Source organism: Lissotriton vulgaris, chromosome 5 (genome assembly GCF_964263255.1).
Source record: "Lissotriton vulgaris chromosome 5, aLisVul1.2, whole genome shotgun sequence".
Taxonomy (NCBI): domain Eukaryota; kingdom Metazoa; phylum Chordata; class Amphibia; order Caudata; family Salamandridae; genus Lissotriton; species Lissotriton vulgaris.
The window spans coordinates 1,041,644,714-1,041,788,892 of NC_141693.1; positions in this window are offsets into that span (position 1 = coordinate 1,041,644,714).

The window sequence follows — 144,179 nt, forward strand, 5'->3', positions numbered from 1 at the left end:
ATTTTGTATGTTTCCATTTGCCCCTCGTAGAAATTGAAGTAAGTCATCCCATGCATACTCAGCACAGCTAAGAGTGAGGAACTATGTAGGAGTTCCTAAGTTTCTTAGCATACATTTCAATTCCCCATGACGACGGAACCAATACTTGTTTGTTCCACGCTGACATGCCATGAGATTGATTTGCTGAGATTCCAAAATACTGTCTTGCAGATTGACTTTCTCCATAAAGTCCCTTGCCGAAACATTTTGCAGATGAGCTCCACTTTTCAGTATATGATTAACTGCATAAGAAAGCACAGACAAGTCACTTTCATACAGTAGATGAAACAAATACGGAATGCATTGACGAAACCTTGGATCTTCAGCATATAATCTTAAAGTCCGGTATTCAGCTGCAGGAATTTGAACTGGTCGATCGTCATATCGTCCACCTTGACCTGTTGGAATTAACTGTGGAAAACAACGAGCTTCCAAACTTTCTTCCCATACACTAATAGGACTTCCTGTTGCTGCTTTCATTTGAAACAAGTCAATTGCATTCCCCATTACTTCTTTGGAATGCCAAGGATGAACAGTATAATGTTCATATATTTCTTCACTTCTAGACACATCAACTTTTTCAATTTGGCCGGCTAAACAATCACTGTCTTCTCCTGTAGCTGTTTCCTCTACTCCAACACATACATGTTTGTAGTACTTATTGTTTTTGACCAAATACAACGTTGCCTTTTTGACTTTCCTAACATCGACTAAATCTTGCCAGATTTTCTTACTCTTTGTCGGAACCCCATTAACTAAAATAACCAGAGGTTCCTCTTCTACTCTTTTTACACCAATTGTATCAATATTTTTCTTGACATCTAGAGGCAAATAAACAGCTCTTCCCTTTAATCCTCTCTGTAAATCTGTAGGAGGCAATTTCCCTATCTTAGGCTCCATGCGAACAATAGCCTGAAAAGGATGGACACATTGAATCAAAATAGATTCATAAGTATTTAAATCCATCAATTCAGAAGGAATATCTATCAACTGAAGATTATTATGAACAGCTCTAGCAGGCATTCTGTTTTCATTTAATTTTTTTAAACAATAATTACAAATACGCTGATCAAAACTCAAATCAAAAGAATTCTCCACCAACAAATAAGTTACAAAATCCTTCCATTCACTATTGTTTTCCATTTCACTTTTTGCATATAAATCAACTAACCTAGTCTGAATCTTATAATGAGTCCGTCGACAACACACACAAGTTAAATTAGGCCTTTCACTTGATTTCACCTTAAACTTGGTAATTTTCTCGTCAAACTTTTCTATACTTGAAATCTGCACATTGTCTTCCAAATTACATCTATTACTATATTCATTTCTATACTGTCCTCTTTGTCCCCAAAATAACAAAACTCAATTTCTTCACAAATCCTCTTCACATCTAATTCAGATCCATGCAAAAGAGCACTGTTTAACTCTTTAAGCTTAAGTGCTGGACTTTTTGCATAATACAACCTTCTCACTAATTTCCTCACTTTATTATGATGCATTGCTAACATCCTAAAATGATGAAAAACACTCTGACATACTTTTCTAGAAAGACAAGCCAGTGAATGCCAATGCAAACCTGTGTTTTCTCTCACTCAGCAAGGATCTAACTCTGCAACATCTTCATTTTCTGCTTTACACTTTTCTTACTATATGTACGTAAGAAATTACGAAGCAAATCGATTGAATCCTGTCGCACACTACAAATACTACTACACTTCCATGTGTACACTGTACCCTTAGTACGTCTCCCTAAAACTTCATCAGCTAACACCTCTTCTACATCTCTAGACACAAGTTTCTCTTTTTCCATTGGACAACCGTCTTTCACCTCATATGCTCGACCACTGGTGTCAACTGCATGCACCAAATCATTTTCCTGGAAGTAACTCTCATCATTAAAAAATGGCTCAGAACTTGAACTATGCATCCATTCTCCAGAAAATACTTTACAAAAATTAGTCCGATTATTTATTCTTTTCCATCTACTGTTCGATTTGAAAACATCAATTGCCTTGTTAAGTATCCTAATTCTATTGATTACTAAAATAAATATTTTTTTTTAACTTCAAAAGCCTGATCAACAATCTTCTCTACACTTTTCTTTTTCTTGTAAAAAGCAGCTCTCTGTTTACCTTTCTTAACATTTTTTAACAAATTTAAAACTACCCTATTGCGAAACATTTGTCTACGAATGTCCCTAAATTGATTTTGCCTTCTATTGCTATCCATACTCTTCTTTCCTGCTCCAGTACTAACTTTTTTGAGGGGCCTCTCCTTCCTTTTCAAATTTGCTCTTTCCTTCTGTATATTTACATTCTCTTTAACATTTTTTTCCTCTACATATGTTCCGAAAAAGAGACTTAGTTGTCTTACCAGGAGCTTTTTTTGTGTTTTTTGAAGTACTTGTTGTAGGGGAGTGCTTTAATTCCGTTGCAGTTTTTGTTTTTTTCCGGATAGCAGCTTTCCTTCTCCTTTGCCTTGACGGCATATTTGCTTACTTTTGAAATGTTGATTTGAATCTGTGGTAAAGAAAAAAATAACACATTACAGACCACTATTAGCAAACAACAAAGCAATGACAATAAGCAAACGATATAAACACTAATTTACAAACATATCTAAGTTTATACCACAGTAACTATATAACTAGGAGTAAGACAGAGAAAAACAGCTAGAGGGAGTAACACAAAGACACAGAGAGACTCAGACAAAGAAACAGGTAGAGGAAGTAAAACATAGAGAAGGACTAAGACAGAGAGATTATATAATATGTTGTAAGACAGAAAAAGGATGTAATAGGGAGAGGGAGTATGTCAAAAAAGGGAGTAAGTCAGAAAAAGGATGTAACAGGGTGTAAAACAGACAGAGGATGAAAGAGGATGTAAGACAGAGAGAGGGTGTTAGAAGCGAAAAGGTTGTAATAGAGACTAAAACAGAGAGAGGCTGTAAAGGGAGAGACAAAGAGTAAGTTTGAGAGAGGGTGTAAGAGGAACTAAATCAGAGAGAGGATGTTACAAGAAGTAGGTCACACAGAGGGTGTAACAGGAAGAGAGAAAAAAAGTCAGAAAGAGGGAGAGAGGGTGTAAAACAAACAAGAGGTGTAATAGGGAGTAACTCTAAAAGAGAATATTACAAAGAAAAAGGTTGATTAGATAGTATCTGCATGATTCAAAAAATATATTAGCACATTTCACAATCATGTCACCTGTGTTTCCTCAGATTAGTAAACAGATTGAGCAGATGAGGTGAGGCCTATCCAGGGGTGCAAAGGAGGTGAGGCCTGTGTCCAATAGTGCAATAGACAAGACACACCTCCTCTGACCCTTGGGCAAGCCTCACCTCCTCTGTGCCCCCTTATAAGACCTCAATGTATTGGGTATAATTAATGGTCACAGGGTGTAGATGTGGTGAGAAGGAATTATTAGTGTTTGCCTCATTTAATAAATATATTTGAACCTTTTACAATGATGTCACCTGCATTACCTCAGATTAGGATGCAGATTGAGCTTCTTTCTTGTTGGTTTGTGTCATGTTTTTGTTTTGTTATTGTTTTATTAAAAGTGAGGTTTCAGTAGTGTAATGAAATGCTTCTACATATGACCTGTGCTCTCTTCTTAAAATGTTATGTAAAAATTGATTTACAGCACATGAATTGGTTGTACATTATTCACAAGGTTTAAATACTGTGAACATGAATGCACGTTTCACCTGTGTTTCCTCAGATTAGGAAGCAGATTGTGCAGATCAGGTGAGGCCTGTCCAAAAGCACAAATGAGGTGAGGCCTGTCCAGGGGGGCAGAGGTGGTGAGGCCTGTGTCTAAGAATGCAGTACACTGGACTTCATGAAGCCTCTCCCCCACTGCATTCTTAGACACAGACCTCACCTCCTTTGCACCCCTGGACACACTTCTCTCCCAATACACTCTTGAACACAGGCCTCACCTCCTCTGCACCCCTGTACAAGCCTCACCTCATCTACAACCCTGAACAGGCTTCACCTCATCTGCACCCCTGAACAGGCCTCACCTCATCTACACCCCTGGACAGGCCTCACCTGATCTACACTATTTATTCCTTCTCAAAAAAGTAAAAACTATTAATTTACTCCAAAATCGTTTTTCGCCTCCCATTTAAGAAACACAGCACAGGTCCTATGTACAAGCATACAATTTCACTCCTGAAACCTCACTATTTCACAAAAGACAATTCCTCTATCTTACATATGTTGATATCAAGCATTATCCAAAAAACATGCCACAAACCAACAAGAAAGAACCTCAATCTGCTTCCTAATCTGAGGTAACGCAGGTAACATCATTCTGAAAGGTTCAAATATATTTATTTAATAATGTAAACACTATTAATTCCTTCTCAAAAATATAAAAGGCATTCATTTACCCCAAAATCGTTTTTTAAATAACATTTTAGAAACACAGCACAGGTCCTATGTACAAGCATTCCATGTCACTAGAGAAACTTCTCAATTTTACATATTGCAATTCCCCTATGCTGCAAAACCTATTTACCAAGCATTATCCAAAAACATGACACAAAACAACCAGAAAGAAGCTCAATCTGCATCCTAATCTGAGGTAATGCAGGTAACATCATTGTAAAAGGTTCAAACAAATTTATTTAATGAGGTAAACACTAATAATTCCTTCTCAAAAATATAAAAGGCATTCATTTACCCCAAAATCGTTTTTTAAATAACATTTTAGAAACACAGCACAGGTCCTATGTACAAGCATTCCGTGTCACTAGAGAAACTTCTCAATTTTACATAATGCAATTCCCCTATGCTGCAAAACCTATTTACCAAGCATTATCCAAAAACATGACACAAACCAAACAGAAAGAAGCTCAATCTGCATCCTAATCTGAGGTCATGCAGGTGACATCATTGTAAAAGGTTCAAACATATTTATTTAATGAGGCAAACACTAATAATTCTTTCTCAAAAATATAAAAGGCATTCATTTACCCCAAAATCGTTTTTTAAATAACATTTTAGAAACACAGCACAGGTCCTATGTATAAGCATTCCATGTCACTAGAGAAACTTCTCAATTTTACATAATGCAATTCCCCTATGCTGCAAAATCTATTTACCAAGCATTATCCAAAAACATCACACAAAACAACAAGAAAGAAGCTCAATCTGCAACTGTGGAAGGGGAACGAGACATACCTCAACGGAGAGACCCTCGAGTGAGGGTTCCTCGAGTTCTAATCCTCCTGCGTCTCTGACAACCAGGAGTCCTTCTTCTTTGTTTCCCCTGCAGGTACACAACCATTGGAACCAACCCAGACTCATCCCGGAAACGGAACCTCCCGAGCGCCTTGACCCCGGAAGTCCCAAACCGGAAGCAGCCTACCGGGAAACCGGAAGTCCCACCTCCATCACAGGGCCCGGAACTATAAAAGACGCCGAAGAAGAGAGGAGAACGTTCCCGATAGCCGACTCGTGGCAGGAGACAGCGCACAGAGAACCATCGAGAGAGAGAGAGAGGAGTACGAGGATCGAAGACGGAGAGTTGGAGGACGTCTGGACCGAGGAGTGGTGGAGTCCTCAGGAGGTGGCTGGAGAGCGGCCGTAACTCGCGGAAGAGTTACGGCGGGGCACGTGAGTACCTTGTTACCGTCTCCGTGTACCCCCTCTGTAGATACCTGTAGATATTTGTATAGAGTTAGATCTCACTGTTAGAGCACCTCTGCACTGTATATAAACTAAATTAGAGGCACTTCACTAGTCAATCTTGTATAATATTCCCTACACCCCCCCCTACACCAGCGCACCTCCCTTCTACCCTCTCCCACCTCTTTCCCCCCCCCCTTCTCCACCCCTATCCGCCCCTTCCTCACGGTTCTCTCTTTTCCCCCACACACCCCGGTGTTGGTAACGGTACCAGAGAAGTCTTTACCTAAGGACTAACCCCTGCTTCTCTATTTTCCCTCCGAGGTCATCCCAACGCCCGGAAGACGTGAAGACCTCTGGAAGATCCCCTGGACCACGTACCGCTGGGAGACGACCAAAGCTACACCCCGGAGTCCTTTATGTACATACCCCCTTTCTGTTGTCGAAAAGAACAATAAAAGAGCTACCATAGCCCAATATATACGGCCTCCCCGCCTGTTATTCCGGCCCGCAGCAACCCACAGTCCACAGCAACCTAATCGGAGGTAATGCAGGTGACATCATTGTAAAAGGTTCAAACATATTTATTTAATGAGGCAAACACTAATAATTCCTTCTCAAAATTATAAAAGTCATTCATTTACCCCAAAATCGTTTTTTAAATAACATTTTAGAAACACAGCACAGGTCCTATGTACAAGCATTCCATGTCACTAGAGAATCTTCTCAATTTTACATAATGCAATTCCCCTATGCTGCAAAACCTATTTACCATGCATTATCCAAAAACATGACACAAACCAAATAGAAAGAAGCTCAATCTGCATCCTAATCTGAGGTTATGCAGGTGACATCATTGTAAAAGGTTCAAATATATTTATTTAATAAGGCAAACACTAATAATTCCTTCTCAAAAATATAAAAGGCATTCATTTACCCCAAAATCGTTTTTTAAATAACATTTTAGAAACACAGCACAGGTCCTATGTACAAGCATTCCATGTCACTAGAGAAACTTCTCAATTGTACATAATGCAATACCCCTATGCTGCAAAACCTATTTACCAAGCATTATCCAAAAACATGACACAAACCAACCAGAAAGAAGCTCAATCTGCATCCTAATCTGAGGTAATGCAGGTGACATCATTGTAAAAGGTTCAAATATATTTATTTAATGAGGCAAACACTAATAATTCCTTCTCAAAAATATAAAAGGCATTCATTTACCCCAAAATCATTTTTTTAAATAACACTTTAGAAACACAAAACAGGTCCTATGTACAAGCATTCAATTTCACTACTGAAACTTCACTATTTCACAAAATACAATTCCTCTAAAATGTTTTAACCAAGCATTATCTAAAAACATGACACAAAACAACATAAAAAAACAATCTGCTGCCAAATCTTCTCCAAAGAGCATACAAGTCTCGATCTAAATTAAATGAATCATTTCTTACCTTTACAAATGCTTTTGGAGATAGAGAACAATGTCAGACACACACACCAATTTTTCTTTTGCAGAGCAAAAGCTATGCACTCCAGACACTGCAACCATGACTGGCACAGAAAACCTCTAATTCTACACAAATATGCCTCATTTCAACCAATCAAAACTCTTCCCTCACTATTTTCAAACCAACACCCTTCCCCCCCAACCCTTTCTATCTGTTACCATAGCAACTCCCTCCTTACTTAACTCTCAGGTTCAAAAGTTTATTCTACAAGGTTGCAAATGAACTAAGCAAGGATGTTTGACCTCTCAATACACCAGCTTATCCGATGAAATGTTTCTTTAATTTACTTTTTCTGAACCATTCAAATTGGTTCTTTCACAAAACACAACCATGCACCCTAACATTTAGTTTTCAACTATCTGAATCCACCAATCATTGCTTGTGATTCAAGAGCAATAAAACTCCACAATTATTTTTTTGTAAACACCCACTGTTCCAACTGCCATTTCATTCCCACATTTCATCTGACTGCACCAGTACCTTCTCTCACCATGTATTCTGTCTGGATTTTTGGACATAGCTACATCTACTGGGCTCAAAGGTATGCAACTAGCAGAAATTTCCACAACCTTGATTTACCAAATGTGGACATCAAATGGATTGGCCAGAGAGGATTGAGATGTCACCAATTGATACCATTGGTGAAAACCTTTTTGCATCTGCCAAACCCTGACCTCTTAATAGTGCACTGTGGAGGAAATATTTTGGTCACTTTGACTGAGGTAGGTCTGGAAATGCTTTTAAAGGACACCTTTGATCAATTGATGGCACTTTTTCCACAAACTGCCTTGGTATATTCCAATATATGTCAAAGACAGAAATGGAACTGGTCCAACCAATTTTGTCCACAATTTGAGAAAGCACGGAAACATGTGAATAAATCTGTTTCTGCTTACATGAGAGACTTTGGAATGGGTTCAATATACAACAATAACTTGCGTTTCAACATGCAAGATATCGACAGAGGAGATGGTGTGCACTTCTCAGATGAGGGGAATAGATTATTCATCCTGAATTTAAGACTGTGCATTGGAACCTACTTGTAGGTACCTAAATCAGCCACAGAACCCAAAAGCTCTTTTCAGGGCTACCCTACCTCTGATCACTCAAAATGATTATCTTACTCTAACTTTTTTCACTATTTTTCACCAAAGTACACTCCCTGGTATGCTCCCCTGTGCGCGTACCGGGCGCTCCCCCCGCGAAACTTAAAAAAAATAAAAACATTTTTTGGCCTATATGGGCCTCCTAAACTCCCCTCAGAAAACCTAGGGGGTCAGGGGCTGTCTCCCGTGCCCCCTTCTACCCATTCCCAACGTTGTTTGTCCTCCATCTTGTGTCTCAATTGTACCGAAACACAAGATGGCAGACTCCCGTAGCGCTCCCGGTGCGCGCTCCGGTACGCGCACCGGTAATGTCCAGATTTGCTCCACAGGATACGACGGATGCTTACAAAGTTCCACCTCCAAACGTCACAACGCCTCTCGTTGAAAAAACACAGAGGGGTTGAGCCATTAGGTGAGGGATAAATAGAACCAGGAAGGGAAAGGGAAGGGTCAGCTGGGAAGGGATTACCTGTAACGACAAAAGCAAACCACTTAGATATATGTTCTTAAACACATGGCTACACTCATAAATCTCGCTAGAAGAACTCAGTATACCTTGTGATAACCTGGTCGCTGCTTTTGTGATCATACGTCTCCTCTATCGCCAACTGGCACCAGACTGGCCTAATGGACACAAGAGATACGTCAGGCACAACATACTCCCCACAACACAGTATTCACATACAGCTACCCCCCATGTAATAGGCATACCAGGAAAACAGGCGAGAGACGTTATAACTGGATACAGGCTCAACAGCAGCTCTCTAACGGAAAATAGGTTCACAAGGAGTAAATGTAAATTAAAGGGATTCCTCTTCTGCCAGAAACGGCGGTGTGTGGGAAGCAAGAACCACAACACTCCACTCTGCATCAAAACACAAAAGAAACTGATATGTAGAACTGACCCTTTCCTGCAGGGTCAAAGAGGTCCAGAGCAAATAGTCAGTAATTTAGTATTCAATGTTCCAATGTCCAAACACAAACTGTGGTGAGCACGGAGACGCGTAGTTTCGACCACCACCGCGCCCCGCCCATACAAACGTCCAAAACACCAACTGTGGTGAGCACGGAGACGCGTAGATTCGACCACCACTGCGCCCCGCACACACAAATGTCCCACAAGTGTCCCCACAGCAGGGCACAAGCACGCTAAGGACTGTTCCTAATCTCCAAAGTTCTCCTCCGTAGTTAAACTCACTAGGGGGAGGCTCAGATCGGTAACGCGTGGCGGACTACCACTGCGCTCCGATTCTGTCAGCAGACTGAATGAACGTGCGGCGAAGCAAAACGCTTCCACCCGCGCTCGAGGTTCAAAACACAGATCCTACCTGGATCTCTTCCTCCGGTCTCTCCTACGATTCTCCCTCCGGTCTCTCCTACGATCAGCCGCGGCATGCAGCGGCTCCCGACTTCAATGGGCGACAAGACGAATTACACGCAACAGGATGCGTGTGAAGGCTGCCTTAGTACTTCCCCCTCCCGGGGATTCTGGGAGTTGTAGTTCAACTCCGATAAAGATTTCACATATTTGGTTTCTCTTACACGCTTCCCTCGTTGTGATACACAGACAATGCAGGCGCAAGGACCTGAGACCCTGACAGGTAAGCGCTCCCAAAAAATGTGGGAAGTTAATTTACATAAAAACCACTGCAGACACTGAGGTAATATGAATTTTTATGGTCAATTGTGTCCCCTAACGTAGACCCCAACGGCTCCATGTACGTGCTTCAAGTACATGTATGTTCCCTCCACTTCCAGCTATGAAGACGCAAATACATTTGCGTCCAACGTTAACATGTCCTCTTTCAGATCCACCATGAATGGGTCAGATATTCGGTTCCTAAGTATGCCGTGCCACCGTCTTTACATGGTGCACTTTCATGTTTTACTAGCTCTGGTGAGTTAGGCCCTGATTCCTGCCATCGAGCCCTTTCTGCCTTCTGTTTCTGAAAACTACAGTCTGCTGCTTCCTGACCTCTGTCTTACTCCCTGCGCGACGAGCGGTGCCTGGCTCGGCCTGCCTGCCTGCCAAGACTGTATTCAGCCTTCAAGTTATCTGCTCCGCTCCTCGAAAATACATTCCTGTCTAGTAGTTTAGGAAAACATCCTTCCCAGCTGCAGAGCAAAGGGCCCGGCCTCACTGTCTCCATGCAAGTAATTCATAGCTCCTGTTACCATGGTAGGCCCATGACCCCCTCGCTTTACACGTAGACACGTAGTCGCATATGCACGCACTAGCAGTCAGTATAGAATAGCCTCTGCCCGAGAGACCTTTCCTTCCAGATAATACAGTTCCTCAAACACAAGATATTAGATATGATTTGGGTTTAGGTTGTTCTGACACGCCAGACTTCTGTCTCCCTGTATAGCGCAAATGTCAAGTCCCCTTCACCCTCCAGTTCCACGTAAATCACACGTCATGCTGCTGCGCGCGCATCTCAGCCATGTATTTCTGCTGACACTACAGGATTCTTCTCGGAATCCACCCACCTGTGACACTTCTCTATGACGTTTCAAGAACACACCTCCGTGTACGCCCTCGTGCACGCCTTCTGTTACGCACATGTGTTCTTATCTCTCTTCTCTCAGCTGTTACGCCTTCTGCATTCATTGCTACTGTAATGCATTGACTATATATATGATGTTCTGTTAATAAATCATTGTACATGTCCATGTCCATTCCCTTCCTGATCCCTCGTGGTGATGGAACATGATACCTGGTTCGAACCAATTCCTTTTTAAGGAATAAAACCCTTACAAACCTCTAATGCCACGGATTCTGCCTCTTATTTTGACTGAGTTATTCTTATTGAACTTTACCGCATAAATTAAGTATAGGTAATTTAAATTTACCACATAATTGGCGCCCGAATAGGGACCCCTCCCCCACCTTACGCGCCGGCGGTGCGTTGCAGGCCCGGTCCCCTGCCACAGCCGGACGGACAACTACGCGTACCCGCAGGATTTCCTGTATCTCCCTCAGGCCAACGGAGGTGACTGAGGCTGCGATCGACACCCAGACGAGGCGGTGAGGAGTGCGGAGGATCCCGACCAGAGCCTAGCTGAGAGAGCAAAGTCCGAGGTATCCAGAGGCCCACCAGTTCCGAAGTTCCGAAGTTACGTCACGAATCGAGTCCAGTCCAGTCGAGTCCAGTCCGGTCCAGTCCAGTGTCGAGTTTCCGAGGCCTTCCGTTCCGTGCTTCCCGGTGAGTACCGTTGCTGGGGACGCATCTAGACGGGTGCATTAGTTTGTGCCCGGTCAAGACGGGTTTGGGTACACAGACCCGGTCTGCACTGTTTAGCGGTGTATCTGTACTGTTTAGCAGTATATCGAGTATGAAGGTAGCTAGTTTTATTCTAGTTATTGTTGTTCGTTTTTCAAAATGTTTAAATGTGTTTTAATGTCGTGGTATGAGTGATTGTTCGATCTACATTATCGTGTATATTGTATAATTGTGTCCAAGTCCAAGTAAGTATCAAGTACCAAGTGGCACGGTTGAAACATGCCGCTGTTCTCTAAACTAAGACAGATAGGAACTAGAAAAGGGATACTCGAGGAAGCCGTTCCCATTCCACCCAGGGACACTCCAGGGTATTTTATGTACCACAAACACGGCCTAGACGCTGTATTATATCTCGATTTGTGGGTGGATTATACCAAAGATCTAGCAGAGAATCAGAGATGGCCCGCTACTGGGACATGGGATGCCGAGTGCATCATGAGAGTAGAAGAAGCATTATGGAAAAAGAAAGCCAGACAGTCACAGAAGGATGCCATTGAATTATGGCGTAAAGAATCACACAGACGTACAGAGAAAGAATTCAGAAAAGCAGAGAAAAGTAGAGAGGATTCAGACAAAGCCCGAGAAAATGTATTAGTTGAGGAGGGGATACGAGTTAAAGCAGAACAAGTAGACCGACAACGAAACACTCTTATGAATGGTATGTTTCCTCTTCTGGCCGAGGGTTTACCTAAGGCCACTCCGGAAATACCGAAGGATCTTCCCCCTCCATTGCTCCCGACTAAAGTATGTCACAAGACCACAAAAGACGTTTTCCTTTCCTCCTATCTAGACGATGTAGCTCCCTCATATATTTCTGCACCTGCTCATATACCCGTACCACCTGCTCCTGCTGACATCTCCCTACTCCTACAGCAGCAGCTCCCAGGTCCGCAATTGCAGTTTCCTCCAGGCCCGCTGCCCGCACCTGCTCCCGTTGTTCCCCCAGGTATTCAACAACTGCATCCATCAAATCCTTTTGGGACTGGCGTGGCCCAGGACCCAACCCAGCTACAGCAAGTACAGTTAGGTTACGCTCAAGCCTCCGGTTCAAGAGGTGCTACGGGAGGTTATCAAACACCTCCACAGATACACCGTATTACGATGAGAGATTTAGCAAAGGCACGGACACCGAAAGGCGTTCCGGCCGAACTACTTAGAAGAGAGCTCACAGACTGCAGATATGATCCAGTGCCTGGTACGACAGGCCCCATGTTACTAGCGTCCCTACGTTTGAGACGCGTTACAGACTATTTAATGCTACTACCAGGAATGCCAGAACATCTAGACAAATTGTACGATTTTATTAGAACAGGAGAAGGGCCGGAGTCTGTTGTTGAAGCCATGTCACGTCAGAAAGTTGAGACTAAAGGTTTGTTAATGCGATTTTTGGTTAATTGTTTAATAAGAGAACATGATCAGGCAGGTTTTCCGCAAAGTGAGATGGATAGACTGATTAGATGGAGCCAGAATATGTCAGAGGGTAAGCATGATAAAGAAAACCAAGTACATCATATGGTTAGAAAAGTCCGTAAAGAAATAATAGAAATACATGCCCAGCGAGCACCTGAAGAAGATTTAGAATTAGACGATCCCACTTCCTCGCAAGAGGAGGAGGAAACAGAGGATTTAGCAGAAACTTCGCAACAGTCAGACAAAGGGACCATAGCATATGTAGGTAAGGGAAAATACCTTAAGAAAAGAATACGTCCAGAAAGTAAGAGACTTTTTCACACTGCTATGTCAAATCCGAAATCCCCTGAACATCTGTTTCAGGCTACCGATAAAATACTTCAAGAACGAATGGGGTACCATGTACTCAATTCCATGGACGAACAAGAACTAGCCAGGTCAGCCGTACAATGGGCTGACAATTCTGATAAGTATAGCAATGACGCCCTAGCACAGACCTTTTTGAACCTTTCCCCTGATGAACAGAAATTAGCTGGAATATACATGATTCAGCATCTCATTACGTTGTTCAAAGGCCAACATTCTGATCCAGGTCCCCTACCTGATATTTTAATAGAGCTACTCTCGAACAGATGGAGAGGTCTAGGTACCGACTTAATTAAAGTAATTCTAGAACATCGACACAGGTATAATGCTTTTCTGAATACACGGTTTGCTCCAGCTCCACCCGTAGAAAGAAAAATGTATTACATAGACAGACAGAATCCCTTACGAGAAGTGCATCCAGTTAGGAATGATGATAATACCTTTAGACGTGTGTTTGTGTACACGCCCATAACAAAAATGGAACTATTAGAAATGAAGAAACTAGTGCCTAGTCATGACAAAGACCCAGCAGGTTTCCACCGTGAAATAAAAGACATGTTACTTATGGGTGATTATACCTATCCCGACATCATGAAAATATTAAAAGTATTATTGCCTGCCGGAATTTTCGAGAAACTCAAAGAAAAGGAATGGGAGGTGGGAGATGCAAAGATAGATTGGGCTGCATTAGAGAACGAAGAAAATACTCGAACCCCGGGCCTAGGGCTTGGGGACAAAACTAAAGCATTACCAGGATTGTTAGTACAAGTATTGCCACGTTTGTTAGCAACCAAGAAGGAGGACTGGGATGCAATCTCAGCCTGCAAACAAAAACCGGATGAAGACACTAGTGATTTTTATTCCCGATTTGAGAAATGTTTTGTTATTAATAGTGGCCTGAAAGCAAGTAGTGAGTCATATCCACATCTTTTTGTATCCAAATTGGTCGAAAATTCTTTGCCCCAAGTCAAGAATCGTGTTCTGAAAGTCGAAAGTACATGGCAAGCTAATACCCCTTCACAAATGTTACAAATGTTACAGTACCACCAGAACAGAATTAGGGAAGAACATGATCACGAACAAAGACGTATGAAAGACACGAAAATGAAAATGTTAGTTGCTCAGTCAGTTCCAGCTGACGGTCAGAAAAAGGGTATGACACAGTCCAATAATTCAACAGCTCCTGTTAAAGGGACATGTAACTATTGTAAACAGCCAGGTCACTATATAAACGATTGTGCGGTATTGAAACACAATATAGCTACAGGTAAAACTAAAGAAAGACCGCGTCCTCCTAGACAGGACCAGGTCCAACAACAAGTACCACAGAATATCCAGCCTATGCAAGCCTCACAACAGGCAGTACAGACCGTAGCGGTACCACAGCCACAGCCCATTGCCGCAACACAACATGCAACACAGCAGATGTACCAGTATGCTCAAACCGATTACCCCGATTATCAGCGATACACATGAAACAGCCTAGAGAGGGAAGTTGGCTTGCCTCTTATTGAGGTTCCTGTAGATCAAGAAGGTCCTTATGTACATAGCCAAGTGTTAGGAGAAGATAGAAAGTTTTTGATTGATACAGGGGCAAGCAGAACAACGATAAGTCATGACGAGGTTCCAGGGGCACCCCTCTCGGGCTCACAGAATGTTTCCCTTGGATTTTCAGGCAAACCTATTGTAAATGAAGTATCAAAACCAGTACCTCTTTTAGTTGGTCCATTGTCTCGCACTACAGATTTGTTATTAACGAAATCATGTCCAGAAAACTTGTTAGGTATCAAGACACTGAAAGCTCTAGGAGCAGTGATATGTTGTTCTCCGGAAGGAGTAAGATTGTTCTTACGTGACTTTAAGGGTCACTATGTGTTGAGAGATATTGATCCCAGATTACAGAATGTTCCTGCACACTTATGGGCCCAAGGCCCCACGGATGTAGGTTGTATGCACATTACACCATATCGAGTCACACTCAGGCCAGGAGTAGTACTACCACGAATCCGACAATACAAGTTACCCCCAGATGCTGTAGTGGCTTTACTGAAAATCATTGACAAGCTCATTGCACAAGGAGTGGTTGTAGAAACTGACTCGAATCTATGTAACTCCCCTATCATTCCAATTCTTAAACGTACTGATCCAAATGCACCCCCTGTTTATCGATTAGTGATTGATTTGCGCGAACTAAATAAATGATTCGTACCACAGTATCCCGTGGTCCCAGACATCTCGTCTTTATTGACTGCCATTGATTCAGAAGCAACGTTCTTTACTGTAATTGATCTGAAGAACGCCTTCTTTAGTGTCCCAATTGATCCGGAAAGCCAATATCTCTTCGGATTCTGTTTAAATGGCCGAAGCTTCAAATTTGCACGCGCACCTCAAGGATTCACAGAAAGTCCCAGCATCTATAGTCAAGCACTGAAAAGACAACTAGACAGTATACATATGCCTGACAATACTGCCCTGTTACAGTATGTCGATGATTTACTGATCACCGCCCGCAGCGAACCTGAATGTGAGCAAGCGTCACTGACGGTTTTGCATTTCTTGGCTGACAAGGGACACAAGGTGTCCCCTTCGAAGCTGCAATTCTGTGTTCAGCAAGTGGTTTACCTTGGGCACTTGCTGTCCAAAGGGGGGAGACAGCTAACACCTGACCGCATCCAGTTAATTGTAAACATGTCACAGCCCAAGACACAAAAGGAGGTACGAGCCTTTATAGGCCTCACTTCTTACTGTAGACAATGGATTCCTCAGTATGCATTTCTAGCCAAACCACTCATACAGTTGACAACCCAGGAGGTAGCGACATCGACTGCCCTCCCTTGGACTCAGGAACATACACAAGCTTTTGATGACTTAAAGAAAGCCTTATGTCAAGCACCAGTTTTAGCGACACCATGTTACAGCAAGCCTTTTACACTTTTTGTCACAGAACGCGAAGGTACTGCATTGTCAGTACTCACTCAAGATCAAGCAGGTTCACACAAACCGTGTGCTTATTTTTCTAGTACATTGGATCCAGTAGCCCAGGCTCTGCCTGCGTGCTTGAAATCAGTAGCAGCAACAGCCCTTGCAATCAGACAAAGCGATTCCATAGTGTTGGGACATCAATTGACAGTACAAGTTCCACACTCCGTGGAAGTTCTTTTAAACCGAACACAGACCCAGCACTTGACTATAGCACGACTGACAGGTTATGAATTGACATTGTTTCAGCCACACATAGAAATCAGACGTTGCAACACATTGAACCCTGCTACACTTCTGCCATTAAGTGAGACAGACCCATTGGCACATGATTGTATTGAAGTCATTACCATTACGACGAAACCCAGACAAGACTTGACAGACACCGCATTACCAGATCCAGACCTGACACTTTATGTGGATGGTTCATGTATGAGAACAAGCACAGGAGAATTAGTGGCCGCCTATGCGGTCACGACGGAAACTGAAGTCATAGAAATGAATTGTATTGACACCCTGTCAGCTCAAGCAGCAGAGCTCATTGCTCTGACTCAAGCCTGTATTCAAGCCAAGAACAAAAGAGTTAACATATACACAGATTCACGTTATGCATTCGGAGTTGTACACGACTTCGGTGTACTATGGCGAGAGAGAGGTTTCTTGACCTCTCACGGAGCCAAAATCCAGCACGGTCCCCTCATTCAGGCTCTATTAGATGCAATACATCTGCCTACAGCAATATCCATTATGAAGTGCAAGGTACATACGAAAGTTACAGATATCATTTCCCAGGGTAACGACCTGGCAGACCGAACAGCCAAGCATACAGCTCAGACTCAGACTTACGCAACTGATCTGACAAAGACAATAGTCCTGACACCGACACATTGCATGATAGTTAAGGATCCCGCCCTAGATGTAATTGACATACAGACACATGCTACACCAGATGAAATCAAGAAATGGATTGAACTAGGAGGGGTCCAGACAGAACAGGGATGGATGACGAAGGGGAAATCTACATGGTTTCTCCCTGACTCTATGGTCCAAGTAATCATTAACACAGTACACAGTCCTGCGCATTTAGGAGAGAAAGCTATGTTAGACAGTATTCAAAACCTCTGGTTCAATAAACATTTACGAGCAGCAGCAAAACAGAAAGTGCGTACTTGCATGATCTGTTGTCAGTTCAACCCAGGTAAAAGCATTCCCGTAGAGCAAGGTGGATTTCATCCGCCCGATCACCCTTTTGAAGTCCTCCAGATGGATTATATCCAGATGGAACGTTGTCGAGGATTCAAGTATGTCCTCGTAGTTGTATGTGCACTTTCCCGTTGGACAGAAGCATATCCAGTCCCAGATTACACTGCCCCGACCACTGCCAAACAGCTGGTTCGTGAATTTTTCCCCAGATATGGTTTGCCCCGCATCGTATACTCCGATAACGGTCAGCCATTCTCGTCCGAGCTCATGAAGCAGGTATCTCTCCTGCTTGGCTATCAGTGGAAGTTCCACTGTGTCCGACATCCCGAAGCAGCAGGTCTCGTAGAGAGACATAATCAGACTCTGAAAATTCGTCTTGCCAAAATCTGTAGAGAGAAAGGTGTCGACTGGATAGTAGCTTTACCAGTTGCACTCTTTTACATGAGAATGGTCGCACACTCTAGAACAGGGCTATCCCCGTACGAGGTGGTCTTTGGTAGGCCACCGAATATGTGGGGGACGCCTCTGCCTCGCAAAATCACTGATGTTGACTGTAACATGCTGACAAATTACCTTGCTTCCTTGATGTCTGCACTACAATCATGTCGTTCACAGGTTGCTGCAGCCTTTCCCGACAACACCGAGGTGAAGCCGCATGAAGTGGTTCCGGGAGACCTCGTCTTTATAAGGAACTTCGACAGGAGGAGTCCGCTGGAGCCCCGCTGGCAAGCACCGAGACTTGTACTTTTGACCACAAGGACTGCAACCAAAGTCGAGGGCCGCAAGGGCTGGCTTCACTCGAGTCATATCAAGAAATGTCATGGACTACCGCCAGCTCTAGCCTCCCAGCCCTGCCCTCCTCCACAGACTGACTCAAAACTCCCCTTGGTCGAGAAAACTTCTTCTCAAGAATATAAATTAAAACTGAGGTCTAGCAAGTCAGACAGTTTAATTGTTTAAGTCCTCCCCTAGGTGAATCGGTTAGACGAGATTCTGACATGTATCCCCTAGACCCCAACAGAGAGAGAGATAGACAGAAACAGCTCAAGAAACATGAATATTGTAAATCTCTTCGAAGTCACTGCATCGTGACATTATTGATTATGTTTTTTCTAAGTCTTATGATTATTGCTGCAAGTATACTGCTTCATGTATATCACCCTATTCTCAACCGTGCACATTCTGCTTCAAATGACACTGTCGAGCACACTTTCAGTGAACTGCCCCCGCACGAGTTATCTTACGGACTTGCGCTGCGCAACAATACATTCATTAGTATGTTACACCATTCCCATCAGACCAGCAATGCTACTAATTGTTGGATATGTGGCCGACTCCCTCCCTATCAGAAATACAAGGGAGTTCTGCCCCTCTTTCCGTACCCGTTCACACACAATGGTTCCTGTGGTGCATGGTTTAGTTTAATGAACTCTTTATATTCTGATTCCGTAGTTTACCAGGGCAACTGGGTATGGGGAAATCTGAACACCGTTCTGCATAAAATATGTTTCCCTGACAAGGAGGGTCTTCCCAAAAGGACAGGGACTGATCTAGAAAATGAAGTATATGGATTAGGTAACTTTACACTTAACCTCATGATTCTGAATGTTGAATCCGAAGCCGAACCAGTCTTACCCGCCATGTCAGTGTTACCAGTCAAAGGTGAACTATGTGTCAGAAAGAATGGTTCAGTACACCTAGGTCATAGCACATGTACTACTGTGATTGAATTCAGTGAGAAGGGCAAGTCTACCTTCAAGGCTTCCCGTCATTCCTATTTCGTTTGTGGTCATATAGCATATATACGTTTACCTTTAGATTGGGATGGCACCTGTTACATTGCATTCCTTCTGCCACCTGTCTTCCTAGCCCCTCCTGATTATCATAGGGACACCCATCTAGTACACAATAGACCACAGAGAGATCTCCCGATTGTCGACTACACTGAAACGGCATGGGAACAATACACAGACTTCAATAAAGGTTTCTTTCCCTACTTAGGTGCTGTCTTTAATAGTAAACTGATACGAAAATTAACCAGAACCCTCGAAGCAGTAGTGAATGAAACTACTTCCGCCCTAGGTAACTTAACAGAGGAGCAGTCTGCTATGCGGATTGTTGTTCTTCAAAATCGTCTCGTCCTTGACGTCATCCTGGCCGATTGGGGCGGAGCTTGTAGAGTCATCGGATCGAGCTGCTGTGTTTTCATTCCAGAAAACGCGCCATCAGTATATAGAGCCATAACCCGTCTTCATAAAATTGCAAGTCAGATACACCAGAATCCTGGCACCTGGACTTGGTCCGGTTGGTTCTGGAGCGTGTTATCAGCCTGGGGATGGAAAGTCCTATCCTTCCTAGGAATAGCCCTTCTCATAGTATTCAGTTGTTGCCTATGTCTACAATGTGGGCCAGCGATTTGCGGCTTGTGCGCCACATCATGTATTCCTCATTCAAGTCCACGTTCAAAGTCCCGCCATAAGAAAGAAGAGCAAATGATGTTACATGAACAGATTGATAGATTAATGAGGATTGATATATCATGAAGGGTCCGTAGGGGACAAGGAGGGAATGAGGTAATATGAATTTTTATGGTCAATTGTGTCCCCTAACGTAGACCCCAACGGCTCCATGTATGTGCTTCAAGTACATGTATGTTCCCTCCACTTCCAGCTATGAAGACGCAAATACATTTGCGTCCAACGTTAACATGTCCTCTTTCAGATCCACCATGAATGGGTCGGATATTCGGTTCCTAAGTATGCCGTGCCACCGTCTTTACATGGTGCACTTTCATGTTTTACTAGCTCTGGTGAGTTAGGCCCTGATTCCTGCCATCGAGCCCTTTCTGCCTTCTGTTTCTGAAAACTACAGTCTGCTGCTTCCTGACCTCTGTCTTACTCCCTGCGCGACGAGCGGTGCCTGGCTCGGCCTGCCTGCCTGCCAAGACTGTATTCAGCCTTCAAGTTATCTGCTCCGCTCCTCGAAAATACATTCCTGTCTAGTAGTTTAGGAAAACATCCTTCCCAGCTGCAGAGCAAAGGGCCCGGCCTCACTGTCTCCATGCAAGTAATTCATTGCTCCTGTTACCATGGTAGGCCCATGACCCCCTCGCTTTACACGTAGACACGTAGTCGCATATGCACGCACTAGCAGTCAGTATAGAATAGCCTCTGCCTGAGAGACCTTTCTTTCCAGATAATACAGTTCCTCAAACACAAGATATTAGATATGATTTGGGTTTAGGTTGTTCTGACACGCCAGACTTCTGTCTCCCTGTATAGCGCAAATGTCAAGTCCCCTTCACCCTCCAGTTCCACGTAAATCACACGTCATGCTGCTGCGCGCGCATCTCAGCCATGTATTTCTGCTGACACTACAGGATTCTTCTCGGAATCCACCCACCTGTGACACTTCTCTATGACGTTTCAAGCACACACCTCCGTGTACGCCCTCGTGCACGCCTTCTGTTACGCACATGTGTTCTTATCTCTCTTCTCTCAGCTGTTACGCCTTCTGCATTCATTGCTACTGTAATGCATTGACTATATATATGATGTTCCGTTAATAAATCATTGTACATGTCCATGTCCATTCCCTTCCTGATCCCTCGTGGTGATGGAACATGATACCTGGTTCGAACCAATTCCTTTTTAAGGAATAAAACCCTTACAAACCTCTAATGCCACGGATTCTGCCTCTTATTTTGACTGAGTTATTCTTATTGAACTTTACCGCATAAATTAAGTATAGGTAATTTAAATTTACCACAACACTTACACCAAATATAGAATAGGCCCTACTACATAGCAGTCCATACCATTTTCCCAAATTTGGTGGAATTCCATTGAGCCATTTGGGCTGTAGCCCTGTCTAAATATCCTGAGGTAAATAACATGACAAAAACACATATGAAGTGTTACAATTTACAACCAATTAAAATGTTACTTTCATTTTCTACTTTTTTTTCCTGACATTTGATTGGTTAGGTACATGAATATAAATGAAAAATGAGAGGGAAACACGGCCATTTTGACTACAACTACCTGAGATACATCTTTAAAGGATTTTCTCATTTAGCTTCATCACCTTTCTATAAGGTAAGTTATAAATTTGTATGGGGCACTTTAAGTTCATTTGTAAAAACATTTTCTGACAGTTATTTACTGTCCCTCTGTTATAATTACAGATTGAGATAGGCTTCTCTGTTATAGTTATAGATTGAATTAGGCTTCTCTGGTATAATTATGAATTTTCTTAGGCTTTTTCACATACACTTTTTTTATATTTCTACTTCCTGCCTCATACCATACACTGCCCAAAGATAACTTCACTGTTAAAAACTCACAAGTACCTGTCTGAACTTAAACCCAACAGTGCCCTATCTCTACTGATATATTTATTTGTTATGCAATTTACAGCAAGAAAATGGAAGGAGAACAAAACACATTTATTATTTCATTCGAAATTGATCTGGAGAACAATCCTAAGGAAGAGATTGATGATTTAGACTTTTTGGATCAGTCTCTGGACCAAGAGTTACTTAATTGTGTGGAAGAAATGGAATCATCGAATCCAAATGAGGACATACCTGACGATATAATGTTGGAAATTCTTTTAAATTTTGAAAAATCACAGCAATAAATTTTTATTTAAAAATTGTTCGAGACATTATTCATTTTTATATGTAAATCATGAAATAGTACCAAAATGAATATAATATAAATTGAGACTTATAGTATACTGTGCAACTTTTTTGTGTTACATAGTAATTTTGCTCATAGTTACTTCCTTTCTCCCACTATATTATCTCCAATGTGTATTTTACATCTCTTTATCATCTCCTGCCTCCATGTTGTTTCTGATTTCCTGACAGACTATAGTATAGATTCCATATACCACAATAACTTCTGTGACAACATGCAAATTATCTACAGAGGACACAGTCTACATTGAATTTAAGACTCTGCATTTGTACCTACATGCTGGTACTTATATCACCCACACAACACAACAACTCTATGCAGAGCTACCCTACCTCTAAGCACTTTAAATTATTATTTTACTATTTCACTGGGTTTTCCCCTAGTACGCTCCCCGGTACGCTCCCCGGTGCGCATACCGGGCGCTCCCCCCGCGCAAATCGAAAAAAAAACATATTTTTTTTTGCCCCGCGGGGCCCTTTTATAGCCCCCACATCAAACCTAGGGGCTCATGGGGGGTCTACTCTGCCCCCTTATGGTCATTTCCCCCTCAGTTTTTGCCTCCTCTTGTGTCTCGATCTTACCGAGACACAAGATGGCAGCCGCTCCGGACTGTTTCGAATGTTTACAGACACCCGAGAGCCAATCAGCTTTCCGCGCGCAAGTCGCGTAGCGCGCCCGGAGCGCGCCCGGTGCGCGTACCGGGGCGCGCCTATAGATATATATATTTTTTTGAACCTAAATTACTCAAAATCCACTGGAGCACATATCTTGAGACATAGCAAAGGCACATTGGGCTACCAGTCCCTACAATTTTGCCAAGTTTGGGGGAAATCCATTCAGCCGTTAGGGCTAAAAGTGAGGTTGACCGCCCTATGGAAATTAACATGGGGAAAAAACGTTTTGGGACCCCCCTTTTATCTCGGCCCCCGCTTGACGAATCCCCCCCCCCCAAACTTTCAGGGAAGGACCGGAGGGCCGCGAGGCAAATTTGAGGAAATTTTCAGGCAGATTCCTCAACCGGCGCCAAAGTTATTCCCAATAGAATGTTGAGATTTTGCATTGAAAAAAATCCTAACTATAACTACCTACTGGCGACCGCCAGTAGGTAATATATATATATATACTCTTTGGAAATAAACCTAATCTTTGGAGCCCAAGACACTGGCCATTGGCCATGGGTTCCTTGCCCACTCCATCAGAACGAGTACACAGTCTCGGGGTCATTATCGACAAGGATCTCTCTATGAAAGATCAGTCCAACAAAGTTGCAGCCACCTGTTTTACTATCTTACGGTGGCTGAGAAAAATCTTCTGGATATTACCTTCTAACACCCAGAGATCTGTGATGACGGCCTTGGTGACTTCCAGATTGGACTACGGCAACGTGCTCTATCTGGGGTCTACCAGGGCGGTCATACGCCATCTCCAATTGGTTCAAAATGCTGCTGCATGGCTTCTCTGTGGTTGTCGAAAACGGGATCACATCACTGAGCGACTGAGGGAGCTTCACTGGCTCAATCTTGACAACCGTGTAAAATTCAAGGCATTGTGCTTCATGCACAAGATCAAGATTGGAGTTGCCCCCTCCTATCTTCAGTCCCTCGTTACACCTTATGTTCCTGCTCGTTCACTTCGTTCTTCTTCCCAACACCTATTTTGTATTCCTAAGTTCAGACTCTCAAGAATGGGCGGCCGCTCCTTCGCAACCTTGGGACCCAAACTCTGGAACTCTCTTCCCTTGGATTTGCGGATGGAGAACTGCCACTTTCGCTTCCGTAGAGCTGTGAAGACCTGGCTTTTTGTTCAATAATCTTTCTCCTAGGATTGTATTTTAGCTGCAATTGTCTTTCAGCGCCGGGAAACCCTTACGGGTGGCTGCCGCACTATATAAACTTAATAAATAAATAAATAAAAAATAAAAAAATAATATATATATATATATATATATATATATAACAGCCACATTCTCAATTACACCCACCATGACCTGTTATTGAACACAAGGGGCTATCCCCAATATTTATTGATAATCTATTATCTAAAGAGTTACAGAATACATATGTCTAACAGTAGGTAGGGAGAAGGAAATCCATTGGCCTACTTCCTCAGTTTCACTTAGGGTGTGTATAACTTAAAAAGGAGAAACAATTGAGTACCACAAAGAAAAAACATTGGTTATCAGGAGGAAATGTATTTTTGTAACTTTTTAAAAACTTTTTCATTGATAGATATAACAAATAGCACAACAATTCATAGAAAGGCACACAGGACAGGTTGATCGTAACTGGTCAAAAAGAAGGGGGGGGCTTGTTTTATGTGGTATTGTCCCCTACCCTACATAGCATATATATTGGAAAAGACGTGGAGGGAATAAGTGGTTCTCAACCTAGTAAGGTACATAATATATGCCCCATAAAACAAAGCAATCGGTCCTGGTTTGTTTCCTTATAACAAGCGTCAAAACTGTAAAATTATAAGTGCTAAAAGAACATGCTCACCAAGCACTGCGTGTAGTAATCTTACGTGGTCAGAATTATGGACGCCCGCAAGTAACCGGGCTGTAAAAACAAACACAGAGACAGCAACATAGAGGCACATTAGCCAATCATCTGAGTGCTCACAGTGCAGAATATTACATCTATGAAGTACTTACAAATAAGTGCGGGTGCTGCCTTCTTGCAACCTACCCAAGACCACGCTTCTGCCGAAAGGAGACTAACATCAGCAAAACCGCCGGTTTATAAACACAGATCGGGTCAGGTGTGAGGCAGTATCCTTTTCCGGGGGGGAGAGGAGGACTTTGCAACGTCGCAGCTCAACTGTTGGAGACAAACATATATCCCCCTATATTTATTCCATGCTGTCCACTTACAATCCCATTTTTGGGGACACCCTCTGTGTTTGAAGTAATCTTTTTCAGCAAACATGGCTCTGTCCATGTTAACTGCCCAATCTCTAATACTTATACAAAAAGCCAGGGTGAATTTGCTACTGTGATCTGCACATCAGTTTTATATTTGTCCCCTGGTATTCAATTGTCCAGTCATGCAGAGATACTCAATTTAGGAGTGCCCAACTGGTAGGATGCTTATTCACCCTTAAGCACTTTCCGTCACGATCCTCTACCCACAGCAAGTGTAGCAGAATTTCATGAACCATAGATAGAAACAATTCAACCAGTGCACATCCCTACTCGTAACTATTATCCAATACAATCAGTTCAGTACTTCAATTCTTTTCCAGTCCACACAGGTATTTAGATAGCACAGAGTCCATTGGTTCTTAACGTTCTTATTTATTGATTATTTTCTTGCCACATCGTCACAGCCGACGCGCGTTTCGCCCTCCACGGGCTTTTTCAAGGCAGAAAAGTATAGTATGGTGAGTGGCGTATTTTCGTATAATTCAATAAAAACCGTAAAATTCCTTTGTCATTGGTCCTTAAAAGCCTGTGATCATGGAAGTGAAAATTATTCTTTTGTATTCTTGTACTTCGTCTCAGCAAGGCGTCTCTCTTCCGCGTTCGTCTAGCAGGCAGTCACTTCCTGCTAGACGAACGCGGAAGAGAGACGCCTTGCTGAGACGCGACCGGTCTTCGCGATGGCGATGGAACTTATCATGGCTCCTGCAGTCCTTTATTAAATAACAGACCACTGGGTGACTAAAGAATAGTGAAGTACAAGAAAAAAGAATTGAAGTACTGAACTGATTGTATTGGATAATAGTTACGAGTAGGGATGTGCACTGATTGAATTGTTTCTATCAATCTCTAATACTTGGCATCATCCCCATGCCCCCTTTTTGTGCAATGTTCCATTTTGCGATGGCCCATCCCACTGAACCCCATGCTTTCCTGTCTGGGTAAGGTAAGTGGCATCCCATACATTTAGCAGACATAGTTTTGGGGTAGCTGTCAATTTCTTCCCCCCCAGCCCACTCTAGTTGTTTAGTGATACCGTCCCAATATGTCTGGGCTACTGGGCATTACCAGATAGTGTGGAAAAAGGTCCCCTCCTGGTGACATTGTCGCAGAAAAGAAGGATCAGCCCGTCTGCCCATCTTGACCAAAATTCCAGTAGCAAGATAAACTCGATGCAGGATCTTGAGTAAGACCAGTCGCAGTCTCATGGCAATGGCCACCTCCCTGGGGGAGGCCAAGGCATTGCACCAATTGTCCTCCTCGAGCCCACCTAGATCTGCCTCCCAGTGTTGCCGCGTTAAGAGGTCCGGGCGGTTATTAATCAATTTTTTATATGTGAGGGATATGGCCTTTTTGGTCATGGGATCTGTATTCTAGTGGGGAAGCATCAGGCAGTGGACCACCCCAGTATCGCTGTTTTAAGCACATGGTTAATCTGTAGGTATCTAAATGTTTTGGCCTGTGTGAGGTTGTATTCCTTCTGGAGGTCGCAAAGGTGGCCAATCCCTTGGAGATGCCAATTATGTCCACCTTGTCAAACCCGGGGCAAGCACTCCCAATGACCATGTTGTTCGGGCTCCCAGAGCGGGGTCGCATGTGTAATTCTGTTCTGCCAAACCATTTGTTTGTTAACCTTATGCCAGGTTTCAACTGTGCGTGCTGTCAGTCGGGTAAGGCTTAATTTGTTGGGGTTCGTGGACAATGTTCTATTACATCCGCCTTGTCCCATCAGCCAGCAGTCTGTGCGGTAACTTGGTCCCCCCTGTCCCTGTGTGCCCAGCGGTTAATCCCAACTAGTTGAGATGCTTGGTAGTATGACCTAAGGTCAGGTATCACGATACCCCCATCAGACCATCCCGCCGACATCTTTTGCATCGCAATTCGTGGTGCCCGGCCATCCCACTACAAGGTGCGCATGGTACTGTCAATACTGAAGAAGTATGAGTCGGGGATTTTATCGGGGTGTTTTGCAACACATAGAGAAAGTGCGTCAGCGCCAGCATTTTTAAAAGCAAAAACAACTATTGATGGACAGAATGCAGAAGAATGTCACACATTCACTCCAGTACAGAGATCTAGGCCTAACTCCATCGATTTTTTGCTCACCATGCCATTCCAGTTTGAATCCAGCCATATGCAAATCAGTCTTGACCCTGTGCCCTATGGGAACAGTCCAGCCCGAACTGCCTGGCCAGGTCCTCCCTGGACTGAAAACAAGCATCCTAGGACTGGTTTCAGGGGTTCACCCCTCTTCAGCCAGAATAGCTTGAGTACCGTGGCATGGAGAGCACAGGACCCATGTCTTGGCATACCCGTCCCACTCAGGGTGACAAATGCAAAAACAACAATTGATGGACAGAATGCAGAACAATGTCACACATTCACCCCAGTACAGAGATTTGGGCATAAATCCATTGTTCCATTTCCAGTTTGAACCCAGCCATAGGACAAATCAGTCTTGACCCTTCGCCCTATGGGAACAGTCCAACCTAAACTGCCTGGCCAGGACCTCCATGGACTGAAAACAAGCATCCTAGGACTGGTTTTTGGGGTTTCACCCCTGTTCAGCCAGGATAGATTGAGTCCAGTGGCATGGAGAGCACGGGACCCACGTCCCACTCGGGGTGACAAATGCAAAAACAACAATTATGGTATGGTGACCAAAAGAACGATGGGTTTAACCCAGATCTCTTGACTGGGGGTGAATGTATGATTTATTCAGCATTCGGTCCATCATTTGTTTGTGTAGCACTTTTCACCCTAAGTGGGATGGGTATGCCCAGACGTGGGTCCCTTGCTCATTGTGCCACTGGATTCAAGCTAGCCTGGCTGATGAAGGGTAATACCCAGAAACCGGTCCCAGGATGCTTGTTTCCGGTCCAGGTAGGACCTGGCTTGACAGTTCAGTCTGGACTGTTCCCATGAGGCACAGGGTCAAGACTGATTTGCATATGGCTGGATTTAAACTGGGTAGCATAATGACCAAAAGAACAATGGATTTAACCCAGATCTCTTGACTGGGATGAATGTATGATTTACTCAGCATTCCGTCCATCATTTGTTTGCGTAGCACTTTTCACCCTAAGCGGGATGGGTATGCCCAGACATGGGTTCCTTGCTCACTGTGTCACTGGATTTAAGTTAGCCTGGCAGATGAAGGGTAATACCCAGAAACTGGTCCAAGGATGCTTGTTTCCGGTCCAGGGAAGATCTGGCTTAGCAGTTCAGTCTGGACTGTTCCCATGATGCACAAGGTCAAGACTGATTTGCATATGGCTGGATCTAAACTGGAGTGGCATGGTGACCAAAGGAATGATGGATTTAACCCAGATCTTTTGACTGGGGGTGAATGTATGATTTATTCAGCATTCTGTCCATCTTCTGTTTGCGAAGCACTTTTCACCCTATTTGGGATGGGTATGCCCAGATATGGGTCCCTTGCTCACGGTGCCACTGGATTCAAGCTAGCCTGGCTGATGACGGGTAATACCCAGAAACCGGTCCCAGGTTGACTAGGTGTGAATGTATTATTTATTCAGCATTTCGTCCATCATTTGTTTGCTTAGCACTCAGCATTTTAAAAAGGGCCGCACGTCCCAAAGAAAGTCAGGGGGAGGGAGCACCAATGTTAGACATCAGTGCAAAAGCGCGACAAGGGCCCCTGCAGGTTTGCTTTGTAAAATCAGGCTGGGTCAGCATGATATAGATACCTAAATACCAGAAGTCCTTCGGTGCTACAGGGATTTCATATTCCGTTTGTATACACGGTGATGGGCCCCACAGTGGGTATAGTTGTGATTTAGTCCAGTTTATTGTGTACCCTGAATGGTTGCCAAATATGCGGATACGATGGAGGGTAGATGGCAGAGAGGCCATATAGAACAAGATATCATCCGCGTACAATGGAATTTGATCTTCATGGTTCTCTGTCCATTTAAGTCCATGGATCAGAGAGTCTCTTCTCACCCAGACTGACAGTGGCTCGAGCACTAAGGCAAATATTAAGGGCGACAGGTGACAACTCTGCCGGGTTCCCCTTCCCAGTTGGAACTGTCTGGAGGTATGTTGATTCACCACCACTTGGGCGGTCGGGCTCGCGTACAGTAGCTGTATCCATTTTATAAAGTTGGACCTGAATCCCTTTCTCTCCAAGACCGCAAACATAAAGTTTGATTCAATGGTATTGGATGCCATTTTGGCATAGAGGGACAACAGCGCCTCCGCATCTTCCCTGATCGGATGTTGTGTGCCCAGCCCCGCGTTTAGGTGTTGTAGGTTCAGGGCGGTGTTCTGGCTAGGTATGAAGCCTGACTGGTACAGGTGTATCAGTACGGTGATTAGGGGGATAAGTCTATTAGCTAATTGCCGATGGCCCGCTTTCCCAACAGTGCAGAGTGCCCGTCGCCCTCCCAACCCTGAAATGGGGAAACATGGGCCCAACCAGCTCCTCCCATCCCTTCTCTTAGGAACCCAAATTTTAAGCTACAGGAACTATTATATATCATAAAATATACTCATCACAGTCCCGGAAAGTGCTTCCTCAGGTCCTTAAAGTAGCCCAGCTCCATCACAGTCAGCGGCTGGGCCATAAAGGACATTGATATGGTACCTGGTCCTGATCAACCTCACGTCCCGCCACGCCCACCTAGCGATGATGCAGCACAACATAGGAGGTTGTCCATTAGTTAGGTCTAAGTATAGGCTTCTTGGGTATTTGTAGGAGTCACCATTAAGAATAAATCATCTCTTTGATGAACAGGTCTCCAAAGTGGCCGTTGTCATCAGCTCTCAGTCTTGTTTTCGCTCTGGACGTCTGAGTTCTCACACTTTCCGCCATTCGTCAAGCCAATCCATTACCCCCGTGGGGTCTGTGAAAAACCAACTCTTACCATCTGCCTCCACATGTAGTTTTGCAGGGAACAACATAGCGTACTAGATTTTTCACTCCCTGAGAGCCTTTTTAACCTGGAAAAACGAATGTCTCTGTTTTTGGACTTTGGAAGTGAAATCGGGGAAAAAGGTAAACATTCTGTTCTCAAATCTGAGAGGAGGAGCACACCGGGCCGCCTTGAGGATATGGTCTCAATCCTGAAAGTTAAACACTCTCACCAGGATAGGTTGTGAAGGTGTCCCCGGCCTGGGCCTAACCCCCGGTACACAGTGGGCTCTCTCAATGGAGAAGTAGTTGGATAGGTGCTTAGGCTGTAAGCACTTGGTCACAAGTTCTTCGACGAAGAGGTCTGCTGCTGGCCCCTCCGCCCTCTCTGGCACCCCCTAGGATGCGGATGTTATTACGTTGCAACCTCCCTTCGTTGTTGTCCAGTTGGGCCACCAAAACTTCAGTCTTTTGTTGAAATTCCGTAACTTTTTTTCCCAAGGTGGATACATCGGTGACAAGTTCTTGTGTCACATCCTCCACCTCTTTCACCCAGGAGTCCATTTTGCGTAGGCCAGCTCTAAGGAGGGCTATGTCAGTGGCAACAGAGTCAATACGGCCCTCGAGTAACGAGCGGACTCCATTGATGGCTGCTAATATGTCCTGGAGCGTGGGTGGCTCTTGTTCACCCTCCTCCTGCTGGTTGTTTTGTTCTAGGCCAACAATTTGTTGCCCCCCCTCTTGCATCTTTAGTGATGCAAATTCATAAATGTTTTGTCGGTGCACATTGCGACCTCCTTTGTTCATAGCCATTTTAAACTCACGGCTGCAGAGACCACAGCCAGGGGGTTACTCACTGCCGCCTACCGTAGTGGACACCACGTGGCCTGTCGGATTCCCGACCCCCTCTGCCATATCACAGCCACTCAATGAGGGATTCTTGGGGTTGCAAAACCTGGTCAATTTTTTTCAGTGTTCTTTTTAGTATGCCATGCGAAGGGCAATGTCATGAGAGACTCTGGTATCTGGGCATCAATGAGCTACACCTTCTCCCTCTGGGCTCGTTTGCCCTCTAGCTGGACTCACCACCTCCAGCCACATGGGGCCTTCATCGGGGCCCTGTATCAGTCTGTTGATTCGCCTCTCACCGGTATTTTAGAACATGTCCCTGTAGGTTCAGCTAGCCGGGAGTAATAATGTGGCGCAATGTCTCAGTTGCGACAAGTGGTCATTGTGGCAGCGCCCGGTGCAGTGACCGATTGGCAACAGACAATGTTGTGAGGGCCGACCCAGCCCGAGGCGCACATGCAACTCCCCTCATCTTGTGGGAAAAGCAGGGCCCCATTGCAGACGCCTCTGATGATGGGCTTCTCTACACACCAGGGGTCCACAGAATGAGGGCACACATGCAGCTGTTCAGGTGGGACACCTCATTGGCAGGGGTCCACGAGCTCCATTCGTCCGAATTCGCCTTCTCCCTTACGGGTGCCTGGTCACGCAAGTCTGCAATCGCCCCACTCCGCAAGGCCGCAGCTACGCTGATCTCTTCCTCCTGTGTCAATCGCGGTCGGGGCGGGCCGTTTTAAATTTCGGCCCTCTCCGGGTACTCGTGCACCGGGATAGGCCTCCCGTAGCTGGATAAAAGTCAGGATAGAACAGGGATTAGGGTTGTGGGTGCCGGAGCTGAGCTAGCGAGAGGCCATCTTCTCTGTCTGTTGGCCACGCACCCCATTTATTTGACTTATTAAGCAGTTTTATAATGGGTGCTTGTCTCCTCTTGGTGGTTTCAGAGCTCTCGACAAATGGGTGCACATAGGTACCCAGAATGACAGGCGCATAGGTAAGTGCCCATAAGCATGGTAGTTTTTCATGTTCTTCAATTTCATTTCCTGCTGTGTTGCAGTCAGTTGAATTCAGGATTGAATAGTACAGTTTTCAAAGGTTTTTTTGAACCACATATAGGTGGGGTTGGATCCAAAGCATGAACTGGGGGAATTCCAGAGTCTAAGTCCTTATATGCCCTGGCATTATCCTCTGTGTTTCATCATTTTAAAATGGCATTTGTTGACTTGATGAGCAGACATCAAACAAATGGCTGTGTGGTGCATAGTGCCATGCCAGCTTCAGTGTGCATACTGTGCCTTTTTCCTAGTAAATTCTCTTGTTTAAATTAAGGTGTTGTAGCATTACGCACTAGGCCCAGAAATCTTTCTTTTCTTTTATTAAGTCTATATTTTATTCTTTCTTTTGGCCTCTGACTGCCACTATAAATACGTGGTCCTCCAATGGATCTTGGTTTGTGCTGATAGGGACTGGGCATTTACAGGATACGCATTTACCAAATGAGGACCAGGAATAAGGTATTTGCTACACTCAATTTGTTATTACACAAAGTTTAGGTAATTCAATATTCAGATTTACAGTATATCTATTAAAAGATTTACCAACAAGTATATAATAAGTCAGAATCAGCAGGGTCTAGTTTAAATATCAGAGTTTAGGTAGGAAACAGCCTAAACCACGTAGTCTGTACTACACGTGGCTGAACACAGCAGGCGCAACTACAGATGTCTAATCCACGCATATGCCTTTCCTAAGCATATGAGTGGTACAGACGCTCTAGTCTGCAGCCTGCAGGTCGGAAGTAAGCTGGGTGGAGGGTTGGAAGTGAGCTGTTGAGTATCTTTGTTTTTAAAGTGGAGGACTGGGGGGTTGTGGGTAGTTTTTTGGGCTGGAAGGTGGGTTGTGGGTAGTTTTGTGGCTGTGGGTGTTTGGGGTAGTTGTCTGGGCTGGGGTGAGTAGGGGGTGGTTTTCTGGGCTTGTTTTTACGGTGCGGACTGGTGGTGGTTTGTGAGTAGTTTTCTAGGCTGGTGGTGGATCAAGGTAGTTTTTGGGCTGGGGGCTGGGTGGGGTGTTTTCTGGACTTTGTTTTCAGGGTGGAGGGCTGGGGTGCCAGAGGTCGTTTTGTGTGCTGGGGATGGGTTGGCTTAGTTTTCAAGGCTGGGGGTGGGTAAGAGTAGTTTAGGGCTCCATCCGGGGGCTGGGATTTTTTTTAAATATGGGGTCAAGATTTTAGGGTTTAGGGCAGGGGGTTAGTTTTGTGGGCAGGGTCGGGATATTTTTTAGGGCTGGGGGTGGGTCGAGGGTAGTTTAGGGCTCAGGTTGGGGGCCGGGATGTTTTTTAAATATGGGGATCAAGGTTTTAGGGTTTAGGGCATGGGTTAGTTTCCCGGGCTAGGGTGAGCCAGGTTAGTTTTCTTGGCTTTGTTTTTAGGGTGGAGAGCTGGGAGGGTTGGGTAGTTTTCTGGGAATGGGGTCGGTTTGGGTAGTTTTCTGGGCAGGTGGGTGGGTCAGGATAGTTTAGCGCTCAAGGCGGAGTTTGGGATGTTTTTTAAATATGGGGTCGAGCATTTAGGGCTCAGGGCAGGAGGGTTTAGGGCTCAGGGCTGGGGTGTTTTTGCTGCTAGAGTATGATTTGTTTTTAGGGTGGGGTCCCCTTTTAGGAGTTAGGGCAGGGTATTGGGCTATTTTTAGGGCTGGGGTTGTGGTAGAACTCGGGGCAAGTGAATGGGTTTTACGACTTAGGGCGGGTGTTAGGGAATAATCTTAACTACACATTTGATTTTACCAATTATGCCATTACAACTAAATTTGTTGTAAAGGCATGCGTTGTAAAGGTATGCGTGGTTAAGACGTGTTTGTTAAGGCAGGCGTGGTTGGGGAATTTGTGGTTCCGACATACAACCAAATTTAGTATCTCTATTCAAATGTAAAAAATGTAAAATAAATGGCATAAGATCTCAAATCAAACTAAACAAGTTTAATACAGCAAATATCAACTCTGCAATATCCCTGATGAAAGAAAAATATTTCACAGCCAAGCAATATTTTGGATGACAATAGCATGTGGATCAATAGGAAATTAGTTGAGCCTCATAAAAAATGCCTGGGAAAGTTTAAATAGTTCCAAGTGACCAGTTCTAGGTAATTAAAGACAGAGATCATTCTCAGTCCATTGCTGTAACCTCCAAGTCACAGCAGCATGACATGAACCCTTTCAGCTGAAAAGGTTCCACTATGCTAGCATACCAGACAACAGCATATTGCAGTATTACGTCACAGTTTGCATTGTCTTTGGATGTCCAAGTTGTCAGCTTCAATGTTGCGTCATAGGTGTGTGAGTGCTAGCCTAGTCCAGTTCCAAAATCTGTGTAATTATACTTCATGGGTTCCAGGGCAACATCTCCGTAACATCATCAAGAATGTCGGACCACTCTAACCCATTGGTCGTCTTCGATTGGATGAGGAGGATGTAGCTGGTAAAAAGTATAAAATCCGGAAAAATTAAGTGATTCAAGTTATGTAGTTTCCTTAACCATTGTAAGTTTAGTCATCTGAACAATAGGATTCTCAGAGTAAGAGGGATCATGCTCTCGAAACGTCCGATAGTTCATTCCTAGGCATCTGTTCTAGTATATAACAGTTTTGTTGCAAATGCCATCAAGCTGTGCTGTAGATGTGAAAGGACACCATTGAGGGTTTTAACACAAGTGGCAACTTTGCTAAAAGTTCCCATAGGCTTCAGACTATTCAGTTCATGAGTTCACGTTTGGGACAAGAGGCAAGATTACAGGCCTACATGAAATACAGTTCAGTCGCGATGAATTATACTAAAATATGAATCTCACCCTTAATAGCAAATAATATTAATCTTATAACTAAATGCATTAATAAAACAATTCAATTGAATCATAATTGTTTCATGTAAGTTTAGGGTACTCATACATTTTTTTTAAACGTCACTGTTTCAAGTATATAGAAATGGTACATATGAATCTCTTCTGCATGTATGTCATTACAGCGCACACAATTATCAGTATGGTTGATAAAAGGATTTACAGATGTTACTTTAACTAAAATTCGTGTTACACCGACTTCTTTTGTCCTTTTCAGTGTACACATTACACATAAAATACTATTTATTTCTAACATCTAGAACAGTTTGTTTTGCATGTAAAATCTCTTAGGCAATTTATTGTCCGATTTCCTAATCACAAGATCAGAATTAATAAAGTGTTAATAATTCACATCTATTAAGTAAACTTAAATATGATATAGACTCATTCTAGCATTCAGAGTTGCATTTTGTAATTTTCCAGAAAGGTGGAGCTTAAAACACGTTTGTTGTCATTCGTGTAAAATATTGTCACAATTATTTTCTTTCTTATTTGTCACAATTTTGTAAGAGGAAAACCTCTGCTCTATGAAAGGCAAAGCCTCAATGCCTGGTTCAGAAGGTTCAGGGCTCTGGTAATAACTTTTCTGGGGAGGCCAGTGTAAATGATATTGGGAATGGTCCAGGAATGCTATGCAGACACTGGCCACCATGAACAACCTATATCAGACATCAGAGCATTACTAATCTAAAAGATTATTTATAGAATAATAACACCTCATAAGAATACAGTCTGGTGACATTAATGGAAATAACAATAGCTAGAATTTTCATTAGAGCAATCTTTATGTATTTGAAGTGGGTGTAAGCATTCAATCTATTTGTATTCTGACTAATCGTGGGTTTCAGCTGCATTCTAGGCTGGCTTAAGTCTCTTGTATGGGCCTCAAGGATGTTTAGCCAAGCAATTACATTTACCAATGCAGGATTTCTCAGTGGCGTAACAACAGACCCCCAGTCCCTGCGGTGCGTGGGGCCCCCTGAGCTCCCGGCCCCCTCTCAGGCACTGTGCACGGGTGGCAGCTGAGAGCTTCTGACTGATCCAAGGGCATGGGGGACGCCTCCCTGCACTGTGCAAGGGGGGCTCTTGAGTTTTGTTATGCCACTGGCCTTTCTATGGAGCAGCCAGGACTGGTAGTTGTGTGAATGGCTACAAGGACAGTTGTATTAATCCCCAGAGGTAAGAGGCCATGAAATGTGAGAATGCTTACATTCATAAACCGTGACTCAGATCAAAAATCAAGAACTTGATAACAATCTTAGAACTACACTTTAGAGAATGTAGATATAGAAGATGTCTTGATGGACGAAGAGGTTTATGAGAAGGAATCTGTGGTTTTGCAATTGATATGGTCAAGGGCTGAAGGAGACATAAGGGCTGGCTTACAATGGGCTATACAGCTCTCTGCTATGTTATCAGAGAGTGCACACAAAATTAGAGCATGCTTTGGAATATGCAAAAGCAAGCAAGGAATATTAATAAACACGTCTCATCCAAAAGGCTACTTGTGGAGAGAAATATTCTTTGGTTCAATTATGTTACCAAGTTTTTTTTTTTTGTTTTTTTTTCAGGGGCGGAGCCGAGCCGGGCAGTCGTGATCCATCTCGGCTCCCGGCTCCGGCGCTGCTCGGGAGCTTGGTTTGGCGGTTCCCCAGTGGCCCGGGGGCTGTTTTCGGCACCCATAGGAAGCGGAAGGTGCAGGGCACCTGCGGGGCTGCTCCGATCGCCCCTGGTGCCGCTGTAGCGGCTGGATCTGTGAGGAGACGCGAGGAGAGGACGGCCGCGGGAAAAATGGCGGCCGGAGCCCTGATGAGAGCGCCGATGACCTCAACTCTCTGTGGGAGGTACGCTTGATGGGCGAAATCTGAGGGACGCAGGGGCTGCCTCTAGTTGAAGATAGTCTCCGGGGGCCTCTGTAGCGGCAAGACACCGGGGGCGGCCCCGGTTACAATCTGCCTTCCCACGCCTGCCTGACCTTAAAATGGCAGCTGGGTGTGACTTGCAACTATCGGTCGGCGCCTCTACTTGACCATCTGGCCCCAGCGCTTACTGCCTCTCCCATAGGCGACCCCGCAAGCTCTCTCTGTGTCTCATACCTGCGGGGTGAGCCCTCTTCAAGGATCCCTGGCAGTGACCCTCGCCTGCATCTACCCCTACGATCTACCTGACATTTGCAGTGCCTTATTGTGAGGTGCCCACCCGACGACAACAACCCGGGAGGTAGGGTCGCTGGCTGCTCGCTGATTCCTAGCGGAGCCTCCCGCTAACATACCTGGGCAGGGGGTGCACAACTGGCCCCTAGTGCTGCGGCGGCTCCCCCTCGCACCACCCTCCTTGCAACTCGCCTGGACCTAAGATGGCGGCCGCCAGTGACCGCAGAGCGAAGATAGCCGCCACGCGGGGCCTGCTCTTAACGTGCCTGGGCAGCGCCCCATGGCCAACGCGTGACCGCACCAACACCTCCACCACCTTGCGCACTCTCACGCCCACCGAGCCGGATGACCGCAGGCTCTCCAAGATGGCGACGCACCTGCGGCTGGCCTCCAACTTCATCTCCCACCTGGGCTTCCACCTTCTCTCCTGGACTTCTTGTCTTTTGTTCTGTCCTGACCGACACCCTGCTGCTGTGGTCAGACAGTTTCTCTGGACTCTAGCCCTCCTCCCACTCCCTCATCCTTAACCCTTTTCCCCGTGGATGATCCTCAAATGTTTCTTCCCTTTGCTTCATCTCCCACCTGGGCTCCCACCCTCTCTCCTGGACTTCTGGACTTTTGTTCTGTCCTGACCGACACTTTGCTGCTGTTTTCGGACAGTTTCTCTGGACTCTAGCCCTCCTACCATGCCCTTGGCCTTAACCCTTATCCCCGTGGATGATCCTCAAATGTTTCCTCCCTGTTGTGCTTCCCCTTCTCTCCATACCCTTGCATCTCTCCCACCCTCCCTTTGTGCTGTGACTGCATCCACACTTATGGAACTCTGCTCTTTGACTTATTGTAATAACTCTAATTAATGGTATTTGCTTTAGACCTTGCACCATATACCATTCCTATGTGACTCTTAGAGCTTATCCAGTCATATCCCCTCCCTATGTATATAGAGATAACTCTAATCACTAGTGTATGCAGTAGACCTTTGACCGATTGCAATAATGCTAAGCTTTGGTATTCGCTGAAGACCTTACACCATATACCACTCCTATGCGTCTCCTAGAGTTTAACCAGTCATATCCCTTCCTATGTGTATGTAGTTGACTCTTATCACTAGTGTTTGCAGTGGACCTTTGTACTCTCTACCACCCCTATGTGACCCTTAGAGTGTTTCCAGTCATATCCCTCCTGTGTAGATAGAAGATAACTCTAATGACTAGTATCCTATGTGATTCTTAGATTGTATCCTTGTGTATCCCCTCCCTGTGTTTAGAGTTATAGCTGTAACGACTAGTCGCCTGTGTGACTGTTGGAATATAGCCAGGTGTATCCCTTCCCCCGTGTGAAGAGATAACCCTACTCACTAGAACAAAAAGAAACGTGCTCCTGAAATGTGTAACGTAACTGATTCTATGTAAAGTGCTTTGATAACATGTAACGGAACTGGTGCTATGTAAAGCGCTTTGATAACCTAATCGGTTCAAGTTCCTGAAATGTGTAACGTAACTGATTCTATGTAAACTGCTGTGATAACATGTAACGGAACTGGTGCTATGTAAAGCGCTCTGATAACCTAATCGGTTCAAGTTCGCGCTATAGAAAACTCTAAAAAATAAATAAATAAATAAATCAACTGTCAAGTAGATGGGGTTGAATGACTTTTATGTCAACATCGGGTTCTTGTCAGATTGCAATGTCCTTGAGGGGAGGTATTTACAGTTTGAGCAAAGGACATTACAGGGAGTCATGCTTCAAATCATTGGTTAATCCAGCCACATTGTTTGATGTGCTGTTGCGGCTGTTAGTGAATGGTAGGGGTCATTGCTGGTCACCAGCTGCAGCCTCTTCTCCATCCTTGCTGTTCTCCTGGCTCCCGGCAGCACCCAGGCACCCCTAAGCCAAACACAAAGCTGCTGTCACCATGACAGCAGTGTTGTGATTGGTCTGATCACAGTGGTTCAGCGATCAGGTGGGGACTGGGAGCCTGTGCATGTTCTCCATCCAGGCTGTATAATATAGCCTGTGGAGAACATGCTAGGTGTGCATGGTAGTTTGGCCTCCCCAAGACTGCCAGCCAAACCATCTTGCGCACTTGTTGCAGCAGCAACCACTCCTCCTCCCTCTCCTTGTAAAAAGACCAGCCCTCCCCAACCTGGCTCACCACTTACAGTAGAAGAAATGATAATGATGTAATGTTATTAACGTTGCGTTATTATAATTTTTTTTTTACACCTAGTGCGGCAGCGCTCCTCTGCCTTAGTGGAGGAGCCGCCTCGGTTGATGTGGCTGTAAGTAAGAATATTTATGTGGCCACTCAGTCAGGATAGTGGGAACATTGGCCAGTGCTCTTCAGGCAGAGTGCAGCTCATCGAAGTTAGAGATCCCTGCCAGACAGGCAGGAGGGGTTCTCTGTGACTTCAATGGATCCACGGGATGTTGCGGCTGCACTGACAGCACACAACGGTTGTGTCCGCTCATCAAAAGTTTCTGTTTTCAAGAAGCAATCTCCCATTACAGAAATGTGTTCTTTAGAACAAAAAACAATGGAGATGAAGCAGAGGGAGTTTGCTTTGAGGTCATTGCTTGATGTCTGTACCTCGCACAGGCATGGAAGCACAGTGCTGGCCATTATGCAGTAAATAGGGTGGTGTGTGCAATAACGGAGCTACCCGGCCCGTTCACTCACGCTGCACGCATCCACGCATCCCGAGGGCGGGCTCGCCCGAGGTAATAAATATAGGGGCGTAAGACCGCTCAGGGTCTTTTTGCCCAGAATAGTACAGCCAGCGTGTGTGTTAATTATTTACATAGTACGGCCCAAGCCTGCGGCCTAGGGTAACCTTTGTCCCCGTGACCTCGTTCACCACACTGGCGACGAGGTGGGTCTACCCCACGCCTCGCCCCCGTGGACACACATCGGATCCTGTGCCCCGTGTCCGCGGTGCTCGCGCTGCCTGCGCCTAAGCTGCCGCCTTGGCCCAGGTGCAGGTGCCCGCCATGCATGAGGTTGCTGCCCGGTGCCCCCGCCAGGTACGTCATAGAGGAGGTGCGGCTCCATCGTCAAAGGAGCAGCGCCGAGGTGAGGCCTACCCCGAGCTGAGGCAGGCGAGCGTGCGCTTTGCCATCCTTGCGCTGCGCCGCCTGCAGTGCCCTGCACTGGACTGCTGCACGGCCGTACTCCCGCTCCCACGTGGCGGAGCCAGTGGGCGATGCCCCGCGCCTGATTCAGCGTGTTGAGACAGGCTGCTCACAAGCCCGCACAGAGGGAGAAGTCAGCCCTCGTGAGCTAGGGCCCGCCTACGAGCACACGCCCCCACCGTCTTGCACACTGAGGCTGCCCACGGCCCGTCTGCTTTTGGGGCCCATTACCCACAGAAATAAAAAGGAAGGAAAAGGGGAAAGGAAGCTCCTGCCTGCTGCCCCATGCTTTGGCTTGCCCAACTGCCTGTGGGCACACGTTGCCAGGGAGGACATGCCCCCCGCCTAGGAATACTGACTAAGAAGGGCAGTCTTCTTCAAATTGAAGCCACGACCATCCACAGACGGTGCAGCAGGGCCTTCCCCAGGTGACCTTTCACAAGTCCCACACCTGGATGCCATAGTGACCACACACGGCCACCTAGCCCTGCCCAGAGGCACCTGGGGGAAGGCCTCACGTGTCTGCATCTGCGCCAGGGACCACTGCGCACGTACCGGCCCTACAACTTAAGACGGACTGCGCCAGCCCCATCCATACACCTCATAATTCTCACCGTGGGCAATGAACAACCAGACCGCCACCAATGGGGGTGCCCCTTCTACAGCGCTGCCCCCTCAGCAAGCCGCGCTTCAGGCCCTGGCCCCACAACACGCTGTCCACCAGGCTCCAGCTCCGCAACAACAAGCTGCCCAGCAAGCTTTCCCCTCCCCCGGCCACGGCACTGCCGCTCCACTGCCGCCGTTCAGTGAGCTCTCTGACCCGTCCACCGCTGCAGCAAGATGGCTTTCTTGCATGGATCGTCTGGACCACTACTTTGTTGGCGTGAGGGAGACAGACGGGAGAGTGAAAAGGTCGTCCTCATGTGCTATGGTGGAGCAGAACTATACGATTTGTTCGAGACCCTGCCGGACAGAGGTGGAGATGACGACTACATCGAGGCGGTTGCGGCCCTGAACCGCCACTTTGATTCCCAAATCAACCCGGATTTCGAGTGGTTTTAACTGCGGAAAGAGCGACAAGGCGAGGCCGAGACTATAGATGTCTACTATGCCTGATTACGGAAACTCGCCACTTCATGTACGCTGCCCGATCAGAGGTTGGAAATCCATGCACAGCTCATTCAAGGATGCCAGTCGGTTCCGCTTCGACGCCTCATCCTACTACAGCGGGGCATCTCCCTCGATGAAATACTGGTCCTCGCCAGGTCGCACAAACTGTCCAACACGGGGCAGACGAGATGGAGGCAGCCCTGAATCGGCTCACGACGACGCAGCGGATGCTAAAAGTCAAGTAGTAGAGGGTAGATGTTACCCGCAGACAGCCACCCCAGTCAAGAGGAGGGGCAAGAGCTCTGCCGACCTCCATGTGCGGTAACTGCGGCATGGACCACCCCCAAGGGAGTAAATGCTTTGCGAGAGGAAAAGCGTGCTCGCACTGTGGAAAACTCAACCATTTCGCCAAAGTCTGCAGGAGTGGAGGTGGGTGGCGGAACACCCCTGGCCCATGCAGGCTTGCTCCGGCGGTGCGGCAGTTGACACTGGAGGATCCTTACACTCGAGGTGACAACACGCAAACAGGTTTCGACCTTGGAATGGGAGAGGATGATGTGTTCTTCGTGTCGTTCGTCGGCTGAGAGGGCTCCAGGAGAAGGCCACCGCCCATGTGCGATATCACCGTAGCAGGATCCCCTGTGAGCGCCCTGATAGACACCGGTGCGTTAGTCAATGTTATGTACAATGTCCAATATGAGAAGTTGGTGTCAAGCCCACCCCGCCTACCGTAAAAAGCGAAGATATACACGTATGACAGTGATGAGCCACTCCCTCTGCGAGGGGTCATGGAGGTGGAGATCACCAGTTATGGCCGGAGTTTGAACACGAGATTCCACGTCACGGAAGGAAAGAGAGGAACCCTCCTCAGTTGCCACATGGTGAAAGACTTAGAACTTGTTTTTTTGCCAACCAAGTGCAGGGGTTGCACACACATGAGCTGCTCAAGGAGTTTCCCATGTTGTTCAAGGGCCTAGGATGTCGAAAAGGGAAGACATTCAAGCTGCATGTGGACTCAACGGTCAGGCCCATGGGGTTGAGACACCAGAGGGTGCCATTCCACTTGCGCCACAAGCTTGAAGACCTGGGGGTGATAGAAAAGGTGTCAGCCCCAACCCCATGGGTCTCCCCCCTCATCGTAGCCTGAAGCCGAAACAACCAGGGGCCATTTGATTATGTGCGCCTACCGAACAAGGCCGTAAAAAGGGAGCGTCATCTCACACCCACGATGGACGACATCGTTGCTGACTTGAATGGCGCCAAATGGTTCACCAAGCTGGACCTCAACGCGGGGTATAATCAACTAGAGCTCCTCCCCGACAGCCGGAACATCACCACGTTTTCCACCCACGTTGGATTACGTCGCTACAAAAGGTTGAGTTTCGGCGTCTCGTCGGCGGCGGAAGTGTTCCAAAACGCCATAAGGGAGACGCTCTCTGGACTGCCTGTAGTAATCAATTTAAGCGACAACATACTTGTGTTCTCCAAGACCCTCGAGGAGCACCATGCACACCTCCGGGCCACCCTGCAACGCCTGGCGGAAAATGGACTCACCCTAAATCGAGCAAAATGCTCCTTTTATCGGGAGTCGGTGGACTTCTTCGAATACATCTTCTCCAGGGATGGGCTGCGTGTAGACCCAAAGAAGGCAGAGGCCATCCGGTCAGCCCCAAGACCTACGATGGCCACTGAAGTCCAAAGCTTCCTAGGGGTGGCCACGTACTGTGGCCGGTTCATCCCCAAATTCGCATCAATCTCTGAGCCACTCCGTGTCCTCACAAAAGCGGGACAACCATGGGCCTGGTCCGCCAGAGAAGACGTGGCATTTCAGGCGGTCAAGGAAGCCCTCATCGATGATCGAGTCATGGCGTACTTCCGCCCAAATAGACGCACAGAGGTCGTGGTGGACGCCAGTCCCATCGGACTAGACGCTGTCCTGATGCAGAAGACGGAGTCGAGAGAATGGGTCCCAATCGCATACGCCAGTCGGGCGTGGACGACCACCGAAATGCGGTATGCTCAGATAGAAAAAGAGGAGTTGTCCATAAAACGGGCGTGCCAGCACTTCGATCTATACCTCTACGGCCATGAGTTTTGGGTGATCATGGATCACAAACCCCTCGTCCCGCTCTTCGCTGGAACCACCAGGCTTGCACCTCCACAGATCGAGAGAGGGGCAGTGCAGCTACAGACATACCGCTTTGAGGTGCTCTTCCGACCAGGGTCGAACAACCCAGCTAAGTTGCTCTCGCGCCATCCTGGTCCACCCACGTCACCTCTCACACCGGGGGACGATGAGGACGTCGAGGAATTTGTCCGAATGATCTCTCTGGAGGCATGTCCAGTCGCACTCACGCTTGAGGACGTAGGGAAAGCCACGGAGTCCGATGAGTGCCTCGCCAGAGTCAAAAACACACTGGTCAACCGGAACTGGCGACACTTTCTGGACGGCGTCTGCTCCCTCACGACAGAGGAACAAGGCTTTCAGCAGCAAGTGTGGAGAGCTCAGAGTGAACTCAGTGAAGGCCCTCACGGGGTGATCCTGAGGGGATCCTCCCTCGTCATCCCAACAAGCCTGCAGAAAGAAGTGATCTGGCTGCCTCATCAAGGTCACCAGGGCGCTTCGAAAACCAAGGCCAGACTCAGAAGCAGAGTTTGGATCCCAGGGATGGATGCTATGGTGGAGGAAGTGGTACGTAACTGTCACTCCTGCAACATCGGGAGTGGTGACCCTGTGCCGCACACCGTGATCACCAAAGACCCGTGTCCGAATCCATGGTCCAAACTGTGCATTGACTTCAGATCCTTTCCAGACGGCTGGAATAACATAGTGCTGGTCGACTCGCATTCAAAATTTCTGGTGGTAGAAGTGGGTCCCCCGACGGCGTTCTCCCATGTCAAGGCAGTGCTGGATTGCACATTCACAATGATGGGCCTGCTGATGGGCCTGCCCGACGAGATCAGATCGGAAAACGGACCGCCGTTCCAGGGCAGGGATTTCCAGGCCTACCTGACCTCCCGTGGCATCCGGCACGGAAAGATCACCCCGCAGGGGCCCCAGTCAAACGGTGAGGTGGAACGGTTCATGCATGAACCGGGTCCTCAGAATCGGGGTAGACAAAGGAGAGGATGCAGAACAATGCCTCTCACATTTTCTCAGTGCCTATCGCCAGACCCCACACTGCACCACCCGGTGTGCCTCAGCACATCTGTTGTTTCGCTGGGCCCCAAGGGACTGTGTGCCGGCAGACCCATCCTGGAGTCCCCCTGACTTAGACCAGAACTCTGCACAGGGAAGAAGGAGGTCATCCAACGACATGGCGAGCCAAGCTTGAAGAGCCCATGAACATTGTGGTTGGCGACAGAGTAATAGTAAAAGACCGCCACCCGAACAAGAAGTATCGCACTGCATATGAGCCAGAGCTTTGGGAAGTAGACAACACCCAAGGAACCATGGTATCGGCCATGCGGGGTACCCGCGTGGTCACAAGAACCACCTCCACAGCCCGAATAGCCGGAAAGCGGAGAAGAAGCGATCCTCGTGAAAATCCAACGGAGACAACAGGAGTAAGCGCCAATACAACTACGGCGAGAACCAGAAGCAATGGAAGCCAGGAAGGGTCCTGCGGAGTGTGCAACCGTCCCCGCGGAGGATCCTGAAGGGTCGAGGCAATCAAAAGCACCCACAGCCAGAAATATGGTCTCCGGCCGAATCCGACCCCCAGCCAGAGACTAAAGGACTTTGCGTGGTGTGCACACAAGATCTGAGTGCCTCCCTGAGAAGAACCTGTGTATCCAAAAGATTGGAGGGATGTAATAACAGAGCCACCCGGCCCGTTCACTCACGCTGCACGCATCCACGCATCCACGCATCCACGCATCCGGAGGGCGGGCTCGCCCGAGGGAATAAATAAAGGGGCGCAAGACCGCTCGGGGTCTTTTGGCCCAGAAAAGTACATCCAGCGTGTGTGTTAATTATTTACAAAGTACGGCCCAAGCCTGCGGCCTAGGGTAACTCTTGTCCCCGTGACCTCGTTCACCACAGTGTGACAATTACGTTGATCCTGCATCAGAGTGACAGATAAACCTCCAGCTCACAAGTTTATAAGGTAGATTCAGCTGAGGCTCTGCTGATGTAACCTATCATCTTCCACACCTCTAAACGATGTGGGGGATCCTCAAGTTTGGGAGAGTAGGAACCCCACCATTTTAGGGCATGGGTCCTGCTCTGCCACCCATTAAATGATGCCTAAAACCTCTGAAAATACATTAACCACAGCTCTAGGAGAAATACACTGAAGAAGAAAAAGGACAAGCCATTGCTGTTGCAAGCATTAAGAGCCAATGAAAGTAAAATGGGAACTGCCAATGGTGGGTTTGATGATTCATGTTAATTTTTCATTGAGGAGATTAAAACAAGCACTGGACATTTTCAATCCCTTCCATTCTCTCGGAAAAATGGGTACTTGCAGAAAGTTGAATATCGTATTTGCTAACATGTATAATTACAATATGCTGGTGCAATTAAACATTTGAGTACATTTTGGTCATTCTCTGAGTTTAAATGCACATTTTGCTATTGCTTGTTGATAATAACAGAAGCCATTTGTGCACCTTAAATCACCGTAAGTGTGCTATTAGATGTGATAATCTAGCCCCAAGTAATCAAATTGTTTACCACATCAGTACAATGTGTTTGTCTGATTAGCAGCAACTTATTACAGAAATTACCAGTGGCCATCATAAAGGGAACTGAGCTAAGCTTTGTGAAGGATGAAATGATCATTGAGACATCTCACAAAATATTACTATTTGTCCAAATTAACAGAATTTGATCTGAATATCTGTTTTGATCAATATCTCCAGACTTATGAGACGCACGAGGTATCTGACTGAGATGTGAAATGAGCACAATAAAAACAGTTTAGTCACTCACAGGTAACCAATTTACATGACTGTTCCATTTCTAAATTGCTGAACGATGGTGAACGGAAGAACATTTGTACAGTAAATGATCAACTCTATTTTTGTCATGCTAGAACCCAAGCAAGATCTTCAATACTAAGACAACAACCCATTATTTGCCCATCCCTACCCCTGTTCCCTATTCTACCATTTAGGGTCTATTTCCTCAAGATTGCTCTTAATATTCTTTATTTTACAACAACTGCTACTCATCAGCATAGCGACATATTACATTAATAGATTTGGCTGCCCTCTTCAAGCAATCAATACACAAAATAGTCTTGGAGATAAAGCCTGGAAATAAATGATGTTTGAATCATTTCTTTGTTGATCTCTTTTGATTGAATTTATTAATCCAATATTCTTCTACGCAGTTTAAAGAGTTAAAAAGATTGTTTTAGTCAGCCAGCATATTTAGTCCACTCATAGCATAATTTTTCAAGGCAAACACACATTTTCTCAGCAAAGACCAGAGATTAATTACTGTATCCTGGTGTCCCCATTCCTTTAATAACTGTTTTTAGAGCAATTCCTTATTACACCATTAGAAGTTTCCAATCAGTGACTTCAATGTACTTAACAAGACCTTTAATAATGTCTCTTATCCATATAACCCATCAAACTAATTAGTATTGGGAACAAAGTAGTATTGCAGATGTTTGTCTTCAGTACATGGATGCTGTCACTGATGGCAGACTTCTGCTTTATACTGCTCGTTCTAATATATAAAAATACATAAAAACAAAAAATACATAAAATACATGCATAAAAAAGATAATACATAATCTCCGAATTCAGAGAGTCAATTATCCCACCCCAAATATGAAAGCAGTGGTCTTCAATCTGCCATTAGATTAGTTTATTCTAAATTGGAGGGGGCAGGATTAGAAATGAGCAATTGTGGGAGGTAGCCCCGCTCCCCCTTTCAAACCTCACTTCCCTGCTGAAATGCAGTTGTGGTCCGCGTTACTGCCTTGTCCTGATGACGTATACAGAGGCTGGGAAAAGATACCAACAGTGAGGATGGACTGTTGTTCCTTCCCACAGGAAAAGGAACTACAAAAGCGGAGCCAATCAGGAGAGCCAGTGGGAGGAGAAAAGGAACCAGGAAGAGAACGGGAACGAGACTCGCCGGGAGGAGGAGGCGCATGTACAACAACCCGGGAGGAACCAGGGACAATCCAGGAGATCGGAGGAGCCCAGGAAGAAGACGAGGAAGACGAAGGATCCCCAGACGAGTGGTGTGAGGAGTGGTGTCACCCCGGAGCTGACGCACAGGAGCAGGCAGATGGGGTACGTAGCTCGAGGGGTGGAGATACCCTTGGGTTGGCTGGTGTGATGACGGGCGCTAGGCCCTCATTGTGGTGATGGGAATGAGACGCAGACACAGTGATAGTGGGTTAGCTAATGGGCCCTGAGCACGTGCGCTCAGCCCCTTTTATTGGCCAGGATCATCTGACCTTTGACGCTTGGTGTTGGGTGGGTGTTTAGTGTGTATACATCAGAATGAGACACTAGACCGTGTCTTACGATAGTACAGTTGGGAGTGAGGGTTGGGACTAGCGGGAGGTTTGTTTATCTTTCTCCCTGTTGTTTCCCTCCCGGTCTGCTCCCGTCTGTTCTATTACTCCTCCCTTGTTCACCTCCATTCCTCTTGTCTGTCCATTCCTCTTACCTGCGCATAGTAAAAAGCCCAAAAGAAAACCTCCCATATTATTTTCTCTACCTGTGGTCTGAAAAGGAACATACCTTATTTTTTGTATGTGTTTATATAATTCACGGGCATATCCCACCCTGGCATGAAGGGATTAGAGCAGCCCAAAGAAAAAGTACCATTAGGGGAATCCGGGCACAGAGAGAAAAGTCTGGCACCGGGCACCAGCAAACTAGACGGACTGTCCCAAATTAGATTCTTTATTTTTTTTCTTCCACTGGGTATGGTGACGGGATTTATGCTAAATTCCAAGAATATCCCCAGCAACTTATCCCTCATTTCTGTTCTTCTGCTCCTCTTCTCAAGCTCTGCGGGACGCCATCAGACAACCAGAACACCTGGGAAAGGAAGAGAAGAAGCAAAGCATGAAGTGACTGACATTTTATCCAGTGGACAGTGTTTTTTTAATTTACTTTAAGTTACGATTGTGTCTGCAATAAAGAGCCCCCAATATAGCATATATCCGGCCTCCTCGCTTCTGTTTCCGCCCATCCCTCCGACAAGTGGTGTCAGAAGTGGGATCGGGGGAAATGGAGGCCGTTGTGACCAAGATGGCAGAAGGCCAAGAGAAACTTGAAAGAATCATGGCCAAATACCTAGCAGTAGCGGAAGAAGACTGGGAGAAATTACAGAAGGCTATTTCTGAACAAGGCCAAGCCCAAGAATCAGTGAATGGTAAAATTGGCTGAGGCCCTCAGACAGCCACGTAGCTACACTACTGTCCCTTCAGTGGTAATGCAGAGGTGCGTTCCTGGTGAGGATCCAGACTTCTTCTTCTCTCATTTTGAAAGGATGGCTAGGGCAGCCGACTGGCCTGAAGATAAATGGGACAGCACCTGGGTCCGCTCCTTGCAGGTGAACTCCAGGCAGCCTACCAGGCTGCCAACCCACTTGGGACCACCCCCTATGAGGAAGTAAAAAGGAGTATATTAGAAAGGATGGGGGTGGATGAGAACACCTATAGAGTCCGCCTGAGGCAGATCAAGGAAGGCCTCCAGGAAATCCCCAGGGCCCTATGTTACAGGGTAAAAGACATGGCTGCATTCCACCAAAGAAGAAATACTTAAGAAAGTGTACCTGGAGCAATTCCTAATTTCTTACATCCCCCATCCAACTTTGGGTTCTCCAACATAAAGGCCTGAACCTCGAGAGGGCCGTATAAATAGCCAATGCCTTCCACAGAGCTCAGGACTCACAAAGAGGGCGAGAAGAAGGGACATGGAAACACGCAGGGGGACCCCCTGCCAGAGATACTAAACCATCTTCAAACATGAGAAAACCAGAAACCGTAACCCTTCTGCCAGGACCCCTACCCCAGTTTCCCCGACCACCAACTCCTGTAGGTCCCCAGTGCTTTCACTGTGGCAATTATGGCCATATAGCCCGCTCATCCCCCCAAAAGGAAGAGCCTATGCACGTGGGGTACGCCCGAGCCCTCTATTGTGCATCCTCAGGAGAAACCTCCCCGTATCATCAGCAGGTGACCGTTAACGGAAAACCACAACATGCCCTGATTGACACAGGATGTCAACAAATCGTCATGAGACCCCAAGTTGTACCAGGAGGAGTCCAGCATATGACTGGGGTCGTTAACATACAGTGCGTTCCCGGAGATAGCAAATCCTATCCTGTGACACAGGTGTCCGTACAACATCAACCCACCGCTTCCCCTGTGCCTCTTCGGGTAGGATTGATTCCAAGTCTTCCCGAATCTTTAGTTTTCGGCAATGACTACCCCCACATGGACAGCTTGCTCAATGAGGACCTCAAAGAAAATGACAAGTGGATAAAAACAGCACCAATTTCACAAATATCAAACCCTGAATGTAATAAAGGGAAATCCCGCAAGACCCGAAATCAGACGAGACTAGAGAAGAAGAACTGGACCCGTACTGTTTTAACAGATTCCGGCTATGAATTGTGGGAATGTGATAGAAACTTACACGCGACCCAGCGAGAAGGTCCCTACACTCCAAGAAGCATGGAATCAAGCCTCAGAAAAGGAAGATCTCCAGCAAGTAGGTCCCCAGTTTTTTATCCAAAATGGGCTGCTTTATAGGAAAGGGGGTACATCCATGCCAATTCAGCTTTTAGTTCCTCAACCATTCAGAGAAAAGTGTTATTTTTGGCACACAGCCATTTATTAGGGGGACATTTTGGGGCTGAAAAAACGAAAAAACAATCCTAGACAGGTTTTATTGGCCAGGGATTTACCAACAGGTTCGGAAATACTGCAAAGAATTTCCCGTTTGTCAGAAAAACAGTCTGTATATCCCACTCCGTGCCCCTCTACAACCATTACCAGTAATAGACAAGCACTTTACTAGGGTAGGAATGGACATTATTGGGCCACTCCTTCCTTCCCGCAGCGGGTGTTGCTATGTGTTAGTCTTGGTGGATTACGCCACACGCTTCCCTGAGGCTGTGGCCGTAAGACACCCCAACACAACCCAGGTAGCCAAGGAAATGATTTCCATCTTCTCCAAATTAGGTTTCCCAAAAGTAATCATCACCGACCAGGGCACCCCGTTTACGTCCAAGTTAATGCGACAGGTCTGCGAGCAGCTTCAAATTAAACAGATTCGCACTGCCGCTTACCACCCACAGACAGATGGCCTAGTAGAGCGTTACAACGCAACATTGAAAACTACCCTAAAAAAATTGTTGAACTTAGAAGCAAGGAAGTGGAAAGACATACTTCCCTTGGTCTTGTTTGCCATATGTTGTGGTAAAAAAAACCCTGGGGTACTCCCCCTTCGAACTCCTGTACGGGAGACAACCCGAACTTTGTTAGGTATGGCCAAAGATGGGTGGGAAGAAGAGAAGGATGAGTCCAGACCCCTACCAGATTATGTCACCACTTTACACACCAAGTTGAACCAAATATGACACATAGTGAGGACCAACCTCGAACAAGCCCAAATATCCCAGAAGAACCAATATGACAAAAAGGCCAGAGAAAGATCCTTGACCGTGGGGGACATGGTGCTCCTGATGATGCCCACTTCCGAACACAAACTGATAGGACAGTGGCAGGGGCCATATAGGGTCATAGAAAAGGTAACCCCAGTAACCTACAAGCTAGAAATGGATCCAGTCAGACATTATACACAAGTATTCCATATTAACCTATTAAAGAAATGGGAAGGGCCTTACCCTGTCTTAGTGGGGACCCCTATACCCCTAGCTGAACAGAGCATTGATGCGGATCTGCCTGATCCCCAGAAACAGGAATTAAGAGACCGCTTACATCCTTTTCAAAAAGTGTTTTCCTTGACGCCAGGAAAAACCTCCCTCGTAGAGCACAAAATCCAGACTCTTCCAGGGACGAAAGTGAGGCTAAGCCCTTACTATATCCCTGAATATTGGTGAGAGGCCATGGAGAGAGAAATCCAACAAATGTTTCTACTGGGAGTCATAGAACCGTTAAAAAGAGAATGGAACTTCCCCATAGTGATCGTTCCGAAACCAGATGGTTCTATCTGCTGCTGTATAGATTTCCAAGAAGTCAACAAAATATCGGGGTTCAAAACTTACCCCCTTCCAAGGGTTGATGAGATGATAGAGAGATTAGGCAAAGCAAAGTATTTTAGCATGCTGGACCTTTGCAAAGGGTACTGGCAAGTCCCCTTAAAATAACAGGATCGAGAGAAAAATGCTTTCTCTACACCAGGGGGATTGTATCAATTTACAGTGCATCCCTTCGGGTTGCACGGGGCCCCAGCAACATTTCAATGACTCATGAATGTGGTGCTATGACCCTGTGACACCTATATAGATGACATAATTATCTATAGCTCCTCTTGGACACAGCATCTAGACCATTTGACCAAGGTAATTCATGCCTTGGACGACAGTGGTCTAACCACCAACCTCACTAAAAGCCTTTTAGCTGCCAGATCCGTGAAATACTTGGGGTATCTTCTCAGGGCTGAATCCATCAAACCCCAAGAAGAAAAGGTAGCCGCTATTTCCAAAATACCATTCCCTTAGACCAGAAAATATCTGCAAGCCTTTTTGGGCTACTGGGGTACTATAGACGGTTCATCCGAATTTCTCTCATATAGCCGCCCCCCTGGCTGATCTTCTAAAAAAAATGTACGTACAGAGAAATCACTCCGTCAACCATCCTCCGTAGAAACACAGGCCTTTCACCAACTAAAGAAGGTCATCACATCAAAGCCCTTTTTGTTGAGCCCTGACTATCAAAAGCCATTCTTATTGCAGACTGATGCCTCCGAGAGCGGACTCGGATCTGTGTTATCTCAGACTGATGATCAAAACCAGGAGAGCCCCATCATATATATTAGTCGTAAGCTTTTTCCACAGGAAGTAAAATACGAGGTCATAAAAAAGGAAGCACTGGCCATCAAATTGGCCATTGAATCACTGCTCTACTACCTGGAGAGAAGAGAGTTTCTATTGTATACTGACCATGCTCCACTAGAATGGTTAGCGCGAAACAAAGGACACAACAACAGAATATTAAGGTGGTTTCTCACATTACAGCCCTTCCGTTTTACTATCTGACATAGAAGAGGAATAGAACAAACAAACGCAGACTATTTGTCAAGCTATCCCCTTGAACGATTCTTGTGGACAAGAAAGTTAGGGAAGGGGGATGTGGGAGGTCGCCCCGCTCCCCACAAACCTCCGACTTACCTGCTGAAACGCTGATGTGGTCCGCGTTACTGCCTGGTCCCGATGACGTATACAGGGACTGGGAAAAGATACCAACAGTGAGAATTGACTGTTGTTCCTCCCCACAGGAAAAGGAATTACAAAAGCGGAGCCAATCAGTAGAGCCGGTGGTAGGAGAAAAGGAACCAGGAAGAGAACAGGAAGAGAACAGGAACAAGACTCGCCCGGAGGAGGAAGCACATGTACAACAACCCGGGAGGAACCAGGGACAATCCAGGAGATCGGAGTAGCCCAGGAAGAAGACGAGGAAGATGAGGGATCCCCAGAGGAGTGGTGGCACTCCGGAGCTGACGCGCAGAGTCGCCGCAACTCAGGAGAGTTGCGGCAGAGGCGGTAGGTGGCTCGAGGGGGGAAGATACCCTTGGGTTGGCTGGAAGTGAGGGCGGGGACTAGCGGGAAGCTTGTTTGTCTTTCTCCCTATCATTTCCCTCCTGGTCTGCTCCTGTCTGTTCTATTACCCCTCCCTTGTTCACCTCCAATCCTATTGTCTGTCCATTCTTCTTACCTGCCCTCCTCTTACCTGCCCATAGTAAAAAGCCCAAAAGAAAACCTCCCATATTATTTTCCATACCTGTGGTCTGAAAAGGAACATACCTTATTTTTTTTTGAGTGTGTGCATAATTCACGGGCATATCCCACCCTGACGTAAAGGGATTAGAGCAGCCCCAAAGAGAAAGCACCATTAGGGGAATCCGGGCACTGAGAGAAAAGTCAGGCATCAGCAAACAAGACGGTCTGTCCTAAATTATTTCCTTTATTTACTTTTTCTTCCACCTGGGTGTGGTGACGGGATTTACGCTAGATTCCAAGAATATCCCTAGCGACTTACCCCTCATTTCTGTTCTTCTGCTCCTCCTCTCAAGCTACGCGGGACGCCGTCACACAACCTGAACACCTGGGAAAGGAAGAGAAGAAGCAAAGCATGAAGTGACTGACATTTTATCCAGTGGACAGTGCTTTTTAAAATGTTTTTATATACTTTAAGTTACAATTGTGTCTGCAATAAAGAGCCCCAAATATAGCACATATCTGGCCTCCTCGCAACTGTTTCCGCCCATCCCTCCGACAGAAATGTACAAAGTTTTACCTTTACAAACTTTTGTAAAATTGTGGTTTAACCTCTGAAAGCATTGAGTAAATAAGGGAGATTGTAAAAAAAAAAAAACGGGACACGTACACTCCTAACGGAGACCTGGTAACACTGGCCCTTACTATGGAGGCCCACAGAAATATTCTATGAACCGATGTGATTTGGGATGACACTGTACCCCTGTTTCTCCACTGTGAATTTGACATTACACCTCACACCTTGCCCTGATGAAGTTCATCTCTTGAACGAAATTCGTTGGCTGATGTTCCATGTTTGCACAAATTTTGATGAATCTAAATAAAGGATGATCTCAATGAAGAAACTGATCTTACTTCCTTATTGAACATTACTGAACTTCGGTAGTGCACCACTCCACCCAGTTTCAAACAGATTTGAACTCCTGCAAAAGCAGATTTGGTGGGGAACAAACCTTGCAGGCAATCAATTTTAATGGGAGAACTTTCTCACAAAAAATGTTAAAGAAAATTCTTCCACAAAAGATTTTTTAGAGGAATTGTCACTAGAATGCAAATGTTTGAGTACCCTTGGGTGTCTACAACCTTTCTAAAAATCCAGAGGCAATCCTAAAATTCCCAGTGAGTTTCCACAAAAAACAGATATTTTCTCGTAGAATCTATAGGAGTAAAGTCTGTTTTTTCTCTGGCTCTTTAGTGAACCACAGTGAGCAAAGGTCAATGTCCACTGGAATGAAGAAACAAGAATTTCAACCTTTCTCTTTGCTCATAGCAGTTCATACACTCTCGAAAGGTTAAATGCTCTGGGTATTTGTCCAGAAACATTTCTCTAGATCCTGTGGTTGAGATGAGTATATATGATATACTAATCTACAGGCGTGGCATGTGTAGCAACTCTATCACTGAAATTCCTCTTTGTACCTTTTCACCATTAGTCTTTAGAACTGCACCATGCTGACATAAAGGGCCTGATTGCCACTTTTGGTGGAGCGGTGGTGCACCTCCGGCCCGCCAATACAACTTTTCACTAGTCTGTTGGGCGGGCGGCGTGGTGGTCCCAGGTTGGAACCTCATTCAAAGATGGGGGTGCCTTCGAAAAAGGCACCACATTGGGAACACCTCACAAGGTGACTGCTTGGCATGGACTCAAAAGCCTATGCCGTTCAGGAAGCGCTGTGCATGCACACAGGGAGGCACGTGTTATGCCCTTCTACGTGCATCCACAAGAGTAGGAGGCACTAGGGGCTTCAGAGGGCCCCCATTTATTTCCTCTCCGCCAAGGTTTACAAGGAGTGAGACATTCTCTGTAAACCCTGCAGGAGAAGAAACTCGTAATATGCTTGGCGGGACTGCTGTGATCCCGCCAAGCACATTGCGGCCACCTGACCGCCATGCCACTTCCAGGGAACTGTGGTTCCCCTACACTGGCAGCAGTCCCAGGCTAGTCTGACCGCCCAACTCGTAATGGGGCGGTCAGACTGCCGGTGCGGCGGTGGCTGGACTGCCACCGCCATGCCACCACAAGTCTGGAGGTCCCCAGACCGCCAGACTCGTAATGAGGCCCTAAGGGGGAATTGTCAGGAATTCCATTCCCTTGCTGATTGCCGGGCCAGAATTGGGTGCATTGCCCCTGCAGTGTGCTCATTGCCACCACCGGCATTCAAAGCTGGGAGAGCTCCATCTCTGCTCCTGCTCATGTGTGTGCCGATCTGGCACGTGAAGGGAGGCTGGGGAAACAGGAGTTTCGTCTTCCTCCTAGCATGTCCTTGGTGTGAGGTATTCAGATCAAGGATTGTGGACGCATATAGCGTACTCCAAACTAAGGAGCCATCAAAGTTACAGGGTCTACCCATCGTAATTCACAAATCAATCAATAGAAAACAACGGAGATACAAAAGATTGTATTTTCTCGAGCTCGAAAAAAAAAAAGAACCTGCTAGGGAAAATGAAATTTATGGCAGAACTATGACAGGCAGCAAACATAGATAAAGATAAAAAACATGTCTATTCAGCGTACAGTACATGCAATGTATTTTTCTGTAGGAAGATCTACCTGTGTCATTTATAAACACTTATATAATAAACACTTATATAGCACGTTTCTTCGCACTCTTTCAATAAACTTTATTTGGTTTACATACTAGAAAACCATAAAAAGGTACAATTCATCTATAAGAATGTACAAAGCACATAATACATAACTGAACATACAATACAAATATTCCAATTTATATACAAAGATTATTGGAGTAAAAAGGACATCACATTGTTTCAATTTAAAAATTATTTCATAAAATGCAGCAGCCAAAACTTTTAGGGTTCCAAACATTTTCTGTACCTTAGGGAACATTTCAGAAAACCAATCACAAACGGAATACATTCTGGCTTTAATAATTGCAAAAAATAGAGGGCGGCGCGAACCTGTAAAGAATTTTACTTTTTTAAAAGAGATTCTAAAAAGAGCCTCTGAGGCGCTTCATAAAAATTACAGAAAAGCACAAAGTGCAGCAGATCCTGATGAGACATACTGTCGCAGCCACAGGGTGCTAACACTTGTCCTTTGTGACTTCCCTTCGGTACGGCTAATAAAAGATGGAAATAATCCAATCTAAACCTGATCAATAGGAAACGCTCGTGAGCTGACAAAGGCCACGAGATATATGGCTCCATATCTAGAGATGATTTAAGCATCATGTGCTTACGGAAACTATTTTTCAACAGTTCCACATCCTCTCTTTTAGCTTTTTTACGCATAACAAAAAAAAGATTGTTTCACAAAAGCCACATCTGCCCTGGTATTACAGTCAGGTATTAAAAAAAGATCCGGAAGACCCAACTCTCTAAAGCACCCCTGTAAATACTTTAACCACGGTATATCGATCATGTGGTCCAGGCTCAAGGTCTCTTTTAGTAGCTCTTGATTAAGGGCAAGGTCTTTATTCAGCCAACGTTTGAGCCAAAAAAGCAATGGGCGCATAGCCCGAATTTCGCAAATGAATGTAAGGCCAGTTTCTTCATGAAATATAAAGTTTGCGGTCCCTTTAGGAACCCCCAGCAACTGCTTTAAAAAAAAATTTCCGTCACCTGGATACCCTCCAAACCTGTATATCCCCACAATTCGCTCCCGTAGCTAGCGATCGATACACCCTTAGCTTGATAGATCTTCAACATTGCCGCTATTGGGCGATAACCCATTTTAGCCGCAAAGTTAAAGATCGCTGCATTGGACCTGGTCACCTCTCCCCTTTTCTTCTTAAGTAGTGCGCCCCAATCCAGACCATCGTCCAGTAGGACACCCAAATAGGAGAAGTTTGAGGTTATTGGCACTCTTTCTCCGTTCACCTTAAAGGTGTACTGCCTCTTGGGGTGCAACCCGACCTGCATTGCGTAGGATTTCGAATTATTTATGGCCAGGTCTCGGTCGGCCATGAACCCACGAAAGGTGTCAAGCAGGATCTGTAAGCTTTTAGGGGTACATGCCAGGAGAACGGCATCGTCTGCATATAGCAAGACGGGCAGGCCCCTGCGTCCCACGTACGGGAAGTCAGCCCCGGTTTCCAACAAAGTCTTATCTAGGTCGTTGATGTAGCGGTTGAAAAGAAAAGGGGCTAAAATACACCCCTGCCATACACCCCTTTCTGTATTAAAATCCCTGGTGACCCTCAGATCCTGGGCATATCTAATGTTTGCCCTAGTATGTCTATGTAAATCCATCAGAAAGTCCACCAGATTTGCCTCCACCCCCATGGCCCTCATGGACTGTCACAACTTCCCCCAATTGACACAGTCAAAAAGCGGAGGAAAGATCCATGAAGGCCATGTACATTGTCACCTGGCGGGCAACGGTGTACTTTCCGAGGATCAAATAGAGATTAAGACATTGTGCCATGGTAGAGTGACCTGGGCGGAACCCATACTGGATATCAGAAATAATCTTATTTTCTTCCACCCAGGCCGTCAGTCTATTTAATACGACTCCGCCTAAGACCTTAATCACGGAGTCGATTAGGGAGATTGGTCTGTAATTCATAGTGCTGTCACGGTCTCCCTTTTTAAACACTGGGACAATTGTGGAGACACCCCATGACTCTGGACACCCTTCCTTGGCGGCGGCATTAATCACCGCCACCAGGATTGATGCCCAGAGGGAGGGATTAGATTTAAAAAGGTCCGGTGGAATACCATCCGGACCTGGTGCCTTTTTACATGAAAGACTAGTAATGCCTTCCTCCAGTTCTCTTTGGGTAAATACAGCTACGTCATTTTTCTGGATTCTTGCTTGCAACTGGGGTAAAGTTGAAGCACTTTTAAAAATAATACTGAAGTGAGACACCGATTCCTCTTCCGTTATATTGGTGCCCACGTCCTCAGCTCTGTCCCTTTCAAAAAGAGGTCTGTTAATAAGGCTCCAAAATCTGGAGCTACTAGATAGAGCAAAAGGATCTAAAAGCTCCCGCCATGTGGCCTCCTTCAATTCCATTTTATGATTGACCAGCATCTTTTTATATTTAGTGCAAAGAATACGAATCTGCAATTGATCCATAGGGTTTGCTTTCAATGCAGCCTTTAGTTCTCTGGCGGCTTTGGAGCATAGTGGGTTAAACCACTTGGGGTCACCGATAATCCTTCTTTGGGCCGGGACAGATAACAGTGGCCCTACTTTAGAGACAATCCCATTGAAAGCGTTAAGAATACCCACGGCAGTAGAATGGGGCTTCACACAGTACGAGAATTCTGCCACACAGGATTCATAGAGCTTTTCATAAAAAAGTGACGTTGTTACTTTGGCCCATTTAAGGCGTCGCCTACCATCGGTCAGCTTCAGCGTGCTTGGGGCTATCACCGAGTCCTTCCTTTTCAATATACTCCCTCCCAAGCACACACACACAGGGTTGTGATCACTAAAAGCACTCGCTAATATTGCAAAGCCCACTAAAAGGGGCTGAACGCTTGTAGAGATCAAAATGTGGTCTATAAAAGATCCACCACTGCGGTCTTTGAAAGACAGGATCTTTTGTTTGCTAGATGGTGTTACAAAGCTCATGGATGAAAACAGGTCATATTTATTGAGTAAATCATTAAGAACATCTCCCTGTGGAGAATGCTCAAAGTGAAGGCCCCGGATCCTTGGACATCCCAAATCACCCATGTTAGTGGCTATTTCTAAAGGGGCCACAATACTGCTTAACAAAGTTGTCCAGCTGGGTTATCTTACATGCCCCTTGTTTGTGCACTGCTTTATAAAAATTGATCAAACAAAGACTATGGCTTCCTCGCCCTAAAACGATTGCCTGCAAATCACTATAAGCAGAGGAAATGACCTTAATCCTGCATTTCAGGGACAAAGAAATAAAAATAGCCAACGCACCCCTAGCTCTCCCACTAGATGCTGGGGTTGCAGGAACAAAAAAAGATTTATACCCCTCCAAAAAAAGATTACAATTAACCAACCATGTATCCTGGAGACATATCACAGGAAAGTGACTAACAAACTGCACCCATAATGGGTCTGCAACCTTCTATGCCAACCCAGCGATATTTCAGGACAACACGTTATAATCCTGGGTCTTAGGTTGGTCCTCAGGGGGAACAATATATGGATCCTGTGGTGGGGCAACAAGTAATCCTGGCAGCTCCTTTTCCGTTGGCCCTTCGCCTATTATGACCTCCAATGACTCTGCATTTGATAACGCTGTAGACGTTTCAGTTGGAAGTCCATAATTCGACAAGACTAAATCAACAGGCACAAACATTTGGGCTATTTGATTCAAGGGAACTTCATTTTTGCTCAGTCAATCACAATCATTCAGCCCTGAAAGAACTGCAAATCTATTTTGCCCCTGGGCAAAGGAGGAAAGATGACAGTCACCCGAGGATTATCCCTTTCTACCCAGGGATTAAAAATACCAGTCCTACACTGTTCCACAGGCATATGGGGCCAAGTATAATGCTCTAAATTCAGATTATTCTGTCTGGGGTTCTCCACCTTATAAAAGAATCCCAAGGGCAGTATCTGAATACCTTGGCCCCTATATGCCAGACCAGCATTGACCTCCCTGAAAACTCTCTCTACGGGCAGTGGGTTGCTGAAATTCACCACAATACAATCCCCCCTTCTTGTTTTCCTGGAACTTCCCGACCAGGCAACACAACGAACCATGATGATGTTATGTACGGTGGTTGGACCTGCAACAGTGTTGTGAGACAACCAATGAGTTACCTTATTTTTAAGTTGAGCATAATCCTCCTTTGTTCCAACTGGGAGGGGGGGCACATTCCCTAAAATTGCCACCAGCGGCGTTGATTGTGGGGGTAAACCAATAACTCAGTTCTGTGGTACATCATTGGTGTAATCCTGCAACATGCCCCCTTTCTTTCCCACAACATTAAGAACTACACCAGGTTTCTCTGCTACATGACTTCCGTCTATTGGCAAACAATCAGGAGTCTTATCATTCCGCCCCCAACACTACTAGTAATCAAATCTATGACAGGTGGAGCACGATTACTTAATTGACAGTGTGCTCCATCCTTACCCTCAACAGGCGCCTTCGATAATTCAATAGTTGAAACAGAAGGGGCTGCTGCTGCTGTACAACTACGGTTTTGGAAGGATTGTATAATATTGTGCTGGTCTACTATACTTTGCTCAATATTATGTCATTTGATCATGATTGTGCCTAATTTATCATCCAGTATACTATATAGGGTAGATTTAAACACTTCTATTAATGGGAGATCAAGCGCAGGCGGGGCTGCCCCAGTTAATGATGCTGGTATCGATAGTACAATAGATTTAGACTTTTTCGCTTGACTGCCCATTTCTTTTCCTTTTCTCTTAATGCTACCAGTAGGGCAACGTGCCCCACCCCCACCAATTGTTGCAGTGAATTAAAGTTACTAGCAGCCTTAGTATTACTGCGAGTGGTAACGGTCAGACTTTTTTCCACTCCTTTTCTGCCAAGATCTGGGGGGACAATACCCTACTTATTTATCACCGTAACAACTTGGGATAGGGGTGTAGGTAAAATGACCTGCTGGGCCTCTAAAACTGGGGAAAGCACACCCGAATCAAGGATACCTTTCCTCAACCCCTGTGTAAAAATAGTGCTCACAGTTTTGTCTGTACAATTGGTTGATTGAATTATATCCCCCTCCAGAAGCGCTAAGGAGCCGTTTGTAGGTGACCTAGAAAGACGTCTGTTTACCAGCTCAATCTCCCTATCTATCACCGTAGAAGCTCTGGTCAGGAAGGCATCCATCGTGGTCACGGTTACTCTTGGGTTACCCAGAACCCCATCCTGATTTGCCTGTGTCTTGTGCCTCCCCATAATTAGAGCACAACAATAATGACCTCTGCTTAACTTGGACAAATAATACCCCAAGAATAGGTATCATACAACAATTTTGTCAATAGACTCCCTCAGGTCAAGGCTACTAACTAAAAGCGGGTAGATATATCCAGTATCTAGCAGTTATAGCTCAAAGTCACCGTGTAAAAAAGTCCAAGGACACTAACCAAGTCTTTATGGGCACCGCTGCTGCGTTGAAAAGGGGGTGGCCTCGCCCTGCCTCCTCCTGGCTACGACTGGCGCGGACGGGTCTGCCCTTGGCCCGGGCTTCGCCTGGGCAGCACCCGGGCACGCCCGCACTCATCCCGTGCTGCGGGAGCCCCAACTGGACTTTAAGCACCTCCCGGCACGAAAACGCGGCGTCAAGCCGCAAAGAAGCCTTGGTGATGTAGTCTCCCCCAGCGATGAATCGGCAATGGTGGCCCTCAGCGCCCTCAGCGCTCAGCCCGCAATCCTTCTCCTGCGTGGCGGCAATAGCAGTGAACAGAGCAGGTATGTGGCAAGTGGCTGGCAAATACGGACTCCCACGTTTCTTTAGCCCCAACTGGGCTTTAAGCTCCTCCATGCGCAAAAACGCGGCATCAGCAGCCGCAAAGGAGCCTGAGTGATGTAGTCTCCCCCAGCGATGAATCGGCAATGGTGGCCCTCAGCGCCCTCAGCGCTCAGCCCGCAATCCTTCTCCTTCGTGGGGGCAATAGCAGTGAACAGAGCAGGTATGTGGCAAGTGGCTGGCGAATACGGACTCCACGTTTCTTCGCACTCAGTAATGGGTGGTAATTATTATAAAACTCAATCGTATGTTTTTTATCAACCTTAGAAAAAATTTAAGATTGAGTGGAAATTCGACAGGGTTCAAACTTCTGCCTTGATTGTTACTAAACTTATTCACAAAATATGGACCTTGTGGCCAGTAGCTCGCACAAGGATTTCTGTAAAAAAAAAAAGCACTAAGAAATCTTGCTACGATAGGAGCCTATGGTTCACAGTTTACACACAGTGCTTTGCAAAATGCACATTAACACTCAATGTATCTGTTAACCTAGCCAAAAACCAGTACACCATATTACAGGCTAAATGGCAATGACACAATCAACAAGCAGATTTTGGACTGATCTATCGGCAGGGCCACTGGAATTATGCAGCAGGAGAGGACCAAATTATGCGGCAGAGTAGAGTAAATTATGCAGCAAGAAAAGGCTAGTTATGCAGCATAATTTGGCACATTTTTAATAGTGTCACTTAACTATTTTGTACTTTTTTAAATCGTACACTGTCTGGGCAATCGGTGCCCATCATTAGTACCAGTTTAATACCCAAATCTAGCAATAAGGAACAGAAAGATGACCAGTCAACCTTTGCAAAAAAAGCCTTCCAGTGCACAGCAACATGCGTCACTGCGTTTTTAGTAACTTTTGAATCATTTGTCCTAGAAGCAAAACATTTTTGTTAAAATCTGCACATTATGCAGCAGATGATGGATTATGTGGCAAATATGGCAAATCTATAATTATTCAAAAATCGTCGAGCCGCACAATCCCATAATTTTAGTGGCCCTGTTTATAGGGCAATCAGGTAGTGCCCATTGGGTGGGTCTGACAGAGTGTGTGAGCTGGATTGTTGCCAGTTATTGGTCCGGTTTTATGGCCAGATAGGATGGTTTTTACAGTTGATTTTGCAGATATTACCATAATCATTTCCTGCAGCAAACACAAATGCATGCAGTCTTCTACACCTTTCACAATACCCATGCAAAGCCTCTTTGCAAGTTCAAAACTGGTCTGATTTGTAAATGTGGTCCATTTTTTTTAGCTATCTAGTTCTCTAATGGGGTCCACATTTCTTTTGATGCCCAGGCCTATTTTATGTCCACCGGATTGGGTAGTTAGCTGGTTTCAAGGAGTTGAACTGTGATGCTACTCCACTGAGCGGTGGTTCGAACTCTGTGACCGGCAGATTGCACAGCCTTGCAGCTCAGAGCAGAGCACTGAGCGTGATATATGCATATAACTCACCAACCTGGGATTCTGGATGAATCACTTAATCGCCCCCTGCCCTTAAAAATGTATTACCTTGTATAATGTAAACTGGGGCTCATGTAAAGTCTTCTAAAACACTTGGGTCAAACCCGTGCCAAACGATACTGAAAAGCACAGGGCCTGTTTTAACATATTTTAATGAACTGCTGTACACTAAGGTCATAGCTAACAGCAATTAACTATTTCTGATCAAGTTTTAAAATGTGATGCCCTAGCGGCAGCAGTGTATGTGTATGTACACTATCGTTCTTAAACTGGGCCCGCAATGAACTGTATCATTGACGTGTGTATCGCTTCACAGTTCATCCTTGTGTTATAGAAAAAATAACACTGGACGCTTATGGAGAAATATGTACCTCGACTGGCAGCAAATTACCTGAAATTTAAGTTTAATAAAAGTTTTAATGCAATCCGCGTTTTAAAGAAGTTACACGTTTCAGCAAACAGATATTTTAAGTTTACCCCCACACATCTAGCAAGAGAGCTGCTGAATATAGTGTATTTCTGTAGTTTGACCAGTGGCCAGTAGGGCGCGCTGTTTCCCGACACATTATTCTATCAATGGCCCACATAAAATTTCTCCAGGACTGGAAACATGCAAATCTGGAACGAATACGGTAAAATTCTCACATGTTGTTGCAGTCAGTCGTGTTTATAATTGTAATTTCCCGAGGCAAACAATAAAAATGTGTCCTCTCGTAAGCAGGCACTGTGTACTTATTTGAATGAATATCATATATGTGGTGGCGTACAGCATGTATAATGAGTCTTGAATTTTGATCATGGTTAGTTAGCTCTTTTCTTGAACTTTAAACACGATAGCAAGCAGGCTGAAGACCTGTGGTCGTTTTGTGCTTTAATCTCTGGAGTTAAATGCTCTGTATACATGTTGCATTTAACAAAATGACGCCTCTGGTTCTGGAATCTAATTTTTTTTATTTTTTATTTCAGTAGTTTTTTATTGAAAAGAAGAATTTGTATATACAAGGTACAGTAGCTGACCCATTCAATGACTTTGATTGATCTTTCATTGAAGTGATTTACAGTGAGAGGAAATTGTTGGAAGGGAATGAGTTGCAAAGAATAACAACATTGTTTATATAATACTTCATTTTCATGAGTTACCATTTACTGTTAACTATACAGTAGTTCTCACGTCCAAAATGGACATGAAGGCGCTGTTCATACAGAAAAATTGCGCTAAATGCATGGTATGCATTACACCATCATAGGTCCTCCTCATCCCAGTCCTAACCGAGTGAAGCAGGCCTGACTCCAACCAGCCAATCAAAACGCTTAAAAATTCAAATGCAAAAGTCACATAAGCCCCTCCCACCCACCGCCATGCCTGTTTTCTTTTGCTATCCCATGGCGGTGGGAGCGTTGATGCTCCGTGTCTCCTGTTCCGAATTGGGCGGGCTGTGTATGCGGTGCAGTTAGTGCCCACACCGCCATCACTCGCTCCACTTGTACCCACTACATTCACACCAAGAAGACTCATGAGACATACTTGTGGGAAAAACGGTGGTGCAGGTTTATTTGCATACTACAGCAGATAGGTGGGTCATCTTACAGGCGATCCAAGACGGCAGCCCCTCGCTGACCCGCCTGCCTAATTAGCCAATTTGCACGGTAAGTCGATGCTCTTGACGGTGCAATACCTTTAATAGTTATCTCGTTTACTCCCGCCCCCCCTGTCGGGGCGGAGCGATGAGGCACACCCCCGGTCGGTTTAGGCCCCCCGACCGCCCGAAGGACTAACGGGGCGCCGACGTTGCTTCCTGGAACCCCCTCGGCTCCAGGTTCTTGGCTCGGGCACCCCTACTGTGCCAGGCAGAGGTATTGCTGTCTCCTTCTGCCGCAGAGGTACCCTTACTGTCCATCTGCTTCCAGATCGCCCTGTGACTCCGCCTGCAACACAAAAAAGACCATTATTTGTTCACACCAACCTGCTGCTCTGCCGCTGGGATTGGGCCAGGGCGGGAACAGCGCAGAGTAGTCCAGCTAACACGCGGCGGAAAGAGGAAGTACTGAACCGGGCTGGCCTAGATAAAGGCCCTAGGCCCGCCCACCACCTACATGCTCGCGCCTGCATTGGCCACCTGAAAAGGGGGGCGGCGCCCTGCCTGTCGCGCTGGTGACGTTTTGCTCGCGAGGCATGTGTCACTAAGACGCTGTCTCGCGTTATCTCCCCTTCGTGTCGCGCGGCCAGCGGCATAGTGCCCACACCGCCATCACTCGCTCCACTTGTACCCACTACATTCACACCAAGAAGACTCATGAGACATACTTGTGGGAAAAACGGTGGTGCAGGTTTATTTGCATACTACAGCAGATAGGTGGGTCATCTTACAGGCGATCCAAGACGGCAGCCCCTCGCTGACCCGCCTGCCTAATTAGCCAATTTGCACGGTAAGTCGATGCTCTTGACGGTGCAATACCTTTAATAGTTATCTCGTTTACTCCCGCCCCCCCTGTCGGGGCGGAGCGATGAGGCACACCCCCGGTCGGTTTAGGCCCCCCGACCGCCCGAAGGACTAACGGGGCGCCGACGTTGCTTCCTGGAACCCCCTCGGCTCCAGGTTCTTGGCTCGGGCACCCCTACTGTGCCAGGCAGAGGTATTGCTGTCTCCTTCTGCCGCAGAGGTACCCTTACTGTCCATCTGCTTCCAGATCGCTCTGTACTCCGCCACAGCTCTGGATGAGGCCTCCGCCGATGACAGAGCCCCCCACCACCTAGCACCTTGTACTTAGACCTGCACCCGTATCTCAAACGCAGCCTGCTGCCGCTAAAGTTTCCTGTAAGTCAAGGAGAAACACATCCATCCCCGTCTCAGACAAGTGAACCCCATCCTTTTCATAGTAACCCACAGCCCTGTCCTGTATTAATGAATGCCTAATAAACCCCATACCCCTCTTTCCGGTGAATTTCTGCATGGCCCTGTTCACCCTTCTCCTGCTCTGCTCGATGGCAAGCAGTGACCGCGCCCCTCTCCATGTCCTGCGTGGGACAATTTCTGACCATACCAATTCCGTTGTTCCCAACTCGTTCGCTATCGCCGTGAATTCCCGCTGCATGGTATCCACTAAGGCTCGCCTCCCCATGGTTACCAGGTCGTTACCACCCAGATGTACTACTAAAATGTTGGGCGGTCCCCCCAAGGCTGCCACACCCTGCGCCAGTCCTGATCCCACTTCATTCCAGGTGAGCCCATCCATACTATCCGGGTCTTTGCAAAGGCCAACTCCCATTTCCTGAATGCAGCCCATCGCTCGAGTCTGGAGACATACGAATGCCCCATCACCCACACGCAGACGCCGACTGTAAGAAAAGACACAGTTGGTATAACGCTTTTATTCTAAGCTTCACTGCAAGCAACAAACCAACACTAACACACCAGAATCAATGGCACCAAATACAATGTTCAAATTGGAAAATGACAGCTCGGCATTGCCTTGAAGGAGCAAATGGTCACAACCCTATATTAAGGTCCCCAACCCGGATATGCAACGCCCGCATTCAAGTTCGATGCCCCAATATTTATGGGCATACATATCTTTGGTAACATGCTGATGACCATCTCCCCACTCTTTTGACCCCTTCTTCCCCCAGGCCCGCCTTGTATGCTGCTGTGGCTGCCCCAATTCTGAAAGAATGGCTGGAAAATTTCTTGCCATCCCCAGCTGCTGCCAACCCCGCCTTCGCCAACACTTTCTCCATCACCTTCTCAAATTGGAACTTGGTTAGAGGCATGCCATCCGCGTGTATCAAAAAAGGTCCCGCCAGCAGAGGTCTAATTCTCAAATATTCCCGCACCAAAGACACCGGGCAATATCTGGGGTCCTCAAAAGCATGCAATGTTATCGCTACTCCCCTCCCAGCCTGATCGGTCTTGGATTTGCGCAACCATAAGACCAGGGAATCCCTGGCATTCACATCTAGCATGTCCAGTGCTCTCCCCGACCTGTCGTTTTTGGATCTGACTACCAGCTCACTGGTCCGGGATGCCCCAAAGAAGGCCAGGCAGAACGCTGTTGCAAACAGGTGAGCCTCAAAGGCCGAACTGGCCACCGCAGGCACTGTGTCTACCATGCATTTCAAGGTAGGGAACTCTATCCCGGCTCTCTTATCAGGGCTCCTGATCTCATCCCGTGCCCAGCCTTTCAGTGCCGCCCTAATCCTAAATGCCCCCGTGGGGTCGTCTTCACCATTCAGCTTAGTATCATGCCTGAGTGCGGCCAGGTGGCTGCACACCCAAGAATGGGATTTGCCGGATTCGTTCGCCCAAACGACAAAACCTTCAACCTGTCCCTTCAAGCCCCCCTCCGTTGCACCAAGGTACTTCGTCACTGTTCGGAAAGTGTCCAGCTGGGACGCATATCTCCTCCTTGTCGATAGCGCCAAGGAACGCTGGCCCATCTGCTTTAAGCGTTCCCCCACCGAAGGAGTCGCCAGTACACTGCTGGGAACGGTGTCATCTCCTTGCTTGCCTGCGGCCATGCCTCCCGGAAACATGACAGCTGAAAGCGACAGAGAGCGTCAGCTGCCACATTTTTGACACCTTCCACATGTCTAGCTCTAAACTCTATGTTGTAGCGTAACCCTGCCCTGACCAACTCTCTCAGTAGGCTAAGAACCAATGGGCAGCTTGCACTCAGGCCGTTAATCGCCTGGACCACAGCAAGGTTGTCAGACCAGAACACCACCTTCCTGTTGCCCAGTTCTGCCGGCCATAGGTGCAAAGCCACCACGATGGGAAAGAGCTCGAGGACAGTGATATTCGCCGTCACCCCTTTCTTGCGCCATGCATCTGGCCATTTCATCGCACACCATTTCTCACGAAATATTACGCCAAATCCTACTCTCCCTGATGCATCAGAAAATAAACAGATGCCTTGGCTGCTCTCCCAGGGGGCCCTCCAGATAACTGTGCCGTTAAAATTACTCCGAAATTCATCCCACATGGTCAGGTCAGCTCTCAATCCGGGCCCCAGACGAACTAGGTGGTGCTTTTTTACCATCCCTGCTGTAGCCTTAGCCAACCTGCGTGAGAACACCTTGCCTGCCGGTATAACCCTTGCGGCAAAGTTCAGCTTGCCTAACAAGCTCTGCACCCGTTCCAGTGTTGCGCTGCCCTTACCCAGCATTGCAGCAATCTCCTGCCTCAAGTCACACACCTTGTCAGCTGGTAACCTGGATTGCCCATTGACAGTATCTAGTTCTACACCCAGGAATGTTAGCACCTGTGCGGGCCCTTCAGTCTTCCCTGGTGCCAGGGGGACCCCCAAGTGCTCAGACAAGTTCTCAAAAGCTCGCAGTGCTTCATCGCACTCCTGAGAACCGTCTCTGCCAAAAAAGAGGAAGTCATCCAGGTAGTGAGTGACTTGTGAAATACCGTACCTGTGCGTGAGTGCCCACTGCAGGAAAGAGCTGAAAGTCTCAAAAAAGGCGCAGGACACCGCGCAACCCATCGGCATGCAACGGTCAAAGTACAGTGCCCCTCCCCAGCTGAAACCCAGCAGATGTTGACTGTCTGGGTGGACCGGCAAGAGGCGAAATGCTGACTCTATATCTGCTTTTGCCAACCAAGCTCCCCTGCCTGTCCTCCTGATCAAATCGATGGCCATGTCTAGAGAGCAATAAGAGACCGTACATGCCCCTTCATCCAGCCAGTGGTTAACTGAATTGCCCTCTGGGTACGAAAGATGGTGGATCAGTCTGAAGGAACCCTGCTGCTTCTTCGGGACAACACCTAACGGGGAAACTAGAAAATTCGGGAGAGGTGGGGAAGGATATGGCCCGGCCACCCGCCCCAAGTCAACCTCCTTCTGTATTTTCTGGGTAACCACTTGGGGTAGGTCCCTAGCTGATCTCAAGTTAAGCGCATCCCTGTGGCCCAAGGGGCCCTTATATGGAATCCTGAAACCATCTATGAAGCCCTCAGTCAGTAGCTCGCGCTCCTTTTTAAGCGGGTATACCCTGAGCAACGGCAGCATGTTCAGTAGTCTTATGGGGGAAGGACCCTTGGAATGCGCCATCCCCTCACCCAGCTGGGGGATTACCAAATCACGTTCAGAAGCTAAGTCATCACCTGCCATTACCACATCACGTTCAGAAGCTAAGTCATCACTTCCTAAAGGACCTGTCTGCACATGGATAACCTCATTGTCTGGCCCCGTCTGAACCCATTGCTGTGTTGGTGGCTGAGTTCTGGACCGTGGTGCAAGAGATTGCCGCGTGTTGGGACCCACACTTGCTGCACTCGTGTGCGAACTTACATGCCCTCCCCCATGTGCAAGCGCCATTGTTGAAAAGCCTACAAGTCCCTGAGTTGAAACGCCTTGGTCCTGCTCCATAGCCCCTCCCTCGACCTCCCCGAAAGGGCTGCTGAAAGGACCGCCTCGGGTATTGTTCCCACTTCCTATCCTGGTCCCAACGCTTGGCCTCCTGGCCCTCACTCTGTGACCTGTGCGATGTCTCCTTTTTACCATTACCCGTCCTGCACATATGCTTGAACCATAGTTGTATGTCGGTGTGGTCCCAACCTATGTCAGGGCAGCTGGCCATGGACTTCCTGAACTCCTGATCGTAATAAAACCATCCCATCCCCCCAGATTCTCTTGCCCCTTGCTGGATGGAATTGGCATACTCCATTAAAGCCTCGCTTTGACCCGGGTCCTTCTGTACGATTATGGCTGCCAAGATATTGAACGCCTCCGTCCAATTCTCGATGGTCTTTTCTGGCCACCGCTGAAACCTGACCTTATCCTCCTCCTTCTTACCCATCCTCCTCGTGTCAGCCCCCGAGTTTTCGTGCATGAGCAAGGTCAGGATGTCTATGTATTCCCTTCTCCATATGCCCTCCTTTGCCGCCTGCGGCACTTGCCTTGCCAATGAACAACCACCTTTATTTTTGAACCCTGGTTTCCCCATACCTGTTGGCTGAGCCACACCTGCAGGACTCGGAGCAGCCCCGCCCCCTGCCCCCGCAACCGCTGGACCAGGAGCTGCCCCACCCAAGGCCCCCCCTGAACATGAATCAACACCTGCTACCCCTTCCGTGGCTGGTACCCCTCCCGCAGTATGCAATCCTGAAGCGGTGCCAGGCAGGGGCGCTGCCTGGGGGATAATTACCGGTGTACCAGGGGGTCCACTCTGAGGGACACTGGGGGGCACACTTAGCTGATTCACTGCTGACACATTCTGCGAGTTAAGTGCATTGACAATTTGTGGGGCTCCAGTCAGAGGAAACCCGTGACCCATGCTCGGCTGAACCGCAGGCGCACTGATCTGCTGCGTAACGGCCGATACACTTTGTGAATTGATAGCATTAATAATCTGCGGAGCGCTCGAGAAAGTGTTGGGCCCCGCCTGTGAAATGTTGTTGACAGCGCCCTGTTGACTGACTGGTACGGCATTCTGTCCCGCCTGCGAGTTGGCACCCAGACAGGCGGGCAACAGTGACGGTATGACCACTGACGACGGCCCCCCTAACGGTGGCGGTCCTGCCTGAGCCCATACCTGGCTCACTGGATCAGAAGCTACTGACCCCAAAAGAGGAGCCAACTTCTCATGTGCCACAGTTATGGAGTCTAAACGCTTCTGGAACATAGCCATTAAACCCATCATGTCCTCCATTGTCTTACCCAGTTGGGACAAGTCATTCAACTCCGCCACAGGCACCGCCGTGGGTATTACTGCCGTGTTTGTTGTGTTGACCACCACCTCCACAGGGACATCTGGTGTTGCCGCCTCGATCCTACGTGGCGGCGAGACTGGGAAGTCCTTCCGTGTGGCTTTCCTTTTGCGGGTGGACCGACGCGTCCCCTCTCCTGACGTGCCCGGTGCATTGTCGCATGAACCCTGTCCGCCCGCCTCTTCCAGACGGCGAGCTTCGATAAAGCCCTGTGCCCATGCCGGCCCCTTTGACTGTGCGACCGCCAAGAATTCTGCCCATAATCCATCCTGTGGCAAAGCGTCACCGCGGGAGCTCATCGTGGCTGCTCCTGCCTCTTGGACCCTACAAGCGAAAGGTACACATCAAGCACTGTAATTTGCTAAGTCATCTACCTACAACCATGGCGGGACTACGTCCTGGGCCTTCATTAGCGTAACAATTATGTTTCTGGCTCGGTGATAATCCTCTCGCAACTACCCCGGTGTCGTGTCCGAAGTGATTGTTACCCGATGTTCCTTGAATCGTCCGCTGTCACGCACTCCGAGATCCGCCCGCGCCGAGCCGAACCTGTACCGAGCCGGACCTGTAAAACAGCACGAGTTACTTCACCTGTATCCCTACACGACCTCCTCCTACCTAACGCGAAACCCGCGTCCCGCTGCCACGTCTCATGACACTCTGGCCAAATATATTACCTGGCGTCCTTGAATATGGCCACCCGATCACTGCCCGCAATCCCAGCGTATCTTGTAAAACCTGTAAAACATAACGGATTTAACCGACTGCACCTGGATCTGTCCTGTCCTGTTGGAGGAAAAGGTTCATACCCAGATGTCCCCACCACGCCTTGCCTATGCGGCCCCATCTCACCTGAATGCCCTGTGCAGTTGATGCTGCCGATTATGCCCACGCGCTCGCCGGAGCTAAACTCGACACTTGGTCCTCCTAGCAAAGCGGACAAGATGAAGGAAAATGGCAACGGGTGATTAGAACATAACATATGGGCTCGTGACAAGCGTTCTCGCAACGTTAAATGGCACCGCGACTCTGTAACATTCATCACATGCAGGGAAGAAACTAAACTGCAAACGAAACCCATGAATGAAAACTTAAAACACCGCCACTACTGTAATAAAGATTTGCAATACATATAGGAAGCTCGCACTAAATATGTTCTTCGTTCTCATATTGCCTGGCACAACGTGAATAGGTCTGTAGGTTATAGCTTTGTCAGAGAGTCCTTTTGTTATTTGCAGTTTAAAAGTTAAAGACCTAATATAAAACAGTGAGCCTTTAACTGTCATCAGAGGCTGAAATGCAGACTTAAAGTATAGATTAGATCGTAGTGATTTTTCCCCCAGACTTTCCTTATCCTAATGTTGCACAAAGAGTTCATATCTGTAGATGTCAATTCTGATTATTAAAGGGGACCCCCCAAACCATAGTGTTACATTTTAAATTCTGCGTTTGTGCCTCTCCAAACCAAGTCCCCAAAGCTATACTGCCTACCAGTGATTTTTACCAGTGATGTTATTTACTCTCGTATCCCCATGAAGCCCTTTGTGAGGTGTTCTAGCTCAACTTCAACATCCTCGCTTCTGCCATTATCGGATTCACCACGGACCATTACTGCCTGTGCATGCGGTCCCAGAGGAAACTACCCGGGTGCGCCACTTACGGGCTTGCCGTTCGGCATTTTAAGATCTCTGACTGGCATTGCACCCGTAATGAAATGTGTGTGTGACCTGATAACTAAAATCCCTCCGTCTGCCCTGCAAGCGAGGCCAGAACACGTAGGCAATCAGCGCGTGTCTCTCTAACTCCAACTCGTGGTCCCCCACACATGGCGCCCAAGGTGGCAGATCGCTGCCGAACAAGGGAACATTAGTGGGAACAGTGATCTGCCGAACAAGGGAACATTAGTGGGAACAGTGATCTGGCGGGGCCCTACCCACTCCACAAAGACGAAATGATGGTTTGACAAAGAAGACGGGAGAATTGGGTGGGAGATCGCTGCCGAACAAGGGAACATTAGTGGGAACAGTGATCTGGCGGGGCACTAACCACTCCACAAAAACGAAATGATGGTTTGACAAAGGAGACGGGAAAATTGCCCTGCTGAAATAAAAGCTGCAGATAAAGGCGCAAATGTTCGTGCGCTGGATAACAGGGCTCTGCGAAGCTGTGGCGCCGTGCGCGCCAAACGTGATAACGGCTCGATTCTTTCACTTCACACACCTATACCACAAAGGCCTAAAAAGCAACAGACAGGAGACGCTCTGGCCCTCAGTACCCCGACTGTGCTGAGAAGATCGTTAGCAAAATGCGCCGGTCCAGGAGACGGGGACAACAACTTTAAGGCCAATCTTATGTAACTGGGTCTATTTTAAAGCACCGATACACATCCGTAACTGATCATAACTGGTAAGGTTAAATCAACTGTTACGCCTTTACTCGGCACATAAGGCTAGCGCTTCAGGTACAGCTGTGAATAACCCACAAAGGGAGGGGGCCGTGCACCGAGACGCGACATGGGCGGCTCAAGCGTGTTACGCACCGGTGAAAACGTTGTGATGCACTTACACGCACAAATCCGATTAAATAACGCGATCTTTAAAATAAACTGCAAGAGTTGAACTCTTGTGCTACCTGCAACGCACGACTGGACCGAAGGTAAATCAACTTACACGCACCCATCCGATTAAATGCCGCGAGCTTTAACATAAAACTACAAGAGTTGCGCTACGAAACGACCTTGTCCCACGTTAGCTTTCCTGCGGCTTGACACTTATGTCCTAAACAGCTCTCTAACGCCGCCGTAACCGACACTGCCCGCATGCTCTCCCTCTGCCCCAGGCCACACAAACCGCTGCTCGGCATCAAAAAAACCCCATTTAGAGGCGTCTCTCCAATATTGCAGTTTAAATCGTAGGTGGCAGTCTCGAACCCAGGGATGTGCTGCTTGCTAATATTCATGGCTGCATGTGAAGCGTGCGGCACTGGCTCCCGTTCCTAAAGACACCAACCGTCCCGCTCTGAGCCCCACCATCGTAGAACTTGCGCAAGCGGACCCCAGGCATTGAACACACCGCAAACCCGTCGAGGGAAACCACCGACGCAAGCAACGCGAGGCAGGCAGGATGGCCACCGGAACGGCGCTTGAGCCACGGAAAACAGCGCAGCCCCGTGCTCGCCAACTGTAACCCGCTCTCCCCACCAGTTCTCGCCCATTGCCCGGGCCTCCGACCAACACGTGGCTAAAACCGCCGACAATCAACCAAACGCTCTCACCCTCGGCCCGCACGCCTAAACAACCCACGAACCTTCGCTGCTCTACCCGCCGCCATATTCGCGCGCTCCCTCCAGGCCTAACCCTAACCCGCCGTCAAGGTGCCACGCAACCCCCCCCTGTGGACAAACCACTGGGCCCTATCAACCTGGTCATGCCCAGGGACGGGGCCGGGGGGAGGCCGGTAGCACGCATACCTCGAAGAAAGAAATCCCACGACGAACAGCGCAGAGTAGTCCAGCTAACACGCGGCGGAAAGAGGAAGTACTGAACCGGGCTGGCCTAGATAAAGGCCCTAGGCCCGCCCACCACCTACATGCTCGCGCCTGCATTGGTCACCTGAAAACGGGGGCGGCGCCCTGCCTGTCGCGCTGGTGACGTTTTGCTCGCGAGGCATGTGTCACTAAGACGCTGTCTCGCGTTATCTCCCCTTCGTGTCGCGCGGCCAGCGGCAGAGTTTTAATGGCTGTTATGTTTCTGTATGCAAATGGCTTGAAGATGACACTTCTGCGCGCGGCTGCACCGGAGCTCCCGTCGGCTGCACTCCTGCTCTTTGGCTAGAACACTAGCCAAAGCCACTAGCTGAATGTGCTGTGCTGGGGAGCTTTCTTGGTGTTCTGGCCTTGGGTCGTCCCGGCACAGGGGGTTTCCAGCAGCAACTGGCTCCCATGCCCATGGTGCTTTGCTCTGTAGCTGGGGAGGAGACTGCAGGGCTGTCCTTTGTGGTTTCCAAGTTTCATGTTTCACAGGACATAGTTAATTGGGGGCAGTATTTTATGGGAGTTGCTGGGCACTTCCTGGTGTGTGGGCTGGGCTTCTTGTGTGGTTTGCTCTTTCTGCTCTGGCCAGGAGTGATGGGGTTTCTTCTCCAGTGCCTGCAAAATCCTTGTCCAAGCAGCATAATGTCCAGGAGCTGCAGGAGGATGACCTTTTGCAGATTTCCAGGGCTGATTTGCAGGATTGAATTAATTCTGCGGTCCATTCTGCATTGCTGGAACCTGCAGCTAAAAAGTCTAAGGATGATGATGAGGACATGGACAATTCCCCAAAAGGGAAGTATATTCAGGGCAAAGTTTTTTCGGACATGTTGGTCCTTATTCGGGAAGTGCTGGGTTTTGACCCTAAGTCCTTATCTGATGAGGGGTTTTATCCCCAATATAGTTTCTCCGCTGTGGATGACCTGCCCTTTCATCCTGTCCTGAAGGATATACTGGCTAAGGAAAAGTTGATAAGCAGGGAATTCCTCGCTTTCTGGGGAAGTGGTATTGCCTGGCGAACTTTGACACCCAGTATCCTCCGGTTCCTAAAGTCAATTCTCCTTTGTCCTCAATGGTTTCTTCTTCCTCTTCCTCTTTGTCTTCGGAGGAGGCTTACCTGGCGGACCCAGTTGAGCGGAAGGTGGAATCCACTCTCAAGCGTTCTTATACTGCTTCTCATTTTAGGGTGCGTGCTAGCACTTATTCGGTCTATGCTTCGCAGGACAATCTCAAGGATTTTGAGAAATTGTTTGACTGCTTACAATATCAGGGGGACCCTACTCCTGTCTTGGCACAGCTGGAGGTCTTGGCGCAGTTCCTCTCTGATGTGACTTTTGATTCTTCGTGGGCCTTCTCCTCGGCTGCCGGGCAGCAGTGGCTAGTAGGAGGTTTCTCTGGACCAAGCAGTGGCGTCTTTATGTTGCTCAGAAGGCCTTCATCCATAAGCAGCCCTTTGAGGGTTCTTGTCTCTTTGGGGATGATTTGAACACGATGGTGCAGCGGTCTGCGGAGGAGAAGAAAATGTTGCAACCTTTTCAGTCTGTGCCAAAGAAGAAATCCTTTTTCCATAAACAGGAGTTTCAGGGGGCTTTGTCTTCTCAGCCCTTTTGTGGTCGGGCCCATAGTCGGGGGGGATGTGTTCCATTATAAGTCCCGGCCTCTAGAACAGCAGCAGCATCCCCTAGGTGCTGGACAAAAGTGACTATTATGCAGTGGTAGGAGCTCGGCTCAGTTTTTTTCTGGCCCGTTGCTCAGCTCTGATTTCCGACCCGTGGGTCTTGTCTGCCATCAAGATGTTTACCAAATTCCCTTCCGGGGTCCTCCCCCTCTGGACTTCTTTCGGGTTACCCCATTGTCAAAAGACATTGTGAGGCAGTCTGCCATGTTGTCAGGCGTCGCCTTATTGTTGCCAAAAGGGGCTATTGTGCTGGTTCCGGTGGAGGACAGGGGCCTGGTATTCTACTCCAATCTGTTTCTGGTTCCAAAACTAGATGGTTCCTTCCGCCCTATTCAGAATCTCTGGGCTTTAAACAAGTTGATGCGGCGGGATCATTTTCGGATGGTCACTTTGCATTCCATCATTCCCTCATCCAGGAGGGCAATTTTTTGGTTTCTGTGGACTTGGAAGACGCCTATTTTCACGTTCCGGTCCATCCAGCCTGTCAGTGGAACCTGAGGTTTGTGGTGCTCCACTGCTCCAGGAATTTTACCAAGGTACTGACTCCTGTTGTGGGGGTTTTGCAACATTGGAGTTTCTCAGTGTTTTCCTATATCAGAGTTATTCAAACTGTGGGGCGCGCCCCCCTGGGGGGGCGCGACGCCATCTCAGGGGGGGCGCGCACTCCACCAGCACCATAAAATGTCACCTTTCATTGTTTCCCACGGCGGCGAGGCAGAGTGGAGCTGCAGGGGCCCTAAGAAGGAGTGAAGACTATCAACACCTCATTAACATGTCAAAAGGTCTTTAAATGACGTAAACACCCATTACATCGATGTCAAAAGATTGCGGTGCCATCACACCACGACTTTGACATCGCAGTATAGTTTAAATCGCATGCATTTACTATGCATGCGACAACGGCGGTGTCAAATGCCAAACACAAGCACGAGGCTAGGTTCCTGCAGTGTCAACTTATTGTAATGCACAAGAGGTTCCTGCTCTGTTCGAGGCTTTGGAAACATGCAAGTATGGCATGAAAAACAAAACACAAGCACGAGGCTTTGTGAAATAACTATAGTTATGCATGAAATAAGTATAATTCTGCATTACATTATTGTGTGCCAAGAGGTTGGTGGTGGATGTATGGGTGATGGGATGGATGGATGGATGGATGCCTGATGGATGGATGGATGGGTGCATGATAGATGCATGGATGGATGATGGATGGATGGGTGGATGGTGTATGGGGGATGGATGAATGATGGAATATATGGATGGATGGATGCATGATGGATGGATGGATGGATGAATGATGGAATATATGGATGGATGGATGCATGATGGATGAATGCATGATGGGTGGATGGATGGATTGGTGGGTGCATGATGGATGCATGGATGGATGGGTGGATGTATGGGTGCATGGATGCATGATGTGTGGCTGGTGGATGTATGGGGGGATGTATGGGGGGATGGATGGATGCATGATGGGTGGATGGATGAATGAAGGATGGATGCATGATGGATGGGTGCATGATGGATGCAGGGATGGATGATGGATGGGTGGAAGGATGGGTGCATGGATGCATGATGTGTGGGTGGTGGATGTATGGGGGGATGGGGGGATGGGTGGGTGCATGATGGGTGGATGGGTGAAGGATGGATGGATGGATGGATGGGTGCATGTGGATGTATGGGGGATGGATGGATGGATGCATGATGGGTGGATGGATGCATGATGGATGCATGGATGGGTGGATGGGTGCATGGATGGATGATGGATGGGTGTATGGTGTATTGGGGGATGGATGGATGGATGAATGATGGAATATATGGATGGATGCATGATGGGTGGATGGATGGATGGATTGGTGGGTGCATGATGGATGCATGGATGGATGATGGATGGGTTGATGTATGGGTGGATGTATGGGGAGATGGATGGATGGGTGGGTGCATGATGGGTGGATGGGTGAGTGATGGATAGATGCATCATGGATGGATGGATGGGTGCATGTGGATGTATGGGGGATGGATGGATGCATGATGTGTGGCTGGTGGATGTATGGGGGGATGGATGGATAGGTGCATGATGTGTGGATGGATGAATGACGGATGGATGCATGATGGATGGATGGGTGCATGATGGATGCATGGATGGATGGGTGGAAGGATGGGTGCATGGGTGCATGATGTGTGGGTGGTGGATGTATGGGGGGATGGATGGATGCATGATGGATGGATGGATGAATGATGGATGGATGGGTGGGTGCATGATGGATGGATGGATGGGTGGGTGGATGGATGCTGCAATGCCAAACACAAGAACAAGGCTTTGAATACATGCAAGTATGGCATGAAAAACTAAACATAAGCACAAGGCTTTTTTCCTGAGGTTCCTGCGATGCCAAACACAAGCACAAGGCTTTGGAATCATGCAAGTACGGCCTGAATAAATGTGGTGACATAAATGTAACTCTACAGTGCTTCTCAGTGGAGAGCATAGTCTTTGAATGGTACTCATTTTATTGACCACAGAAGTTTCTTTGAGGAGGCTTTGCAAGAATTAAGTGGAGAACCCGTTACAATTTGCACACATTTTATCTTGAAAAATGTAGTTTTGGACTGTGTAGTAAGCCTCTGTCATTTCACCGCACCAACTCGCAAACCTGCAGTTTTCTAAACACTCTTACTGTGTTTAACATTATTAGCCAGATATGGACTGGGAAATGCGGATGACGGTCGATTATGTAGAATACCAGGTTCCAGAATTTTTTGTCAAGTGGTGGGGGGCCCAGACATCTGAATAAATTCAGATGGGGGGGCTCAACCTACAAAAGTTTGAAGACCTCTGCCCTATATGATGATTGTCTGATCTCTGCTTCCTCCTTTCCCAAGGGTCTTCTGGCGCAGGAAGATACGTTGGCCTTATTCCAGGATCTGGGGTTCAAGATGAATCTGGCCAAATCTCATCTGGCTCCTGTTCAGAGACTTCAGTTCATTGAGTGTCTGTTCGACACCACTCTGGGGGCCGTTTCTCCCTCTTGTTCCGATCCTTTCCCTGCACACTTTGTTGCGGGACCTGTTGAGTTGCCCCTCTGCCCCAGCTCGAGTTTGGTTGTGGGTCCATGGTTTGATGGCTGCCACCACTGCAGTGGTTCCTTGGGCTTGCCTGCATCTCAGGCCCTTGGTGAATCATCTGGTGGCTCAGGGTGACCCCTCCCAGGCATATTACAAGACTCTGGTTCCTCTCTCTCCTGCTGTGGTTCAGGACTTGGACTGGTGGCTTTGCATTCCCAATCTGGAGAAAGGGGTGCATTTTCGACTTCCTCCTCCCCCTCTTGTTGACTACGGATGGCAGTCTTTGGGGTTGTGGAGCCATGTTGGGGTCCTTGGAGGGCAAGGGTCAGTGGTTTTAGAAGTACAGGGCACGTTCCTCGAAATGGCAGGAGTTGACAGCAATTTGGGAGGTGGTGCAGTTTTTTCAGGTTCCACTCCATGGGGCGAATCTGTTGGTTCGTAACGACAATCAGGTGACTTGTTGTTACATGAAATGCCAGGGGGGATCCAGGTGCGCGTCTCTTAATCTGCTGGCTTCCCTGATTTGTGCCTGGGCGGAATCCCACCTGTTAGCCTTGAGGGCGGTTTACATTCTAGGGCATCTGAATTTTCAAGCGGACGCCTTGAGCCGCAACCTTCCGTTCTCTGTTCTGTACTATCCTTCTGCTTCTCTGTTCTTGTCTTTGGTTCGGGACTCCCTGGATCGATCTCTTTGCCTCCCATCACAACGCTCTTCTCCCCAGGTTTAGTTTGGAGGTGGCGTGTCCTCAGCCTTGGGTGGTGGAGGCTCAATCAATCAGAGCATTTATAGAGCGCGCTACTCACCCGAGAGGGTCTCAAGGCGCTGAAGAAAAAGGGGGAGGGGGCTGCTACTGTTCGAGAGCCAGGACTTGCTGCTGGTACTGCACGAAGAGCCAGGTCTTGAGGTGTTTCCTGAAGGTGAGATGGTCTTGGGTTGTTCGTAGGTGTGAGGGGAGGGAGTTCCATGTTTTGGCTGCTAGGTAGGAGAATGATCTTCCTCCTTTGGTGGTTCTGCGAATCCGTGGGATGGTGGCGAGGGCGAGGTTGGAGGAGCGGAGTTGGCATGTGGGAGTGCAGAACGAGAGGCAGTTGTTGAGGTATTCGGGTCCTATGTTGTGGAGTGCTTTGTGTGCGTGGGTAAGGAGCCTGAACGTGATCCTCTTGTTGACGGGGAGCCAGTGCAGGTTTTTCAAGTGGGTGGATATGTGGCTGTGGCGGGGGATGTCGAGGATGAGTCATGCAGAGGCGTTTGTATGCATTGTAGTCGGTTCTGAAGTTTGGCGGTAGTTCCTGCATAGAGGGAATTTCCGTAGTCCAGTCGGCTGGTTACGAGGGCCTGGGTGACGGTCTTTCTGGTTTCGGTGGGGATCCATCCGAAGATTTTCCGGCGTTGACTTGCTTGGTCATCATGAAGGATGTGTCCAGGATGAATCCCAGGTTGCGTGCGTGGTCTGCTGGTGCTGGTGCGGAGCCCAGTGCTGTGGGCCACCAGGAGTCGTCCCAGGCAGAGGGGAATTGTCCGAGGATGAGGACCTCCGTTTTGTCTGAGTTCAGCTTCTGGCTCTGAGTCTCATCCATTCTGCCACGTCTTTCATTCCTTCCTGTAGGTTGGTTTTGGCGGTCGTTGGGTCTTTGGTAAGGGAGAGTATCAGCTGGGTGTCGTCGGCGTAGGAGATGATGTTGATGTTGTGTTTGCGTGCGATGGCGGCGAGGGGGCTCATGTAGATGTTGAAGAGGGTTGGGCTGAGCGAGGAGCCCTGGGGTACGCCACAGATGATCCTGGTGGCCTCTGATCCGAAGGGAGGGAGGCGAACTCTCTAGGTTCTGTTGGAGAGGAACAAGGTGATCCAGTCCAGGGCCTTTCCTTGGATCCCGGTGTTGGAGAGGCGGGTTATTAGGGTGAGGTGGCAGACGGTATCGAAGGCTGCAGAGAGGTCCAGGAGGATGAGGGCAGTTGTTTCTCCATTGTCCATCATGGTCCTGATGTCGTCGGTGGCTGCGATGAGGGCAGTCTCGGTGCTGTGGTTGGCTCGAAATCCGGACTGGGATGGGTCGAGCAGGTTGTTAGCCTCGCGGAAAGCAGTCAGCTGTTTGTTTACGGTCTTCTCGATGACTTTGGCCGGGAAGGGTAGTAGAGAGATGGGGCGGAGGTTCTTGAGGTCTTTGGGGTCCGCCATGGGTTTCTTCAGAAGGGCGTTGATTTCTGTGTGTTTCCAGCTCTCGGGGAAGGCGGCTGACGTGAACGAGCTGTTTATGACATTCTGGAGATGGGGTGCGATGATGGTGTCGGCTTTGTTGAAGATATGATGGGGCAAGGGTCGGAGGGTGAGCTGGAGTGGATGGAGTTCATGACGCTGGTGGTGTTTACAGTGCTTGTAGGGGTCCATTCGCTGAGGGTGGAGTTGGGGGTCGCTGGTTTGGTGGCTGCAGGCGGAGTCTGGGGTCCAAAGCTGTTATGTATATCTGCGATCTTGCGGTGGAAGAACATGGCGAGGGAGTTGCAGAGTTCTTGTGATGGTGTGACGTCGATGTTGCTGGCGCTGGAGTTGGAGAGCTCTTTGACGATGCTGAAGAGCTCCTTGCTGTTGCGGGTGTTGTTGTCTAGTTGCTCTTTGAATGATGACCTTTTGGTGGTTCGGATAAGCTAATGGTGCTCGCGGGTGGCGTTCTTGAGGGCTGTCATGTTCTCTGTAGTTCGTTCGTGGCGCCAGGTTTTTTCAAGGGTTCGCGAGGATTTCTTGGATTCTTTAAGTGCGTCTGTAAACCATGGGGTTTTCCTGTTGCCGGTCAGGCCTGGGGGGTTCTTCAGTGGTGCGAGGTCGTCAGCGCAGTTGGTGATCCACTGGGCGAGGTTGTGGGCTGCGTCGTTGGCGTCCGTGTTGTTGGCTGGCCGGTTCTGGCTTAGTGATGAGAGCAGTTGGTCTGTGGTGATTTTGCTCCAGCATCTGCTGAGGGTCCTTTGGTTTGCGGTGGTGGGATGTGTTCTTTTTGAAGGTGAAGTGGATACATCTGTGGTCGATCCAGAGTAGTTCTGTGGAGTGGCTGAAGGAGACGTGGTTTCTGGCGGAGAAGATGGGGTCGAGCGTGTGGCCGGCGAGGTGGGTGGGTGTGTCAACCAGTTGTTTGAGTCCGAGGTTGGCCAGGTTGTCGAGCAAGGTGGTGGTGTTGTTGTCGCTGTTTTTCTCCAGGTGGAAGTTCAGGTCCCCTAGGAGAATGTATTCTGGAGAGGCTGGGGCGTGCGGGCTGATGAAGTCGGCGATGGTTTCGCTGAATTGTGTGCATGGTCCCGGGGTCTGTAGATGAGCGTTCCTCTGAGGGCGGTCTTGGGGTCGGTGTGAATCTGGAAGTGTAGGTGTTCAGCAGCGAGGAGCGTGTCTACGGTGGCGGTTGGAATGTCGATGGTGTACTTGTGGACGATGGCGATTCCTCCTCCGGTTTGGTTGACGCGGTCCTTCCGGGTGATTTTGTAGCCGTCTGGGATGGCTGTGGCGATGTCGGGGACCGAGGAGGGGTTCATCCAGGTTTCCGTGAGAAAGGCGACGTCTGGTTCTGTTGTGTCGAGGAGGTCCCACAATTCGATGGCGTACTTGTGGACGGAGCAGGTGTTGATGAGGATGCACTTGAGGTGGTTGTTGTTGTTGTTGCGGGGTTTGGAGGGTGTTGGGCAGGTTCGGAGGCAGGTGAATTTGCAGGCTTGACAGGTGAAGGCTTCTTGGATTCCCTGGCCTTCGGGCCTTCTGTATGCCTTACCTCCAATTCTCCTCCTCCCGAGGGTGCTGCAGAAGATTTGGGGCGAGAGAGTGTCTGTGTTGTTGATTTCTCCTTTTTGGCCTTGCTGCCTTTGGTTTCATCTCCTGATGCGGCTGGCAGTGGACAGGTTTATTCCGGCTTCCCTTAGTCCCGGCTCCGCTTCAGTATCCGCTCCTGTCTCCTCCCTGTCTTCATTGCTTGCATCTGATGGCCTAGCTCTTGAGCGGCTGACATTGGAGTCTTTGGGCTGTTCTTCTGTGGTGGCCCGTGACATCCAGCTGTCGCATCGACCTTCGACCCTTAAGTGCTATGGTACACCTTGGGGCTCTTTTGCCTCCTGGCGCTCTTCGCATGGTGTGTATCCTGTGCTTGGAGATCCGGCTTCTGTTCTTGACTTTCTCCGGGATGGATTTTTGAAGGACATTTCCCCTTCCATGTTGTCAGCTCAATGGGCTTCGGTTCGTGCTTGTCAGGGTCCAGGGGCTTCCTTGGAGGTTGTTGCCCCTTCGGTGATTCAGCTTCTTCAGAGCTTTCGGCTTCATCGTCTGGTCTCTCCTGTGATTGTGCCTTCATGGGATTTGCCTACTGTTTTGCAGGGTCTGCAGTTCCCCCCTTTTGAGCCCTTGTTGGAGGCGGACTTGGTATGCTTGTCAGCTAAGGTGGCCTTTTTGTGGCCATCACCTCTGCTCGGCGGTTGGGTGAGTTGGGTGCCTTGCTCATTTTCTTCCCCTATTTGCAGTTCCTGCTGGATAAGGTTGTTTTGCGTCTTGACCCGGCTTTTCTGCCTAAGGTTTCCTCCAAGTTCCATTTACAGCAGGAGGTGACCCTTCCTGATTTGCTCAAGGAGCGGGATTCCATTGTTCCTTCTTCTTTGGATGTTCGCAGGGCTCTTCAGATTAACCTCCAGCGTTCGCTGGGGCTTCGGCTTTCGCCTGCCCTGTTTGTCTCCTGTTGGGGTGTGGCTAAAGGAAAAAAGGTTTCTACTTCTACAATCAGTCGATGGGTGCATTTGGCTGTCTGCCAGTCCTATAAGTCTGTGGGTCTGCCTCCTCTGTATCAGGTGCAGGGTTGTTCGACACGTTCTGTGTCTGCTTCATGGGCTGAGGTGGCGTGGGTCTCAATCCAGGAGATTTGTAGAGCGGCCACTTGGCAGTCCCCTCACACATTTGTTCAGCATTATCGTCTTGATGTTTTACATGCCTCTGTTGACAGTATTGCTGTTGGTGTTTTGAACGCTGCTGTACATTAATCATTTGTTTGATTATATTTTTTACTTTTTGCATGGATCCCTGGTGTCCTGCGGTTTTTATTCTTGGTTCTCTGCTTGGGAGTTTCTCACTCTGTTAGGACTGGGACAAGGAGGACCGATGAGGGGGTAATGTCTTGTTACTTACTGGTAATCTTCATTACCCTGATTAGGATCCTCCTTGTCCTAGTCCTCTTCCCTCCCTCCCTCCCGCTGTGTTTGTGTCTAGGACTTGTTGATAACAGGCATGGCGGTGGGTGGGAGGGGCTATGTGACCTTTGCATTTAAAATTTAAAGCATTTTGATTGGCTGGTTAGAGGCCGGACTGCCTTACTCTATTAAGACTGGGACGAGGAGGACCCTTATTGGGATAATGAAGATTACCGATAAGTACCAAGACATTCTGTATAATGTCACATAACATCTGAAATTTAGAATAATTATGAAAAAAATGACACAAATTTCAATCACTTTTGATATATATCTATATATGGTGCCTACTGGCAGTCGCCAGTAGGTAGTTATAGTTAGGACCTCGTTTCTATTGAAACAGCGTTTTTTGTTATGCCACTAACTTTGGCATGTTTGCGAAATTCTAAAAAAAAAGGTCTAACCAGGTCAGCTCCTATCCTGAAAGTTTGGGGGTGATTTGTCAAGTGGGGGCTGAGAAAAAAGGGGGTTCCAAAGAAGTGTTTTCTCCATGTTAATTTCCATAGGAAATTTTAGCCAAGGCTACAGCCCGAACTGCTGGATGGAATTACACAAAATTTGGCAAAAAGGTAGCTCTTGGTTCAGAAAGCGACCTTCTTTTGAAATGGTGTAAATCCGTTCAGTGGCTGCTGAGAAATAAAAACAATAAGAGTCAAAAAATCAATTTCCCAAAGGAAACTTTAGCCACTGCTCCAGCCCGAACTGCTGAACGAAATTAAACCAAATTTGGCAAACATGTACTGCTTGGCCCAGAAAGCGACCTTTTTAAAAATGGTGTAAATCCATTCAGTAGTTGCTGAGAAATTGAAAAAAACACAAATATCGATATCTAGGGGCGCAGTGGATCCGCAAACCCTCCAGAGCACGAGCTTAATTTTAATTGGCTGCCAACACTCCAAACCAGGAAGTGTTGGCAGTAACACTGGGCGTAGTTCACATAGTAGTGCTACGCGTAACTACGCTAAGTGCACTACGCAAGCTACACAAACTGCATAGTGCACTGTGCAAAATGCTGTTCGCACCGATTGAACAGTGCCGGATGCTTGTCCACACTGTGCAATCAGTGCAAACCGCATCTTGCACAGAGCAAGCGGTCGTTTTCTGCCCCTCGAGTAGATTTCTACTCGAGCAGCAGCTTTCTCAATGCGCACTAGTAGTTTCTCATTGCGAGCGGTCGCGAGCATACGCGACCCCTCGCAATGAGAAACCTGACCTCCCCGCATTGAGAATCTCGCCGGGAGGTTTATTTTCCACGCTCGCGATTGGCAACTTTATGTTGCTGACCGTGAACGAGGAAAAAGTCTCACTGGGATGTCATTTTGCTCACTTGCAGTCACAAACTTGGCGTTGAGGACTGCGAGCAAGCAAAAAATTAACTCTATGCTACGAATGTTTGCACTGTGCTATGTGCAATTCGCGTAGTGTGAAGTAGCGCAAACTTCGCAAACTACGCGAGCGAAGCGAAGTACATCGCCCAGGGTCCGTTGTCAGCCATTTTGTGACTCGGTGAAACTGAGTCACAAGAAAACAGAAAAAGGTGAAAAAAAAGAAAAGGGGGCAGGGTAGAAACACCCTGATCCCCTAGGCCCGCTCAGGGGGTCCCACAAGGACCCCCAAGGCCCCAAAAAGCTTTTAAAAAAAATAAATTGGCAGAATTTGCGCTGGGTGCGTGAATCCGGAAAAAAAACGAAGCGGGGGCTCCCGAGTCGGTGAGGTCCCGGGGGCATGCAAAAAATATATAGCGGGGGCCCACAGCCCCAGGAACCGCACCACCCGGGGCTAAATTTATATTTTGCGGGGGCACGCAGCCCTCCCCGCAGCCCCGGGGACCACCACCTCCCCAGGGCTCTATTTAAAAAAAATAATTGTGTGTGGTGAGGCTCAAGCCTCCCCAATATGCCCCAGGGACCACCACCTCCCAGAGGCAAGGATGATAAAACCATGGGGGGCACATAACCCCCCGCAGCCCTTGGGACCGGCACATCCCCGGAGCTCTCTTTTTAATAAAAATGACCTGTGTGGGGGGGCTCGAGCCCCGCACATGCCCCAGAGACCACTACCTCCCCGGCACACTAACTATGTAAATGCGGGCGTCCGTTACGGACCCCCGGGGACCAACACCCCCCCCCCCGGGGCTTTGCAAACATTTTGAGGGGGGACGCACGGCCCCCATCCTGGAGCCTTTAATGGCCATGGGGACCGTCACACCCCAGGGCTGGCTCCTGAAGTGTCCCAGGGTGCCCACCCCAGGGACATTGCTGTTTATTTTGGTAGGGCGGGAGCATGCCCCCCCCCTACCATAGAAAACTTGCTTTGGTTTCCAAAATCCAAAGCAAAATTGAAAGCACAGGCCCCGGGGTATGGGGTCCCCGGGGCCATAATTGGCTGTGGGATGGGGCCACGGTTCCCCCTCTGCATAATTTTTTTTCTTAAAAGGGTGCCAGGCCTCGGGGGATGGGGTCCCCAGCGCCAAAAGTGGCCAAGGGGAGGGGGGCTGCAAGGGGGCCATGCAGCCCCACTCCCAAAAAAGGAAAAAGAAGAAAGAAAATAAAGGAACCAGCAAATCGCCTGAGGCCCCGCCCCCTCCCTGCACCACTGTGCAAACGCACCCCTTGGCACGTTTTAAGGAGGGGAATTAGTTCCCCATTAATCCTGAGAGTCCCTGGGGGCTATCTAGCCCACCAGGTATGCGCAACGGCTGGGTTACAGAGAGGTGGTCCGAGGCCACGCCCCTTTTTACACCTCTCTGCAACGCAGCTGTGTGGCGCTTACTGGAGGTACCTAGTGGGCTAGTTGGCCCCCAGGGACCCTCAGGACTCAAGGGGACTTAATCCCCCAATTAAAACATGCCATGGGGTGCATTTGCACAGTGGTGCAGGGAGGGGGGTGGCCTGATGTGACAAGTGTGCAAACGCCCCCTGTGGGGTGTTTTAAGTTGGTGGATTAAGTTCCCTTGAATCCCTACCACATTACATAGTGCTGTGGACAGCATTTGCAACCATGTTACCTCTGGCAGTGGATAAACTTTGGGTATGTATCTTTGTCTTGGTCATTGTACAAGTACGTACGTAGAGACTAGATGATTAGAATACTGCAAGGAGAGTCTATAGTAAATTTATAAGTGCTTGGGGATTGACAAAGTTATTCTATAAGTACATATGCTAGCACAGCCTAACCCCGACCACGAGCTTGGCTCTAATTGGCTGGCATATAAGTCATTTACAATATAGAGATTACAGCTTCTGTTATTATAGATGTACTATGTTTACGTGATATCCTTGTATATTTAAAGTTTTCCTTTCCTTATTATATATCTTTCACCTCTCTCTTTCCTTTCACTCTCCCTTATAATTTTTTTCAATTTTTTTTCATCTTTTTCTACTTATTCTTGATCTAATAGAACAATTAGTCCACATAGATTAAATATCATCCTGTAGTGCAACATACCCAGTTAAAATATGGCCACACTTAAATCTTTTGGCTTCACAGAAGAGGATTTTGCCTCCATGGTAGGGTCAACAGTAGATTTTGATTCTAGGAACACCACCAATACTGAACAAAATGAAGATTTAACAAATCTGTCATTTCTTAAGAAAAAGGCCAAAAGAGTAGAGTTTCATGGTAGATTCATACTAGATTACTTGAAAGCTGGAACAATTCCTTTAGGTCTTCAAATTAAAAATATCCCTGGTCTCTTTATACACCTTAAACACTTTTTGGAACGTTGTTCCCTCATCTCCAATCGGTCTTCGAGGGACCATATGATGCTGATCGTAGAAACTGCCAAGGAAGTTTTAGAGCAACTCCTTAAAGAAATTTCGGAATTGGAAGATAAAATTAAATCATCCACTGTAATACTTGATATTAAAAAAAAGCTAGATGGTATTGAATCAGATCTCAGCTCATACAGTGATTATCTATTTAAAAGAAAAACTGATAAATTCCAAAAAGACTTGCGAATCTTTAGTAAAGAAAAAATATATCCATATTTGGCAGATAACTTTTACACACAACCAGATACATTCAATCAAGATAATGCATCGGACTACCAAAATCAGGGCCCCAAAAAGTATACTACTTTCTTCAATTCCTCTGACTCTGGTAGCAACTCTAGTTTGTCACCATTTCAACCAAGAAATAACAAATTTAGGTCTAACCAAGGATCTAGACCATTTTTAGGAGGACGTTACCGCAATCGAGGGAACTGGAGACCCAATTATCGACCACGATATCGGCCCCAATATCAACACCAACAAAATCAATCTTATCAACCATCGGGCCAGTTCCAATCAGATCAGTTATATCAACCCCAGGCACAATATCAACCCCCACAAGTACAGTATCAACAACCTTACCAGCCCCAGGGACAATATCAACCCAGCTTCCAGGACCATCAACAAGTGAACCCAGATCGATACCTGGAAACACAAAATGCCAGGTATTGGCGACAATGAAGACGATTCCTATCTTCAATTTGAGTAGCCATTTAGCCAGTGAGTCAACCTACTCAGTCCTATCTAATGGACTTTCATTTGTTCCCCATTCTGGGTTGAACAAATTTGACCTTTTCAACGATGTGACGACCTTTTTTCGCAAAATTCGACTCAAAAGTTTTTTCTCCAATAGAGACAATGATACCTTGGAATTTAACAGATCAGGTTTAACCCCTAAATCTACTTTTACTCCCACTTTAGAACAGGTAGCACCTGAAGTGGGAATTTTTGAAAAAATAGTTCTAAAGAAACTCAAAAATGCCACTAAATTTGTACCATCTACTCCTTATAACATAACATCGAAGGAACATCAGGCTTTAATGGAACTTAAAGATTCCAGCATGATAACTATTAAAAGTTGCGATAAGGGTGGCGGGATCGCCATCCTAGATACCATCAAATACATTGAAACAATAGAGAACATGCTTAGTGATACTAACTATTACATAAAAATCTCCAAAGATCCCACGTCCAAAATTAAAAACAAAATATCTAAATTGACTACTAAAGCATTAAATAATGGTGATATTTGTATAAAGGAACATCAATATATGAATATAGATAACCCCAAAATGGCGAACATTTATGGAATCCCAAAGGTTCATAAAAATGAATGGGATCCACCTTTCCGCCCCATTGTAACAACTATTGGGAGCGTAACAGAACCTATTTCCAAATATTTGGACGCAATTTTGCGTCCTTATATAGATAAGATACCTGGATATATTCAGGATACTCGTCACGTCATTAAAGAATTTGAAGGCACACCGTTCAATTTTCACCGTCAATGGATGGTAACATTGGACGTCGAGAGCCTCTATTCAAATATCCCATGTATAGGAGCCATAGATGCAACAAAGTGGTTCATAGAACTATATGAAATAGATTGCAACATGGAATTTATCCTAGAATACTTAAAGATCATTTTATTTGACAATATCTTTGAATTCCGTGGTAACATGTATAGGCAAACAAAGGGAGTTAGCATGGGCGCATCTTGCGCCCCTTCGATTGCAAACATTTATGTAGCTCACTTTGAAATGAAACACATATTCAATGAGGTAGCACCATTTTTTGAATCAATATTTTACTGGTCAAGATATATTGACGACATTGTATTAATTTGGAATGACGAAGAAGAGCTATTTCAGGAATTTATGTTATGGCTAAATGTTTGTGACCCCAACTTAAGGTTTACTGATAAGAAAAGTAAAACAGAATTAGAATTTCTCGATTTGACCATAAAACATGATGAAGGCATTCTGTTTATGGATCTCTTTGTAAAACCTAGTGCCCGTAATACTCTCCTTCATTACAGCAGCTTCCATCCTTTGACACAAAAAAACAGCATTCCCTTTAGTCAAGTTTTTAAGACTCAGAAGAAATTGTACACGTCTTACAGACTTCGATGAGAGAGCTGTTGTAATGAAGGAGAAGTTTAAAGAACGTGGCTACCCCCATAGGTTAATTAGAGAGTCATGTAAAAGAGCCAGATATTACGACAGACAACACCTAATTAATAATACTAAACCCAAAAAAGACGCCAGTCTGGTATTTGTTACTAGACATTCTCAACTTAACAACCAAGTGCAACAGATCTTTTACTCTCACTGGCATATACTGAATGTAAATAAAACAAAACAAGAACTGATACCTAAGCCTTTATTTGCATATCGCAAAAATAAGAATGTTAAAGACTTAGTAGTAAGATCACGTATGATGCCTATCAAAGAGAACCTGTACAGAAATGTGATTACCGGGGCTCCGGTAACTGGTAACTTTAAATGTGGGAATTGCAAAATCTGTCCATAAACTATCGAGACAGCTAATTTTTCATTCAATGGAATCACAATAAAGAACAGCTACATGACAAATTGCAAAACTAAAAATATCATATACCTATTGCTATGCCCCTGCAATAAGGGATATGTAGGAGAATCATCCAGATCTATGTATACTAGATTAACCGAGCATAAATCGGCCATTAGAACAAGAAAAATACATGCACCAATAGTGGCCCATTGTGTTGAATCAGACCACAAACCAGAAGATATCCAGTGGATTATTCTGGAAAAAATTGTTCCAAGAGCAGGTCTATGTCTGGATAAGATCAGACGCAAACGAGAAGTCTTTTGGATTTTTTCATTAGAGACAACAATATCGGGACTCAATTTAGAAATCCCGTGGGAACAAGCCATTATATAGCCCCTTATTGAGTAACTAAGAAAGGTTTCTTTGTTCTTTTTGTATATATTAAGTAAGGTAGGATAATCATGGTTAGAGCACAATGGACAGATTTATAAACAAGGTAGGATAATCATGGGTAGAACACATTGGACAGATTTATAAACAATCCCCTTTTTAACTGTTATTTATACATTTAATCCAACACATTAAGGGTCTTAGTAATATCGTGAATTTTCCATCCAAACTAAATATTGACGCACCATATGTTACGCTACAAAATGAGGGAATTATATACTGCTGATTATCTATATTGTGGATAGAATGTTTAATAATATTTGAATCCCAATCTAAATGGAAATAAATATAATCTATTATTACTGTTACCATCACAAATTTGGACCAAATACTAAATGAATACAACTATAATCTGTAAATCTCGCCATCTATACAATACATTAATATGGTTAGTGTCCTGATACACATTATCAGTAGAAAATATCTCATTGAACAGATTCTGTTTTGCTTTTCGTGTTTGTTTCTATAAACAAATTATGAAACAATGTAAAAACGAGAGGTGTGTTTATTCGAGTTCATTGTTTGGTCTTTTATATAATGGGAGATAAAAACTATTTTTAACATGGCGCGATCGTGATATAAAAGAAATATCTGCAAAGTACATACAGGTTTGTTTTCAATATCAGGCGTCTATACTAACAAGAACATTGGTTGGTCCGTCTTTAGTGTCAGGTTTTTAAACATTATAAGCAGACAGGCTAGCTTCTATTTCGGGTGACTGTCTAAGTCCATCTTCTGTTTTGTTGACCAAACCAGTCCCCTCCATATGACGTATATACCAAAGCGTCAGGTATCGTTTGTCCAGCTGAAACCATTTCTGATGTTTTTAGCGGGTTAATACTGTTATATAAGGAAGGATCGATTCGTTCATGTTTGCTACACCGTCGGTTATGCGTGACTAGCCAGCGAAGACACCCCAGTGCTGCGAGTCCACAACTAACACAGGTACGAGTACAGTGGTTCTTTATAGCCTCGAAGAGATTATTTTCCGATACATATTTAGCGCTCCTTCATTTAAAGCATTTCTTTGCGTGTGCTCTCCTCTCTCTTAGAAGAATAAGTAAACCAGGACTGCAACGATGGCCATAACAAATAGACAGTAAGCTTCCCGCTTTTTTGCCGAAATCACGCTACAAACTCGTCTTAAACAGAACCCCCCAAGACCTAGTACATTGAATCACAACTAAGGTAATTAGATAATGTTAGTTATATTATTCAAACAATATATATTTGATATTATCCATGATATCATAATGGCTAAATCTCGTTCTTGTTTGTGTCCTTACCTCTAAGAAGACCTTTCAAAGAAGAAACGCTGCTTGTACTAAAAGTTCGCTGTAGCCACAGTCGCCCTTAATTAGAACTTCACGCAACTACGCAACCATGGTATTTAGCAATACTAAGGTAATTATACTACTTTAGGTATAACTATATATCCACCTTTAGTCTCTGCGATACAATAGTGTACTGATTTGAATTATTCATTCAACTTATGTTTTATTCTCTAGTAACATCTCAAGATATTAATATATCTACTTGAGAAGACTTTTAAGATGGTCTAGGACACATATAAGGTATTATTTTCTTGCCTTTTTTGTTCTATCATTTTGTAGAAGAGGCTCATTTATTTATATCTACCTCTGTGTTCAATCACTTATACCATATTTTTCTCCAACCCTAAATCAATGATAATATAGGTATATACCCATATAGCCTTTACTTTAATATAGTAATAAAGAGTGCATAACATCAATCCCATCTGAATCTATCTAGGACATATAGCCCATAGTTCCAACTTTTTGCCCCTGTAATTGAAGGATGCAACCATATTTATAAATAGGCTTTTTACTCTTCTTTTTTTCACAGAATATTATCAGAACCTCTAGTTCCTCTTTAAGTATCAACAAAGAAGGTGCTAAAACAGAATTTATAGCTTGCGAATGATTCATCCTTAGAGACACTGTTATAAGTAAGTGATGATTCACTATAAGAATCCCCTTCCCATTAGCCTTAGATCGTTTCTTTGGGAGACAGATGAGACTAACGGCTAGACATTTAATTTTATTCTCTTTCATATTTTCACTTGTTTCTTCTTTTTCCTTCACTGAATTCTTACTATCTATAACCTTTTTGTTCTTTGGCTGTTCGAAGGAAACGCTATTCCACACTTTTTGTCCTTTACATATGGTACATTAAGCAATAGGTTCATTAATCAAGGCAATCTGTTTGCTTTTGTAACAAACCAATAAATATAAGGTTTTACAACAAATGTTTATATCATGTGTTGAAATTTAAACTGAATTTTGTACCAAAAGAATAAACGGAAATCTTATGAGAGAAGGATATACATATAATGTTTTTAATAATTACATGTTTAATTATAGGTAATAACAATGTAGTAGACATTCTTATCTAAAAAGTTTTTTTAAAATATCTAGATGAAAAAAGAGTTAGAAGCTGTTATAACTGAATAATTATGAGCTTGCCCTGACCCTACCTTTCTACGTTTGCACAAATTTGGATACAGCAATCATTGCTTTAAATCACGGTTATCAAATAACTGACATTATTTTTTGTTCTTTGTTATTCTCTTTTCAGATATTTATGCCACTTTTTGTCCTGTATAAATTTGTGTCATATATGTAGGAGAGGTCACCTGATGAAGGCCACAGGCCGAAATGCGCGTTGTCTAACACCATATTGCCTGCATCTTTAAAAACATCGACCTAAACTACGTTATGTATATGTCTTTCAATGTATTTTTTCTCTGTCTTTATAATATTTATGAATGTTGATAAAGTAAAAAATCTTTTATGAAATAAGAAAAGAAAAAGAAAAAAATCAATGGACTAAATAATAATTTTTCTACTCTATAACAATTAACAAAAATAAATAATATATCAATTTCCCTTGTTATTCATTATGTGGTTTATTTTGAAAGTCAATTGCTTCAAGTGAAAATGATATGTAGATTATATTAGGGCAGTAAGTATTTAATTGTTTGCTAATTAAGTTCTTTTCATACCTGTCTAATTGGCTGCCCTCCATGTGCCTAAAACTGAAACTTGAACTTTGCATGGCCCTGTATTGCTACAGCTGCAGCACTCCACTGAATGTGCAATAAATATTCATATCCACACAGATGTGTCATGTCCACCATCTTTCATGTGTGGAACTATAGATGAATGTAGGGTCAGTGATTCCTCGTACCTTCCATGTTGGCCATGTTGTGGGACTTGGCTCACAGAGTGACACATTGGCACTTGGGACCCTGGTGACGGCAGCACTACAACAGGGACACCCGGATTAGTTAATTCCTCATACAGCCCATGACAGAGCCACGCCCAGAGCTCCGGAGTCATTCTTCACGGCCTCACGCAGGACTGGCATATGCCAGACCAGCCCACTCCACTTACGCTTACAGGGAAGGACAACAACGCTACATGGCCCAGATTTTCATTGCAGGGATCTGCTGGTCACGGCCTAGTTGTCAGTACGCCACAGCCACTCCCTCATAGCTGGTATACACCCACACCACACTCATCCAGTACAGGTGTCACAGGACACGTGACCCTGCCAATAAAAAAGGCTGTACGCATGTGCTCTACGCCATTTCAGACTTGCTCGCATCAGATGCATTGCGGCCAGGACAGGCACACCGGCACGGGACTGTGACTTTCGGTCCACTGAGGTACAAGTACCGTAACTGCTGAGCTGGTGTGCAGCCTGCGATGATGCCCCATCCTGGCAGTCTGGACAGCTCAGGTATTGTGTGCCCTGCTGGACCGCAGTGTAGACCTGAACCATCAGACTGCGCAGGCCTACCGCCACGTGGCGTTGCCTCGCTGGTCACAGAGTTAGTGGCATCGCAAAGGCTGAGTGCAGCCTGCGATGAAAAGCCGGGTGCACTGGTATGTCCTCTGCCATGGCAAAATCAAGACCCAGCACCAAATGTGAGACCTCGTGGCCTGCAGAATGGGGCTGCATGATATGGAGGATGCCCTTTCCACTGGCCCCGGGCTTGGGACTTGCAGCGGCACATGGTAGGCCCTCTTTTCTACATGCAAGTTGCGAAAGGTGAGCAGAGAGGCTTGTTTGCGCAGCGGCGGGCAGACACCTCCAAGCAGTGGAAGTGGATGGGGTGTAGCAGCTTGGGTGCGCAGGAGCAGGCAGACACCTCTAGGCAGTGGGAGGGGATGGGGTCCAGCAGCCTTGGTGCACAGCAATGGACATACACCTCTGGGCAGTGGGAGTGGATGGGGTACAGGAGCTTGGGTATGCAGAGGTGGGTAGACACCTCTGGGCGGCGGGAGTCGATGGGGTACTGCAGTCTGAGTGCGCAGGGGCGGACAGACACCTCTGGGCGGCGGGAGTCAATGGGGTGCAGCAGCCTGGGTGCGCAGGGGCGGAACAGAGAATTAGGCGTGTGCAGTTGCATGTACTCTGCCATTACTGATTCTATGATATGTTTCAGGTGACTAAGCTTGAGGGCTGCACTATGTCCCGGCACATGGTTGGAGATACACTGGTGGCAGAAGGGTGAGCTGTGAGGATTTTCTCAACAGTGTCAACACTCCCTCTCCCTCTCTTCCTTTCTGTCACTCACACTCTTTCTCTCTCTCTCTCACTTTCTTTTTCTTCCTTTCTCTCTCTCATACTCTTTCTCTCTTTCTCTCTCTTCCTCGCTCTCTCATTCTTTCTCTTTCTCTCTCTCTTCCTCACTCTTTCTCTCTCTCTTCCTTGTACCTCGCTCTTTCTATCTTTCTCTCTCTTTCTCTCTTTCTCTGTCTTCCTCTCTCTCTCTCTTTCTTTCCTTTTTTCTCTCTCTCCTCCTCTCTCTCACTCTTTCTCTCTTTCTCTCTCTCTCTCTCTCTCTCCTTTGATGGATGCATGACGCACAATGTTATCTTTCTTTTTGTCTTGCAGGCTGTGATTTACAAATTGTCTAGGGATAACATGCTATGCCTGTACCTTCTTTTATTTTGTTGTTTTGTTTAAATAAAATGTTTTATATGTAAATCAATAGATGACTGAGATTCTTATTTGTTCAACCTCACATGCATCTTTTTTATTATAATTGTGCAACATCAGCCACTGTCCAGATTTCCTAAGGTTGCTGTCACATTTGTTTGTGGGGGGGTGAGGGGAGGATGGCGGACAAGGGGCTAGTGGCGGGGGGTATTGGTCAGTGTTGTGTGTCTGAGCTGCATGATCGTTGCCTCCATTGCATCTGTTGTCGTTCAGGTGTTGCAGGTTGTAGTCCGACTTTACACCAGGTCAGAGCAGGTGTAAACTTCCTGCTACTAACGCACCTTATTGCCTGTTTTGTACTCTCTTCGACGATCTTGCTGGTGGTTGAGAAACTTGCGAAGTGATGTGTTCGCTGCTTTTTGCACGGGAAAGCCTACTCTACATCTCATTAGCAATATTTGCCGGGGTCATCTGTGACAATGCTTTTTGAGGCTGCTAACGCTGGTAAATTGGTGATATGGGCTGTTTGCTCCAGCTTGTGAATGGTGCGTTAAATTTATCACCATTTTGGTTGCGATAAAGTGCCGTTAACTCGGTGATGTGTCCTTGAGAATATACCCCTCGGTGTTTGAAAGACTTAAGAAGTACTCGAGTGCTGCGCTGAGAGGCACACACCCATCGCTTTCACACGGGGGCCATGCTGAGAGCAGCGCCTTCATATTTTAAAAAACATTTTTAAATATCCACTTTCACTAATTTGCATTCGCCTTGGGGACCCCATCCACCAAAGCATGCTGACATGTTCCTTATTTAAAAAACAAAAACAATCGAGAAGAGGGCCGTGTCGCCCCCCTCCCGTGGCCAATTCCGGCATGGGGGACCCCATCCCCGGGGCATGGCCACGTATATATATTTTTTTTAAGGAGGGGGAGCTGAGTGGCCCCCTCCTGAGGCCTCTATTGGCCCTGGGGACCCCATCCCCTGGGGCCAGCCTTTTATTTTATTTTTTATTCTGGGGGGCCGCATGGCCACCCTCCTGGGCCACCTTCTAGCCCCAGGGACCCCATACCCTGGGGCCAGCCCTATCCAATGGGGACCGTGGGGGGAGCCCCAATGCCCCCACAGTCCCGCCGGCTCCCCGTCTCCTGCCGGAGCCTGCTTTGCTTTTCCACATGGGGAGCTGCTGGCATGCAGCTCCCCATGTGGAAAGGCAATAGGCTTTGGTTTCCCTGCTCTCGCTTCCAAAATCCAAAGCAAGTTTGCTATGACAGGGCGGGAGCCGCGTTGCTCCCGCCCTGTCATAGCAAACAGCAGGGTCCCGCTGGTGGGCACCCCGGACACTGCAGGAGCCAGCCCTGGGGGGTGGAGGTCCCCAGTGCCATCACAGGCTCCAGGAGGGGGGCTGCGTGGCCCCCTCCCAACATGAGTGAATCCCCAGGGAGGTTGTGGGCCCCTGCTATTATTTTGTAAGAAATGACCAGGACCTAGCCCACCCGGGGGCCTCATTAAAATAAAACGCGGGAACCTGCGCTTTATTTAAAAAAAAAATCGCGACTTAAGCCTGAAGTGGCTGAAATTAGAAGAAAACTAAAAAGCTTTGGTGTTTCTACTCTGCACCCCTCTCTTGTTTTACATCTTTGTTTCTCTGTTTTCTGGTGACTCGCTTCTATCAATTCACAAGATGGCTGCCAACACTTCCTGGTTTGGTCGGGAAGGGTGGTGACTCCACTGTGGCCATAGATATCGGAACTTTTATTTTTTTGCATTTCTCAGCAACTACTGAACAGATTTACACCATTTTTAAAAAAAAGTCGCTTTCTGATCCAAGCACTACCTTGTTGCTAAATTTGGGGTAATTCCGTTCAGTAGTTTCGGCTGTAGCCTTGCACAAATTTCCCTATGGGAAATTGATTTTTTTACTCTTATTTTTTGAATTTCTCAAAAACTACTGAACGGATTTACTCCATTTAAAAAAAAGTCGCTTTCTGAACCAAGCTCTACCATTTTGCCAAATTTGGGGTGATTCCGTTCAGCAGTTGGGGCTGTAGCCCGTCTCAAAATTTCCCATGGAAATTAACATGGGGAAAACGCGTTTTTGGGCCCCCTTTTTTCTCAGCCCCCGCTTGACGAATCACCCCCAAACTTTCAGGATGGGAGCTGACCTGGATAGACTTCTTTTGGGAGAATTTCGTAAAGATTTGTCTAACAACGCCAATGTTATTAGCAAATCAAAAAATGCTTTTCCTTGGAAACTAGGTTCTACCTATAACTACCTACTGGCGACCGCCAGTAGGTAATATCCAGATAGGCAGACTTCTCTTCAAATGTTATAGCAGCTACTCTGAAGGCACAGAAGATTTGCTGTTTGGTTCAAGTGTTTCATTTTTCAATCTTTTCCCGAAATCTGAGCAGCACCTGGAAGTATGATGCGTTGAGTCAGGCATCTTTGTGCTCAGAAGTTCATCCAGCCCTGTTCTTCCCAATGAATAGAATTTTCAACTGGTAGTGCTGAGCCAAACCAAACCACTATGAATGGAACCCCCTGCACTAAAGGAAGCGTCGCACTGAAGACCAAGGGCCTCACTGACAGTGCATGTAGTCATGTGCTGTGTAGGTTCAAGTTTTCCCTATGTTTGTCTGTATAAGAATGAGTAATCATGAAGATGACGTCCTGTTAGTTTGGGTGTCTGCTTATGTAATGGCTTTTTCATGCATATTTACTTTTTTGCACAGGGAGACAAGAGAAGGTAGTTTTTTCAACCAAATTCAATCTTGCACATGCATTGTCTCTGAAGAGGGGGTAATAATCAACTTATAGAATGCAATCACCCACCTATAAGAAATGAGGGGACAAAATATTTAGCACTTCCTTCTAAGGTGGTGATTGATCATCGCAAGTCAGGAAGTTTTGCAAAATGTGGTGTGAATCTTCTGGGGAAGTAGTCTTTAGAGGAGGTAAGAAACCATGGATGAGAATAAGGAAACTGTAGTTCGAATGAATAAACACCAATAGACCTACAGTATAAAAGCAACTATGCTATGCCAAATTGTATTACAACTTTTACAATTTCATACAATCATTTCAACTTGATCCATTATATTCTGTGTGTCTGAGAGAGTCAATACTTTCCTGTGAGGACAAAGGATTGAACCTGAAGTTAGAGCTCAAGGAGCTCAAGGACCTTGTTATGGTGAACTTGGAGCACTTCCACATGATGTGATATACAGGGCCTTATTACAAGTTTGGCTGACCATGGACTGCCGTCCCGGCGGTGTTGAGCCATTCACCATAATACGAGTTGGAAGTGTTGGGTGCGCAGAGACTGACGCTAGACAGCTGGCACGGCCAGCACACCGCCGATCATCTGAGTCATGGTCGTGGGAAGGCAGCCTCCATTGGGTGGTACAGAGGTGCAACAAAGCCGTCCGTATTACAAGTTGGCTTTCCCTCGTACCGACAGAGGTGCTCTGACTGCTGCCTAATGGTCAGCAGAGATAAAGGATTTGGGGTGCTTACTCACCCCTTTCCTCTTCTTCCCAGCAGGCTTTGAAGTGGATCCTTTTCTCCAGGTCCCCCCTAAACAGGAGCATCTTCACCCCCAGTAAAACAACCCCGTCTGTGATGAAATACAGGTAAGTGCATTGGTACCATTTACCCATTACTGGAGCTGTCCAGATATGGATCGGACTCCGGCAATGGGTAGGTGCTATTTTATCAACATATATCATGCATATGTGTGCATTTGGCAGATATGCAGTCAGAATGTACACACAGGCATCAATATATATTGAAATACATTGTCCACCACTGCAAGACTGCAGGAGCCACACCACCTGCCCTTCAGCAAACTTGCAATACAGCAGTCAGACGTCCAAAGTCACAGCTGTCTCCTAGTGGAAGTGGTCCTTCAGAAGTTGGACTGTCATACTCATAATAAGGCTGTAATATAGCCCCACGGGTCATAAGTCCCTTACTCACCCGCCAGGATTGCCGCACTCTGAAGCTCTCCCTTCCAGGAACCACGGTCAGAGACAACCACAAAAGCGTCCATGACAACGGGAACCCCGCCCCTCTCTCTCTTACAGGACCCAATCCGGAGTGACAACAGACCGGAAAGACTTCCCCCCTGACCCCGGAAGTCCCGCCTCCTCACCGACGTCAGGACACAGAAAAGGCAGAAGTGGAGATACAGAGGGCGTTGGAGTATCGTGGCAGGAGATTTCGACTGGAGCTGCGGAAGCGGAGGACGGGAGCGGAGAAACAGACGAGTGGTCCGAAGACTGGTGGTGTCCCCCGGAGATGGCTGAAGAGCGGCCGTAACTCGACTGAGAGTTACGGCGGAGCGCGTGAGTACCAGCTACCTTCTTTATAGCACGTTAGGTGCTCTGTGTAAATACTTCGGCCCCTGTATAGTTACTCCCTCTATCCTAGACACGTCATTAAATAGTAGCTCAGCACCCTGTATATATTGTATAGCACCTCGCACTGTAGAAAGACTTCCCCTACAAGTACCTCGTCGAACACCCTCTGTACTCTACCATTCCTCGTCCTCCCCACCCTTCCCTCATTGTCCTTTCTACTTCTCCACACCCTGGTGAAGGTTACGGTACAAGACCTCAAGCCCCAGTGGGACTAACGGCTATTTCTCCTTGTTTCTCTTGTTGCCCTCCGAGGATTCACCCTGAACTCCGAAGACGTCTGCACCCAAGACCGGACCCTATTGAACCCCTACACCACCCGGAGGCAGACGAAGACTGTACACCCCGTTTTTGGAGCCCTATATTTGTTTTCCCTGTTTCGTTAAGAACTGCCTAGTGTGCAATAAAAGATCACTATTGCCCACTACATCCGACCTCCTTGCCTGCTTTTCCAGTCCACCGACCGCCCACGATCACAAAGGCCCATAGTCTTTATAATTTTTGTTTTGGCAGAGTCAAAGCGACCCTGTGTTGCAAACCTGACAGATGAAGCTCACAGTGGCATGTGAGAGATGGGCAAGGTAGTAGAAGGGCAAGGGAGGAGAAGATTGGTAGCAGACACAAAAGGACTTATTGAAAATGGTACCCTAGAACTAAAAACAACACCCTGAGAGACAATGCGCAGAAATCCCACAAAGGCATAATTATCCAGGCAGATCTCCTTCTCTGATTCACCCGTATCGACCTACTCTTGAAAAATCTATAGCCATCTGTCTTGGAGACTGGCATCTATGTGACTGGCCATAGACCTGGTAGATTTCGTTTTACACCATTTGCATCAAGGCAAAGTTGCAGGAAGGTATAGACTTCCATTGTACAGTGACTGGCCAGCTTACATTTCCATAACTTGTGATTATGAAACTTCTCCTCTCTCACGCCCTCCTGTAGTGGTGAATGACAAAAATATCAAACCAAAAATATCAAAAATGTTGTTTATCTGGAATATTGTCACTACAAACTTATCAAGAAACGGAACATAGAAGGTAAGAATATTGTATTTTTGTGTGTATATTATTGTTTGAAAAAAATATTGCTGTATATGTTATCAATTACTTTAACATAGTTGAATTAAAGATCATTTTATTACTAGCTTAGTATACACTACTTATATTAATTTTAGGTAATGTAATGTAATGTAACCAATGCCTGTATAGCGCACTGTGACCCAGCAGGTATGCTGGCGCTATGAGACGGGAGGCTTGTGACAAGGGAGAAATTAGCATAACGCTCTAGGGTAGAGCCAGGTCTTAATTTTCCTTCTAAACGGCAGTAGATCTTTCATCTGTCACAACTCTGTGGTTAAGCTGTTCCAAAGCCTTGCTGCAGCGACACTGAAAGCTCACCCCCCCAATCTAACTCTTCTGACTGGGGGAACCTTCACCCAGTTAGCTGAGGATGACCGAAGACAGCGAGTGGGAGCATACCAGCTGAATTTGTTCTTCAGCGGTAAGGGCCCCAGACTTTGCAGTGCCTTAAACACAACACAAAGGGATTTAAAATGAATCCTCTGCAATCTGGGAGCCAATGAAGCTATGCCAGGGCCTGGGAAGCAGAGGACTGACAGGGCCTCATCAAGGCCAGTTTTGCTGGGACATTCTGGATTCTCTGTAGTCTCCCAATCAAATATTTGGGGGATTCCAGCCGCAAAGCATTGCAGTAAAGCAGTCTGCTCATATTGACGCTCCTTACTACCAGTGCACGTGTCTGAATAGAAAGCATGGGAAGAATTTTCCTATGGGCCCTAATAAGGGAGAAACAGCTCCCAATGGCCTTGTTGACTTGTGTTTCCAAGGTCAACTTCTCATTAAAACAGATTCCCAAATTGTGAACCGTCTTGGATGGTGCCAAAGGAGGATCAGCAGGAATGGGCCAAAAGTCCACAGGGAGAGAGTATGGCACTCTCCCAACCCAATACATAAATCTCAGTTTTATCTGCATTAAATTGCAGAGAATTGTTTCTCAACCAATGTACCACGTCCAGCATACAGGCATGGAAATAATGTAGAGTGGTTGATTGATCACCCTTCAGGGAAAGGATGAGCTGGGTGTCATCAGCATAGTTCACCAAGCCTATATCATAAGATTTAATGATGTTTACCAAGGGACGCATATAGGCATTAAATAATATAGGGCTAATCTCAGATCCCTGCGGAATCCCATAGCGTATCTCGGTAAACTTTAAACGAAAGGGGGGGAAGGGCTACTGCCTGACATCTGTCAGACAGATAAGAATGAAGCCACTTCTGCGCCAGATCCACAACCCCCACTCCTTCCAGCCATTTCAGGAGGACCTTATGATCGACTGTGTCGAATGCGGTAAACAGGTCTAACAGGATCAGTATGTCAGAAAGACACCTGTCTGCACGCATGCGAAGATCGTCCAACACAATCAGTAGGGCGGTCTGAGTCCCGTGTGCTGGGCGGAAGCCGAATTGTATGTCCTTCAGTATATCATTTGCATCCAGAAACTTGGAGAGCGCCTTGCTTACCAGTCGCTCAATGATCTTCACCGGGTATGGAAGGAGAGAGATGAGCCTGTAGTTTTTGAGACAAGCTGGGTCAAGTGAAGGTTTTCTTCAATAAGGGGGAAACAACTGCTTGTTTCCAGCAGGATGGGGCCATCCCTCTGCACAGGGATTGGCTACATAGCTGTCTTAACACAGGGAACAATTTAGCGCCTAGCGCTTTTCAAACCCTATGGGGAAGAGAGTCCAGGGGTGAACCAGAGGAAACACCTAATGCTACTTTATTAAAATCTTCCACAGAAGGTATAGCAAAGTGATCAAGACGGGGACTCAATGTTTTGCTCACCCCAGTCCATCCCTCCTTCACATCCTGTGGGGGTCCAAAGGCCCCAGCATCAATGCTATCCCCTTCTAACCCTTTGATAATGTTACAGATCTTGTCTTCAAAAAAGACAGCCAAGCTATCACACAGTTCATGCGTGGGGGAGATCTTATTTTTTGTGCAGGCGGGGCTAGTAATATCATTCATGATTTTAAACACACTCTTAGTGCTATTAGGTGCCTTCAAGATTACATCTGCAAAATATTCAGCTTTAGCGGTGGCAATGTTTTTCTTATAGATGAGGATGTTCTCCTTCCAGGCAACCTTGTCTGTATCAAGATACTCCTTCCTCCACCGCCGTTCTGCCTGTCTGCATCCGAGTTAAAAAATTTCAGTTCATCATTATACCAATGGGCAGAGGGTTTGCCTACTTTTTTAACCAGTTTTTGGGGAGCAACCCGGTCGAGTTGATCATTAGTATGTAGACAGAGGGTAGCATAGTTCTCCTCCACCTGTTTTCCAGGGTCAAAAGATCCTTCAAGGTGGAATACCGAGGAGATACAGGCTTTTCTCAAGAAACCTTTCCGGTCCCTACTTAGGAAACTCCTCTTTTCCCTCAAAATAGGGCCGATCTGTCTAGTTTTAAACACCTCAAATTTAATCAAGTGATGGTCAGACCATCCGACCTGCAGAATATTCTCCACTTCCATCGTGTCTTCCCCACCAAAAAATAGATCCAATACATGCCCCTTTATGTGTAGGCTCTTTCAACCATTGTAAAAGATGCAGATCCCTACAAGATTGTAGAAGATTATCATACCCGGAGTACAAGCTCCCATTCGCCCACAGATTAAAATCCCCCAAGATAACGAGTCTAGCGTGGGAGAGAGCCATATTGCTAAAGACATCAATTATATTTTTCTGTTGAAGGTGACTATCCACCCCTGGGGGTCTATAACAAATATTACCAGTTAGCACCTGGCTCCCATGGTCTTTTAGAGCAAAGATTAGTAGCTCAATCCCATCAAACTCATGAATATCAAAAGGGGAGAAGTCCCATGACTCTTTAAAGATAATCCCTATGCCACCACCTCTACCGCTAGGACGTGGCCTGTGGAAGGCTTTATAGCCCTGAGGACACGCCAGCCCAGCTCCAAATCGGATCTGGGATGGGTCCAAGTCTCAGTCAAAACCAAGGCATCCAAGTCATGAGACTCTCGCAACAACTGCATCTCCGTATAGTGCTTACTGAGGGACCTAACATTGAGCAGACCGCATCTTAGGGTGTCACTTTTAAGGAAGTCAGCTACTGCCCCAGCCGTGTCTTCCAATTTGAACTCCCCATAGCCACCTCCCTGCACACCTATTTCCAGTAGGAAGGCACTCTAATACATCGGGCTGGCTTGGCAGGTAGAGCTGTCCCGAATCCCACAGAGTGGGTGGTGCTGTGCGCGGACAGGTGCAGACGGGCTTGCCTTTGGGGCCTGGCAGCGCTCCGGCGGCATGGTCCCGCCATTGGGACAATTTATAGGCAGTCACGTGGCAGTGCAAGCAAGAACTAGCAGGCTGACCCCAAAAAGTACAGGGGGCCTGCTCTAACAGACGAACACTGCTGAGTCAAGCTGGGAAGCAGCTAAGATAAAATACGGGCGAAAGTTTTTTTTAAAGTGGCAGTTTATACATTTTCAAAAAGCACACAGCAAAACAGCAACACTAAAATGCAGCAGCAGACTTAAGTGCCACTCTCAGGCAGAGTATACCGCGTCTCAGCTTTCACACGCTGCGGGTCGCGCCATTGTGACGATTTATAGGCAGTCACTTGGCAGCACAAGCAAGAACTAGCAGGCTGACTCCAAAAGGTACAGCGGGCCCGCTTCAGCAGGCAGACACAGCCGAGTCAAGCCGGGAAGCAGGTAAGATAAAATACAGGCAAAAGTTTTTTTTTAAAGTGGCAGCTTATACATTTTAGTATTATTCTATTTTGTATTATAGTTTGTAACTTTTAATGTTTTATTTGAATGTTTTTCTTTTAATTAATTATTTATAATTTAGTGGTGGAATGTTGGATTTGTAGGGGAATATGGCTTGAAACTAATTAATATATACATTTTATTTTTTATATTAATTGTGATGTTCATTAAATATTTAATTGGTAATTAATTATGTAAACCGTTTGACTGATTACTTGTAATTTGAAATATTTAAGTGCATTCCATGATTTTAATATGCATTTTTTAATAGTTTAATTACTAATTTATATTTTAGTAGAGGGATTTTGGGTTTATGGGGGATAGGCTTGACAGTTATTACTATTTCAATTTATTTTGACAGCTTATTTTCATGTTAATTAAATAATTAGTAATTAATTATGTAAATTACATTACAGAATTTTTGGTATGTAGATTGGTTGCTATAGTTGAATCAAATTATAATATTAGTGTATTTAATAATAAACCTTGTACACTGGATTTTACACATATTATTGCTTGTAATTTAGTTTGTTTCTTCAATTAGTATTCTAATGTTCCAATTTTGTTTATTTACACTTTGGGGGGTACTGTTTTTCTAGGATGATAGGGAGGGGAGAGTATTTATTTAATATGTATATATTTTGTTTTTAGTTGTTAAATAATTTTTTATTGTTTTTTTCATTTAAATATAGTTATTTATATTGGGTATATTTTTTATTTTGATTACGTTTTAATAATTTTGTATTGTTAGGTTTTTAAATGTCTTTTTAAATTATCAGGAGTTAGAATGGTATATGTAAGCTTTCGTAAGTGCAACACTTTCTATGTTTTTGTTACGTTGTAGTGGGAATAATAAATGTTACCCCTTCAAAGTCCAACACTCACTACTAGTGCTTACATTTGAGTTGGAATAGTAAATCTATCCCTTCCAAAGTCCAACACATTCCATACTGTTGTTTAAATTGGGAGAGGATGTAACCTTATGGCTAGATTGGTCGATCTCAAAGCTAGGGAACCGGGTTCGATTCTCTGCAACAATGCTCAACATCCTGTGATTCTGGGCAAATCACTTAAACTCCCCCTGCCTAACAAAAAAAATGAATTTGTCCATCTGTAACCAAACTGGTGCTTATGTAAAGCACTCTGATACCTGATATTTTTGGGTCTAGTTCACGTTAAATAAAACTCTAAAAAAATAAAAGAAATTGGAGTGGGAATAGTAAATCTAATCCCTGCAAAGTCCCAGCACTTTCCCTACTATTGTTTAGATTGGAGTGGGAATAATAAAACTCACTCCTGCAAAGCCCAACATTTCCCCTCCTTATGTTTATGATGGAGTGGCATTAGTAAATCTAACCCCTCCAAAGTCCAACAGTTTACCCGATTGTGTGTCTGTTGGAGTGAGAATAGTAAAAATAACCCCTCCTCCCCCCAAGACTTGCTTTTGCTATGTTGGAGTGGGAATAGTAAGTTACCCCCTATAAAGTCCAACTTTTCCCTGGTTTTGCTTAAATTGGTGTTACAATAACTAATGTGACTTCTTTGAAGTCCAATTCAGAAAAGGGGGTGGTGATGGACAGAGTATCTGAATTAAACAGAACACTCATACCCAGTCAACAGATCAGGGCTTGATCCATCACCGTTTTTTAGCTCACTGCACCATCCCAGCTCAGAACCTGGCTACATGCAAATTAGTCTGTCCCTGGCCCAGTGCATCATGGGAACAGGGCAAACCAAACTACCAAGCCAATTCTTATACTGGGAAGGAAACTGGCTTCCGGGGACCGGTTTCTGGCATTACATTTGTCTTCGGCCCGGCTTGCTTGAATCCTGATGGTGCAATGAGCAAGGGACTCACATCTGAGTACTGGGCCAGGGACAAACTAATTTGCATGTAGCCAGGTTCTATGTCCACGCAGCAGACTTATATGGTTATTCAATAGCCAACATGAGAAACTAAGAAAGATAGTGAATAAACATTGGGATCTGGTGAGATGTGATCCCGTGATTGGTGAACTAATGCCGAGAAAGCTAGCAATTACTTACAGAAGGGCATATTCCTTACAGGATGCTTTGGTTAAATCTAGCTCAGAACTGGAACCAACTAAGGATTGGCTGGCAAGCAGTAGAGGTTTCAGGAAATGCTCTACATGTAAAGCTTGTTCACATGGGGTAAACAGAACGGAATATCTTACCCCTTTCTCAGCAGTCCCATGCAAAATCAACAAAAAACTAACCTGCAAGAGTGAATTTGCAGTATATGTGTTGGAGTGCCCGTGTGGTTTAAGATATGTGGGCAGCTCAAAACTGCAAGTCCACAAACGTGTACTCCAACACTTGAGGGCAATCAATACCAATTGATTCTTCTTATCCAGTGGCTAGACACTTCAAGGAACACCACAATAACAACAGTGCTCTCCTGAAGTACTATGCCATTGACTCAGTGGGTCCCCTTAGAAGAGGAGGTGATAGGGATGCTGTACTTAGAACTTTAGAAACAAGATACATCTTGACGTTGGATAGCAAAGCACCTCAGGGACTTAATGCCTCAGAAGATTTTTATACCTGTCTCTACAGTAAAAATTCCCTAAACATTCCATTGAGTAATCTGAATGTTGTGACCAGGGACCAGTCTGATTAACATCCCATTCGCAAACACAAATCTATGTATTTTTGAAATCTATGTTTCAACATAGTTTTAATCTGACATTTTACCAAAAAAGTAACTAGTATTTGGTAGGTGTTTTTAAAGATGATGCAATTCTTTGATCACATACCCTACCTTTTACTTCACACATCATCGAGACACTATTTGCACTTTATTTTTTCACTTACTTATTTATTCTGGTGTCATAATATAGGATGCAAAGCTGCAAAACTGGGCATATACATAATGTATTTTTCTGGTTGAATCATTGCGTGATGGCCACTGGATGAGATGTTGGTTGACTGTTTTAACATTTAATATTCAACTAGATATTGTGTACATCTTAACAGTATTGATTTTAATTCATTCTTTTATATATAAAGAATTGGATTTTAGGCCGGTTTTTAGGACATGCCATGTATTTTTGTATTTTCTATATATTTTACATATATTATATATTTATAGCTAAATTATTTATTTTGCTATTTTTGCACTAGTCTATGTTACTTTATGTATCTGAATTTAGTTTGGGCATGTGCCAATCAACAAAAGTTGCAGTTTGATTCATGACAGTTTGTCCTTCATGTGAAATATTACCGTTATGGGGATTTATCCCAATACTTTTTGCCCGTTGCACAGTGAAAATTTTCAATATTTTTACTATGTTTATTGTGCATCCTAATGACACCCAATGAAAATGTTGCATTCACTAGCACTTGCACTTTAAAATTCTGCTGCCGCCCTCTAAGGCGCCATGTGACCAAGACCTCTTGTAGGCCGAAACGTTATGCTGTCTGTTGCGGAATAAAAATCACTCACAGAAATCCGGGTCTCCTGTTTCTTGGCGGTAGTGCGGCTGAAGTTGAGTCCGTTTGCTGTTCGTGGAAACCTGTGTTCATATATAAAAAATTATATATATATATATATATATATATATATATATATATATATATATATATATATATATATATATATATATATACACATTTGTTAATTTTCATATTCAAGTTACTAATAATAATTTTAATTGAATGTTTTTGAAAAATTCTTTACTTATGGTTTTTATATTCTTGAAAAAATATTTACTTTTTACATGACCTATTCAAATTATTTATTTTAAATAATATTATTATTTTGTAGTTTACTATTTTAAATACATTTCTTATAATGCAACATATGATCATTTTTGGATATATTTACCTTTTTTTATTACCATATTCTGTTCCATGATATTATTGATATTTTTGTAGGTTAAATTCAAGGATGTATGGTAATTTACCTACAAAGTATGTAAACTCAATATTTTTGTAGGCAATGTATTTGACACGATATTCTTGTGTCAGGATATTGTTGTTCTCAATAGTCTATCATACAACTCCCTAACTACCACTGCCTACCTCAAAAAGTAACCATTTAACTGCATATACTTTACCAGATAAGTGTCAAAATCATACATTCATGAAAAACTCACTGGTCGTAAGATGTAAAATTAGAAGTGTACAAATAGATCAAGGCCAGCTCAAATAATTGATATATAGTGAGTACAGTGGTCAATATACTTGCAGGTTTATTTCATGTATATAATTTGCTCTTTAGGCTTCTGACAGCTTACTGCCAAGGCTCATGTTTTCTACTAAGAACAATAAAAAAAGATTACATAGAATAGGATTTGGGTCAAAGCCCGTCAGTCATTTGCTGTTGTGGTGCACCCGCTTCAGCCATTCCATGCCTCACCTATCCAAGGCATTGTGAATAAGGCTGTAGCATTTAGCAAATGTTTAGCATTTTCCATCTATGGGCCAGATGTAGGTAATCCAGATTTACCGATTCTAAAATACCGAATTTTACCGATTCGGTATTTTAGAATCGGTAAATGGGATGTAGGTATTCATTCGGTAAGTATTACCGAATCGGTATTTACCAATTCGGTAATTTCTATTCATTCCTATGGGCCTGGAGGCCCATTGGAATGAATGGGAATTACCGATTTGGTAAATACTGATTCGGTAAAAGGGGGAACACATTGAAGGGTGGCAGGGTGGCACTTTGACACCCTCTTGCACCCCTGAATTGTGTATGGGTGCACATGTGGCACACATACATGCCCTAAGGGCATGTATGTCTGCCACGTGGCACTGTAATAATTTGCAAAAAATTGCTTCTTTTGGGGTTTTCGATATTTACCACCAACTTGTAGTTGGTGGTAAATAACGAATCCTAAAATGGGAAAAGCACTCATTTGAGTGCTCCCTACATTAAGGATTCGGTAATTTACCGAATCGGTATTTAAGAATTCGGTAATTTACCGATTCCTTAAATTACCGATTCGGTAAATTACCGAATCCTTAAATTCAGGCCCCTACATCTGAAAAGCCTAATACCGGTCGGTAACTGCCGACATTCGGTAATTTGGGCTGTTACAGACCGGTATTGGGCTTCCTACATCTGGCCCATCTTTAATGGTAATGGGACTAAAAGCAGAGTGTCTTTTGTTTCTGTCAGAGCTGAACTTCTCAGCCCTGTTCCCCTGGTTGGTTTTAAATGGGTATGCACAGGGGTCAAACCAAGCACTAGCAGAGTTTTAAATGAGGCAGCAAAAGTATATTGTGAGTCCTGTACGTTCTTGTATGTTAGCCCAGCAGCAGGTTGTATCACCGTGAATGTACCAGCATTCCCAGTGTGCACAAAGCTGTCTACATGTCTTATGTTACAGTTTATAAGTGCACAATTACTTAAAAGGTGTCCTGACGCTGAGAGTTAGGAGTAGATCCAGCAGAAGAAAGGCAGTTGAAGATATTACCACAAGCAAGAGACAACCTATCAAACCAGTTGAAAACATCTGTCTGTAGGCGAATCATGCAGTAGTTAAAACCTAAGAGTATTCCAGATTTTTGTAGCTACCACAGAGAAGGCCACACTGCCTGAGCAGACTCAATGAAATCTAGGAACTGAGAGGAGGGAGAAATCCTGTGAGCTAAGGACCTCAGTTGGAACATAGATGTTGAATGTCTTTCTCAGATAAATTGGGTCTGAGTGGTATCAGGCTCGGTCTATAAAACAGTGGGACTGAAAGGTAATCCTCTTTGCCACAGGGAAACAGTGGAGCCTATTCAAGGAAGATGAAGTAGAGGAAAACCTGGGAGGCCAAGGGATCATTTGGCGGCGGTGTTTTGTATACCTTGAAGTTTATTTACTACGGCCAGCAGTCTCCCTAGAAAAAGAGACTTGTAGCAGTCCAGGCAACTAAGAATAGATGCCTGGACCACAGTCCAAAGGGCCAAGGGCCAAAGGAGCAGGAGCAACCTTTCTTAGCGTCCGCACCCAGAGAAGACAGGAGGATGTCAAATAGTTGACTTGTCTATCCTGATAGTAGTCAAGGTTCTTTAGTGAATTAGCTAGACTGGGCCAAACCGACCAGGAGGGGGTGCAAACATTGATGAAAAGAGTCTGGCTGGAGCAGTGCGATAAATGCAAAGGACCTTGGTCTTATTTGAAGTAAATTTATGGGCATTGGGTCGAAGTGAAGAGTAGACCGCAGACATTCAGTTGTGAAATGACTCAATCCTGTTCTGTCCACAGCAGTAATCAGTTGGGAGTAGTTGACATAAATCGTGCAGGTGACACCGAAAGACCTGATTAAGGAAGCCAGTAGAAGGTTGTAAATATTGAATAGGGTAGGACTTAGCACAGACCTCTGTGGCACTTCCTTGCCCAAAGCCTTACAAGCTGACATAGAAGAAGAGAGATAGATTGCTTGGTGTGTTATTTCCAGGTAGGATTTACACAATTGATGAATTGCTCTGCTAATTCCAGCCTCTGTAAGTCTGGATAGTGGGATGGAGTGGAACACTGTATCCAAGGTAGCAGACATATCCAAAAGTACCAAAGCGACGGGATGAGCCATGTCATCTAACAATCTTGGATATTAAAAACCGACAGAAGAGCTCTTTCCATACTGTGTCTTGGTGGGAATTGTTTCTGTACTGGCTCAAGAATATGTTTGTCCAGGAAGGCTAAAAGTAAGGTATTTACATGCCTCTTCAAAAGTTTAAGGACAAAAGGAAGAGGAGAGATAGTGCAGACGTTTGCGAGATATTGTGATTTGCATTAGGTTTTTGTTTAAAAAGGGATAAAGAAAAAACATTTCTCATCTGTCGGGACCCATGCTTTAGTGTAGGAGCAGTTGCACACCACAATCAGAGGCTTTAAGAATGCAGTCTTGACCTTATTCCAAAACGTACATGGAATGGGATAAAAGGGAGAACCATATCTGATAGAGACTGCAGTACCTGTAAATTGCTCCGCTGTCAAATTCTCAAAATGATCTATCCAAGTTCACGACAATAGGGCCAGGATAATTCAGTTCAGATGTGAAAGGGTCAATGAGGGAATAAGTTGGTCTTGAGAAACAGTTCAAATTAGGCGCTGTCTCATGGCTCATAGGTTGCAGCAAGCCACAGATCTTGTTTGTTTTCTCTTCAAATTAGTGAGAGAGTTTATCAGCAAGTTCTTGAGGGCAGTGGTGGCTGGCACAGAACACTCACTTCTGCCCGGCTGCCATCTTTCCTCTGTCGTCTCTCCTTTGCTTCTCTTCCTGACTCCCCAGAGGCAGGAAGCACACAGGCTACCCCAAGCCAATCACGACACTGCTGTTACAAGCATGACAGCAGCATCGTGATTGGTGTGAGCAGCCTGGTTTGGCACTCAGACAGGGAGTGGGAGCCTGTGCATGTTCTCCACCCAGGCTGTGCAATACAGCGAGATGGAGACCATGCTAAGTGTGCATGACTACTTGGCCGGCCCAAGACGGCCGGTCGAACTGTCATGCGCACATAAGTGCACATATTTCCTTCTTCCCCTGCTCTGAGAGCCCTGCCTCACCTGCCCTAACCTGGCTCGCACTGAAAAATATTATGATAATAACACTGTGTTAATATAATTTTCCTTTTCCTTTTTTGCACTGCTGAAAATAAGGGAGGCGACACTCCTCCGTCTTAGCGGAAGAGCCGCCACTGCTTAAGGGTGCACAATGGTCGAGGCCGCACAACACGGGGAGACAAGTGGCAGTGGGATTTTAAAAATGTCTTTAGTAGAGTTTTCGTAAGTTAATATCTGCCAGGAGTAAAATTCAGCTTTTGCAGTTGGTATGAGTTGCATATATTTCAATAGTTTCTGTTATAACATGAAACAAGAGTTGGAGGAATAGTAGGTACGCCATACCCTTATTAACTTATTACATTGACAAAAAAAATCTTCTTTCATGTAATCAGTGATGCTGTCCATCATTAAAGAAACTCCATGTTGATTTTGCTTTGTTATTGTAGCTGATCTTCATAGACCTACTTCCCCCTCTTTGTTCAAGTGCATGGGCACTGAGTGCAAGTCACAGGCACAGCTCTCTTTTTTTCTTCTATCTCTGGCTGGAGCTGTGTTTGCACTGTATGTTATTTTATTGGATACAGTAAGGTTTAGACAGCATTGTTAGCAATCAAGAACAATACAATCGAGAGGAAGTAGCTTTTACACTAACTTAGCAGCATTCTCTCCATGTTCTGCTGTGGAAAAGAGTTGAGTTTCATATTATCGTGCAGGAGAATACCAGACAATGCTCCGCAGCAGCAGCCCATACAGGTACGAGTGATGGGGCAGTGGGGCCGGGCTGGGGAGTGGGGGGGGGGGAGGGGGGTTGTTCAAGAGGTTACGATGAGGGAAAATGTAAAACATACTTAAAAGCAAAGCACTCTGATAAAGGCATTTTATACTTGAATACTGCAACAAGCCATGGCTGTATTTTGGTGTACTTGTGCCGCTAGTGCATTTATGCGGAATCATACCAGCTGTAACTGTCACCAAGAGTGCTTTGCCGTTCATTTGTCTACAAAAGGTTGTCAATAGATTGAAGATTACTGTTACATTGTACTTGCTATGTCCCTTTAATGTTTTAGAATGTTAATACATTGGTGATTCTTGTCAGAATGTTTTACTGACACTTTATGATTACTCTTGGATCCTGATGCATACCTGAGATTTCTCTCATGAATAAACCAACATAAAGACTATCCGTTTTAAGTGATTTTGTACTTTTAAAAGTGGCGACGAAGGGAGAAACGAACCATCTCTATTTTCACCATTTTTGTTCATTTTTCTTGATTTTTTCACAAAAACGGACATCATTCATTCTTCAACCTGTGTGCAATTCAATTTATTCTCAAATATACATCCTGAAGGATTTATCTGCAAGACGCTTCTTCAACGCTTCAATCAAAACGTGAACGCTGAATGAAACGCTGTAAAAGACGCTTACATGCAACGGTCTGATCTCAAGGAAACGTTAATCTTCTCCGTGTCAATAACGAAGGTATCCGTGTCAATAAGGAAGGTATGACAAGGCGAGAGTGACGTTTGGAAGAAGCGTGAAGCGTGTGTGTCCTAAAACCGCAATTTTAAACGCACTAAAGCGGCAACTTTAAACGCGCAAAAGCAGAACGCGCAAAAGCGGCAATCTTTGGCATTTTACAAAACCTTGCACGAGCTGTGTATACTTTTAAACACATTACCTCGTGCATGCGCTGTGTCTTCCTGGCTTCAACGGCAAACTCCAAGCAACACACGAATGACGCGCAATGCATTCTGGGAACTGCAATGCATTCTGGGGCGCGTTGCTTAGCAACTCTTCGTTATTTTCCTGAATTAACTGTTTACATACCACAGATTCATTAAAAACTCGATCTTAACTGTATTTTACCTACAATCAACACGCATTTACAAGAACAAGACTACGGTGACTACTTTTATTTTGTTAATTTATTTTTTTTTCTTTTTCTCTTTTCTCTTTCTTCTCAAAAATATATATTTTGACTTATAATTAATATTATGGAAACTAACACCATTTTAGCTCCTCCTAAATTCCTTCAGGACCCTGGTATTCCTCCTATGAACTGGGAGGATTGGCGTGAGTCGTTTGAAACATACTTAGAAGCCATTGGGGGTGAGGTATTTTTAGCTTCACGCAAATTAGCTTTACTTAAACATAGCCTTGGTGTAGAAGGCAGGAAAGTATTAAAAACATTACCCTTACTGTCCAATAAAATTACCCCTAAGCTATGTGATGTTGTTGATGAGGACCTCAGTGATGAAGAGGTTGTGTTTGATTCTTCAAAAATTGAAACATTTTCCTCAGATGAATACCTTGAATCTTTGAAGGCCTTAGAAGAGAATTTTGGAAAAAAAACAAGTATAGTAGTAGAAAGACATAAGTTCTTTTCAAGAGCACAGTTACCTGGTGAAAATGTAGAACAATATGTTACTGCTTTAAGAAGGTTAGCAGTCACTTGCAAATTTAAAGATTTGCATGAAGAAATTATACGAGATCAATTTATTAATAGAACCAACAATACTAAAATCCAAGAAAAATTGTTAGATTTAAAAGATCCTTCTCTCCACAAAACCATTTCAATTGCTAGAAGGGTAGAAAACAATTCTAGATATGTTAAAGAGTTAAACTCTACACATAGCAAAGATTCTAAGTTTGGCGACAACAAAGAGTCCAATGATGTGTGTGCTGTAGTTAATAACAGGTCAAAATCTTTTGACTATAAACAAAACATAAAACGTGATTTTAGAATTAAACCCCAAACATTTTCCAATACTAATAAGAACACCATTTCATACAATAAACCTATGCCATACAATAAAACATTTTCTAGCAAACCTCCTAATTTCAACAAACAGTTATGTTTCAGGTGTGGAAATGCAAAACATACTTCAGAAAATTCTTGGTGTCCTGCATCTAATGTTACATGTTTTAAATGCAACAAAACTGGTCATTTTGCAAAAATGTGTAGATCTGACAATCCTGGTGCTTGGAAAAATTCTGTCAATTATATTGATCAGTTTAGTCACTCTGATAGTGATACTGACATAGAGGTTATGTCTATTTGGAATGAGGTCAACCATGTTGATGATGAAATTCAACCTCCCAAATGTGATGTCATAATCAATGGTCACACGTTAATGCTTTGGGCTGATTCCTGTTCACTATATACCATAATTGATAAAAATATGTGGGAAGCTTGTGGAAAACCTACTCTCAATTGTTCACAAAGAACACCTGTAGGCTATCTGAATATCAAATTACCTGTTATTGGATGTTTTGTATCTGAAATTACTTTCAAAGACAGGAATACTTCAGGTACTATTTATGTTGTAGAAAAAGGAAGAGCGTTATTAGGATGGAAAGAAATATGGAATCTTGGTATGACTCTAGATCCCAACCATCCAGATAAAATTGTATTATCACCAAATTGGCACAAAAAAGAGTCTGATACAGTCCTACTAACTCAAGATGATGCTGGGTTAGAGTGGCACAAAAAATTTCCTAGTTTATTCAGTACAAAATTAGGATGTCTTAAGAAGTTTGAACATCGTATTATTCTTAAACCAGACTGCACTCCCATTGTCCACAAAGTACGCAATGTTCCTTTGGTGCTAAGATCCCAGCTTAAAGTGGAACTAGACCGTTTATGTCAACAAAACATAATTGAACCCATAGAGGCATCAGATTGGCTTAGTCCAGTAGTTTTGGCACGAAAACCCAATGGAAAATTGCGCATGTGTGTGGATTTAAGAGATTTAAACAAGAATATTTGGGTAGATCGCTACCCATTACCAAATATTAATGAGATGGTTGCTTCTGTCAGAGATGCTAAGTATTTTTCATCTATTGATTTGTCAAATGCTTATCATCAGATAAAATTACATCCTGAGTCTCGTCATCTAACGTCCTTCATTACTCCAGAGGGAGCTTTTCAATTTTTAAGAATGCCTTTTGGTTTGTCTTCTGCATCTGCTGTTTTCCAGAGAGTCATGACTAGAGTTCTTCAAGGTATACCAAACATGTTAGTCTTTCAAGATGATGTATTGGTGTGGGGGGAAGACAAAAATATGCATAATGAAATTTTGAATGATGTATTAATGAAACTTCAGGGTGCAGGTTTAACGGTGGCTGCTGAAAAATGTAAATTTACCACTAATGAAATTGAGTATTTAGGACATACTTTATCTGCACAAGGTGTTAAACCAAAAAAAATCTATTAGATGCTATCAGGAATGCTCCATCTCCGTCAGACAAAGACCAACTTCGCTCATTTTTAGGGCTCGCGGAGTATTATTCAAAATTTGTACAAAATTTTGCGTCCAAGGTGTTTTGTTTAAGATCTTTGATGAAAAAAGGTGTTAAATTTGTGTGGAGTTCTGAATGCCAATCGGCTTTTCAAGATGTAAAAAAGGAAATAATAGATGCTGTCGCACTCAAACCTTTTGATCCCAACAAAAAATCCATTATTGTTGTCGATGCTAGTGCATATGGTTTGGGTGCAGTTTTGATGCAAGGTAAGGACAAGTTGGAATGGGTGGTAGCTTTTGCTTCCCGTACCTAGAAGGGCGCTGAACCATCGTACTCGGTTATTGAGAAAGAAGCTCTTGCTTGTTTCTGGGGTGTAAATTACTTTAGAAACTATGTATGGGGCACTAATTTTGAGTTAAGAACCGACCACAAACCTCTTGTTGACATATTTTCAACCAAGGGCGCCGGGAAGGCTACTCCCAGAATTGCGAAGTGGATCTATAAACTACAAGAATATGATTTTTCTATGAAGTATGTACCAGGCATTAAAAATGTTAATGCGGATTGTCTATCCCGCCTCCCTATTTGTAGTGAAGATTCCGCATCTGACCAGGATGAGGAATGGTCAGTAGCTTCTGTTCTAGAGGTATGTAGTGGGGTCATTGATGAGATGGAGTGGAAAAAGGCTGTGGAAGATGACCTTATTTTGAAAGAAGTAATTGTACGGTTAACCTCACCGTGCAAGAATTTTTCGTGGAGTGATTGCGAGCTATCTGAGTATAAAACTGTGTGGCCAGAACTTTCCTATTGTATAGAAACAGGTATAGTCAGAAGGGCAGATAAACTTGTTGTACCATCTAGTTTACGTGATAGATTGCTTGATCTTGTCCATGTTGGTCATTCGGGAATGTCCGGAATGAAAAGGAGGTGCCGATGTGATTTTTGGTGGCCTGGTATGGATAAAGATGTGGAAAGACGTGTCAGAAATTGTCCTGCATGCACATGTAGTGATAAATCCCATATTTCTCAAGAATCTCATATTAGTTCTGTTGTGTTTCCTGATAAACCATGGCAGAGGTTAGCCATGGACATTTGTGGTCCGTTTAGTTTTGGGAATATTGTTGGAAAATTCGCTATTGTTTTAATGGATTATTACAGCAAGTGGCCTGAAGTGGCATTTGTGAAGGAGATCAAAGCTGCCAATATTATCAATTTTTGTGACGAATTGTTTCATAGGGAAGGTTTTCCTGAAACCATCACCACTGACAATGGTCCACAGTTTGTTGCAAATGAATTTCAAGCGTATTTACGTTCGTGTGGTGTGAGACACTCAACTACTGCTGTTTATTGCCCTAGAGAAAACGGCATGGTTGAGAGATTCAACCGAGTGTTGAAGGAGTGTTTACAGTTAGCTGCATTTGAGGGTACTGATTGCAGACTTGCCGTCAAAGATATGATTTGGAGCTACCGCAATACTCCACATTCTGCAACTTTGATATCACCTTTCCATCTTCTTAAAGGGCGTTCTGCTGGCAATAAAGTAACCCCTGCCTGGATGCTTAAGGCCTCTAGTCCTGTTCTTAAAGAGAGTCTGGGTGAGAGAATGCATGCGTATCAACAGAAATATGTGGATAGACACAACAGTAGAATTAAGAAGGTGGAGAGATCTTTTGTTATTGGTGATATTGTAAGATCATCCCGTTTTGGTTTGTCTAAGGATGGTTCTTCTAGATGGTCTCTTCCAAAAAGGGTGTTGGGAGTTATGGGAAATTGTGTTCTGTTGGATGATGGTCGCAAGTGGAATATGGGTAACGTTGTTTTATGCAATGAATTAGAACGTAAGTTATGGTTAAACAGGAACTGTGATGTTTCCACATCTAAACCCTTTCCAGTAGGTTCTCCTACAACCAAATCCAATTCCAATGTGATATCACCTAAAGTTCCTACCTCATCAACCGTATCAACTGAAACATCTTCTCCATGTTCAAGGAGATTATCTGGAAGGATTATTGTTAAGCCTGTTAAGCTCAATGATTATATGATGTAACATATTTATTCGTTGTAACTTATTTTTTTTTATTATTATTTTTTTTTATTTTCTAGAAGGGAAGATGTGTTACATTGTACTTGCTATGTCCCTTTAATGTTTTAGAATGTTAATACATTGGTGATTCTTGTCAGAATGTTTTACTGACACTTTATGATTACTCTTGGATCCTGATGCATACCTGAGATTTCTCTCATGAATAAACCAACATAAAGACTATCCGTTTTAAGTGATTTTGTACTTTTAAAAATTACAGAGCAGACAGTTAGGATTTGAAAGTATGGACTGAGCTAATGTATTTATTAAGTCTGGGCGGTGAACTCCGCTCCGCTCACGGAGTTTGCAGAGTTTTCCGCACTCCGTGTTACGCTAGCGAAGGTTAGTTTTTTATCCACACTTGCATTCATCAATGTCGGTGAGATTTTTCCTCGTTGGTGATCGTCAACATCAAGTTGGCGAGCGCGAGCATGAAAAATCAACCTCCCAGCAAGATTTCTCAAAGCGGGCGGTCAGATTTCTCATTGCAATTGGTTGTGTATGCTTTTTGAGAAACCATCCCAAAAAAATCCATTCGAGCGACAGAAAGGAAGTAGCGCCCACTTGCACTGCGCATGGTGCCGTTCACGATGATTGCACAGTGCAGACAAGCACTTGGCACTGAAAATCACAGAGAACTGCATTTATTTAACACACTGCTCTGCTCGCGGAGCTCCACGTACCGCGGCAGAGGTTTTTTTGCACTCCACAAACTACTCCCAGGCTTAGTATTCATGAGGAAACATGCTCAAGTAGATTTGTGTCACAATGTGTATCTAGTTAGAAATAAAATAATAACGCTAATGATAATGATAATAATAACACTAATAATAATGGTGAGGGAGGTTTCTACACAAACACAGAAACATGCCATAGTGGTGCTTGAATTTTTGGCTGTAGCTAATATAAATGTGGGGGAAACATGGGCAAAGCCAGTAGGTCTGATGTTAGTGTCCTAATGCATGCAAGCAAAAGTGCTCGAATTTGCAGAGGCTTATTGCGCTGTCTTTCTCTTTTTTATTCCACAAGATTGTGCTGCTGCCATGCAGGGCACAGAAATAGGGAGGCTTACAGAGACAAAGCATATACAGTCTGCGTGCATTTGTGGATCTATGTTTGCAAGCGTTAGCAAATAAAAGCCAAATTTAGGGCCTGATTATGATGCAGGTTTGACACCCTGTCTAACTGCTGTGATCCGATTCTCATTGCAGAGGCCAGGAAAGTTCCTCTTGCCATTTCACGATGCAACTGCTACTACAACAGAGATATCATTGTCGGTGGTGTCCTGCTTCCCAAACATGTTGCTGCAAGTGGGTACAAATGTAAAGGAAACATGTGCAGTTGTACACACATGCATGACACATGCGGGGACATGCCTTGTGCACCATATACCCCATTGCGAGAGTGTGGCAATATGTGCACAGTCCAGTCAATGGGGATACATGCCACATGAGGACTTTTCTGGATTCCGCCGCCCACAGGAATGTCCACTTCGGGGTGCAGCTGCTGAGGTGTAGAGGGGATCTGGAGGAAGTGTTCCACGTCAGAGTCCAACAGGGAGATGGGGAATCTGCGGAGTATTCACTCCTTTTCCTTCATTTGCGACGACTCGAGGCAGCCAGTCGGACCACTATGATGGGTCCTCCGAAAACCACATTGTAATCTAGAGGGTGGTCGGAGATCCTTGTTCAGCTCTATGGAAGCCGTTTGTCTCCAACTGCTATCTCGGTGGTCAGAGAAAAGCTGTCAGAGTAGGTGGTCTTTCAGTGGTCAGTTGGAGTGGTATGTAACTGTTACCACGGATTTTTTACAACGCATACCATTACCACGCATACATTTACAACGCAGGTCATTTTACAACGCATACCTTCACAACGCAATACACTACAACGCACATACTATTACAACGCATATCATTACAACGTAAGTATTATTATAGGTAAGTTTAACATTTTTTGGGGTTATTTGGTTATGGGGTACAGGGGTATTTTTAGGTTTTAGGGCTGGGTTTGGATTTTGGGGTACAGGGGTATTTTTAGGTTTTAAGGCTGGGTTTGCGTTTTGGGGTACAGGGGTATTTTTAGGTTTTAGGGCTGGGTTTGGATTTTGGGGTACAGGGGTATTTTTAGGTTTTAGGGCTGGGTTTGGGTTTTGGGGTACAGGGGTATTTTTAGGTTTTAGGGCTGGGTTTGGGTTTTGGGGTACAGGGGTATTTTTAGGTTTTAGGGCTGAGTTTGGGTTTTGGGGTACAGGGGTATTTTTAGGTTTTAGGGCTGGGTTTGGGTTTTGGGGTACAGGGGTATTTTTAGGTTTTAGGGCTGGGTTTGGGTTTTGGGGTACAGGGGTATTTTTAGGTTTTAGGGCTGGGTTTGGGTTTTGGGGTACAGGGGTATTTTTAGGTTTTAGGGCTAGGTTTGGGTTTTGGGGTACAGGGGTATTTTTAGGTTTTAGGGCTGGGTTTGGGTTTTGGGGTACAGGGGTGTTTTTAGGTTTTAGGGCTGGGTTTGGGTTTTGGGGTACAGGGGTATTTTTAGGTTTTTGGGCTGGGTTTGGGTTTTGGGGTTCAAGGGTATTTTTAATATATATTTACAAATAATAAAATTAAAATTAATTTCATTAATATATTTATTTAATAATTAAATAATGAATAATTAAATTAAATATTACAAAAATAATTATTTTAAATATATATTAATATTATATACTTACCTATACTTACGTTGTAATGGTATGCGTTGTAATAGTATGTGCGTTGTAGTGTATTGCGTTGTAAAGGTATCCATTGTAAAATGACCTGTGTTGTAAAAAATCCGTGGTAATGGTATGCGTGCTAAAAGTACGCGTTGTAACATCATATATCCGTTGGAGTACATAGTGCAAGCATTGTAATCCGGTGGTCGAACCGTCCACTGCCGAAGAGACCTTCGATGGTCAGACCACCTCTGACAGGACTGCGGATTGCCATCCGACTGGCATTGTAATCAGGCCCGTGGTGTCTTTGTCAATACTTCTTTATGGTGTCTTAAAGGGGTTAATAGTCATTGCAGGACAATTTCTTAAAACCATATATATAAAAATAATTAGGATAGTGACAGGGTCCTTTGCCAACAATAGAAGTGAGTGTTGCATGATGTGGGAGGATGGGTCGTAACGGCCAGAGCTGCCGCCTTTGGACCTGGGAATCCAGGCTAGAGTCTCAGCATCAGCTCAATATTTGTGATTCTGGGCAAATTAATTAATCTCCCTGTGCCTACAAAAATGAATGTGTCCTTGGGTAATGTAACTGGTGCTCATGTAAAGTGCTCCAATACCTTCATGCTATATATAAAACTGCAACAAAAAAACACCAAAACATGAGTGTGATAAGAATGCTACAATGCAAATAAATCACATCTGCTAGCATCTTAAAAGTGCTAAATTGAAGGACTAAAACGCACAATTTAAAAAGTTCATAGAAATATGCACTTCAAACTCTAAAATAATTTCGAAGCTGATTAAAATGTACGTCGACTATTATTAAGCTTTGTATTTTCTGTCATACAGCCTGATGCAAACGGAGAGAAGACAAACTGTTTCAGTGGTTTTCTTTTACTTATCAAAATGTTTCTGTAGCAAAGTAAAATTGCAATATGTATTCTTTCCCTCCTAAATAGATGGGATTGAATTTCAGATCTTCCAGGGTTTCTTTTTCTCTTACTGGCTTTAACTAACATCTCTTGCTAATTTGTCTGGCTTCTGGAATCCAATATATAATAGACATGCTACCAGGGGCTCCAGTGGCTGCCCAGTTCTAGCCTGCTTGGCAGGCAGCTGTTGAGATCATTTAAAGGCCCTTGGTCGCCCTGTCTGGCTCATACCAGGATATGTCAACTGTCCAAGTTCTGAAGAAGGCCATTTGGCAAATCAGTTATCAATACAGCATGGCAACACTTAGAAAACAATTAAGAGGAAATGATCTGGCCGCCATGGTTGGCATGGAAAGATGCTGGCTCTTTCTGCAACGTCAATTGAAATTTGCTTGGACCTGTTTGCTCGGGAGCAGAACATTCCCATCAGTTAATGATGCTGTGGGTGGGAGGCCATTTACTTCCAAACTGCACAGCAGGACCTCTGCATAATCTTGTAAGGGGATCACTTGGTTTCATTTTGAGGACCGAAGTATAGAGCATGTGATTCTTCTCACTTTGTCTTCTGATGGGATGTATGAGAGACATGAGTTCTAAAATAAATATTCGACTGGCAGGATTTAGAACAGAGTATAAGCTGCTGCAGAAAAATGTCCACTTAGAAAATGACCCTCATTCAGAATGTCCACTCCCCATAATGTGAAGGAATTCTTATTAATGCTGCAAATAGATATATGAATCATATATATATATATATATATATATATATATATATATATATATAGATCTATATAGGATTATAAAGGATTAATATATCTTTTTGCAGCATTAATAATGTAGCATCAACAGTTTATACTATTGCATTGTGAGGTTTTTTGACCATCATAATCGATTGGGAGATGTTTCTATATCGAGGATTCATCATTTGCATATAACCATTATGGTAGGATTTTACTGTAATAAGTATTAACTGCATTTTGAATCCTTTTAGATGAGAAGTTTTTTAACCTGATTGTATCGTCGTCGTTTTTAACATAAATCATTGTATTTATTGTACTTATTTAGACGACTTTCAAAAGTAATAGTCTGTTGCTTATGTCTACTATTGGTGGTTGTAGTATTGCTTAATTAGTCACTGGTGCGTCAAACTGTCACTTTTTAAACGTAATGAATTCAACAGCAAGTCATGTGATCAAGACCGCGTGTGAGCAGTCAAAACGTGTCATGCTGGGCACTGGCTATGAATAGACTGGTTGTTATGATTTTTGGACTCTGAATTAAAGCACGACAATTTTGAAATACACCTGGTGGTCCGTACCTGTTTGGCCTTGCCATTTGATGTGGTGAGCCAGAATTGTGCTGGTATATATATATATATATATATATATATATATATATATATATATATATATATATATATATATATATATATATATATATATATATATATATATATATATATATATATATATATATATATATATATATATATATATATATATATATATATGCAACAAGCGGAGCTAACAACAGAATGCTCTGGGATAAATTTCGAACCCTGAAAACATATATGAAAAGTGAACAAAGTAAATGGTGGGAGGGTCGTTCCCTCCAATGCTGCTTAGACGTCGGAAGTATACCAAGAGGCTTGCGCATACTAATTGCGCCGAGTTATGAAACGCCCGATCCACAAATGATGAAAGAATGGGAGGAAACTAACTTAGAGCCCTCAAGGAAATTGGTGACAATATTGGTTAAATACGCTGAATCCGATCGCCAAAAATTACAAGAACAAATTGATACCCTAAATGATGAAATTAAAAAAATGGGACTAAGTGATGAGGTGAATAAACTCAGAAAGGAAATGACACAGCGGTTAAAAAAAGAGGAGGAAAAAATACGAGAGCAAAAGACCTACAAATATCACCGAGACAAGGCTGATTACGAGTGTGGTCGGATTTTCACTTTCGCCAAAAAGTACGAAAGTATGAAAATATTGAAATTCAGTGGAGTGCCTAAAAATGCATCAAGGGGAAACAGAGGCGCAAAACAGGGTGAATCATCTGCCTCTGAATTGAGCTCTGCAGTCGAAATTGAAAAAGAAGGTGACATCAGAGACGGAAAAGTACAGATTGCGATTTCACTTGTGGAGAGGAATTGGATTTTTTAGTGGAGGAGCATAAACAAACATTGTGCTAAAAAAAAAACAGTACCCACAAGCGCCGACAAAGGAGAAGGGCAAAGCAAAGGAGAGTCCACCAGGCGATATCAAACACGCCAGTGGAACCACAAATGAACTTACAAGTGAACAGGTAGGAACCCAATCAGACCAGCATCACAGTGACTAATCTATCCACGATAACTCTGAATCAGTAGGAGTTACAGTTACAGTCATTGGGCTTATCATTCTCGCCGTAAAGCACCTTCGACTATGCCGCAACCAGAATGGACATATTCAAGGGCATAAGTAAATTGAAATCAAAAAAGTATCATCTTCTAAAAGACGTGTCTGGTCATTCTGAGAATACAGCGCCGATCGACTCACCCCCGCTGGAGGATTCAACAGTGTTGTTCAACCTCACTTGTCAAGATATGCCGCTTCTCAGCGACCTGCAATCACTGGCACAAATGGAATCACAAAGTGTAAGTGGAGCAGTGCAAATTAACAAAGATACTGAAAACCTCAGACAAAGCAAGACATTCAAGCCTCGCTCAACCTTTGTCCCAGTCATGCCTAGAGATGGTATCGACGTATATCATGAACAGATCATCATGGGACTAAAACAACTAAACTATAAGATCAATAAACAGAAAAATAATAAGAAAAACAAGCTGGAGATCAAATACCATCAACTGATGAGCAAACTATCAAACAATAAAGGCATCATAATACGGAATGCAGATAAAGGTGGTAATCTGGTAATTTGGGGTAAAACCAGTGGCGTCACTAGGGTTGGTGTCACCCGGTGCGGGTAACTCATGGTGTCACCCCCTCACGACTTACCGCATGGAACTCCTCTGCTCCGAGTCCGCCAGTGGACACAGTTGGCAAATAACAGGACCATGCCACCCTATCAAAAATTATGCCACATTACACCAGGTGATTTCCCTTTTCTTTCTGCATAATTTAGTCAACCCTCCCACATAATGTGGCCCACCTCTGCTGCATAATTCCAGTGGCCCTAGCTACGAGTGGCATTAGGATACTAAATGGCCCCAGCCGAGGTGAAGGGCAGTCAAGGTACTGGGGAGTTGCTTGGTAATGACTAGCAGCCGCAGCTGCTGTGAAACTAATTGATAGTTCTATTAATTTTCAGGATGTTTACCTTATGGGGATAGCCTGGAAATCTCCTAACCTTAGTTTGAAATCCTCTGAAATATAGGCATTTAATCTATTCCATCTTCTAGTCTCTATGAATCCCTGAAATTGGAGGAGTTGGCGTAAGCACTTCACGTTGAGCATTGCATAGCCCTATACAAATACATTTTGCATTAGATGTCATAATCTGTGGGGGACAAGAAAGCTGAAGCCTGGTTCTCACTCATCATTAATTAGCAAATATACATTTCTTGATAAAGCTGGTTTGTTTATCATAGCTCAGATCGCAACGTGTCGGAATATTGCCTCCATTCTACAAAACAGAATGTGAAAACTATTAGTAAAGAAATTAATAATGAAACTCTCAAAATAGTTTGAGCCGACAGAGTTGAATTGTTATGGAATAGAATGCACGTTACTCAACCCGGAGTGCTTCTAACGACACCCTCAACTTCCTACTACCTTTTGACTAGTAGAGATGTTCCTAACACATAAGCAAATTAAATGCTATTTCCTCTTGCATCCATCTTTCTTGTTTTGGCATTCTCTTCCCAACTTTTCTTGCTCCTTTCCCATTCCTGCTCATTAACTTCTTGCTGCTCCATCCCTCTTGCAAGCTCCCATCTCTACCTTTCCTCACCTCCCCTTACGCTCACGGCTCCTAATTTTGACATCATCTCTACACATTCACATCCTGTCTACCTATCTGCCCCATCATCCACTTGCAATAAATTACTCCAAAATCGGAAATTACAACTTTTAGAACATTCCTGTGCCTGCAGAATTAAAAAGGAAAGACATTTTAATTGGCCTTTAACATGTTTCATGCAATGTTTCCATTTTTGCGTGCTCCAGCAGCTAAATTACAAGATGTGGGAACAGGATACTTTAGGGAAGATTTACAATAACTGGCGCATCCCTGCATATCAGCAGGGATGTGCCAGTAATTGTGCGTCACGGCTCCGCCACCATGGATGCGGCGCAGTTACAATGTGGCGCACCATGGGGCAAAAATGGACAGATGCAAAACGCATCTGCTGCCGTAAGGCGGTGCATTGCTGGACGCAGCTCCAGCAAGGCTCGGGGTTTTGACGCTGCATGGCCTTAAAAGTGGCAGAGTGAAATCTTGTAGATTTTACTCAGTGACTTTTAGGAGGGGTTCCTGCTCCGGAACGCCCCCCCCCCCCTGCGATGGAACGCCTCCCTCTGGCGCAGGGCTTTACAACGTGATGCATCTTGGAGATGCGTCACGTTGTAAATACCCCGCACCATGGCACATCTTTTGCGCCGCCACTGCGTCACAAAAGTGACGCAACTGTGGTGTAAAAGAGGCGCAAAGGGCTTGTAAATCTGACCCTTAGTTCCTAATCCGGATTTCACCAAGTTGTGTGATTCTGGGAAAACTGCATAATTCCCTTATCTGCCCAAAGTTCGATCACTGTTTCCATTTATTTGTAAACGCTGAAAAATACTGGACTATGTTATTGTTGTGATACGCTTGATGGATGGCTGGCCGATAGCTGCGCATAAGGGAGATTAAAAAGAGATTTCCAAATGAAGTTTACATAGCTGCACGTGTGGGGATCTGTTAGTACTGTTATGCTAATATTTTCTTGTATGTGCACTGTTGCACTCGGATTAAAAATAACCAGGGTTATGCTAATATTTTCAGGCGAATATATGTGCCATGGTGCAAGGAAGGAACCTTCACTTCAACTAGCTGTGCACTGCTCTCCCATCTCCATGTGCAGGTTCCAATCTCTCAGCCGCACTCTCTTGCATCACACTGCTCCTCATAACTTCCTGCTCCCCACCAGAATTTGCACTGTTGCTTTATCCTCCTAATGGGCCACAAAAAACAACTAACAAGGTTATGTAATCCATCCTCCACTCGGATTAAAAATAACCAGGGTTATGCTAATATTTTCAGGCGAATATATACTTTATTGTATGTGTCTCCTTAACACACTAAGACACCACGGTGCAAGTACTGTACACATTTATCACTTAAATAAAAGTGAAAATATACTACTTCCAAATGTATTTCTTCACCACTGAAAAATAATGATAAGTGCCAATTGGAGAAAAATAAATGCGACCGAATCCAGTCTGAAATGTGAAACATCCACACTTTAGAAGCTGGGTCTCTACTTATAACGAGAAAAGGAAAACTGCATGAGCCAGAATGTAAATGAAACCATTGAAGCTGGGGGGGGAGGGGGCTGTGCGTGTGTCTGACTGTGTGGGCCCGTGTGTCTTGACCCCTGCATCCTTTGTCTGCTTCCAAGCTGTGCGGGTGGGGGCTCTGGCAGTGCACGGGCCGACTCTGTCAGGGAAGCCGAGCTCAGGGCACACTGCAGTATTTTGTAAGCAGGTGCGCTTGCAGAGTAGAGGCGAGGTTGCAGAGCTGTGTTACACAGCGTAACCAGTCAGATTGGTGTCACCCTATGTATGGTGTCAACCGGTGCGGTCCGCACCCCCCGCACCCCCCTAGTGACGCCGCTGGGTAAAACTGACTACATCAATGAAGCTCTAAAACAATTATCAGATAAGGAATGTTACTGCTGATGTGATCAATCAATGGTCAAGCCAACATATGAGAATCTTTACACCAAATTGATGGTGTGGAAGGGATTGGGTTTGCTAAGTAAAGACGAATACTTGTTTCTAAAGAACAACTCACCAACAATGCCGGTTCTTTACCTCATATCTAATTTACACAAGGATCCAAATAAACCACCAGGACGCCCCATCATTTCTGAAAAGAACAGCCTAAAGGAACATACATCACAGTATATTGATCATTTTCTATAGGACTTTGTCCAAAAACGTCCCTCATACTTGAAAGACACTTGTGATTTTTTGTCTAAAATACATAACTTTGTGTGGCACAATGACTATCTATTAATAACAATGGACATACCAGCTCTATATACGAGCATTAGCCACAAGGATGGTATGAGGGCAATTGAGTAGCATCTGGGACAGAGACCCATTACACACAAACATCACAGTAAAATGATCATTGATATGATTGATCTTTGCCTGCATAACAATATTTTCTTATATCAGCATGTACTGTACCAACAATTGCGGGTTGTTGCTATGGGGGCCAGTTTCTCTCCCAGGTATGCCAGTCTCCACATGGGCTTGTGGGAGGGCCTGGTCCTACATAGAAAATATGCCAACATTCTTAACCAGCACGTAAAATGTTGGGGGAGGTACATAGTTTATCTGTTTTTAATTTCGCATGCAAATAGTTTTCATCTGAAACACCTTGTCCAGAGCATCCCCTACGGGGAAATAATATGTATAAAACGCATCTGCAGCACTGAAAGTGTATTGAAAAAAGCCCAACTAGAAAGCAAACGTAGATTCCTTGAACAGGGTTATCCTGCAAAATGTATTGATGCAGCTGTTCTTAAAAGCAATGCAACTGACAGAGACAAACTTTAAAATTGACAACATCAGTGCCAGGACCAAATAAAAATACAGATATTACTGTACAGCCATTGAAAACCACAGATCAACCCATTAATGAATTTAGAATGATTGTGGGGTACAGTAAGCAGCATAAAGAAATTAGCCATATCACTCAGAGAAATTGGCCGTTGGTCAAAAACGATCCGGTCCTGGGACACACATTGCCGTCAAGACTCTCTATTACCAACAGACGGGCACCCAATATGAAAGATAGATTGCTGGTTAACAATCCAATAGATCAGTCAAAGGGGAACTGGCTAAGCCGAAGGAAGGGCTTTTACAAATGTAAGACCTGTAAAGCCTGTCAACATGGCACAAATACCATTACTTTCAAAACAGCATTTGGGGGAGGTGACCATATAATCAACAAGTCTCTGTCATGCAAAACAGAATTTGTTGTATATATCCTCGAGTGCCCCTGTGGGCTTTGGTATGTGGGAAGTACCAAGCTGCAGGGGCATAAGAGGATTTCACAACATAGAGCAATTAAGAATCAAGACCCAGTATACCCCGTTGCCCGACATTTCAATGAATTCCACCAAGCAGACCCAAAGCATTTAAAGTATTACTTGTTGATTGTGTACCTTTTAACAAAAGAAGGTACAATAGAAAAGGAACCCTGCGTAAATTGGAAACCAGGTACATTTTAGAAATGGATTCCAAGCACCCCAACGGTCTTAATATCACAGAAGACCTGTACACATGTCTTTCATTCTAGCTTTAATACTTTTCTAACCTGGTCAGATATATACAGGTTTTATAATGTCTTGCTTTTATTGGGTCTGCTCGATTCAAGGGTCTTAAGCCACAGAAATGCAGTGATGTTCTATTTTATAACAACACTGTCATTGTATATATTGGGTATTGTAGAGCTTAAAGAATTTTACCTCACAGTTAGCACTGTAAAAACGTATTGCAGGATAAAGGCTTTTATCCTGTGTTTTAACTTACATAAGTTATTTTACTTCACACATTTAGATTTTATCTCACTTTAATGCACACTACTAAAGACAGAGGCTTCTGTCGATTAAGTAGGGGTTACTGCACAAGCAGTGGGGAATAACCAGAAAGGTTAGGAAACACAGCTACATCTGATAAGTAAAAAGAACAACCAGCAACCAGGTAGTAGCAATATAGGAGTATATATAATAGAAGAGATGAATCAAATATTAATGTGGACTGACATTCTTGGACTTTCAGATTTCGGAGTGTTTTAATAAAAACATGTCTGGGGTCTAGAAATTATCACATTTGTATGTTTACATAATTATGATGAATTTTAGGGTATTGACACAGATTCCATCTTAAAATTGTCTTGAATAGAATTTATGCTATTTTAAGGTCTATTTATTTATTTATGTGTAAACCAGTATTGCACTTTGTCACATTGCTAAAGTTTTCCACAAAATATTGGTCTGAAAGTCAGGATAACGCATCGTATTTCTGGTATTCATACCATGATTTCTGACATGGGTAACAATGCACTGTCACTTTAACACTATTTTGAGAAAAAATGGGGGGGAAAAAAATGGTATAAATTTAGTCAGGTGACTAACTTAAGTGTCATGTGATCAAGGCACCTCAGTGCCGAAACGCGTACTGGCCGATAGAATTTGGAACCAATAAAGATGATTCTGTGCACTGAATTGTGGTCTGTGCTCCATTTGTGAAACTGCAAAGCCGCTCGGCAGTGGAGTTATCAGGATATATGTATAGATATTTCTTTCTTTATATATAAAAAGGACTACAAGACCCAGCATGCCTTTGAATAACGGAATGACCATTGGAGGTCTTGACCACTGGGGGTCAATAAAAGAAATTTAGGCAAACGCTTGTGGGACGTGCAGCAGTGAAGGTGTAAGGGGTGACCTTTGAAAAAGTCCAATGGTGGACGAAACGCGTCAGGTATTGCACCCAAAGAAATAAAAGTACCTGTTTGTTAATCCGGGTGTGTGCGACTCCATTTCCTGCGTTGGTGGGAGTTCTGTGAAGATATTCGGCGGCGTGGTTCTGCCGCGGGAGGACGCACAGTCAACAAGTGCGCCAGAGGCTTTCCCGATTTGAACCCTTCTTTTTGGTCGTGACGAACGCACAGGGAAAGCGGTTGCCACCGGTGACCGGCACCGGTTAGACTCTGCAGGTGAACTTCAAAGTGGTTTGCCAACAGCAGCACACGGAACAGACAGACACTTTTTAACGGAACAAACACTGAAAACACCGCCTAATGGAGGGCAGAAACTACTGCTGCAAAAAGGACTACAAGACCCAGCATGCCTTTGAATAACGGAATGACCATTGGAGGTCTTGACCACTGGGGGTCAATAAAAGAAATTTAGGCAAACGCTTGTGGGACGTGCAGCAGTGAAGGTGTAAGGGGTGACCTTTGAAAAAGTCCAATGGTGGACGAAACGCGTCAGGTATTGCACCCAAAGAAATAAAAGTACCTGTTTGTTAATCCGGGTGTGTGCGACTCCATTTCCTGCGTTGGTGGGAGTTCTGTGAAGATATTCGGCGGCGTGGTTCTGCCGCGGGAGGACGCACAGTCAACAAGTGCGCCAGAGGCTTTCCCGATTTGAACCCTTCTTTTTGGTCGTGACGAACGCACAGGGAAAGCGGTTGCCACCGGTGACCGGCACCGGTTAGACTCTGCAGGTGAACTTCAAAGTGGTTTGCCAACAGCAGCACACGGAACAGACAGACACTTTTTAACGGAACAAACACTGAAAACACCGCCTAATGGAGGGCAGAAACTACTGCTGCAAAAAGGACTACAAGACCCAGCATGCCTTTGAATAACGGAATGACCATTGGAGGTCTTGACCACTGGGGGTCAATAAAAGAAATTTAGGCAAACGCTTGTGGGACGTGCAGCAGTGAAGGTGTAAGGGGTGACCTTTGAAAAAGTCCAATGGTGGACGAAACGCGTCAGGTATTGCACCCAAAGAAATAAAAGTACCTGTTTGTTAATCCGGGTGTGTGCGACTCCATTTCCTGCGTTGGTGGGAGTTCTGTGAAGATATTCGGCGGCGTGGTTCTGCCGCGGGAGGACGCACAGTCAACAAGTGCGCCAGAGGCTTTCCCGATTTGAACCCTTCTTTTTGGTCGTGACGAACGCACAGGGAAAGCGGTTGCCACCGGTGACCGGCACCGGTTAGACTCTGCAGGTGAACTTCAAAGTGGTTTGCCAACAGCAGCACACGGAACAGACAGACACTTTTTAACGGAACAAACACTGAAAACACCGCCTAATGGAGGGCAGAAACTACTGCTGCAAAAAGGACTACAAGACCCAGCATGCCTTTGAATAACGGAATGACCATTGGAGGTCTTGACCACTGGGGGTCAATAAAAGAAATTTAGGCAAACGCTTGTGGGACGTGCAGCAGTGAAGGTGTAAGGGGTGACCTTTGAAAAAGTCCAATGGTGGACGAAACGCGTCAGGTATTGCACCCAAAGAAATAAAAGTACCTGTTTGTTAATCCGGGTGTGTGCGACTCCATTTCCTGCGTTGGTGGGAGTTCTGTGAAGATATTCGGCGGCGTGGTTCTGCCGCGGGAGGACGCACAGTCAACAAGTGCGCCAGAGGCTTTCCCGATTTGAACCCTTCTTTTTGGTCGTGACGAACGCACAGGGAAAGCGGTTGCCACCGGTGACCGGCACCGGTTAGACTCTGCAGGTGAACTTCAAAGTGGTTTGCCAACAGCAGCACACGGAACAGACAGACACTTTTTAACGGAACAAACACTGAAAACACCGCCTAATGGAGGGCAGAAACTACTGCTGCAAAAAGGACTACAAGACCCAGCATGCCTTTGAATAACGGAATGACCATTGGAGGTCTTGACCACTGGGGGTCAATAAAAGAAATTTAGGCAAACGCTTGTGGGACGTGCAGCAGTGAAGGTGTAAGGGGTGACCTTTGAAAAAGTCCAATGGTGGACGAAACGCGTCAGGTATTGCACCCAAAGAAATAAAAGTACCTGTTTGTTAATCCGGGTGTGTGCGACTCCATTTCCTGCGTTGGTGGGAGTTCTGTGAAGATATTCGGCGGCGTGGTTCTGCCGCGGGAGGACGCACAGTCAACAAGTGCGCCAGAGGCTTTCCCGATTTGAACCCTTCTTTTTGGTCGTGACGAACGCACAGGGAAAGCGGTTGCCACCGGTGACCGGCACCGGTTAGACTCTGCAGGTGAACTTCAAAGTGGTTTGCCAACAGCAGCACACGGAACAGACAGACACTTTTTAACGGAACAAACACTGAAAACACCGCCTAATGGAGGGCAGAAACTACTGCTGCAAAAAGGACTACAAGACCCAGCATGCCTTTGAATAACGGAATGACCGTTGGAGGTCTTGACCACTGGGGGTCAATAAAAGAAATTTAGGCAAACGCTTGTGGGACGTGCAGCAGTGAAGGTGTAAGGGGTGACCTTTGAAAAAGTCCAATGGTGGACGAAACGCGTCAGGTATTGCACCCAAAGAAATAAAAGTACCTGTTTGTTAATCCGGGTGTGTGCGACTCCATTTCCTGCGTTGGTGGGAGTTCTGTGAAGATATTCGGCGGCGTGGTTCTGCCGCGGGAGGACGCACAGTCAACAAGTGCGCCAGAGGCTTTCCCGATTTGAACCCTTCTTTTTGGTCGTGACGAACGCACAGGGAAAGCGGTTGCCACCGGTGACCGGCACCGGTTAGACTCTGCAGGTGAACTTCAAAGTGGTTTGCCAACAGCAGCACACGGAACAGACAGACACTTTTTAACGGAACAAACACTGAAAACACCGCCTAATGGAGGGCAGAAACTACTGCTGCAAAAAGGACTACAAGACCCAGCATGCCTTTGAATAACGGAATGACCATTGGAGGTCTTGACCACTGGGGGTCAATAAAAGAAATTTAGGCAAACGCTTGTGGGACGTGCAGCAGTGAAGGTGTAAGGGGTGACCTTTGAAAAAGTCCAATGGTGGACGAAACGCGTCAGGTATTGCACCCAAAGAAATAAAAGTACCTGTTTGTTAATCCGGGTGTGTGCGACTCCATTTCCTGCGTTGGTGGGAGTTCTGTGAAGATATTCGGCGGCGTGGTTCTGCCGCGGGAGGACGCACAGTCAACAAGTGCGCCAGAGGCTTTCCCGATTTGAACCCTTCTTTTTGGTCGTGACGAACGCACAGGGAAAGCGGTTGCCACCGGTGACCGGCACCGGTTAGACTCTGCAGGTGAACTTCAAAGTGGTTTGCCAACAGCAGCACACGGAACAGACAGACACTTTTTAACGGAACAAACACTGAAAACACCGCCTAATGGAGGGCAGAAACTACTGCTGCAAAAAGGACTACAAGACCCAGCATGCCTTTGAATAACGGAATGACCATTGGAGGTCTTGACCACTGGGGGTCAATAAAAGAAATTTAGGCAAACGCTTGTGGGACGTGCAGCAGTGAAGGTGTAAGGGGTGACCTTTGAAAAAGTCCAATGGTGGACGAAACGCGTCAGGTATTGCACCCAAAGAAATAAAAGTACCTGTTTGTTAATCCGGGTGTGTGCGACTCCATTTCCTGCGTTGGTGGGAGTTCTGTGAAGATATTCGGCGGCGTGGTTCTGCCGCGGGAGGACGCACAGTCAACAAGTGCGCCAGAGGCTTTTCCGATTTGAACCCTTCTTTTTGGTCGTGACGAACGCACAGGGAAAGCGGTTGCCACCGGTGACCGGCACCGGTTAGACTCTGCAGGTGAACTTCAAAGTGGTTTGCCAACAGCAGCACACGGAACAGACAGACACTTTTTAACGGAACAAACACTGAAAACACCGCCTAATGGAGGGCAGAAACTACTGCTGCAAAAAGGACTACAAGACCCAGCATGCCTTTGAATAACGGAATGACCATTGGAGGTCTTGACCACTGGGGGTCAATAAAAGAAATTTAGGCAAACGCTTGTGGGACGTGCAGCAGTGAAGGTGTAAGGGGTGACCTTTGAAAAAGTCCAATGGTGGACGAAACGCGTCAGGTATTGCACCCAAAGAAATAAAAGTACCTGTTTGTTAATCCGGGTGTGTGCGACTCCATTTCCTGCGTTGGTGGGAGTTCTGTGAAGATATTCGGCGGCGTGGTTCTGCCGCGGGAGGACGCACAGTCAACAAGTGCGCCAGAGGCTTTCCCGATTTGAACCCTTCTTTTTGGTCGTGACGAACGCACAGGGAAAGCGGTTGCCACCGGTGACCGGCACCGGTTAGACTCTGCAGGTGAACTTCAAAGTGGTTTGCCAACAGCAGCACACGGAACAGACAGACACTTTTTAACGGAACAAACACTGAAAACACCGCCTAATGGAGGGCAGAAACTACTGCTGCAAAAAGGACTACAAGACCCAGCATGCCTTTGAATAACGGAATGACCATTGGAGGTCTTGACCACTGGGGGTCAATAAAAGAAATTTAGGCAAACGCTTGTGGGACGTGCAGCAGTGAAGGTGTAAGGGGTGACCTTTGAAAAAGTCCAATGGTGGACGAAACGCGTCAGGTATTGCACCCAAAGAAATAAAAGTACCTGTTTGTTAATCCGGGTGTGTGCGACTCCATTTCCTGCGTTGGTGGGAGTTCTGTGAAGATATATATATATATATATATATATACATATATTTTCCACCAAAGGCCCAAGCATTTCGAAGGACGCACTCACAGCCAATGCGAAACAAGGTTCATAAACAAAGAATCAACCGGCAATGATATTTCCAGGATTTATTGTCGATGATTTGTAATGCTGCGACGCGTTTCGACGCACCAGCCTCTTCATCTGGCAGCTGGGAAAATGTGGCATGTGCAGGTTGATTCTTTGTTTATGAACCTTGGTTCGCATTGGCTGTGAGTGCGTCCTTCAAAATGCTTAGGCCTTAGGTGGAAAATAAACAACACGGCAATCCTGTCGTGGAAGGATGCACCACTTTCAAACTGTGAGAAGGGCTGTGCAGTAACAGAACTGTGTCATAACTGCAGCCAGCACAGCTTTTGCATGAAATATATCAACTGGCTGATACGAAGGGGCCTACTTAAGGTACATTGTATAAATGTGGTGATTAAATATAAAGATGTGGCATGGAACCTACTAAGGGCGATATTAACTTTTCCAACAGGACATTATATCCCAGAATGCACGAGGGCGCATCCATGGAAATCCATGCCACATTTTCCCAGCTGCCAGATGAAGAGGCTGATGCCTCGAAACGCGTAGCAGCGTTACAAATCATCGACAATAAATCCTGGAAATATCATTGCCGGTTGATTCTTTGTTTATGAACCTTGGTTCGCATTGGCTGTGAGTGCGTCCTTCGAAATGCTTGGGCCTTTGGTGGAAAATATATACATATATATATATCCACACAAAAAAGGTTGCCCAATAAGGAAATGCCACACAACGAAAGTCTGGATGCCTTTAATGGAGGAACAACAGGGCAGCAGAGAAACAGTGTCCCCCTCAAATAATGGAAGCCCAACGCGTTTCGAGTACTCCATGTACTCTTGTTCATGGGCAGAGAGTAAATAAGCAGAGCGGCAGTTGCGAAGGACCATAAATTTGAAAAACAGTCCCGCCCTTGTGGGCGTTTTCACTCAGGCATTATGGTTGTTGTGGTCCCTTCGATAGTAAAAACCCCAGTGGGTGCCGTTTTGCGTGAGGTGACTCATAGTATTTCTGAGTCATCCTCTCACAAACCAGATCTTCTGCCATCTTGCGGCTCAGTTCAACCTAATTACCCCCAAAATGGCAGAGGGTTATGAGGAGAAAAAGCACCCCCACTCACTGAAAGTGAATTAGACATTTTAGCTGAGGGGGTGCTTAACAAATATACTCAGCTATATGAGGGGCCAGAGGACCAGATGAGTAATAAAGTGCGGGCCACACTGTGGGCCAACATTGGGAAGCGTTGCAGTGCAGTAGGCTTATACATCAGGAAGGCCAGGGCATGCCGCAAGTGCTGGGAGGATCTCTGGGCCCTGCACAAGGTCAAGGAGCTATTGAGCCAGTCTTCCCAGCACCATGTGCATTGTCCCCGCCTCTCGCCACTGTACAGGAGGGTCCTGCGTGCAGCTTCGCCGACCCTGCATGCTCAGCTGGAGGAGCACGAGCAGCAGAGACCTGATAAGTGCATTATAGGCAAAATGTGTCTGGAAGTATGATGTGAGCGAAGACAGAGCTGTAGCATCATGTGCCCCATGCATCCATTTACCTATTCTGTGTCTATGCAGCAGTCATCATGGAGAAAAAGGCTCACTGTAGCACATTGACTGAACAGGGCAGAGTTTATTCTGGGAGTGGTAGTTTTATTATGACAACTGGGGAATTAATCCATACACATGCATTTGTACAGAAATTTGAACTGCCAGCACCACTAACAGTGAACCAAGGGCATCATAAGTGATGTGCGCATTGGATGAGGAATGGTACAGACACTGTCCAATGTGTGTATGAGAGGCCAATGGGTATTGGATGCTGTGGCTTGCATTGCATTCAGTGAGTTTGGGTTCTGATTAAGACAGATCATCATGTGCCATGAAGTCAAGGCAGACTTTGAGATTCTTGCCTCACTCTTTTCTCCAAGTGTGTCCACAGACCCGTCTTACCCTCAGTGGCCTGTATGTCCTTTTTAAAGTCCAGGTAGCTGTAACAACTAGCCACTAGTGTTCACCAGTGCCCAACACTACCTGATCAGTCTTCAAAGCCAATATGGCAGCTTTTGTGAAGAAATATCAAAAGGCCAGACTCACAACTTAGCAAACCTAATGGCCCAATCCCTATTTGGATGTGTGACCACAATTGGCATTTGTGTTGTCTCACACAATGCTATATAGCAGATAACATTTGTCCATAAATAAAAGTGCAGAGACTCCATATTACAGGCCCATTCCAATACCATCTGGACTCTCTCTGATCTCTTTTTGTAGACTGGGTGTGGAAGCTGCCTATGTAGCAGTGACAGGACACACAGATCACAAGAATGCCAAAGTTGAGGGTTGGTCAATAAGGATGTGTAAGCCACCAAAATACAAGTGAGATGTTCATGTCCGACTCAAGTCAGGAGATGATAGTGAACATACAATGATTTTAAAGCTCCTAATCACTGACAACTGTATAGTGTGATCAGAGGAGAACAAAGTCTGCCCTTGGCTAATCTATATATGTGTCTTGTTCTGACAAGTAAAGCCACTACATCATGATTTGTCTTACATTTCAGTGGGTTCAGCTGGCCAAAAGGACCAACAGCAGGACACGGTTCCGAAAAGGACATCTTTGGTGCAATGGCGGCCACGACCTCTATCCACAAGTGAGAAAGAAGAGGATGAGGTGGGAACTACTACATCAGGAGGCAGGGGGATTGTGCCCACCTAAACTGAGCAGAAAGATACCTCTGGTGCTACCGACCAAGTGAAGGCTGAGGACATTGAAGGGGGGGGGGACTGGACACCTCTGGCTGGGGGGAAGAGATTGACTCTCCCCCGGACCATTCACTACTTACTTTGGTGAGGTATCCCTGGAACAGGCCACTACACTACCTGGACCTGCCATCAGCCCTTCCCTAACTCCAGAGGCCCCCATTCCATCGGGCCTCCAGCTGCATCTCCTGCAACCAGTCCCCCTCACTGTGGCTACCAGGTAGACACCAAAATTGGTTCTGAACCAGAGGCACAACACCCCTCATGTTCCACCCAACCCCCTCCCTGTGTTGTTACTCCTGTGGCTGTACCACCAGACTTGATGTGGGCATGTGAGGGTCAGCCAGACATGGCCTCTCACATCATGCTGCTGATGTGTACAGAGCTGTACATGATGTGAGAGGAAAAGGCTCAAGCTATGGCCACCCTCATTGTAAGTGTCAATTCCCTGACTGCAGCCATGTTGTCTGTCCATTCCCAACCTCCCATCTACACACCACCTTCAATGTCTCCCCCAGCCCATTGCCCCATATTGTTTCGCCCCATACTCCTCGTGTGTCCCAACCCTGTGTGGTGGCTGGTCCTGCACCCGCCAGCTAGGAACTCGCCTCGGACTCAGAGAATCTGGACATTGCGCAAATCGAGGATGACCAGATTGACACCTGACCTGTTGGACAGAATTTTCTTTTTGGACAATTATTTACTTTGCCTCTTGTCATAGACTGGTTCCCCTGACGCTCCCTGATGAAGTGTCAATGGGCTCAGAACAGACACACAATTTTCCAGTTGTCTGCTAACACTGAGACCTTCCACTAGCCTTTCCAAGACCACCCTTCTAACTCAATCATGTTGGCATGTTTCCCTACAGGGAACTCAATCTGCAGTACAAACCCTCCTGTTTCAATACAAGATATATCCAGGACACCAACCACCTACATGGACTGAGCCGGTCTAGGCCCACCCTTGATCTAGGCCATGCAACGCTAAGTCCACCACACCATTCCTGGCAAGGGGTCAATGCCTCAGCACTAACATCAACAGAACAGCCTAAAACCTGTCCCACATGTCACTGTCTGTTCCAGTTCTGGATAATACACAACCTAGAACCCTCACTGTAATAGGTCACTAAACTAGCCCCTTTACCAGACCAATGCCCCTCACCCACAGACGTCACTATGGGGTCTACGCTGCCACCACACCCTCCCTGGATGAACATTTCCCCTAAAGATACCCTAGCCCAATCACAGAGTGTTCCCAGACAGTTCCCCCACAAGCTTCCCTCCTTCCGAACTGGGTCAACAGGAAGTGATGCTGGAAACTCAGTGGGACATGCCTGACACAGGGCCTGCTTAAAGACAATCGCCAGCCTCCATGTTGTAAACACGAAGGCTAATCATGGATCATTAAGGTTCTCCAGTGAAAGGTTTAACAGATCACCTTGAAGCCCACACTGTCTCATTTCTCCTCACTCAGTGGAGGGCTGCCCCCACCTGCGGAGTCCTTGCCTGGTGAATCAGGACTTCCAAGGAGTCTAAGGTGGCACCCTAGACTACTATATCTGAACTGAACCATGCTGGGGTTTGCTGGGTTTACTCCTTGACTGCTACCCGTTTGACATCTCAAACCAAACTTCCCAAACAGAAGGGTCTAACACGAACCCAGATGGAAGCACAGGGTCCCTTCTCTTAAGATGGGCTCCACCTCATCACCTGGTACAGCTGCTGCAGGCACACCTGACTTCCACACACCCTCCTCACAGGCATTCGCGCCACTGAAACACCTAAAGTGCACCCACCAGAAGTCTGCAAGGCAACGTCCTCCAAAGCCTGTCCCACTGGCAGCTGAGAGAACGACTGTCCTTGACAGAAGTGACTACAACACCCCAGTCTGAAGCGCAGGGCCCCTTCAATTAATACAGGCCCTTCAGCAAGTATGATGAAACATCGCTATTCAACAATTTTCTAACTAAATCTCCCAATGAAAAAGAAACTGCAGGGATAGTCTGCAGAATGAGCAAGGTTTACAAGATGACTTCACTTCATCAGAGAGGGACACTAGTACTCGACAATGCTCTGGTCATGTATTTTCTTTTAAGAAGACAACATACTACCAAAGTGGGCAACTCTTAACTAACAACATGGGGAGCTGGTATATAAATAAATCCATACAAGGCCTCGTTGTCTATGGACGCTGTAAAGATCATGAATAGCTATGTTTTTGCATGGAATCCCAGCTCTGTCACATGGGCACATTGTGTGATTCTTTACCTTAGTTCCCTTATCTGCACATATTGGAAGGTCTAAGAAAACCGCATAAGAAAATGAATGAAAAGGGCATTCCCTCGCATTTCTATACATGACTCAGACTCAATGGCCGCATAGGAGTTATCACAAGTGGGTATTTTTATTTTTACAAGTGAGAGGAAATTTCTGTAACCTTTTGAAATCTTTGATTTTTCTTTTGTTTGACTAACATAAATCATAGGAAGCAGAGTAACGGTGGCCTCCTTTTAAACACCCACACCCGCATAGCTTTTCAATTCTTCAAATCAGCCATGTCAACATTCCAAGCATTTCAGAACTCAGGGACGAACAAGTATGCCCCTTGATTAACAGGCATGGCTGGCTGGTTGGCAGGTGCAGCATAAGTTATGCATTTCTGGGAGTGTGTGTCAGCTATTCCTTCCCCCATCGGAGTAGCCTCTCATCTGCACAACCCTCCACCCCTTCTCTCCCCCGTCTTGTCACCATTCGTGAGATGCAAACTCTTGTCTTCTCTCCTCCTGCCCTAACAGCACATAGTTGACAGGTCTCATAGGCGCAGTTTGCTTAGAATAAAACCACATGGTGCCCAGATAGGGTGACCAACCGGCATGGGTGCACATTCAGGATGGCAAGTGTAAAAATTCAGGACAAAGGGTCAAAATTCAGGACATAAATTCAGGACAAGAGGTCAAAATTCAGGACAAAACTTTGGGACAAAAGGTACGTTTTACAGATACATCAGAGGAGGTCACACAATAGCATATAATTAAGCCCATCCATATACAAACCTATTCAACCATTTGCAAACCTATCCATCATGTATCCTTCCATCCATCATTTCACTCATCCATCCCTCCAGCCACCCTTTCACTCATCCATCCATTTTCCATCCATCCACCCGTTCACCCCATCCATCAGTACACTCATCGATCCACTTTTCCACCCATCCATCAACCCATTCACTTATCAATCCAGTCTTTTAGCCTTTCACCCATCCAGCCATCCTTTCATGTACTCATCCATCCACCGTCACTCATCATTCCACCCATTCACCCTTTCAGTCATCCATCCATCTTCCCTTTCTCTCTCCATCAACCCTTTCACTTAGCCATCCTTCCTTCCACCCATCCATCTACTCATCCACTCATGAATCCATCCATTGAAACTTTCACTCATCCATCATTTCTCTCATCCATCTACCCTTTCACTCCTTTACTCATCTATCCATCCGTTTGCCCAGCTACTTCCCTTCCACTCACTCATCCATCCTTACATCCACCCTTTCACTCATCGTCCACCCATTCACCCTTTCACTTATCAATTCATCAATCCATCCAACATTTCACTCATCCATCCACCCATTCACTCGTCCATCATTCACCCTTTCACTCATCCATCCATACTTTCACTCATCCATCCACCCTTTTACCCATCCCTCCACCCTTCCACCCAGCCATCCATTTAACTTTTCTATCATCCATCCTTCCACTCACTCATCCATCCATCCTTTCTCTCATTAGCCATCCAGTCACCCTTTCATTCATCCATTCACCCTTTGACCAATCTACCCACCCATCCCTTCACTTACTCACTCGCCCACCTTTTCATATTAACTATGAGCTGAGCCTTTGATTGCAGAGTTGCAGACAGAAGAGGCCCATCAAGAATTTCACCCTTGCTGTAGAGTTCCTAAATGAAAGGGTATGGTCGGGGTAGGGTTCATTATGCCCTTGCACATAGGCAATCTAAAAAAGTGGAAGTCATGAGTCATGCATGATGCACAGTGCCAGGCCATTAGGGTACTGTGACTTGGTGTTGTTTCCAGGGCTTTAAGTGGGATGAAAGAACTGGGGGGGTTCTCCATACGGGGCGTTAGATGTAATTAAGGGCGTGGCTTAAAACACCTAAGCTAAAAATTGTGCTTAGTATAGTGTACCACCCGACTGGTATTTTGCCTCTTCTGTCATTGTATCCAGATACATAACACAACAAGTAATGCTATCGTCACTTCCACATATTCAGAAAAAAATGGACCGAGATATGTACCTTCCACAGCGAGATATATAGCAAGTGTTCTTTTTACATGTTTGTTAATACTATGATAATCACTGGTACATCTAATTTTATATAAAGGATTTGTAAGTATAGGAGTTTGGTAAATTTTATTTGCAACTATTGCAAATAACCACGTACAGTGAGGCTTACTACTACTGGTACGTATACTTCACAAATGTGGTGACGATACCATTCATTGTAAATATATGCATTTACAGATACAAATCTGAACAACTGCTAAAAAGGAAAGCACAACTTTTCCAGATCCTCTGCATGGTCAATATTCACATTGGGTGCTCTATGCACACACATGGGGTGTAATAGTTATATGGTGGAACACGCCATGAACATTATGTAGACTGACACATCCTTTAAAACATGTGCACCTTATGCTTGAGTTGCAAATTAATAAATGTGACCACCCAAAATGTTGCGAACTATTCATATACATACGGACGTATAATGTATGAATTGCATAATGTATAGGCCTAAGAGAAAACCTTTGACTCCATGTCTTACTGCAGAGCTACGTGACTCCTACCATACTCATTACCTTTGAGGTTATATATCAGAAACATGAGAACAAAATCCCGCTAAAACAGAGTATGGTTGCAAAATGCCAAATACCACAGTATCATGACAGTAAGTTAATATAGATAAGTAGAGATTGACTTCCCTTCATTAAGGTACAAACAGAAGGGAAAGCGCCAAGAAGCAGCGGGCGTCTGTCAGCTCAAAGGTTAGGACTCGAGGAGGCTGCCAGACATGCCATGAGGCCACCATGCACAGCGAGGTGCTCGAGTCCACACACATGCCCAGGTTATAGTTTGTGTTAATGTGAACGAACATACATAAAGTTTGTGTGTGTAAACCATAGCCACTATCTACAAGTCCTTGGAATGAAGTGTGTTAAGCCTCTTGGAAAGACAGAACCACAACTCCCAGAATGCACCGGTGTGTTAAGTGCACGCCCAGAACTGGACACATCTGCACCACAGAGGGAACTCTGACTGA